Here is a 113,398-nt window from a genome sequence, read left to right as displayed (position 1 = left end):
TTGTGTGGTATAAGAAACACAGCTGAAACTGAGTGTGCTGCTCAAACATGGATTCCAGCACACACTCTGCTCTGGGTCCCTCTGCAGTGAGGGAGTGTGTGTGTCTGTCTGATCATGAGTGGGCAAAGAGCTCCTGCCAAGGGCTGTTTACTGAGACTGTCCAAGTGGGTGGCTGTTTACTGAGACTGACCATGTGTGTGAGCAGTATTTGCCAGCAGCAGGCACTGCCTGAAATTTGTCTGAGTGTGTATGCATGTGCTCTTGCTCAAAAAAGCTGCAGTGTCTTCTGAGAGAGAAAAGCCATTATACACCCCTGGAGCCCTGCCCTGTGGCTTTCTCCTGCTGGAAGGGTGGTGGTCCCTCTTCCCTGCTACTGTTTGCAGCCTTTGGGAATGTGATGGTGGCCTCTTCTACTGTGCTTTTGTGGTAGAACTTGCTCAAGTGAGTCAGTGCCAGCCTGGTGCTGTACAGCTGGGGAGTTGGTGGTTCCTCTTCTAAATCAAGGCTTCCCGTTCCCCTGATGGAGATGATGGGAGAGAAGATCCTGCACGTGAAAAACGCCAATCACTTGTTTTTAGAATTTTAAAAGTTTAATGATAAAATGGTTATAAAAATAGTAATATAATGAGAGTAATAAAAAATTGAACAATTGGGATTAGGACAATATGAGACAATAAAAACAAAGAGTTATGGACAGTCTGGGTACCTCTTTCTGGGCAAAATAAGCCTGAAAAAGGACACACGTTAACAGAGGATTAACCCTTAAAAACAACATCCTGTTGCATATTCATATACCTCATACATGATGCATAAATTCCATTAAAACAAAGCATTCTGTCTGGTTAGTGTCAACTTCCTCTGAATCCTCACGGAGTCCTTATGATTGAGCAAGGCGGGAAGAAGTTCGTTTCTTCTGATAAATTCCTTTTCTCTGAAAGATTTAGGTGTCCTGTGGCTCCTATCTCGCTGCGAGTCCTCTCTTCAAAAAAAGTATCTTACATAGCATAGTTTCTATTTTAACATTATGTTATAACCTAAAACTATATTTAACACACTACTTAAAATAATACAACATAGCTTTCTAACATAACACATATTAATTTTAATATTTGCGAAAAGCCAATAATAAAATACGCATTTTTCACACTGCACGACAAGATACAGATTTGGCAAAAGCATCTTCTAACGCCCTGTGCTGGAGATCGGGGTGCCTTTGTGCCTTAAGCCGTGCTTTCCCAAAAGCTCACCGCAGCTTCCCGCAGGAACTGGCCAAAATGTCCTCGGCCAAATTTGGCAACAGAGCGGGCAGTTCCTTGTGCCTTGGTGATCACATTAGGACCTTTTCTCCCCTTCTTTGCAACTACTGTCCTGGAGACTGAAATGCAAAATTAGCCTGGAAAGAAGAACGGTGTCTGGGCTCCCCCAGTGCCCAGGTTTGAGCCCTGCCCCGGCCCTGCCGCACGCTCCCAACGAGAAGCTCTGATTCTCGCCCCCTTCCCTCTCCCCAGGGCTGAGCGCCCGTCGGGGCGGCGGAGCGAGGGCCCCCGGCCCGCCCTGGGGAGGCGGCGGCGGCCGATGCCCCCTCGGTGTCCCGTCCCCCTTCCCGCTCCCGGCAGCTTTAAAGGCGGCGCGGCGGGCGCGGGCCGGCGGCAGCAGCACCATGGGGCGGGCGCTCGGCATCCTGGGCTGCTGCCTGGCGCTGGCGCTGGCGCTGCCGCCGCTGCCCGCGGCCCCGCGGGGCCCCGCGCTCCGGCCGCGCCGCCAGCCGCGCCCCGGCGGCCGCTCCGCAGGTACCGCTCCGGGCCCGCGGCTCCGCGCTGCCGCTCCGCGCCTCGGAACCCCGCGTAGCGCTTCCCTACCTGTGCTCATTGCTCGAAACATCTTTATTTCAGATTCGTGGAAGGACCAGGTTGCTGAAAAGGCTTTACCTACAAACACTGCACTGGCTCTTTTTTTCTTTCTTTCTTTCTTTTTTTTTTTTTTTTTTTTTTTTTTTTGACAAACCTTGCTTGTCCTTTTTTTTCTTTTTTTTTGTCTTTTTTTTTTTTTTTTCATGTCTTAAGCTACGCATGCATGCACTAACATTTCTTTTTCTTCGTGTTTTTTTCAGCTTCCCAAAGGCAAAACTGAGTTATAGGATGAACATAGAATGATATAGAATATACCTGGGTGGGATCCTCGATTCGTCTGGTCTATTACTCCATCCAAAGGCAAAATCAACTATGCTGCTGTGCTTTCTGAGGGAATTTATGCAATTTCTTTTTTTCCCTCTCTTTTCACTTGAATCAGAGAAAAAAAGGTTTCTAATGCCTTGGGGGAAAAAAAAAAAAAAGGTGCTGTTTTCACCTCTACTTTTAAGATACTTGTGAAGATTTTTTAAATTTAAGCTGGAATGGAATAATAAAAGTCAACTTGATAGTAGGCAGGAGAGGTGTGTCAGGTTCCCAAAACAGCCCTCAAGGTGTGAATTCAAACTGAACACCTCATATTTTGCTATTTAATGCACTGGTGAGCCAGGATGTCTCTTTTATAGAAATACTCTTGTTTTGGGTTGTCCATTTTTTAGCTGCAAGTCCAACCTTGATGGTATAAATTAAGTACATGGTACCATTTGTGTCAGGATGTGGTATCAGGACAGGGAGGGGGCATTTCAGTTGCCCACTGTGACTGTCTTGATTGGTTTTTGTCTCCCTAGAAGTGATGCTTGTCTCTGATCTAAGCTATGGCTTTTCTGCTTCTGTCTAGATTTACCTGGCAGTGAGGAATTTTGGAAATGTGTGTGTAAATGTTTATTTTTACATATAAAATTACTCAAGAGTAATTTCACTTTTCTCTCTCTGCTCTACAAGCCATAAACAATAACAATTTCCAAAGAAACATTTTTACAACATCATTTGTATCTTTTTCCGTGTTGGCCTTTATTTGTTCTTGTTGTACATTTTAGATTGTGCTTTACAAACAAGAAATAATTCCTAATTAGCAGTTTATATTGTTACTATCCAAAAATCCATTCCCTATATGGTCTAGTCAGATGTTTTGCCATTTTTTTCTTATAAAAACTGGAATTCAAGCTTTATGAAAATAAACAGTGAATGCATTTATATATAATTGTTTCATCTCTGTTGGCTGCTACATGAAAACCACCACCCTTTGTTTCAAGGATAGTTAGACATTTTAAAGGCTATTAATGCTTAGAAAAACCCAGTTATTTATTACTTGTCAAAATTAATATTTACAGCTCTCTAATATGTTGCTCACTATAATTTGAAACCTCTTCATAAGGAATCAACCAGCATTATGTGGCAGGAGTAGTTTGCCATGACAGCACTCGCTGCCCTTGGGTGAGAGCTCCTGTCCCATGCAGGAGGTGACTGAAGCATTTTCCTTCCCTCTTGGCAGACACTGCCTGCAAGAACCGGCCTCTAGACCTCGTCTTCATCGTAGACAGCTCCCGCAGCGTCCGACCCGAAGAGTTTGAGAAAGTGAAAATCTTCCTGTCAGAAATGATCGATACCCTGGATGTTGGCGAAAGAACGACGCGCGTGGCCGTCATGAACTACGCCAGCACCGTCAAGGTGGAGTTTCCCCTCCGGACCTACTTTGACAAAGGCTCTCTGAAGGAGGCTGTGTCCCGCATTGAGCCCTTGTCTGCTGGCACGATGACCGGCCTGGCAATCCAAACTGCCATGGAAGAAGTCTTCACCGAGGAGATGGGCGCCCGGCCGGCAACCTTCAACATCCCCAAGGTGGTCATTGTTGTGACGGATGGACGGCCGCAGGACCAGGTCCAGGGTGTGGCGGCGAGCGCGCGGACAGCCGGCATCGAGATCTACGCGGTCGGGGTGGACCGGGCAGACGTGCAGTCCCTGAGGATGATGGCCAGCGAGCCCCTGGATGAACACGTCTTCTATGTGGAGACCTACGGGGTGATCGAAAAGCTGACATCCAGATTCAGGGAGACTTTCTGTGGTAAGGGGAGCAGTCCAAGAGAGCAGTGTAACTTGGCTCCTTTTGACTGCCGCTGCGGTTCCACTCCTTAAGAAAGACGTTTTTCAGAAGTGTTATGTATCACATCTAAATATTTCCTTTACCATCCATTGGGCAAACAAGCCAACCCACTTTTTCAGTGGAGGCCAAGTAACGGCCTTTCATTTTGAACAGTGACCTCAGTGTAGGTAACAGACCTGACCACAAGGAGTGGACCTCCTTGTGCAGTTGGTCAGATTTAGAGGGAAGGAGAAGTCACAGCAATTTGGACAAGGTTTGACTGCATATATTTTCTGAATTACTGAAGGTACACACCAGAGCTGTGCAGGCTGCTCGTTTCTTTTCCCATCTCACTGGGAAGCAAGGAGGGTGGCAGTGTGGAGCTGAAAGGATTCCCTACAGATTCAGAGTAGGACAATCAGCATGGCAGGTAAACCATCACACTGGCTTGAGGAATCTGGTGCAGGATAAAGTGCCCAAATGCAGCACCAGGTCATCTCAAGACAGGCTTTCACTCCTTAGGCACTGCTGGGCTTTTCCAGTGTGCCAGGCTCACATCTCCCTCTGTTTCTCTGCAACTTGATTTAGACAAGGAACTGTGGGATGGGATTAATTAGTTTTGCTTTTTCAGGGCTGATCTTATAAAAATGCTGTATGTATTTGGTTTAGGCTAGAACTCCACTAAAAATGCTAGGCCAGAGTGGGCTGTTACTGTCATTTACAGGGAAAAAAGATCATCTGGAGTATTTAGAACTGCCTATAGATAGCTGTGACACAGCCCTACTCACAGAAATCAAATGACAACTTTCTGACAAAAAACTTGTGCAAAGTAGATTTTTCTAGTGAATTTCTAAGAAATTTACTTTAAAATAAATCTCCAGCAAATAATAGGTAAAATAGGTATAAATGACATTGTAAAGGAGTTAAAATAACAACCACTTCCTTGGGAACTTAGTTGGCAGTGTGTTACTTTCGTTATTTCAGAGCCTTACTAAAAATTACCACCATACCTTTTGAGTATGTTTAAAGTGAATAAACCTCTTTCTCTAGGTATGAAATAAATGTGTAAGACTATCTGCAGACACGACACTTTGCCAATAATAAGCATAGGATATGCCTTGAGGTTTGGCTTGACAGCACGTTGTGCTGCTGGTGTGACCAGATCCTCACAAGTGCCCACCTGGCTGGACAGGTATGTGTGCTGTGAACACAGCACTCATGTCCACCCATGTTTTCACCAAAGCAAGTCCTTTCATAGCAGTAAAGAAAAATCTCTTGTTCTTAGGAATAAACTCTTTATTGTGCTGAAGCATAGAAATTAGGCCCCTGCAAGGCTGGAGGGTAAATCAGAGAGCTCACACATGTACGCTTCCAGTGGAACTCTGAGTCGCCTGCGTGCAGTTTGCCAGAATCTGGGATTCATGAAAAAAACAGGGTGAAGGAAACAGTCTTTAAAAAGACTCCTATAAACCAAATGAATCTAAGAGGGTCTTGTAAGACAGTGTGGTAGACTGGGTCTCTTTACAGCTCTGAAGCGCTTTTTGGTCAGAAATCTGGACTCACCAGTGGCAATTAGAATTTTCTTTTGCTTTGACCAAGGCAATTAATTTATTTGCAGGGTGAACTGAAAACAGAGAAATTAATGTTCAGGGGAAAAATAGCTGGCTAGCATCAAGTTCTTGATGCACTGAGAGCATTATTCAGCATGAAGCCATCCCAGTGATGGAAAAGTCTCAGCCTTGAATAGCTGCCAGAGTCAGTGGACATTTAACTTTCCTACCACAAAAATCTGACCATTTGAGTCTGAGCTTGTCATTTATGCTTGAAAAGATCACCCAGAGATTTTGTTCATGTAAAATGTAAAGACAAGACAACTCTATCAGCCTTTTTTAGCAGAATTCTAAATCTTCCTTGTTTTAGAAAATGGGAATTTTGCCATTTTGTTGCCACAAAATTGCCTTGTTTTCAGAAACATATGAGAAAGTTTAAGCAGTCTTGCTTCTGATTTTTTATCTCACCGGTATTGCTTTGGAGATTGATTTTACCAGTAGTCCATACCCACATTAATACTAATTAGTAACTACAAATCTAAGTAAAAATCTCATGTAAAATCTTCCCTTCCCTTCCCTTCCCTTCCCTTCCCTTCCCTTCCCTTCCCTTCCCTTCCCTTCCCTTCCCTTCCCTTCCCTTCCCTTCCCTTCCCTTCCCTTCCCTTCCCTTCCCTTCCCTTCCCTTCCCTTCCCTTCCCTTCCCTTCCCTTCCCTTCCCTTCCCTTCCCTTCCCTTCCCTTCCCTTCCCTTCCCTTCCCTTCCCTTCCCTTCCCTTCCCTTCCCTTCCCTTCCCTTCCCTTCCCTTCCCTTCCCTTCCCTTCCCTTCCCTTCCCTTCCCTTCCCTTCCCTTCCCTTCCCTTCCCTTCCCTTCCCTTCCCTTCCCTTCCCTTCCCTTCCCTTCCCTTCCCTTCCCTTCCCTTCCCTTCCCTTCCCTTCCCTTCCCTTCCCTTCCCTTCCCTTCCCTTCCCTTCCCCTCCCCCTCCCCCTCCCCCTCCCCCTCCCCCTCCCCCTCCCCCTCCCCCTCCCCCTCCCCCTTCCCTTCTCCATAATAGAAAGGAACTGCATACAAAGAGCCAGAATAGCTTTTCATGGCTGAGTTCTCCTTTCCCATGTAATGTTACTGAATGCTTAATATCTCTCCTTGTTGAACCATCTCATTTTCAATTCATCTTTTCTCCTGCCACCTCAGGTAATAAGTTATTTCTGTGCCGCTCGTGACCTCTCTCTCCTGGCTATGGAGTGCTGCAAAGGAGGTCTGTAACTTGTTGTGACAGCAACACAGCACTGACATTTACTACCAGTAATCCAGCAAAGAGTGCAAGATGTACTTGTGTAAGCATGAATGAGTAATGCCTGTTCCTTTCCTCTGGAGGGACTGAAGTTGCTCTCTGTCACTGCCCTTTGTAGCTGTGAACGTGTGTGCCCTGGGGAGCCACGGCTGCCAGCAGCTCTGTGTGAGTAACGGGGCATCCCACCTCTGTGACTGCTATGAAGGATACACCCTGAATCCAGATAAGAGAACCTGCTCAGGTATTATTCCTTTGGATAATGAGTTCAACTAGAAGGAAAAAAAAAAACCACTATTCTTGGATTTGAGATGCTACCTGTTTTCTTCTGTTGAAACAACAAACGTGTATCTTTTTCAATTAGAATTCTAGACATGAATAATAAATAAAACTCAGCTGCAAGTAATGGTGAGATGTAGTTTGATTCTATTACTGTCCTTTTTATTGTGCCTACAGATCCATTCATTAGGGCCAGATGCTGAAACAAAGTCTTCAAATGTAGACACTGTAGATATTTTCTCCTACCACTTGTTCTAATTCCTTCAATTACTATTGCCATTTCTGAGCTGATTCCAAATCAAAATATATTTTAAAATAGGAGTGCACTCCATCCCAAACTGCTTGTTATTAACAATTGGTTGTTTCTCTAACATGCCCACCAAGCTGTGGATGTGTGTGCACCTGGGAGGCACGAGTGTGACCAGATCTGTGTGAGTAACAACAGATCCTATGTCTGTGACTGCTACGAAGGCTACACCTTGAATCCAGACAAGAAGACTTGCTCAGGTAAGAATTAAAAACTACTTGAATATATGAAACTCATGATGGACATGTTTTCTGTGAGTTACCCTAAAATGAGAACTCAGCTGTAGTCTTTTTCTTGTTTCCAATAGCAGTAACATTGCATTTTTCTTTAAATTTGTTGATTAGAAAAATGCAGTTTGGCACTTATCTACCATTTTATGTTCTTCACAGAATTCCATAAACATTGTTTAGCTGCTTAGTCTGACACGGGGCAGGTTATTGCTCATCTCATGTGGGTTTTTAGCTTCATCCTTACTGGGGATGTAGAGGACTCTTGGGATTGCTGATGAAAGACAGAACTGCATGAGATGTGGTGTAGTCATGTATCTGCCTCTTCTATTAAATAATTAATAACTGAATTCACCTGTCTGCAGCATAATATAATAGTGTAGTAGGACACTGGTTAAATAGTAAGGAAATTATAGTTTAAAATGTTGAGCTTTTAAAACAGTATCTGGGAGGGATTAACAGGTTTCTTTCCTAAACCATGGCTCACCACAGCCATGGACATGTGTGCACCTGGGAGGCATGACTGTGCCCAAGTCTGTCTGAGTAATGATGGATCCTACAGCTGTGGCTGCTATGAAGGATACACTCTGAATCCAGACAAGAAGACTTGCTCAGGTAAGATCTGATTAAGGAAAAATTGTGTTCCACCAAAAGCAAGCAGCTTATAAAAATCTGGTCAATTGATGTTATTTTTCTGATAAATTATCCCAGACTTTCTGTACAACTCCTGAAAACTCAGGGCAACTTTGTTTTTCCATAGGTACAGTAGTAATATGAGATCCTTGGCTCTTCTGCAGTAGTGTGAAGCTTGTATTTGGTTAAAATTAAAATGCTATTTGGCATTTCCTTCAGGACTTCACAGTATTTTCACACCTATGGAGCATGAATTGCCATATCCAATATGTGATGTGGACCACTTCTGTCAGAAAACTCTTCAGTAAAGCAGCACAAGGGAATGAGATAGGGAGAGCATGGACTGTCTGGAACAATGATTGCAGTCTGTGTCATCATGAGTGTGATTGCTCTTTCTGGTGGATGTCTTTGGACCTTAAAAAATATTCCAGTCTTAAAGCTCTAGAAGATACAGGGAAATGTTCCTTCTCAGTGCTGGTCTCTTGTGGAGAACAAGAGCATAGATGTAGCTGGTACTCAGGGATGTACACATAAGTATATATTATCTACAAATTATCTGTTCTATATTATCTTCACTTGATTAGGGTTTGATCTTCATTCTGAATTCCTTTGGATGTCTCATGATTTATTTAGGCAAAATCCTTTTTTCCCCCCACTTCCACTATAATCCCTTTCCTTGTGTGACAAACTGTTGAACTTAGGTTTCCAGTTCCAAGAAGCTCCTGGGCAAATCTCTCAAGGTAAGTCACAGGTCTCACATCTCAAAGATGTGAAGCCAGAGGGTCTCAGTATTTCTTCCTGCCAAGGTTAGGAGCTGATTTTGTAAATATGGTGCTTAGGATGAGCTCTTAGCTGGCATTACAGAGAGGCAATAAACATGTGATGGAATGTTAATTCAGTTAGGCCTCCCCTTTGGGAGTCTAATCCCAAACCTCATTTCAATAGCACTGATTCTCCTTCTGCTTACTCAAACTTTAAATGATTTTCTTCACGTGCTTGCTTTTTTTCCCCTTTTGAATCTCATTTTGCAGAATCCTGTTAATGACTTCCCAACCATCCAGGTCTTTGTTGCAATTATATCACAAAGATGTGCAAAAAATGATGCAAAAATAGTCTAGGTCTGGGAGAAGTCTTTTTTCCCCTTTTCTTTTACCTTTCCCTTTTTTTACTTTTTTTCTTCTTTTCCTTCCTTCCTTCCTTCCTTCCTTCCTTCCTTCCTTCCTTCCTTCCTTCCTTCCTTCCTTCCTTCCTTCCTTCCTTCCTTCCTTCCTTCCTTCCTTCCTTCCTTTTCTTTCTTTCTTTCTTTCTTTCTTCCTTTCTCACTCTCTTTTCTCTCTCTCTCTTTCTCCACCCTTTATTTTTTCTTGTGCCTTACTGGGCCTTCTTACTGCAAAGATATCCAAATATAGGAACTCCTTCTCAGCTTGCCCTTTCAGAATTGACGAGTTAAATTTGGCAGGAAACAGCAGCCTCACACATAAAGTACCCACTTTGTAACTGGTAGTGGGTGTCACATCTTTTTTAGCAGCCACATATACTTTTCTGTTTATGGTCTTTTCACTCCATAAAACATTGTCTTCTCCAACTAATTTAGAGCTGAAATAATGCCAAATAGTCTCTTAAAATCAAGATATTTGTTCTCTGAAATTCTATTGGATAATTGTTTTGTAACTTCTTCACTTCCAGTTCCATTCCTTTTGCCATCTGTTACAGCTGCAAAAAAGTGTTGCCAGTATTCCAAAATTTCCTACTAATTTTGTGACGTTGGTAGTCAGATAAAAACACGCTCTGTGCACCCTGCTCTGGTTAACAGCACAGTGACATGCAGTAAAAACATCCTGGTGTGAATGCAAATGAAGATACTTTTGCTAATGGGAATCACTATGAACAGCTCTAAAGTTTGGTTATGGATTGATATTCTCTAAAGTTTGGAAATGGGTTGATGTTCTCTAAAGTTTGGATGTGGATTGATATTTTCTCTGGAATGCCTCCCTCAGCTGCCGACGTGTGCGCACCTGGCAGGCACGACTGCGAGCAGGTCTGCGTCAGGGGTGCTCAGTTCTACTCCTGTGACTGCCACCAAGGCTACACCCTCAACCCAGACAGGAGGACGTGCTCCAGTAAGAGCAGATTGCTGATCCCTTTCCAGCCCTGCCCTCCCCAGCCAAGTGCATGTATTGCAGTAGCTCTTGTTAGCATGTAAATATATTTGTATCTGCCTGGGGAGCTCAGTTCTGTGTCACTCTGCCTCACCCACTTGAGCTAATGTCAGAGACACAAAGAACTTTATATGTAACAATCTTAGTAAATACTCATCATGCAGTCTTTGTCAACTTATAAATAAGCCCTTCCCTAATTTATGTAATACTCAGCACACCCAGAACTGACAAATTGTTGAGAAGAGCTGGGGTTAGTCACACACTTTGCAGTACTGTGGAATGTGTGTACCACCATGCAAGACTGTTTGAGGTCATGTCCTTCCCTCCAGGCTGAATTTTATCCTGCTGTTCCTTTCATTAGCTTCTCAGTGACTTTGTGTTACAGTAAAACTATACCAATGTCAGAAGTGCTTCTTTCCTTCCCAGTCTCCTTACTGTAAATTTATTGTGTACTGGAAACCTTTCCTAGTGTGCCTTTGGAGCCGATGTGGCACCTCACATCTGGTGGGGTTACACAGCTGGGTCAGAGGGAGCAAGGTCTGAGGTATCCCTTGCATTAATTATTGTATTAATCCCCAGTAAGACAATTGCTGCTCCAAGGCAAGATCAGTTACACATCTCAGCAGTTCCTGATAAGATTCATAGAGGAGAGGCTCCCATAATGGAAAAGCATTGCCATTGGGGAGCATTAAAAAATGTTATCTTGGTTTTGGATAGCTGCTTCTCCAAAGCACATCTTGTGTGAACTGGTGTGTGTGCATCAGGAACCTAAGGCTGGCAGCAAGTCTGTGTGAGTGCATCATAGACCTGTGACTGCTATGAAGGCTTTATCTTAAATTCAGGTGACAAAACTTGACAAAACTTCAAGTAATAACTTAATGTTCAGATTTTTTCCTGAATATGTTTATTTATTGAAGCACCTCTTTTAAATGTGTTAGACATTTTTAATCTGTTTGAGAAATGGTCTATCAACTCACATGCTCTCAGGAAGAATAATCCCTTTTCATTCTTTTATGCCTCTTTCCAAAATATTTTGAGCTAGTTTGCTCCTTCTTTAGTTATAGCAGTTACTGTATTTAAAACTAGTTTAATGTTGTCTCTTATCACACCTTGAAGGACTCACTGTATTTAAAAATACAATCTGTCATAATCTGCATTCCTGAAATGGAAATAATTGGGGGTGTTGGCAATGGGAATAATTGGGAGCACATGCCTTGGGGATGTGAGTCTCCTCCATTGCCTACCAGCATTTGGCGAATGGCTGAGGAGTCCCCAGGGGAACAATACTCAGGTTAGAACTGCTGCAATGCTAAACCTTGTATTCTTGGCATCTCCTCTAAGCTGAGTGGGGCAAGAATGAACTCACCAGCTGTTTTCAGATGGGCAAAACTGGGATCAAATGTTGGCAGAACCTCTCCACAGTTTGAAGTAGAATCCAAAGTCAAATTGGGTAGGAAGGGACCTCAAGAGCTGCCTAGCTGTTCCCCTGGTTCAGAGTGGGAATCACCTGCCATCCCATCAAGTGGCTGAAGATGCTGTGTACGAGCACAGTTATAAAATTGGTGGATATAGACAAACACCATCTGCAAAAATAGTTTCTTGTTGGTCTGGACTTGACCACAAAGGCAGTGTAAAAACACAGCTTTAGCATGTTTTGTGTGTCTTGTTGGGCATCCCAGTGGCAACAGGAATGCCCCAAATTTTGAATATCAAATACTGGAACACTCTCAATTTCACAGTAGGACTGTAGAAGAATTCAGAATATCCTTGGATAATTGCCAGAGCTGGTTGGAAAAATAATTTTTTTTTTTAAACAGACAAAATCCAAGCAGGATCTGTATCTATCATTGGAGAATTTAAATGCAGACATAAAAAGTTAACTGGCAATTGGTTGGAAACCAACCATGTTGGTGTGATGTTCTGAACTGGCCTTCTTCCAGCTGACTCTTGAACAGCTCTTCTTTGTACATTGACCATAAAGCCAGTAGAATGTTCCAAAGAGGGGAGCTGAACAAATACAGCCTCAGTGGAATCAAGGAGACACCAATTTCAACACTGGCTTTAAGACAAATAAGTTTCTGCACTGCCAGATCTGCAACCTCATAGATTTTGCAGTTTCCTTTTAAAATGGGAGTATTAATGTAATGATTTATTTAAAAAAAAAAAGAAAAAATACCCAAACCAAACCAACAAAAACAACAAAAAAAGCCAAAACAGTCCAGGAAAAAAGGGAAATGTACTTGTGTATAATTTACTCTTTGTATAATTTACTTCACTGTTACCATGCTCACACACATTGTTTGACATTGATCAGCTATGCATTTATATATCTCGATTAAAAAATTAATATTATTTATTATTTAATTAATATTTATTAATATGCTATTGTTGCCTTTGCAAGTAATGTAAAAAAAACATTTATTAAGAGTGGGTATTATATATATGTACTATCTCTTGATAACTTATTGAAAATGTATTTGTAGGCTCTCTTTTAAGAAGGCTTTTCTTTCAAAAGCTTATTGTTCCAGTCTCAGATGTGGATGGTGAACTCACTACAGTACCTGTGCTGCAGTAGCTGTTGATAAATTTGTTCTCAGCCTTCAGCAAAGTGGTGCAGCCTTAACTATTTTACTTTATGGAGTAGGTGATGTTAAATTGCCTTTCATGCAGCTAAGAACCCACAGCTATCTACTGATGCTTGACATTATTACACTACAGTGAAATTGTCATCATTGTTGGAGGATTTTTTTTGTATTATGAAGGAAAAGGAATTCTTGAGGACAGCTGAGGCTGGTCCCCTGTAAGTTTGGAAGACTGAGGTTAAGACTTAGGAACAGATTCAATGGAAGCACTGTGGAGTATAGCAATGATCACTTTCCCTTTTTGAAGAGACTGGTAACTCCTCTGTCAGACTAACTGGGTCCTCCAGTTTGATTGCTGTGACTTTCTGCTAGATTTTAAATTCGCTTGGGCCTATTTGAATGATGTCATTCCCTCCATCTATACTCATGTGACATTTGAATGGATTTGTGTCCATCCTCCCTAGGCATGCATGTCACAAATGTCAGAAACCAAGAGTACTTGTGGGGCGACACAATTAAAGTTGAAGGGGAGGCTGGTTGGTGTCTGCAGCCAGGCCCTTTCTTTTTAATTTTTTTTCTCAGTAATGGTCTAATTTAAAGAGTGTAGAGGATCCAGGCAAGCAGGTGAGGAACATCCTGCTGTGCTTCCTTCATGGTTTGAGTTGAGCTCTCTCTTCCCTGTCCTGGACTCACTCAGGTCTCTGGCTACACACCAGCTCCTGTTCACTGCTGCTCCTCCTTCCCACCTGCCCTGGCTTGCAGTGCTTGCTGTAGTCTCACAGCGTGGGTTTGATCCTTCCACAGGATCAAACATTTTCCTGGGATTTAAATGTTCAATAATTGTAGTAAATATAGTAAATACTGTCTTCTCTCTTAGGAGCCATAACAAGCAGTCTCATAACAACTGAAGAGTCCTGTAAGTGTGAAGCCATAGCTGCTCTCCAGGACTCAGTGACCTCACGCCTTGAAGCTCTGTCCACAAAGTATATCCTTTTTCTGACATGATCACCGGCATTCGGCACTTTCCTGCTATTTTAGAGGTAACAGTTTTGTTATAAACCAGGGAAGAAAGTATTTTGAGGGTGATTTTAGAAATATTATGGAAAAAAAGATAGGTTGCTGCAAACACCACTATGTTTTCACATTTCATTGAAGAGCAACATGACACAGATAAAATAAATGCATATGCCCACACCCCCTAGATTATATCTGCCATGTTGAACATCAAGCACTGTTCATCAAACTCATAATCTTCTAGTTGGCTTTTACTGTTACATCAAACACTCAGTTTCGAGCCCTCCTATTATGTCCCAAAACTTTAGGGACAACTTCACGGGCAGTGTGACAACAGTCCCATTATCTGTGGTATTCCTCTGCATCCACCTCCATAGGCAGGCACTGTCCCAAGTGATTTTCAAGCACCTTCTTTTCCGTGAAAATGTGTGAGCCTGTCAGTATCCGGGCATGCAGGAGCATGAGAGGGCTGCAAGGCAGGGTGCTGAGGCTGGAGGCTCTGGGCAGGCTGAGTGCCCTTGGGGGACCCGAGGTGCTGGCTGGGGTGGGATTTGCCGGCTGCGTTTGCTGCAGTGCCGTCTCTGCAGCCGGGAAGGGAAATACGGTCAGCCCCTGGATCAGACATTCCACAAACATGTGGGAGAGAAAAAAAAAATCCCAACCAATAAACAAAGAGCAAGTGGTGATCTCTGTTGTACCACAGCCAGCCTGAATGCTGAAATAAATGCCCTCAGATGACATGGCAGGAGCTAATAACTGGAAGTTGAAGTTGGACAAGCTGTGGTACATCGTAAGGCGTAATTTTTACAAGTGAGAGTGGTTGATCACTGCTACAATTTACCAAGGAAGGTCACAAACTTTCTTTGCTGAAAATTTTTGAGACTGAATGCTTTTTTCTGTCAAAGATGCTCTTATTCAAGTAGGAATTGATTTAAAGGAGCATTATGTCTGTGGTCATCATCCCAATCTCTGAGGCTTCAAAATCAAGGAAGAGTGGACTATTTAAGATTATAAAAAAGAGGGCAAAGTAGTGAGTTTTATACATCATTTAGATAGACAGAAGAATTTTTCAGTTTACCAAAGTTTCTGAAAGTCAAATAAACACTTCTGCCGAGGACACAAAACTTTCCCAGTTTTTTAATAAATTCAAAGTTATTTTTATGAGATCTAATTGCACATCCCTCTTCATGCAGTGTGCTTGGAGTTCAGTTTATCTACCTGGTAAAAGCAGGGGGAAGAACTTAGATTTTCCCATATTACAATGTATAATTCTAGGGCATCTAATTAGTTAAAACTGAACACCCAGATATTTAAACTTTTAATGTCATCTCAGTAATAGCACGTCCTTCAGAGATCAATCTTTCTGCCCCAAGACCTCATGTTTAGCAAGAAGATGTTGTGGGTTATACAAAGAACTGAGGCTTTCCTTCAAAGTTATTCTTTGATGGCCCATTTCTATCCCCAGCACCCTTTCAAGACAACCTGGAAAACACAGCAGAGACCATCACCTTCTGCTCCTCATCCCTGGGTATCACCTGATCCAGCTCTTTCTAAGATACTAGGGTTGTTGAGATTATTTGGGAAGATGCCAGATCTTGACAGAGCTCTAATATGTTTAGAAATCTCTGTTTCAAGCATCTATTGCTTTCATCTAGAAACCAGACTGTTTTCTGAAAAGGCAGCAATGAGAAAGACTGTAAATAAAACAAACCTTATAGCCATCTATTTTATTGCCCTTAACAACTGGCCACTAGAGGAAGTGTCTGAGAAGCTGCAGGCATATCAAGACAGACAGCAGATTGTCTGAGCTATCATTTTGCTTGATTTTAAAATAATCTTTCAGAATCAAGCCTTTTTATTGTTTTCAGGAAGCTTTATTTCATTGCACAGCTTACAAAACAGCAGCAGTTTATTATTATGGACAAACGTCAAGAAGACTTCAGGAAGATAAGAGTCTTGAAAATATAGTGACCCTAAGGATCTTCATGTACAGTCACTTTATAGCCATGAAGCTACTCATACCTGCTGTGCTTCAGTTTCTACTGCAGGTACTGCTTTTCTGTAGTAACTGCATTTTTTATTCTCTTACTTCAAAGTAAATACAGAAAAAAAGTGAATGGATACAGTATATCACATTATATAAAACTTTGAAATGGCAAGGCAGAATGAAAAAATGTGCCTATGTCTTCTTTCAATAAAATGGGAAAGTAAGTTGGGATCTTGTAACTTATTTTAATAAAATACAATATGATATGCACATTGATGTTGAAAGTTATTTTGTATTCAACCTAAAGGACATGTGTTATGAAATAAAGGGTTTAAAAAACCCAAGAAAACAAAACTTCAAGGATAAAGGAGGCATACATGGAAGAAATAAACAGAATACTGCCCCAAGTCACATGTTTGGAAAAAGAAGTATTTGATTTTAAAACCTAGATGTTACTGTAAATATAGATAAAAGATTAAACAGTAATTTCAAGCATTAACAATGTTTAAAATGTAGAAGAATGAAAGACATCCTCCAATTTAATATTTTTATCCTGCAAGATTTAGGTATGTTCTTAGTCATTCCTGTTGTCATTACAGACTTTACTGACACTTTACTTGTGTCAATCAGGCTTTTAGGATAAATCACACAAGCTAAGAATTAAAAAGAATTAGTTGTTAAAAGAATCTAATAATTTTATACACTTGGCATTTATAATCATCCAAATACTTTTGAAATTATATTTAAATTAGGAGTCAAAACGATGGGTTTTTAAAATGAAAAAATCCCACATATTTTATAGACCCTGCAATATAATTACACAGAATATTATATCTGGTAAGTGGTTTGCCAAGGATGTATGGAACAACATCTGTACTTGTTTCACACCCTGCAAATGCCACATTCAAGCACGTTCAGTTATGTTCACTGCACATGGGAGTGTGACTTCAGGTATGCCTGCACAGTTATGTTAAGCTGGAATATAACACGAAACAGCACAAGTGAACATGGGACACAGCTTCAGCTGTAAGGGCTAAAAATGAGACTATAAACCCTCCAAGAATTCTGTATTTGGCTGTGCTTGGTATTTTGTGGTGTGTCCCTGTACTGATATTAATTTGCTGCAGTACAATTAAAGTTAGCGTGGGATGTCCTGGCTATACTACACTTGCTTCTTCAAAGTGCTGTGCATGCATTTTTTTTTTATTTCTCCAAGTCATGGAGTTTTATATCCAGCACTTTACTTTGCTTACTTTCACGTCCTTTCCTTAGGCATGAGTATTATACAGGCATTTATAGGGCCAGAAGTATGCCTTGGCCTCTGTAATTGGTAAGGATAAACAAATTGTAAATCTAATGCAAGACTTTACAAGTTCTTGGCAAATGGGAGGGGATGACATCAGTCCTATTTACACTAAGGCCAGCTGTCAGATGAGATGTAAAATTTTATAGGAAAGTGGAATATTGTCCTGGAGGCCAGATGTATCTTGCAAGCTGTCAGCTAGGCAGGCTTCAATTCATGCACTAGTATTCATAACTTCATTTTGCACTACACATGATAATATTTACATTCAATTCCTCTGAGCAATCACCTGCCTCACTTTGTGAGTACCAAGTAAAATTCCAAGATTATATAAACGATTTGTTTAAAATAGGACATATTGTTGTTCAGAAAAATGTGATTTATTATCCAGTGTGTTACAAGCCAATAATTACACACCCAAAAGAGACTCAATTGTTTATTTCAGAGTTGTGCACCCACGTCTGGGTGCTCAGTGGTGTTCCAAAAATCAAGCACATTGCCTATAAAAACTTATACTTAGTAAAACACAAAAATACAGTAAAATTTCTCCCTGAATACAATAAAATTGCAGTACAGATTCTATTTTTGTCCATGTGCAGTTCATGAGTCCTGAGTCAGTTTCAGCTTTGGGGGTCTTTCTGTTAAGACCACCACAAAGTTGGAGGAATACCTTTGCTCTGTGTAATGAATTAATGAGTACAGTCATCTCAATTCCATGGCTCTGTGTGTGGTTAGCAGTACCTGAAAAGGTCCTTTCCTCTTCTCAGCTAGTGGAGTATCTCTCCAGTTTTTCAGGTAGACTTGATGTCCATGCTTGAAAGAATATATGGTTTGGAGGAATACCTTTGCTCTGTGTAATGAATTAATGAGTACAGTCATCTCAATTCCATGGCTCTGTGTGTGGTTAGCAGTACCTGAAAAGGTCCTTTCCTCTTCTCAGCTAGTGGAGTATCTTTCCAGGTTTTCAGGTAGACTTGATGTCCATGCTTGAAAGAATATATGGTTTCGTGACTTGATTGGGACTGGTCTTCTAAAGAGCAAGTACCTGTGTAATAATCTCAGGGTTTTCTTTAAAGACAAAAGATAATCTGTTAAAGCTTTTTCTCTTACCACATCATCTGGTCAGTTTTTCCCGTCAGATTCACATTATGTGGTGTACCATATAGAATTTCAATTTTTTCTTGAATTTTTTTTTTTACAACCTGGCAGAATCCTTCCAATGTATCAAATCAGTGGTTGAAAAGGGAACTTTTACATATACAGGGTTTTGGTGTGCCCAAATTCTACCTGCAATTGGACTAAATGCACCCCTTAATTCAGTCTTACCATCAGTACTTTCCTGGTCCCAATTATCACTATCCTAATTCTTTCTCAGAGAAACCAACAACTGTACACCTTCTTCTTCACTATCCACTTTCCCTAAGAAAGACACCTTTTCCCTATACTAGAAGCAGAACAGCAACAAGATAATTTCTTTTTCTCTTCCATCATCATTAACATATTTGAATCAGACACCAATAACCTGCATTTTCTTGTTTTATGACCATTTCTCAATGAGAAAACAAATCCACACACACAATTTCATCCCACTTATCCAATCTTCTGCAGAACAAGAGGTGTACCATGTTATTATAATTTCATCACCATCCAATTTATATTATGGCCACCATTGAATATAGTATTCCTTTAACTTCCACTTTGTAAGAAGTTCTCCACCAAACTTGTCCCAGTGATTCAAAATACATCCTAATGGAGAACAAGGAAAAGGTTTAACTGATTGCCCCATTCCACACTACTACCCAAAAGAGAATGTTTTTTAACCATGACTTCATACTCTCGTCACTCTCAAGCATGTGTGAGTTTTCCAAAATTCTACTACACAATACCAATTTCACAATATTATATCAACCCCTCTATTTACTTTATACAGTCTCTTTTCATGTGTTGCATCTCTGCATCTCTTACCCATTCCTGGATGAGGAGATACTTGCACAGTCCCTGACCAAAAGGCCAATGGGCACTGGAGTTACATAGTGCTGCAAATTACATAGTTCTCTTATTAATTAGTGTTCTACCTTCTGATGGTTAATGATTCTCTCGCTTCCCATGTTAATTATTCACATGCTCAGTCTTTTCTTTTGGACTGGTGGGTTTCTTGGGACTGATGGTTGCAATCTGCCCCTGCTGGAGTTACCCTTTACCCAGTCTGAGCTGATGGCCATATGATGCTGAGTTGACTTTACTAGTTTCTTTCTTATCTTGGGAGTTCTGCCAAATGTGGGCCTTGTGGCCCATAAATTCTGCATTCTTTGTGTCCATTATCAGTGTGACATCCTTCTTCCCAAGCTTTATTAACCTCTCCCTAGGTCTGACATCATCAAAACTTGTACAGCTGTAAATTTTAACATGGCAGTATTAGTGACAAGTAATTTATCTTTCTAATACCTCAGCATCACTGAGAGCTCATTAGTTGCTCTCTGTTTCAATGATTAAGTCTCCTTCCTTTTTGGTTAGGAATGCCTTTAAACTGAAATAGGCCAGGTTTAGGTAATATATTAGGAAGAAATTTGTTACTGTGGGGGTGGTGAAGCTCTGGCTGAGAGAAGCTGTGGATGCTCCATCCCTGGAAGTGTTCAAGGCCGGGCTGGATGGGGCTCAGAGCAGCCTGGTCTAGTGGAAGGTGTCCTGGCCCATGGCAGGACATGGCAGGGTTCTAGATGGCCTTTTAAGTCCCTTCCAACCCAAACCATTCTACGATTCTATGTCGATGTAAGTTACACTACGAACACCGCGCATACACAACCCGCCGTTCACAAACTTTGGGATTTTTCTTCGTGTAAAAGCAGCGGACATTTATTAACGCACTGACAGTGTTTTCAAACCGAGCTGAGCGCTCCCAAACCGCCTGGGCCGGCGATGCCCTGAGGGCAGGGCCCGGCGCGGGGATCCCGGCCCGGGCGGAGCGGGCACACCGCTAATGGCGCCGGCCGCTCCCCCGGAAGCGGCGCCATTTCCGCGGGCGGTTGCCAGGGGGACGCGGGGCCGGCTTGGCCGCGCTGCCGTGAGGGCCGGCCCGGGCGGCTACTGCGCTCCGCCGGGATGTTCATCTACCTGTGCAAGAAGGTGCTGCTGGGGAGGCGCGGGGCGGCGGAGGGCAGGCTGCTCTCGAGCATAGGGAGCTGCCCTGGGGAGTCCCGGGGATCGGGAGCGGGGAGCCCGGGGGGGCTGAGGGGACCCTCGGGGCTCTCCCGCCGCCCGCGGCCGCTGCGAGGCGGCCGGATACGGTGCGGCACTCCCGGAGCGCTGCCCCGCTCTGCCCCGCACTGCCCCGCTCTGCCCCGCTCTGTCCCGCCGGTTCCCTCGGCCTGGCTTGGGGCTTCTTCGGTCTCCCGCTGCTCGGGCAGCTCCGCGGTTTTTCCCCCGACAGGCTCTGGACGCGGCTTTTCCGCTGGAGACTGAAGCCCTGTGCACTGTGTGACCCCTGTCACTTGTTTTTGTTGCTCAGCACACCTTTGCAGGTGTCCTGTTATTATTACTTATTCCATGAGTCCAATTGCTTGAGGGTGGCACAGTTTCTCTAATGCTTACAGTTCTGTCTTCTCTCTGTTTTTGCATGTACAGGTCTGTTAATAGAAATAAATTTATCTCTTGTGCTATTGTAGGTGTCTCTGAGGTGTTCAGATAGACGATGTAAAATAAAACGTGGTTATTGCAACTGTTGAGATACAAAATACTTCTTTTTCAGATTGCAATTCCCGGTAATATTCGATTAAAATGTATTTCCTGGAATAAGACCCAAGGTTTCATAGCCTGTGGTGGAGAGGATGGATTACTGAAAGTTATAAAATTAGAAACACAAACAGGTAAATGGGAGTGGTGTGTTAGTTTGTTAGGGTTTTTTTGGGGGGAGGGGTTTTGTTTTTTAATTTGTATCTTAAGAACAAAACCCACCACACTTAAATATAACTTCTTCTCTGAGTTACTTGACAATATTGCAATGTTTTCAATCTGTACATAGCTATTATGTATTTTTTCTAACATCAAATTTTTTCATCACTGTCTTATGTATAAAGTTTTTCTCCAGCTGGTCTTATTTGTCACACAAATAATTTGTCTACCCATTATATCTGCTGAAGTTTTCTTCAGTGCTGCTTCCTTTTTTTTTTTTTTAGGGCATATAATTAATTATTTTTGTGTAGGCTTCCTCTTTATTTTGGAACTTACTTTGTTATGTCTTGATTTTATTTGATTGTTTCCTGCTATCGTTATGATTTTATGGAGAAAGCTGTGTATTTTCTTTTAAATAAATATGTTCCAGAAAAAAAAAATTTGAAACTTTTTTTTCTGAATGTAACGAAATGTGATAACCATAGATGTTGTTGTGGGGTTTGGAGTTTGTTTTGTTTTGGCGGTTGTTTTTATTTTTTTTTGTTTATTTTGTTGGCTTTTTTCCCTGAAAAACTGCTAGACCATAAGGCATGTATTGATTTGGATGACAGATGTGAATGGCAAACACATGGAACTGAGGGGTGGAAATTTCATCCTGCAGTTACCAAGTACTTCTTTTTAAGTGGTTTAGTTTATCTATGTAAATTGTGATTAGAGCTTCAGTATTCATAGAAACATGGTAACAGGTATGCTTTGTTAGGTTTATTTTCATAGTGAATTCTGTTATTTTTTAGATGAGGCAAAGATAAAGGGACTAGCAGCTCCTAACAACATTTCTGTGACTCAAACTCTGGAAGGTCATAGTGGTAAGTGTATTTGGGCATTTGGTCTACTTTTAGTCAGAATAGAAATAAAAAATTTTGTGAAGCTGATAGAGTAATTTTGGTATAACTTTTTATTGTAAATCCAAAATAAAGGTTGTGGGTATTCAGCATGATATGTAACAGCTTGGCTGTATATTTTTACCATGATATCTTGGATAAGGCTCTTTGGGTTTTCATTTTAATCGTGTCTGTGAGATTATGTGTTACAGTAACTTTCCATTTTCTTCTGAAGAAATGAAAATTGGTTCAGTAAACTTGATTTCTGTGTTAAATATATGGTAATTTTCCCCTTTACTGAGAGATTACAGAATGTGTATATGCATTAACTGTAGTGTACAGACAAAGTTTAGAGAGGTTAGAAAGCAAGCTGGAGAAGTATAATGTGTGAAAGTAAAAATTGAATGCAGCAAAATTAGGGAGGACTGAAGTTCTCACATGAGAAATGTTGGATGGTCATCAGCCATGGACAATGGGATATGAAGAGGATGCTGAAATCCTTGCATTATTTGAGGAAGTAGACTTTTTTATGAAGACTTGCAGTTGAAATCTGCCAAGAGTGAGGTTATTTTAAGGGCTTAATTGAATAGGATTGGAACAAATTAATTGGGAGGAATTGATTTAGTGGATACTTTGAATGGATGTCTTCAATTCTGAACTAGATTACTATTACCTTAAAAATCCCTGACAATCAGAATATTTTTGATTGCATCTGTTGATAATGTGCTTGACTGAAACACTAAAAATGGAAAGGATACAGAGAAAATGTGTACCCAGCAGTGAGGGGAGGAAAAAGTGTGATACAGTTTGATCTGCCATATGAAACTGATAAAAGTTCGAACATGTTCCAAATATTTGTGAGTGGGATCCCATATGAAGCTTGAGGGTCTGAAGGATTTGTGTGTAGAGCACTCTACAGGGTAATTGTCAGGGAGATTATGTTTTAAAAATGCAGCAATAGCGAGGATCAAACTACTAGGAGGAAGGAAAACCCCAAACTTCCTACAGCTGTAAAATTTTGTCAGTGTCCCAGAGTGTCAGAGGTGGTCAGAAACTGCAAAACCATGATTTGGGTTTTGGGTGTGGAATCAACACTGAGCAGGATTTGGAGAGGATGTTACTCCAGTGGGTGAATACAGAAGCAAAAGGAGCTCTTGGCAGAATTTTGAAAGAAGAAATAAGTGGCACTGAAAGAAGCCTACAACTAAATCCAAGTCAGCAATGTAAATTTTTGAAAAGGTCCAGGTTGATTAAGATGGATATTTTTTATTAACTACTTAAATAATGCCAATAAAAAGCTTTTTATCACTTTCTAGGTTTTGTGCAGGTTGTGACATGGAATGAACAGTATCAAAAATTGACTACCAGCGATCAAAATGGCCTCATCATTGTGTGGATGATGTACAGAGGTATTCTGCAGGATAAATTTAAGATGGGATAATATTCTGTGTTATGAGAAAAATTTTTTTCCCCTCACTTGCAGTTTTTACTGTTGTTTTTCAGAGTTTTTATTTTGCAGATTGTATAGCTCAAATAGTTTTAAAATTACTTTTTTAATTGTAATATTTGTCTATATTTTTTATAGTGTAGTCACATGAGACAAGGCATTTGTCTTGCAGAGCTACCATAGATGAAGATATCAGTACTTAGCCATGTTCTTGATAAACTGTTCTAATTTTTTTATCTCTGTTGCTTGGTATACAGCATGAAAAAATATATGGTGCAGTGGGCACAAACATGTTAGTAGACTACAAGAACTTATCAACGCTGCATAAAGCATCAATTAAATACTCTCATAAAACCTATCTTTAGAAATGTTTAAGGTAATGAACCAATATGACTAACCAGTGTATGACTATAATTACTTTTATTGCTCTTGACCCTTTCACACACACATACACTGTGGCTCACTGGAATTCATTTAAAAGCCAGAAAACCTCACAGTCAAGGTAACCACTTTCCAACACATGTAGGAAAGAAAAAGAAAATAAAGGGTTTTCCTGTTCTCTTGGGAATTTTAGTTTAATGAAAAATGAAAACAAATAAAATCTTAGCTGTTCTTCTCATTTCAGGAGTAAAGAATAAAAGTCTTTCTGGCTGATACATGGTGGCTACTGTCACATAAATAATCTGTTAGTTTTGGAAAATAATCAGTAAAGTACTTATTACCTATTCCTAGCAAAGCCAGTTGTTCCCTCTGTTTGTATTTCCTATTTTATTGTCAGTTCTGAAATTAGTTGAGCACAGAGCTCTTTTTATAGGCCCCTTTTGGACTTTGGCTCCCCTTTCCGAGTCCTCATTCATCCCTGTAGATTTTGGGAATGAGCAGCTCCCATGGGAGCGCTGGCTTTCACAGTGGCTGTGTCTGTGTTTTCTGGGGACACTGTGCTGTGGTCTTGCTAGGCTTTTACTGCAAGAGCAGTTCAGTGATTATCATGTACCTTGAGTCCTCTAGAGGTTTATCAAATCACAAGTGTAACTCAGTTTTTCTTTCACTTCTAATAGGTTCTTGGTATGAAGAGATGATTAACAACAGAAATAAATCAGTGGTTCGAAGTATGAGCTGGAATGCTGATGGCCAGAAGATTTGTATTGTATATGAAGATGGAGCTGTGATTGTTGGATCAGTGGATGGTAAGATTTTAAGCCCTACTAACTGTTGTGCTCTCACACAAATTTGTTTGTAGTGTTATATACACAGTGTCTCTGTTTCTCTACGTAAATATAATTAATAATTAATAGTTACGTACTAATTGTTGTTTTGACTATGGCTGTTTTAGTTTTTACATTGCTAGCTTGCATCCTGTTTTTGATTTGTGGTATATTTATTAAGTGCAGTCAATGTTTTGTTCCAGGCAATCGCATTTGGGGAAAAGACTTGAAAGGCACCCACCTGTGCCATGTGGCCTGGTCCTCCAATAGCAAAATTTTACTCTTTGGAATGTCAAATGGAGAGATTCACATTTATGACAATCAGGGAAATTTTATTGTAAGTTCATTGTGGTATAATTAAGGATTATAATTATAACATCAGGGTATAAGATTAATTATATATAAGGATTATAATTTACTTCAACAGGCATAAAACTGCTTTTATTTTATTTAGTATTTATTTAATTGGTGGACATCAGTACTGGGAATTGGACAACCTTCTGTGCAGAGCTTATTCAAGAGTTCTGCATCTTTTTATTATAATTGCTTCTTTTTTGGTAGCTCAATGATTATCACATCAACTAATGCCTTTCAGCCTTGCAATAGTTACTGAAAATGTAAAAGTAGGAATGGTCAGACTGGTGAAATTAAGTTAAACTCTTTGGGACATCTGAAAATCTTTACTTTCAAAGATGTTTGTGATGATAGGTCAGATTTAATATTTTTTGGCTGTTGTTTTTTTTTCTTCTTTCATTATTTGGAGGAACTAATGCTGGCTTAAAGGATATTGACTTCTTCCAGCTTTTGCTTCCTAAAGTATTAGCAGGCTTTTAGAAAAAGTGATAGTTTATCTTCCTATTGCTCCTATTATTCTTTAGAGAGATCCTGGTAGTGAGTAGAAAAATAAAAGGAAATAGCTGTAGTATATTGCTGAATTCCTACAACCTAGATTTATTTATTTATTTATTTATAAATATATCTGCTTACTTAAAGTATTGGAGTATGACTATAACAAAATGCTATGTAAAACACTGACTTTAAAATCCCTGTATTTGAGACCATGTTCTTAACTTTTAGATGCTTAATGTGGTGAATTTTCTTCTCCTTTCCATTACCTTCCTAAGAAAGTATCTGCTACCCTTCCCATTTTTTTTTCTTTATCCTCCCACTGTATCTTTCTTTCTTTCCACTGTGTGAGTCATGGTATTTCCAACTGCTACAAATTACTGAAATTCTTTAAATAGTTTGCTGTCATTTCCCCCACCATATCAACAGCATGTATGGTGGTGCTGTCTCTCCCATAACTTACTTGGCATTCCTCTTGGAATTGATTCAGGAATTCTCTTATCTTTCAGACAAACCCTTACTTACTTTTCCAGGTGTTCTGGACTAGTTATTGCAAAAGTTCTCTTAATTAGTGTTCTAATTTGGACACTAGTTTTTTCCAATTATTTTTATATGTTATTCAGTAAACTTTAGTCAAGAAAAAGCAAACAAAAGTTTTTTTGTTCTGTTATTTTTGTTGATGTTGTTGGGTTTTCTTTTGTTGTATTTTAAATTTTGTGCCTATGAATGGTTTGAAATAATGATTATTTTTTGCTGTGTTCCAGGGGTTTCTCGTGTTTATGTACATGTGTCAGTGGTGGCATTTTTATCTTGTTGGTTTTCTTTGTTTTTAAGTTACTTTTCAAAGAAGGAAAATGCTGACATTAGGGTACTTCTTTGTCGCTAAAAATATATGTTTTTGTGTGTCTGATCTGGCTTTGATTATATAAGGAAGTTTTTCAAACCCATAAAATTCTGAGACCTTCAGAATTTTTCTTGGGACAGGAAAACAATTTTGCTTCGACATCTTGTCTTTTGCAAGTGTCAGTAGAGATTTAAATTATTCCTTAAATAACATGTTTTATATGCCTTGAATTAACCATTCTTGTGCAGGTGAAAATGAAGCTGAGTTGTTTGGTGAATTTAACTGGAGCCTTCAGCATTGCTGGGATACACTGGTACCACGGTACCCAAGGCTACATTGAACCCAACTGCCCTTGCCTTGCTGTCTGTTATGACAATGGGAGATGCCAGATAATGAGAGATGAGAATGACTACAGTAAGTACAAAATGTAGGGTGCAAGTTACTGAGCTTCTCTTGATCCAAAATGTCTACTTGTGTTGATATTCTTAATGTTTATTCCTTAAAAACTAGATCCTGTTTTGATTGATGCTGGTATCAATGTTGTGTGCATTCAGTGGAACTCCAATGGAAGCATTCTGGCACTGGCAGGCTCTCTCAAAGCAGCTTCTCAAGATAAAGATATCAATGTTGTGCAATTCTACACTCCCTTTGGTGAGGTAAAAATATTTGATAAGTGGTGTAAATGTTTGGGATTTTTTTTTTTTTCTTTCAAAATTTTATTATGTTTTGCTGCAAGGTCGTTGCTGGTGGAATTTGGATGCCAAAATGTAGGTGTTTAGTGCCCTGAGGAATCCATCTGGGATATCCACATGGGTCTGGAAACAGGACTATGTACCCTTTTAGAACAGCAGCATAGTGGCCAGTGTGAAAATCCCAAGTGCCTCTCAAAACACTAGTGATAGGATAAGTGGGGTGTCTGACTTTGAACACCAGATCCCTGAGATGAGACTATGGAAGATAAGCAGTTTGGAGCTTAGGCAACAATCCAGATGTCAACATCTGTGTATCAAATCTAGAAGTACTTGTCTTTCTACACTGGCTGTGTAAGAGACCTGGGCATCTCTGGAGTAGAAGCTGAAAATACAGCAGTGAATGAGTATTGGTATTAAATACTTGGTATTTGCTCTTTTATATGGAATCCGTAAAACTGGCAAAAAGGCATCCTGTATCAGTAAAAGCAATGGCTCAGAAACCTCAGAAAAGCTATTTTTTCTTTTAAACTTCTTCATTTGGCTGTTGTGGCTATTTTTTTGTAAATGGTTTTTGTCCATCCTGGCTTTTTATAGTAGATTAAATGTTTGATATTTGAGAGACAACTGGTCAATATATTTTTGTTGTGCTATTTTTGCCTTGCCAGGTAATGTCCTGTTTCCTCTTAGTAATATAGCTGAAAATCAGTAAGTTAGTGTTGTGTATCAGAGTGTGATGAAGTTTGTCCCTTGTACAGAGGAAGTACTGACCAGCTCTGATCTGAGCTGTGACAGGGGTTAAGATCCAATGTCATCTGTAGGGGTTGCCTTAGTTAAAAGGATTTAATGGAGCCAAAGGTTTTGGCAATAATGTTGCATCTATGGTTGCTGATGTCCTTTGGACTAACTGAAACTGATGTTCCAGATTTTGTATTTAGTGTTTCGAAGTAAATTCTTCAGGTTTTAGAATTGTTTTGTACTCGTTCTGATACTCAGATATGGACTTTTTGGAAGATGGTATTTTCCGTTAATAATGTGTGAGCAGTATTTTGACTTGGTATTTGCAGCTGATCAAAGGCATGAAATAGGAAAGTTAGACCTGAGCATCAATGTTCTACTCAGTAAAATGTATTTTTTAAAGCCTAAGATTATTCAAAAATGTACAGTAAATAGTAGATAGGTGTATCTTTTACTACATACATCTATATTATTTGCAACTAAAAAGGTACCCACAAAGAAGTTCTCTGTGGGACTAAGGTTATAGCTTTTGAAAACATATTTTTTTCCTAATTGTTTCCTTCATTCAATTTAAAATTCTTCAGCAAAATAAAGATATTGGAAAAAAGTTGGAAAGTGTACCAACTGCCTTTCTTAGATTATTTTGGAAAAGGGATAGAGAAGAGGAAAATGTCCATTGCCTCACTGAAAATTGTGTACTTTTGCAGCTAATTAATTGTGTGCTCTTGACATTGAGTAGAGATATGTTTTTATTTGTTTAAGCTATCAGCTGTTGTTAAGAGTGTTGTACATGAACTGACTGATATACTTCCAGTGTCAGTGAAACTTCTGAGGCATGTCAGGATCAGTACTACTGCTGTGTTTTAATTGTGACTGGAATCATAAAGGTGATTCAAATTACCAACCAAAGGGAATAATGTTTATACTGTCATTCTCTATCTACTGTTTATTTCTTCAAGCTTGAACGATCACTGAGTCCTGTTGTTTCTTTCTCTCTGGAGAAATAAAGCACAAATGAAAAAACAACAAACCAAACCTGAGGTGAAAGAGCATGTTATGGTGTACACCTTAAATATCTCTCTTTCTTTGCATATCTATTGAAATCTGAGAATTGCTATGGGGTACTGTAAAGAATATCTATAGGGATATCTATAGATATCTATAGGGCTTTTTTCAACAACAATCAAAACTCTCATTTATGTGTTCTAGAGTGGCTTCCCTGTAATATATTAAATTCTTTTTCTTTCCTTGTTTTAACCAAGCACTTACGTACACTGAAAGTTCCTGGCAAACAGATCTCTTCCTTGTCCTGGGAGGGAGGTGGACTGAAAATTGCACTGGCTGTTGATCATTACATATATTTTGCAAACATTCGTCCACATTACAAGGTATGTAGTAATGTGAAACTTAATTGTACTAATTAGTCTCCTGTTACTTATTCTCTTTCTGATCAGGTTGAAAAAGTAGCTTGCTCAAATATATACATACATACATATATGTGTGTGTATATATGTATATATATGAAGCTAGTGCTTAACTTATGATTGCAGCTTGATCAACACTACTGACTTGCAGTTTTAGTGGAATGTGAGGGTCTGTCTTGGTGATGCAGTGGCTTAGCCATTGCCTTTACAATGCATTTGGAGTTTCATTGTCACAATCAGGAAACAGAACGATTCTAAACTTGGTAGGACTTGAGGAATGGGAATTGTTTGAGCTTTACTTTACTGCCATTTTTTTTAGTGGTGAATTATTCATTTGAGCCTGGAAAGTTGAGTAGACACCTGAACAATAGGAGTGAATGCAACCTGATAGATGTACTTTTTGCTTTCATTTCAAGTACTTCCTACAAGTGTGTATCATCTAATTCTAAATAATGTTTTATCTTGTTTACCACCTGAGTTTTTTCATTTGGTGGTCTTTCTTTTTTAGGAGTTGGAACTATTTAATTTAAATTTACAATTTAACAAATAATAGCATTTACTGTCCAGTACAGAGTATTATATACTTCTTTTCACAGCACAGGATATGTTCTTTAATCATCAGTGTGTAGCCACTGTAATTAGAGAGAGTGCAATGTGAGGAACATCCTGCAGCTATATTGAAATGTGTTTTGGTCAGGGAGTTGTAAAAACAAATCTGCTAGGAAGCATTTTCAAATAGTTTGTTGTAAATATTCTGGAGAGGACTTTGGAAATCTGAGTTGGAAATTAGTCTTGCAGGAAATGCTACCTAATGTTTATTCTGGGAGATGTGCAACAGCTGGAACACAGGCCTGTTGCTTTTTCTTAAACTCATCAGTATCTAGGAGACCATGTGTGTTCAAGATCTGACACAGTTTGCAAGTTAATAATACTTTGAAACTTTAGTTTTAGGAACTGCATGTGTAAGCTCATTTTTTTTCCATTTTGCACAATTAAAAAGGAGAGAGATATGTTCAAATTAATTTATTTCTGCAGCAAATAATATGTTGGTAGTGCACTCTATTTCAATGTTAAATATTTTTATGGTGAATGATAAATGTTTTCCTTCAATAAATACTTCTGCTGTGTTTGGGTAATATAAGTAACTCCCTTTTAGGAGCTACATATTCTAAAAGGTGACAGTCATTAAATGGGAGTGATTTGAAGCTGTAATTATCTTAGGCTGGATTGGAATTAATGACCTGGAGATGAAGAGTTAATATCACATTACCAATCTACTGAATAGTCTGTTTTCTTCTATTTTTCAATAAGCCATAAGAGAAAGGGGGCTTTAAATTAACGTGACAGTAAAAACTATGAATTGAGCTGATCTTTTTTTAAACTTTTCATAGTTTGCATGGAGTTGTAATACTAGTTTGGAGTCTGTGGGTCTATTTTAAAAGTTCTTCTGTTGATGCTCTAGTTTATCACTTTGTTTTCATTTCCTGAGGAGTGTGGGAGCCTCTCTTGCCAACACTAATAAGCTTTCTCTTCTCCCTCTCTAGTAGATGCTGATGCAGAGCATTCTGTTTGGTTTTCTGCAATTGCATCATCATCTTTAAATGTTTTGCTTTATGTCTCATTTATTTGACAGATTCACCTCCTTCCTATTTTCTGATTCTGTTGTATTAGAAAGGATTTTCATTATTATATTTTGTACTTTAAATCAGTTGAATGCAATAAAATGCATCCTCATGTATGTTCTGCTTCTTTTGCCTTTTTGCCCTTTCTCCTACTTGTTACAGGAATAATTACATTCTTCTGGGAGGAAAGGAGGGGTTTTCTCATGGTACTAATATGGAAGAGGCTATGTGAGTTATTACAGTGCTCCTGTATAATTGCTTATTTTTGTCTGCTTCTGGAATTGCACTGTTTAAGGTATTTATTGTATGTCCTATGGGAAATGAACTTCAAGTTTCTGAATCAGTAGTCACAAAGCAAGCACTTTCATGGGAAAAACCATCATCACACCGGGTATATCTGAATACCTGCTGAACTATAAAAATATACCTATATATCTGCTGAACAAGGAGGAAACAGGGCAAAGTGAAATCTTGTCACATTTTGAGGGTGATCCTTCAGTTCTGATAGGAAAAGCTTGCTGTGATAGAAAAGCTTCTTTTGCCAGTTTAATATTATTTCAGTATCTTATTATGTAAGCTGTGTTCTCGTAATAAATTAGTTTGTCACTTGACAGGTAAGAAATATTGAATATTAACTGTGTATATGAAATAAACTCTTTCATGGCTGGAACTATTCATTATTGAATTCTTCTAATTTCTGATTGGTTTTACCAACATTGTGTTTCTTGGCAGTGGGGTTACTGTTCCAACACCGTTGTTTACGCCTATACCCGAGCGGACCGCCCAGAGTGCTGTGTGGTCTTTTGGGACACAAAAAACAATGAGAAATATGTGAAATATGTCAAGAGCCTTATTTCCATAACAACTTATGGGGACTTCTGTGTTTTAGCAACTAAAGCAGATGAAAATCAGCCTCAGGTAAAATCTGTCTTAATTTTCACTTGGAATGCTCTGTTCCATGTGTCAGTTCTTTAAGATGAAATGTAAAAGTCTGAATCTGCTATAGAATTGTGTCAGTTGTCATTTGACAGAGTGGTGTGAATGGGCTCAGTGTTCAAAAACATAGAATCCCAACAAACAACAAAGTAGCTGATTTAAAGTAACTGCATCTGCAGATCAGCTCCTTGTAGCCATTAGTAACCTTATAAAAACTGCAGCCTTCCTGATGAATATTTCTTCAGAAATATTTGGAACAATTCTCCAGAGACATGGTAAAAGCATCAGAATGGTAATGAATATTTTGTCAGTCAGAAATGGACAAAAAGGGGCAATTTTTTAGATGATATGTTACATTTTACTGCAAACTTCTTTGTTTATTAATTAATTTTATGTGTAATCACAATTGATAAATGTATTCCATGGTTAATGAATGTTCTGTTAGTGTGATACTGTTACATGATTTTTCCTGTGTAATCATTTCAGAATTATTTTCTGTATCACTTATATATTGCTTACAAAGGAGGAGCAGGAGACAGAGTCATTTGGTGCCATGGTAAAAATCCCCAAATGTGCTGTAGTGCTGCTTTGCTTCATTGTGCTATAAATGGTATACTGTCGTATGGATTGAAAACATGGCATTGTGGCCATAAACATTTGGTGAAGTTGAGTGCAATAAAATATTTTTTTTCTGAATTGTAATTTTAAAGGAGGAGACAAACAGTTGAGAGACTTAGTGTAACTCTGTTGAGCATAAATAAGAGATTTAATTTTCACACCTGAAAATTACAGATAGTAAGGACCTATAATTTGTTTTGAAATGGCTCCAGTGTAATTATTAACACTGTGAGTTGCCAGGTTTTAGGAAATGAAGTGCATAGGTTTATGGGTAGCAGTTCATTAGAGTTGTCTGAAAAACTGATTTGGTTTACAAGAGATTTTGGTCATTAGAATTGTGGTTTCAGAATGGAAGAATTTAAGCAATAGCTAATGGGAAAAAAAAGGACTTAATTTCAGCAGGACCTGTTTAAAGATATTGCAAGTAGCTGTGTCAGTAAATTAAGAAGGACTTCATGTTGATATCCCTAACAAGGCTGGATAAATCAGCCAATGGAAACTCCCTGCCCTGGCACCACCCTGTGTGGGGCATACAGCCTGCCTGTCTTGGATACTGTTACTCCATTACTTCTTGACAGGCTCTGATCTGCTGACTTGGAGTCTCAGAAATGACTAGAAAGGGCATAAAAGAGCAATTTATTGTAGACTGAATGTGGGGATAATTTACCAGAGAAGAATTAATGTAAACATGATAGAAATAAAGAGTTAAAAAAGCCATGTGTGTTTTCCTACACAGGCAGAGGCACAACATACATTTTTTTTAACAGAAATCTGAGAATGCTGGTGAAAAGTTTAACTCATGAACAAAGAAATAAAAATACTATTTTTGTGAGGTACTTATTGGTGGCCAAACCAGGAAAAAAATATAATGGGAGGAAATCCACTTTCAGCTCTTTTTTTTTTGGAAGAATGAAGTTCATACAGTAGATGAAAAGCTAAATTGAGCTGCTCTCGTGTGATGAATAAGATGTCAATCTATCAGTTTAAAAGGATAGCTGTACAGTTACTGTAGTCTGCTACCACAATTACTTGGATTGTTCAGGAGTTGAAAGAGCCATGAAAAACTAATTATTTTTCATTTCCTGGAGAGTCAGGGTAACAGCTCATGGGTAATTCACTTTTTGGTAGCCCCGTATATTTTATTTGTTTTATTTTCAGTTTAAAAATTTTGCAATAAAAGTTGCTCCTTGACTTCCACACTTCTCATTCAAGGCATTTGCCTATGCAATAACCATTAAGATATCTAATCCTTGATTTAGACTTGAAGAAATAAATATATAAACTACAACAATAAAGCATTATTGTCAAGTGAATTGTTATGTATTTGTATCTTCCTGAATTTAACAGCCCAGTCTCTGAAGTAACTGTGCTATTAAAGCCTTCCTGAGTGAGATTACAAGAAGGGAAAAACTTAAAAACCCCTCATCACTTCTGTAGTACCTGTGATACTGCAGCGCAGAGGGAGAGCCTTATTGACCATTCTCCCCAGATGTTACCCTCTTGGAGGTTCAAGGAGATAGAGATCTGCAAATGAAAGAACAAAGATCCTAATTACTGGGAGTTTATGAGATTGTCTTTTGCATGAGCAGCTGATGAGAGCTAAATCCCTGACTCAGGGGTGTATCATGCCTGTAAATGCTCTCAGTGCAGCCTGTGCCTCGCAGCAGCAGGGGAGACGCTGCCTGTCTTGCCCACGTGTTGTCTTTGGATTTTGCTTGGTGGATTTGCTCCCATGCATAAAACAGCTGGTTTCTTGCTTGTTTTGTGCTTGTTCTTAATTTATAGTGCTAATTGGCAAATAGGTCTCATTTACTCTCACTTGCTCTCATGCTTATGCTGCTTTATATTTGCTACAGTCATGGTCTCTGTGTTTTCTGTTTCTGATGACCATTAAAATGCGTGGTGTTGGTTATGAGATGCACCTCCACAGAAAACTGTGTACAGCTTACTGATCTATAAAAAGGGTGGTAGTAATGACACTTGCTTTTATTTCCATACAGTATGTGCTGGTTCTCTGCAATTCTATTGGCACACCCCTGGACCCAAAATATATTGATATTGGTAAGCAATTTACAGTTGCAATTTACACTGATGTTGGTAAGCAATTTACGATTGTCTTATTCTGTAATCTGTGTTGGAATTGACCTGTTAGTTATCTTTTAATAAAGATAATGGCTTATCAAACCAGGTAACATTCCTTGTCAAATAAAACTAATTCTTCCAGTTAATGCAAACTATGGATAACATAACTTTTAAAAATTGCTACATTTCTTTATTTTTTTTTTTTTTTTATGGATGGCTTTTGGCAATTCAGATTTTCCTTCACAACAGTGGTAATTCAACTTCTTTATAAGAAAAGGTACTTTGAAAAGGGTCCAGTTGTATCAGAGGAAGTGAAATAATTAGATTTGGACTTTCATTTAAAAATAGCTTACTGCTGCTTTCCAGATAACTTAAGCATCAATTTATTGTGTTTCAGCGTTGAAAATATATTTTCCTTATCTTCACCACAATTGTTTTATCTAAGTATTTTCAGATTGTAAATTAAAAGTCAATTAAAAAAAATCAGTGGGTTATAACACAAGTATGAAAACACCCCCAGATCCTAACTAGTGCTGAATTTCAGACTTTCCCTACTGTTTGTTTGCTGCAGGTGTGGTACAGAACCTTGCCAAGTAATTGCAAGCCACTATTTACTGTGATTTTTGCTTGAGAATAAAGATCACTGATTATTTTCCCTTTAAACATATGAAGGAATTGTAGTCAAACTGACAAATTAATCATTTTTTTGACTAATGAATCCACTTTTATTTGTTCTGGTTTTTGCTTTATTTTTTATTTGTTACCCAAACAGATCTGAATTTAGATTCAGAGTAGACACTGTGAAACTTGTTTGCAGTTTTCTTTTTGAACCTTGATTCTTTTATTAACTCTTCTGTTTTGTTGCAAGGCTAAATAATTTATTTAAATTTATAAAAATATTTATTGGCTTTTGAATGAGAGGGAAGACTATATTATGACAAGAAACTTCATGATTTTTTTTTTTAATGTAAATTGCCTTCTAGAGCCATTGTTTCATCCTCTTTGCAAAAAGAAACTTCTGGCTAAGTTAATCTCAGTAGAGAAGTTAGTTCTAAGTGCTAATACTTGGTGTTAATACTAAAGGACAAACAGCCATTCTCTCTGACAAAATTGATGAGAAAGTGTCTAGCAAAATTTTGGTAAGATAGAAATGAAGAGGAAAGTAAGGTTAAGAACTATTGAACAAGGAAGTAACAGCAATTCATAGAAGAGTATAGGTAGAAAAAAAATCTACCAAGGACTAGAAATAATCAAGATCATAAATTATTGTTTTCCTTTTGTCTAAACAGTTTTACTCTTTATTATGTATAAATTAAATTGTAAGTATAATTTTCTAATGTTCAGTTTTTCATTGATAGCAGGAGGAAATCAGCTGTGAGCCATACACATATTTTGAAATTTGTGCCCTATATTGTAGATCATAATTAAAATTAAGAGTATGCTCTGATGAATGAGTTTGACTACTTTGTCATATGGAAAGTTTATGAAATATTGTGGTAGTTTTAGTCTTGTGATTTCTGTTTCTGTCCCTTTGATGTCCTCTTGCCACCTTTTGCAATGGGGGAGCCGTATTAGAATCTGAAAGATTAATATGTCCAAGAGCTTCAATACCAAAAAGTTTACCAAGACTGGAAGAAAAAGCATCAATAAGACAACCAAACAATGCCCTCCCCTGCCAAAAAAAAAAACCCCAAACAACCCAAACAAAAAATCCTAAGCCCAGAACAGAATCCCATGAAGTAAGATGATGTGACGGGTGATAGTGGTGTGAGTTGGGTGCCTGTTTTGTTCCTGTCCCGTCTCTGCTCCTGATCAGATGTCTACACTGTATGTGCCCACTGGTTTCCTGGATTTACTTGGCAGGCAGGATTGGGGTGGTGGGAGAGGGTTCAGGGACTTAGAGGGAGTAGTTCTTCTCATTTCTACAGCTGACATCTAAAATAAGTGGAGTGAATCATTGATGAAGGGGGTCTTTTTGCTCTCCACTGGGTATGAAGAAGCCCAGGGCAGCCAGCTCATCTCTGTCAGAGATGTCTAAAATTAGGTGAGATGAATCCCACTCAATGTTAAAATTAGCTTTGCATGTACATGTCTGATTCTGCATTTAAACTCATTGCTTTGCGTTTTTCTAGTGTTCAGTTTATGTGAACTTTCTGAGTCTGTGAGAGTTTAATTTTTTTTTTTTATTATAAACAAAGGTTTCTTTATGATTCTGCCAGTAGGACCCATCTCCTACAGCTGCCTGTACACAAGAAAAGAATCTTTTTCAGTAACTGGGAACACTTAAAAAGAAAGGCTATTTAATTGAAAAATGCTGTTGTTTTTCCAACTGTACTTGAATTGTGCTGAAGAGATTAAACAATTTCTTCCTTTAGCATAATGAAGCTTTCTGCAGGCTGCTGCTGTTCCCTCCAGTACTGGAGGACCAGTTTAGTGCATAGATTTGCTCTTTCCTAGAGTGAGTTCATTTGTGAAAGTGCTGAGCATTATAATGTTCAGCTTCTTGGATGGGCAGATACATGAGGTTAACAATATTTACATTTTTGAGTCCTGAAAAATTTCTGTAGCCTCAATTACAAGTGAGTCTTTCATTACTGTATGGTAAACACAGCCAAAGATTCAACCTTTTTTTTTTTTTTTTAAAAATATATGCATCCTGTAAGACCCCTTTAAAGTTTGCTCTCCAAACTTGGAAAAGGGATTGAAGGTAAAAGTGAAAAGCAAATAGAGTTGCCTATAAATGCAACTCTTTTGGAACGCATTGGGCTGGTTTCATCATAGTTACTTTCCTCTTTTTGTAACATTTGAAAATGCAACTTTATAGAACAACTAGAGATATTTACAACATAAGGTCAGTTGGTGTGAGAGGTTGACAGCTGTACATAGTCAAGGTCCTATTGTACAGTATATCATGCTGTTTATCACAGTTGGAGCTTTTTGGCAGTAGGAAGTGTAATTGTTACAGTTTGACAGCATCCTGAACTTAAGCAGCTGTCTGGCCTTGCAGAAGTCAATAGAGAGAGAAGACCTTGTAAAACCTTAAGGGCAGAAGACCTTTCTGAAAGTTCTCTAAGATTCTGGTTGATACATGATTTCTAACAAAATCATTGTCCTTCTGTTCTGTTTTTAAATGAGGAAAATCAGCATTAATTAAATCAATTATCTGGTGAGAGTCATTATTAATAGTTTAAGAAATAAGCAGTTAAACTTTAACTTTTATTCAAGATAATTGGATGGGTATTACTGACTTATGAAAAATGCTATTATCTGTTTGTAAAATTCTTTTTTTCCCCCTTCTTCTTTCTACTAATACAAATTTTCTGGTTATTTTCTTTTAGTAAACTAATAAATTGTTGCAAGAAGTTCTGTCCTTAAAAAGTTAGGAAATTTTTGTTTTCAACTCCTGAACTTCTAAGTGCCATCTTTCAGAGTGGCTTAAATACACTTAGGTTGTTACTTTATTAGATTTTCATAAATGCTGGTGAAAAAGGGTTTGTTGTAGAATGTTGTAGAATGTCCTCAACAGATCACTTGGTATCTGTGTGCTCCTGCCTTTTCTTGAGTGTGTGCTCTTCAGTACCATGAGTCTAATCTGTATTTTTTCACTGGCTGTAATTACTGCACATTGAACAGGCACTGTCTGTGGTTTCTAGAAGACTGCCCCTTGTTGCAACAAGAATTGCCTGGAGCTCTACTGAACATAAAGGGTTTATTCCTCCTTGAGACTTAGGTGCCTTGCAGGCCTCTTGGGCAAAGCGTCTTGGACTTTGTCCTGGTAGGAGATGGGAAGTGGAGAAAAAAGACTGCTCATGTAGGGATGCTAAGTAGCTGACAGAGCATTTAAATAATGCATCTGAGAACGTGTGTTGAGACACAATTTGTCTGAATTGTCAATTTATAATATTTTATAATACTGTTTCAACAAAGCACTTTTAATCTCCTAATGACAAAGAAATTGAGACATTATGCAATGTTTGATTCACCCTCAGGAGATGTCAATCTTGTGTTGTTGGGCTCTAAGCCAGTCGCTCAAGTAAGGCTCAAAAAAAGAAGAGCTTATTTCCTTTATTCTGTTGATTTTTTAATTATGTCATTAGCTTTCTAATGTTTGTCTCTGTTAATGATGGCAATAAAGGATTAATCAGTCATTATCTGATGAAGGGCCATTGCTTTAGCTTTCTTTAGACATTGATGGATGGTTATACTTTCAGCTGTTCCTCATACTGCTTTTTATTTTGTCCAAAGGCATTTTGCTTCCCCTGCTTCCTGTGTCTTGTGTTTGAGGTCCTTCACAATAGCTTGTGTTAGCTAGCCCATAAATTACTCTTTTCTGCATTGTCTAACATTACTGCATTCCATCCTTCTCTGGGACAAAAATTAACCAACACAGTGTCTTCTGTGCTTGTTTTACAGGCTCACAGGCTTTCTGTCAAAGTCCTTTGATGAATAACTAAATATAAACTACAGAAGTTAAATATCTTGTTGTATAATATCTTTTTAATGGAAACAGAACAGATGGTATCTGCTAAGAAAAGGTCACTCAGGCTGGATTATATCATCTTCTTACATGTGCTTAGGAGCACTGACATAGTGAAGTGTTGAGTTATCTTTCAGGTGTGTGTTAGCACCCAGTGAAATCAATACAACAGTTTGACCAACATACAGGTGGATTAAAGGCAGAGCTGGAGTCCTGCCCAGGTGTCTTGCCTCCCTCCTGGATGCCAAAACAGGGATGACTGGACTACATATGAAAAGCACTTGAATTACTGTTACTTAGTTGATCCTTTTAATGTAAATTGTAACTGATTTTGAATATTTATGTTCCATAAACTGTGGTTGTTCATGAGTTGTCCCACATGTCCCAACATGTTCAGTTGTCCCTGCTGTTGCCTGACATTTTTTTCCATTTGTGAGCCAACACTTGTAGAGATATTTGAATCAAGCTCTAAAATTAAGTAGATTTATTGATTAGACTAAGTTCATTCCAGTTTCTCAGGAACAGCCTGTAACAGACTTGTATGAAAACAACAGTTTAATGTTGTGTCTGTCAGATTGCTTCCTTTCCATCAGATTTAGGTGGGATCACTTGTCTTTCTTGTTCGTGTATGCTATCTCATAGACTAGAAAGCTCTCAGCCTTTTCATGTGGGGAAGTAATGTAGTCATGCATTAAGTTTGATTTCTGCCTATATTTTTACAAGAAGATTAGACACTGAAGCAGGTGTTTTCTAGCAGCTTTGAAGTGAGATGGAGTGTGTGTGGATGAAATGCAAACATTGTAGAAGGTTATTCAAGATTCCTGGGTATATAGGAAAGAAAGTTTCTTTCCTTCAGGGAGGAGGCTTTATGAAGGAATAGTGAAGAGAAATGAGGTGAGAAGAGAAAGGAGGGCCAGAAAGAATTTAAAGGGCAGTTTTTTCACATGTTGGAATTGTTTTGATGGGCATGGTTTGTTTAGCCCTTTTTAGTATTTGGTCAGCACCTGAAAAGTGAAGCACCTCTTTAAATGTTTTCCTCACATATTTTCAATGTCTGAAAATTAAGTATTAAGACATTAATACTGAAGTTGGATATTGGCAAAATCAGCAGGAAGAACTCAACAGTGTAAGGAGTTTACATATTGAGCATGGAAAGCTGCTGTGCAGAGGAAATGCTGAGCAGAGGAGTATCCAAATCTCTTTCCTCCTTCAGACTTGAGGTGCTTGTATTTCTGTCTGCTTAATAGTCAGAGCACAGGTACTGTGAAGGGCACTGATGCTCAGGTGAGCTGCACTTGCTGGTAAATCAATGCTGCTGTAAAAGATGGTATTTCCCTACACTAAAGGAAACTTAAGTAGTTAAACCAGCTGCCTGGAAAGGGATTCTAGATCTTCCTCAGCCTGAAGGGATTGAAATGAGCATATTGTCTTTCCTTCTCTGCCCAGCAACAGCCCAGACTTGAAGAGGCTGGGACATTCTTCCCTCATGTTGAATTTATGCTGTCATGCAGTCAAGAAGGAAAACATTTTAGGAACACAGCATAGCCCAGTGTGGAACGCTCTGAGGTGAAAAGGTGGAATGGAATTCTTTCAGTTAGAGGGGACTGACAAGGATCAGCCAGTCCAGGATCACTCCAGGGCTGACCAAAAGCATGTTGCTAAGGGCATTGTCCAAATGCCTCTTAAACACTGCCAGACTTGGGGCACTGACCACCTCTCCTGGAAGTTGTTCCAATGAGTGTCTACCCCCTTGTAAAGAAATGTTTCATAGTGTCCAGACTTGGATTTGACTTTCTTTTTTCACAGATTTTTCTGTTTCATTTTTTTCCTCAATGACTGACCAATATAAAATGCTAAAACAGTCCTAGAAAAAATTCCACGTGTCCTACTTTTATGCAGTTGTTGAAGTTATACAGGCAATTCTGTAAAAGCATCAGTTCCCTCACAGAGATGCTGCTCTCTCAGATGTGGCTCTGCATGGATCTGATCCTGATGATTGTGTCTCTGTTCTGTGCCCTGGAATTTCACATTTGGCTTAAATCCAGCCATTGCTGAGCCTGTTGTTGCAAAGAAGGGAAGGCCCTGCCCTCCATGCTAGCTGCTCATTCCTGCCTGCTCCAGCATGTGATTTTCTCTTTAATCCAACTTAATGTAATCTTTTATTTATTTAATTTTGAGGTCAGTTAGATGAATGAACTGACCAAATTTACTCTGTTGTCCAGCTGCTGCTAGAGCTGATATGAAAGAAGTGGCAGGAAAATGTGTCAGGGGTTGGTGTGTATGTGCTTTTTGGCAGGAACTGTCAGCTTAGTCTGAGGCATGTTCATAAAACACCTAATTGATTGTATTCCCATGGATAAAGCATGGATACTTTGCCATCTTCTTTCGGGATCACAACAGACCATGTGTGAACAACTGTTTTCCCCAGAGTTGGGTATTTCAAGGTGTGCATAAATAGTTTAGGCTCCCTGGAAGCTGTAAGTCAAAGGGGGAGTCACCTCTTGAGTGTGAGGAATGCCCATGGTTTCAGATGTTGGCATGGCAATGTGGTTTAACATTGTCTTGGACCACAAGTACTCAAATGTTGACTAAGTTGAGTTCAAATATGAGGCTTAATGCAAGTGTTGTGATTTGAGTAAACCTTATTCCCTCACAGATCTGGAAATTCTCATGTTTCATTTTTAAAGAATAAAAGCATTGGTTGTTATGGCACATACAGCTGGAAGTTAATAAAAAAACCAGGGCAAACACATAGAATTTGTTAATGTTTTTGATGAAACAGGAGACTGCATCCTTCAGTTTAGATGTGACTAATTATTGAAATGAATGTGTTATAAGTACATGAAATACATGAGTTGCATATAATGTAAACAACTGTGCTGCTCACGGTAAGCATCATCACTAAGCCTTCTTGCCCAGTATTGACATTTTTACTAAAAAGTATTCTGCAGCCATTGGATAGCTTATATAATCCTCTTGGTTTCAAAGAAATGAAATCTGTTCAACCGATCTTCCCCCATCTGTCTCTTGTAGCTGCTCTTCTATGCGGCAGGCTTATAGCTCCCTCCAGAGTTCTGTTCTGTGCTAAAATACAGAGGAGGGAAAAAAAAGAGATTCACTGTAAAAGAATTGTATTTTCTACTCACATCATGTTATCTGCATGACTCAGTGTTCCACTACCAGGATGGTTTGCACAATTCTTTTGAATTTATCTAGCTTATTTTTGGTATCGTAATGATTTACTTGTAGAACTTAAAGACATTGGCTGATTTGATTTGCATACTAGGTTTCTTTGTTTTTCTATGCCTTCACTGTTTTTTTTTTGGTTTTTTTTTTTTTTTTCACTGAACATGGACAGCAGGAATGAGATACTAAATTTGTGCCGTATTCTAAGTGGGCTTAGGGCTGAAGTAAAGAAAATGTCCTGCATTCCTACACTGTGATTTTTAGGTATATTAAAATAAGATTAAGTGTACAGTCTGCTAAATATTTAATTTGTTGCCATTCAGATAAAGAGCTTATATCTGGCCCAGCTATTAACTAAGGTACAAACAGCGTTTCTAGGTCTTGTCTAACTTTAAATTTATGAATTGTTTTTAAGAAAAATAATCTCTTCTAGATGGTCAACTTTTGAATAGCCTTAAATATGTCAGATATGGAAGTATTTAATAGATCTTGTTAAGGAGATTTGAGATGTTACTGAGCTGGTCATTAACCTGAAAGTTTGTTGATATGTATTTGCTGTTTCCTGCATCAGCGCATGAAGATTTGCTGAAATAGCGGGGAGAGGAAAGTGTTAATGGTAAAGTCAGAACTTGTAAAGAAGTTCTCTGTTCTCTGGACAAGGCCACAAGGCCGCTGTGAAATTTGCTCCCAGCTAATGGAAACTGCTGTTAGATTGTATGTAGGCAGATTTTTTTGGTCGTTGTTTTTTGCATTTAATGTATGGGTGTATGTTTTCATCCATCTTGTAAAAAATGTACTAATCAGCATCTACTCCAATGCTTGCTGCTCTAATTTTGCAACTCTTGGGTTTTGTAACAGAGCCATTGTTTGTCACAATGACCAGAACTCATGTGATCGCGGCTTCCAAAGTAGCGTTTTACGTCTGGCAGTATCGGGTGGCCAAGAAGCTCACAGCCATGGAAATCAATCAGCTGGCACGGACCAGGAAAGAAGGCAGGGAAAGGTTTGTCTTCAGGCTTTGTAATTTTTCTTCTGCTCTGGTGTCATTGATAAAGTGGGTTCTGCCATGTCTAAAATGCAAACCCTTGTCCTCTCATTTTTCTAATCAGGTTTGTTGACTTTCAGGCCTGTAAGATGATGTACTAGTTTTATATAACAACTGTGTGTTTGTTATCCACATCCCTCAGACGTTTTTGGATTAGTTTCTGTTCAGTGTCTCCATTTGCTTGCTGCATGTTTTCCTTACAGAGCTTTGTGTCTTGATGCCTTTATACCCCTCTCCTGTTCCCCCTCCATGCTCTTAGCTTCCAGTCAGCTCTATTCCCTCTGATAACTTTAACTGCTTCTCGTCTGTCATTCCCTGTAAGTACTTTGTCCAGCTGGCTCTTCTCTAATACACTTGTGTCTGGTTGTGGCTTTGACAACTAATCCTGTATGGACTTTTATCCTCTCAAACTAAACAAGCCAAAGTCAATATCGTTTTGCTTCCAAAATATTTCTTTCCCAGGTGCTCATTTGTGGCATTAACTTTTCTGTCACCTCCACAAAGCTTGCAACTCTGTTATGGCTTTCTTTTTAGTTATTTTGTGTGTTCCTCCATATCATCTCTACACTATATCAACTTTCTATAAACCTACCATCTCCTGTCACCATATATCCCTAATAATGAGTAATTATTTGTACATGATGTAATAACTTACATTGTTGTAGGACCTGGATGTCCTAGCCTTGGACAAGATTATAAATTGATAAAAATATGGAAAAATGTAGATAGTTGTAATTCAACATTAATGAAGATTTTAGCATTCTAAAATCCTTCCTAATGGTACTTTTTAAGGCAAGAGAGAAGTTATGTGTTGAATAATGCAGTAATACATAGGTTTTTGTGGATGTGAAGGTGAAGCACTTCATAGTTATGGAGAAGAGCCTGGTGAAATACGGACATGCATGTTTGAAAAGAACAACTGAGAGGCTGATGGTTTTCAGCAGGACACAACTGTAACAGTAGAAACTTAATGTTACAGGTTGAAAGTTTACAGATCATAGGGAAATAGACCATCAGGGGCTGTGAAAGTGAAAGCAACTGCCATATCTGTATATCAATATAAAGCAGGTTTATCAAAGGGGATGCTTTTGAACGTAAGAACAGGCATAGCTTTTATTCTCTTCTCCAATTCCAATGGTTTCTTCTCCAGGGATGGAACATACTGATGCTACCAAAGTTGATCCTTTCTTTGGACTCACTTTTTTTTCTAAATTTCCTTCTCTACAGGATCTATCATATTGATGACACCTTTTCAGGGTCTGGAGAAGGTCACCTTGATTACAGCAAAGCTTTTGAAGTGAGTGATGTTATGAACTAGTTTATTGTGGTGTCACTGGTAGCTTGAAAGAGCAGTAATTAGTGTTGATTTATTTATTTTCATTGATTTTCATTAGTAGAAGTGGTTGTACTTAAAATTTCTTTTACTTCTACCTTTTTTTATGTAAGTGTTATGTTTCTTCCCTCTGGTTGGTGTTGTTACTGCGTCATTGTGTATTACTGGAAATATACAGCAAACTATGGAGAACATGGAAAAAGTATATTCTGACTGTGTACAGTATATAGACACCTGCTGTCTTGCTGGTCAGAAGCAGCTCCCCTTACTTCAACAAAATATAACTTTGTTGAAACTCAATAACCTTTGTGATCTTTTCTAGTATTTTTGGCCATATTCACTTCATGTGTGTGTGCAAGTCTTGGCTGTCCTTACCAATATACCTGAAATTAATTACTTAACAGCCCTCACAAGCCAGGGATTGTTGCTTTCTTGTGTTTTCTATTGAACACCTCTTACATTTTGGGTTTCTTATTTTTCTGGGAGGGGCAGGAAAAGAAAGGAAGCTGTTAATATTATTGTTGTGATTGCCATAGCAAAGGCTGCTGATGTCAGCTGGATAGTTTAGATACAGTCTGTGGATAGTTTATGCTAAGGTTTGATAGCCCCTTTTCATGTGGATACTTAGCAACACCCTTGTTTATTTAAATAACCTTCTTTCTTTAGCAGGACATGCTTACCTTTGCAGTAAAACTGATACTGATATCACTTGTTTACTTTCAGGGAACAAGAGATCCAATCTGTGCAATAACAGCATCTGATAAGATACTACTTGTGGTAAGCTAATGATTAACAGAACTCCTAATTGCCTCTTGTGCTTGTAGGTATAAGATTCTTCTCTCTGTGTTCATAAGCAGTCATAATTTCAAAGCATTTCTGAATTTAGAATTTACACAGACAAAATCTCTTCCCTCTTCCTCAAAGATAACTTTATGGTTTCTTCTGTTAACTTGGATTCTTTCTTTAGGAGGGCTAATTCACTAAGTACTTGCAATTTAATTACAGACTAGTTGCCTGAGTTAATACTTATACAGGATTTTATAAAGTCTAGGTCAGGACTTAATTCTGTAATCTGAGTTCTGAGAAGTCTCTTTGAGACAGTATTTGAGACAGACAAAGAATTACAAAGTCTGTCTGTTTATATATTAATGGTATAATGCATGGTACCGTACTATATACAAATGAATACACTTATGGATGATACAGTTGTGTGAGGTATTGAATCATGCCAAAGAGCTGGTGCATTTTTTTGTTCTAAGCTGGAAAGTGATCTCATTAGATGAACAAACTTCTATGTGGGCTTTAAAGCAAGCTAACTGAACAGAACAAAGAGAGAGAAAGAGCAATGTTTCTTCCTGTTACCCACCTTCCAGGAAAGATCTTGTTTTGTCATGTTCTAATTCTAGTGTGGATTTTCATTTTTTTTTTGTTTTTTTTTGTTTTATCCTTTAACTGGATTTTACAAAATCAGAGGGTCATGGGAGAAAGCACGAACAAAAGAAGTGTGATGGTTAATATGTGACTTTGGGATTGTTGCTGCTTGAAGAATATGAAAATGAACTTCTGACAATAATTAATCTGTGACTGTTTTTTTAAAAGGAGAGGAATGAGAGGAAATGCCTTTGAGACCAGATCTGGATAAATGTGCTGAAGCTGAATGCAAATGATAGTCGTTCAATTTTCTAACACTTCTGAACTAATCTGCTTTTTAGTCTATAGGGTATACATATGTGAAAAAGTCAAAAATGGTAATTTATGCTGAGGATGTTAGGGACAGCTTTGAGGAAAGAAGGAAAACAAGGAATAAAGTTTTCACTCCTTTGAAATTTAATGTTGACTCATTTCCAGTATAAGAGTTGAACCAATATAAGAGTAGGCAAACCAAGCTGGATATGTTATTTACTTTACAGAAACACCATGAGAAAATAGTGGCAGTGATGATTTCCTTTCAGGGATGTCACTCCTTTCACCCTGATGGCCTGATGGTATCTTGACACAGGGAATTGGTGTTTCATTCCACAAAATAAAGATAAACCACACTGGTACTTAGATTTGTTTCCTGTTACTCAAGGCTGTGAATAACCAGTATATTTTATAGCATTTCCTTTTAAATCTAGCTCTGGTCTTGCAGTAACTGGTAAGACTTGTTGGTATGCAGACAGCCCCACATGAGCAGAGCTGTCCTGCTTTCAGACGTGGGCTGGTGCTGCTATATGGAACTCTTTGAGGGGATTTACCCGTGTGAGACAAAGGATCTTTTCACACCTCTCCTGTTTTATTATGTAGACCCTGTCTGAAGGGTCATGGTTCCTGAAATTCTGTGTGCTAGGTGTGGACTGTAACTGTTTGCTTTAACATCCCTGATTTAAGCAGATTTGTCAGTTGTAGCATCTTAGAGTATCTTGTTTAAATACCGGAATTCAGAACTTTTAAGGTGATGATTCCCTCTTTTCACTCTGTCACTTATCCCAAAGCTCTTTTGTCTAAACCAGCATATTAATAAGACCATTTTAAGGGGTCTGCTGATGGACAAATTCTCTCCCTAAGGCAGCATTGCTTTCCTGTAGGGAAGAGAATCTGGCACTATTCAGAGGTACAGCCTCCCTAGTGTGGCTGCGGTGCAGAGCTATTCCCTGGACCGTCGTGCCTATCAGCTGTCTTTGAACTGCAACTCCAGGTAAGTTACAGACCTGTTTCTAACACAGATATCCAATTTCAAAATGAAGCACTAAAATTTGTGAAAATACTAATTCTGTGAAATCTATAATTCTATAATAATTATGTACTAATTTTAATTTAGTATAAACCATTTGATAATTTTAGTTGTTCTTAATGGTTGCTTAACCATTTATTTATTACTAATTATTTCCATCTGGACAGTCATTGTTCTGAGAGACTGTTAGTAAAGGTCTTCTATGTTTTACACCCTGTGTACATGAAAATACCTTTGTTTTATTAGATGAACCAAACATAACCTTCCTTTGATCATGACACAAATAGATAAAATTATGTCATAACCTGAAATTTCATATCTTTTACTTCTTTCTGTTTCTGTGTCCTTCTAAAGCCTGCAAACTTTGTTAATCCCATTAATTTTCCATTGTTACAGGCTATAACTAGTGGTGATGTTTCTAGTAAGTTTGGTTCTCCTGAGCTTCATCTGTGCTAAAACTGAAGTTGCTTTCTACTCAACAGCTTTTTTTTTTTTTTTTTTTGCAAGAGAGTTCATGAGAGTGTTGGCAGAAAAGGCAAAAATACACAAGAATTTGTAAGGCAATTTTATTCACTTCAAAATAACTTTATAATTTCGAACAAAATTCATAATGCATGTGTAGAGATCTCAAAAAATAGATTGCTTTGCTTAAAAGGCAGCGTGATCTAGTCAGAGCCATATTCATTTTGTTTTGAACCCAAGCTGTTTTCTTCCTAAATGACTTTGTTCTAGGGAAATAAGTTCAGATCCATAAGCATTTTGAGGCTAATTTTCTAAATTGCATTTGAAATTTTAATAGGGATTAAGGCTGTCTACCTATAAATATTTAGAAATGCTTTTAAAATGCCCTATAGTAATAACGTAATCAGGTTACTATGATTCACTGAAGACCTATGCAACTGTAAATTTTCAAATGTAGCCTTTTAGAAATTGTATTTTTCCCATATTTAAACGATTTCAAAGATTAATTGGATTATACTTAACATCGTCTTGGAAAAAAAGTGAATAATACCCTTTGCAGAAATGCAAGAAATCACATTTTAGGAAGTAATAGTCTGCATCACCACAATGACTTTTTAATTTAATAATCTGCTTCATTGCCTCCTAGTAAATAAGGAAAAGCCATTCTGTTCAGTTGTTAATTTGAGTCATTGTCAAGAAAAGTTTGGCGAGGGACAGACCTGTAATTTTTCAGCTTGGTATCTGATGTATCTTCAAAATGCTTCATATAAAAATGGGCATATTTCAGAACCTTTGCACGGCCAGATCCTGTGTGAGCAGATGAAGGACATCTTTCCATGTGTCTGGTCTCTGCTGTGCAGATACATGAAAACCATATGGATCTGTGCTGGTTCTGGCGCACGACAGCACCTCATGGAATCTGTAGAATTTTACTGTGCCAGGTTAGAGAACTGTTTCAGATTCACAGCCTTGAGCAGTGTCATTTAGCTGCCTTGTTTCTTCTCTGTTTGCTTTTCTAGTCGCCTGGCTATCATTGACCTGTCAGGGGTTCTGACTTTTGTGGAGCTGGACGCGCGGGCCGCCGACAGCGCGGGGCAGCCGGAGGCAGGCGGGCAGCTGAGGCTGGAGCGCAAGGACGTCTGGGACATGAAATGGGCCAGGGACAACCCGGACCTGTTTGCAATGATGGAGAAAACAAGAATGTATGTCTTCAGAAACTTGGATCCAGAGGTAAATATCAACATACATAAACTACTCATTTTAAAAAATTCACTTCTAGGTTAATGGCTCTTTTTGGAATAGTATTACTCTTGTGCTAACCACTCAATTCTGCCAGTGTTTGTTTATATAAACTTGCTTTGGGTTATATAAACCTCAAAATCTTATCAACCCTCTGGGAATGTTGTTTTGGACCATATAGGTAGAATGAATGGTCAGTCCTAGAAACATTAAAATGGTGTCATATTTTTCTTAAATGTATGAGATTTTCAGGGGTGTATTTTTTTTTCTGCTTTGGAATACATAAATGCAGTTTCAGTAGAGATACTTGTAAAACAGTTCAGTTGAATCTAAATATTGGCAGGTGTTATTCTACCTCTTTGTCATAACTTAGTTGCAGAAAACATGAGGATTTTCATTGATGCCTGTATTTACAGAATTGTCAATAATGTTCCTGATTATAATATTTGTTTCTTGTTGGAAGTGCAAGAAGTGCAACTATATCCTCGTTTGGAGAAGAATGTATCTAAATGTATACTTAACAGATTTGACTAGGATTTAGTCAGAGTACAAGATCATTCCTTTATAACCTGTTTAACTTTCAGGAACCTATACAAACATCTGGATATATTTGCAACTTTGAAGATTTAGAAATCAAGTCTGTTCTTCTGGATGAAATATTAAAGGTCAGTATAACTAGTTTTATTTTGTAGGAAAAGCCGGTGTCTGTCTTAATTATAGATATCTGTTTTGTTGGGTGAAAATAAAAGTCATCAGGAATAAAAATATGTTTCTTTATCCATTATGTTAGAATCCTGAACATCCTAACAAAGATTACATCATCAATTTCGAGATTCGGTCATTACGAGACAGTCGAGCATTGATTGAAAAAGTTGGCATTGAGGAATCTTCCCAATTCATAGAGGACAATCCACATCCCAGACTTTGGTAAAATCTCCTATAAGCCAAATTTGTTTAAATTTGTCTACTTTTCTATTCTTTTCCTGTTCAGACAGATCCAGTATGAAAATAAAAAAGCTCAAATTAAAACCAGCCAAAGCAGTATACATTTTACACACAATCATTTAAGATTTAGTGAATGTTGGAGTACCTAGAATGTCAGGCATTTGCTGTATCATGATAGTGGGTATAGAGTGTAGGCTCAGGACACCTTTTTGCTCTGTGCTATATGGCCCCAAAGCACAGTGTTCCTTGTGTTTTGGAGGGAATTTAAAGGATAAGTAAAGCTAACAGCAAGATAACCAAGTTGGTTAGATTAAAATTAAAATTTATATATTGAACATTAAAGAGCTTAAAGCCTGGTAAAGGGAACACATCAGACTGATAGTAGGGTTAGAATGGTTTGAATAACCATTCTAACAGGCCTCGAAGGACAGAAATGAGAAGGACTGGGTGTGCTGTGTTCCCATGCAGCATCTGAGAAGTAATCTGAGAAATGGAGGTAGTGGCATTCTTAAACTAGACATGGCTCAGCTATTAAACTAAAGTTGAAAAGCCTGCAGACTAAATATGTGAGAGTAAACCTGTGAAAACAGGAGTGCTGGAGATCTGTTTAATATCCCAACTTGTAAGGGCTGGAAGAGTAAAGGCCTCTAGATAATTTAATGAAAAGGCAGTGCAGAACCTAAAACTTCATTGACAAGTTCCTTGATGAAGGAGACCAATTCTCTTTAACTCTCTGGAGGCTGTGTACTTACCTGTGCCTTTCTTCAGTAATTTTGGCTCTGTTTTGAAGCTAATGGTCTCTTGCAGCATTGGATGCTTAGCTTGCATCAAGGGAGTTGGAGAGTTTACTATTAGTTGTGATGGTTCGGAGATGAATTTAGAGTTGCTGAAAGACTGGACAAGACACCTTGCTTTAAAAGTTTGTCCCAAGAACCATTCTTTTCTATCTAGTTGTTCCTTTGTCTCCAGAATGTTAATTTTGAAAAACAGGATTTGCTAGTTATATATTGAAAATTTCTGTAATACTATAATTTTATTAGCTTGAGTGCATAGGGTGAAATGTTAGTGTTTCAAGTCTTCATTTTTACAAATGTCTTGAACTAGCTGAAGATTTTTAGAGCTTTGAAATTGTTAATGTGTTTTTTTTGCTAGTACTGTCTGTTCACTTAATAAAAAATTACTATTAGTCTTGCAAGTCTGTGTCTCAGTAAAAGTTCTATATCATAAAATCATAAAATATAGGTAAAATTCTGTTCACTTTGCTCTGGAATTGCCATGAATTTTATTTTATTATGAGAGAAAACATGTCACATATTTATGAAGAAGAGATTCATTAGAAGTGCTGGATATAAAGCAAATATATTCCAGGTCAGAACAAAACAGTGACCTTGCTTCTAGAATGCAGAAACAGGGTGATGTGTAGATCAATTGGTTTCTTTGATGTCAGTGGTGGGCACTTGAGTTTAAGTGATATCAACCTTCTCAAATTGATTGAGATACACAGCTGATACTGCCTAAGCATGGCTTGGGTCACTGAATACACCAATAATATTAGTGGTTTTGTCAGTGCCTCACTGCACTGAGTTTGTTTCACAATGTCAGCCAGCCAGTCTAAATTTTAAATAGCCTTACTTTTGCAGAAAATTCTAGAGCTCATTCAAGCACCTGATGCACACAGGTTGGCCTGAATTCCCTATTTGCAGAACTAACCAATAGGGCAGTACCAATCATAAAGCTCCCCAAAGGTTTTCCCTGCTGTCCCAAGCTGCTGTCCTAACAGGACCAGAAACATCCAGATGGATCAGAAGGATAATTTTTTTTTTCGTGGCCAGTGGAGCTGGAGGCACTTAGATTGAGGCTGCCATCAAGGCTTAAATTTTCCACAAAAGCACAGGGAGAAATAAATAAATGGAACTGCAGTGAGATCAGCAACACATTTCACGTAAGTGTAACAGTCAAATCTTGCCCATTCCTCCCAAGCCAGTGTCCCTCTGAACAGCTGAACTAAAGAATATTCGCAATTATTTGAACATCTCTCTCTGACCAAGAACCGGACAGATCACAGAATGTATTAGAAATAAACACACAATAGAATTAAGATTAGCTAGTAAACAGTAAATTGCAACAACTTGTATGTCTTCTTTAAATAATTACTAGTTAAATGTACCCTCATTTAATTGACTCTCTAGCTGCTCTTCCATCTGCTATGTTTGTTTTTCACACAGGCGACTCCTGGCTGAAGCTGCTCTTCAGAAGCTGGATCTGCAGACGGCTGAACAAGCTTTTGTGCGTTGCAAAGATTATCAAGGCATTACGTTTGTGAAGCGCCTGGGCAATCTGCAGAGTGAGTCCATGAAGCAAGCAGAAGTGGCAGCCTATTTTAGCAGATTTGAAGAAGCTGAAAGAATGTATCTGGATATGGACAGAAGGTAATTGCATGTAAACATCTCAGCTGTAGAAAAGTCTGGGGAAAATAAAAAGCATTCCTTAATCAGGAATGGCTGTTTTCTCTGGAGAGTCTTTACCAGTTTCTGCAAAAACATAAAAGGATCAGATGGAGAGAGTTTTGGTTTATCCACAGATAACCAGTTCTGTATGTAAACCAGTGCATTCCAAACTGTTTACAAAACCTTGGCTGCTGTAGGTAGTGCTGTGTTTTATAGATGGTTTTTTCACAAGTATTTTGTCGGTATTTCAGCTGGGATTCCAAAAATACAAACAATCTTAAATAATGTTTAATTTATGTGGTGTTGCTCTGTGCTAGTAGCCAAGTACACATTCTTCTCAATTACATATACAAACAACAGAGTTTTTAATGAACTGTAATCTTTGGAGAGACAGACAGACTCTGGATGAAACTGTGAAACATTGAAACCAATCAGTGTAATTTTTGCTCAGGAATGAAAACAAACAAAGCAAAAATTTAGTATTGCTGGGAATATAAATTAACATTAAGTAATTAGCTAGAGCACTGTCTCTATTGAAAAAGGGTAATGAGAAATCATCAGCAGCAGTTGTGCAGTGTAGCCTGTAGATGGTGGTCAAACATGGAGAAACATGAATCACTTATGCACATGAGAAATTTTTAAGCTTTGATTAATGGAGCCATGAAAAACAGTAGGGAATGATGGAGAAAAAAATTACTTATTATTTCATGCTGTAAGAATGAAAGTAAGGGGGACAGGGTGGCAGGGCAGAGGGAGAAGGCAGGAGCTGGGGAGAGATGCCCAATAGTGCCTGGTAATGAATATTTCCTTGCATTCATTAATTAGTTGCTGGCAGTTGAGTGTTTTGGGGATGTGGGCTGCCTCCTCAGCGCTTCAGTCACACTGCAACGCCCAGTTTTAGATATGGCATATTCCTTTTCACATGGCTGAAGAGAAGTTTGGACATAGAATTGCAGAAGTCAAAAACTTACTTTTTTGTTTACTGGTTTCAACTTTCACAACTAGAAAAATCCTGATAAGTATCTAAATCACAATGAAACAAATCCATTTTCCAAATAAAATTCTAATGTTTTTAGATAGATGCTCTTACTTAGATCACTGCATTGACTTTCTCGTGCCTTCCTTAATTTACTTGTAGGTTGATTTTTAAAAGAAGGGCATAGGTCTCTCCCATTTATTTTCTATGCACCTGCAGAATTACTTTTATATGAGGTAATATAGAATTATTCTGTTTGGTGGAAAAAACATGCCAGACAGACACACAGTGAGTCATATGTATGCATGAATAATAAAAAGGAAAAACTACTGCTGAGTCCTTTCTCCTTTATCCAAAATCACCCTGAATCTGGAAAATAAGTCTCTGAAATCCATTTTATTAAATCTCAGCTTTAGCCTCCATTATTCATATTTGTTGCGTCTTGGTCTTTCCCATCATCTTCCTTCTGCTTTTAGCCTTTTGCTGACATCTCTTGTAGTGGGTCAGCAGTGAAAGATGCAGAACAGAGTAAGAGGGAGCCTGAAGTAACATCAGCCCAACTGTCTCACTCATTTAACTCCTCACACAGGAGTGTGGCTGACAAGGAAGTGCATACTGTTGTATTTGCAGGGGTGCCCTGATGAAGGCAGGAATGATGCATCTGACTCCATGTTCTCAGAAGGCTAATTTATTACTTTATTATACTATATTATATTAAAGAATAGAACACTATACTATACTATACAGAGAAGATACTTACTGAATGCTCAAAAGATAATGAAAACTCGTGACTCTTTCCAGAGTCCTGACACAGCTTGACCATAATTGGCCAATGAGTCAAAACATCTCACACCAAAATCCAATCAGGCACTTGGCCATAACTGGCCAATGAGTCAAAACAACTCACACCAGAATCCAATCAGGCAATCTCCTTTGGGTAAAGAATCTCCAAACACATTCCACATGGGCAAAACACAGGAGAAGCAAATGAGATAAGAATTGTTTTCCTTTTCTCTGAGACCTCTCACCTTCCCCAGAGAAAAATCCTGGGTAAAGGGATTTTTTCAGAGAATGTGAATGCCACATGCATACATGTGATATAACCTGGGAGCTCTCTTGAGTATTTGCTTTAATGAAATAGTGTTTAAATAGTAAACAAGTTATTGGGGTCACTATGATACCTGCATTGCAGTGGAAACACTTTTGGATGCTTTTCTCGAGATGTTTATTACCTTTTTTGCTGTGTTTGACTTTTCCCTGCTGTTTCCTGTTTAGAGATCTTGCCATTGGGCTGCGGATCAAACTGGGCGATTGGTTCCGCGTGCTGCAGCTGCTGAAGACGGGCTCGGGGGACTCGGACGACGCCCTCCTGGAGCAGGCACACAATGCCATCGGAGACTACTTTGCAGACCGCCAGAAATGGTATGGCCTGTGCAGGAACCAGCAGTAAGGAACTTACAGAGGAAATTATTAAACTTATGACAAGACTTAATTTATGAGGAGGGACAGATATGAGGAAAGTCAGGATGCAATACCTTGGATAATTTTGGAATAATGAGATTTAGCTCATACCTTTATGGTCCCATGATATGATAAACAGAGAGCTGTTGATCAGCTACCTGAAGGGTGAAAGTGATAGAAATCTCTGCTTTGCCAGAAGTCTGTCTGCTTCAAAGGAAGGGAAGGAAAGAGAAATACCTATAAAGTTATATTAGGCTGGATATAGAACGTATTTAAAAAAAAACAAAAACAATAGGGATTAAAAGTAGTGCATAATTACTAACTATCAGTGAATTTTCTAAAATGCTTCAAACCACAAATATTTCATAAGGTCCAGAGTTCTCTGAACCTGGATCTGTCTCCAGCTGTTGCCCAAACTGGGCACCCAAGGAAGATTTTTAGGGCAGTGCACACCTGTAATGGTATTTCTCCAGAACACATTCTGCAGTCAGGTGCTTACTGAGGCAGAGGTAATGTCTTCATAGCTAATAACTTGCAGAGAATTTTTTTCATGAATGTTTGTTGTTGCCTTCTAAGTCCATGTTTTAGAGTTCTACAGCTCCACTATGTATTGCCATTATCCAAACTCTATTGTCACAATGCAGCTGAAAACTTGTGATTAGATTAGAAATTTGTGATTAGATTAGATTTTGAAAGTTGAGTTTTAGATGTTTTAGGTAACTTTGGAGAATGGTCTTGGAGGTCTTGGTGTTTGCATTTTAAAATACAGAAGCACAACAGTAAAGCCCTTTTCTGGAAGTTTAGCTGTAAGTTATCCATTGTCTGCCCTCATCTCTGCAGATGTGGGAATACAGCTTTAAGAATTCTTTGACTTCCTAATCTTATGCTAGTCAGAAAATCAATATTGCTACACTTTTAATATAATGATCTGTGAAAATTAAAATTTTTTGTGCATTTTGGAAAAACAGTGAAATTCTAGCTATGAAAGTTTTTTAAGCAAAGTTACCTATTTTAAGTAATGTGATTTTAAATTTACAAATGCAAAAGACTTACAGATTTAAAAACTTCTCTTGTGTTTATACATCAGAAGCCACCACATTTTTTTTGTCTTATTAGGTTAAATGCTGTACAGTACTATGTCCAAGGACAAAGCCAGGAACGTTTAGCTGAATGTTACTACATGCTAGAAGACTACCAAGGACTGGAGAATTTGGCCAACTCACTTCCAGAGAATCATAAATTGCTTCCTGTAAGCAAAAAGCACCTTTTTTGTTCATTGTCTTATACCCAACTATTTATTTAAAATTTCCCATCTTGGGAGAGTTAAGAACAACAGAATGAATGCAGTGTATGACCTACTCTCTCAAGTGCTATGGTGTTACTGTGGTATTGATCTCTAGTTTTACTGCCATTTTCATACTCCATCACTCTTCCTTTCCCTTATTGTCCCAGTTCCCCAGAAAGACCTGACTGACAATACTCTAAAAGGAGGGAAAGTAGATGGGATAGGGTGTGTAGGATATATATAGGTGTACAGGGTATAGGTCTGTATATGTAGCAGGAAATTACCTACTAAACAATAGCTAATTTAAAACTGTGCTCTGGTTGACTTAATCCAAAATGCTTGAAAACTGCAAAACATGCTCCTTTAATGCCTTTTCCAGTAAATCAAGACATAGCATTTCCTTTTAAACTCATTGTAATAGTTTTCTTGAATTTAGAAGCAATGTGTGAGCCTAGCACACTGTTCTAAAGATTTACAACAATGCCTGGTGCCTTCACAGGGTCCATGAAGCAAACAACCCATTCCCCACCCTCTTGTACTTAACCAAACAGGAGCACTGTTGTTGCTGCACAATGTACTAAAAATGCAGAAGTGAATTTAATACAGTGCTGATGCTTTTTGCAGGATATAGCTTATATGTTTGTGAGAGTGGGGATGTGTGAACAAGCTGTGTCAGCCTTTCTGAAATGTAATCGACCAAAGGATGCCGTGGATACCTGTGTGCATCTCAACCAGGTAAAACAGCAGGAGATAATCTATAATAATACCAGGTAAAAAGTGAGATTTCTATCCTAATACCCAGTGGAATGCAAATACTTAAGTGTCAGATGATTTGTCATAATTTCTGGAAAATTCATACTTCAGTGCTTAAACCATTTCTCTGAGATCAAGATTAAACCACTGGAGGGGCTACATGCAAAGCTACATGCAGGGTATGTGGGCACATGCTCAGCGTACAGACATTTGCAGCCTCTGTGGAGCTAGGCTGTGCTGGCTCCTGATGGAATGGGACAAGACTGGAGAAGAGATAGATGTCCGTTCTGGATATTTTTCACATCCCCCTCCTTTGTATAGATGCAGATGGATTTGTGACTGCATGAAGATGTAGCTGGAAAAAGCAGAGCTGGAAACTGATCATCGTGTTTATAACTATAGTTGTTTCCTGGTATGACTTAACCTGTGCAAGTGTCTGTGTCAACACAAATAAGGGAGAAACTGAGGATGGTTATGAGGAACTTGATGGATGGAAATGGCAGGACTGCCTAGGGCTGGCTTTTTGTGAACAATTTCTTAGTTTATGGATCTGAAGAGCTATTAGGTGTGAGATTCAATTAAGATCTCAGTCCTGCCAAACTTTTCATCTGGGGCAAACACAGTAGCCAAACCACTGAAGATCAAGAGAATTCACAGACAAAATGAGGTGTATAGAAGGATAAGTAAAGTGTTACTGTGTGCTTTAAGCTTCTGGGCTGAGATCCTCTTTCAGACATGCTTTTGAGAGTCTGATTTAGATAACATCAGAAGTGTTGAAATCTACATGTCCAGCTATGAGCTACAATGAAAGGATTTTGCATAGCTTTTATAAAAGTAGAAGCAACTGTTTTATGTGTGGTTTTGGACAGAGGTCTATCAGCGATGAAGAGAGATGGGGAAGACTTTGAGATGGTCAAAGAATCTGATTTTATTGTGGACTACAAATGTTTATATACTGTTTTAGGAAGGCTAGTGATGTTTTACTACAAGGATTGGGTTAAAGATCACATAAACAAACTTATATTTTAAACATCTCTTGCTTGCAGAGGTCTGATGTAATTTTTTTTTCCGGTAAATCAGTCTGATTTGATCTTCTTGCAATCTTGATTTAATTCTCAAAGTTCTGTTTGCTCTTGCCAAGGCATCCTGTTATCAAATCTCTTATGCTAATAAGATCCAAAGTAATCTCTCTTTTGGGTACCCCAGCATTGGTCCAGCATTTTTTTCAATACTGCAGCATCACATGATTGGCAATGATGTAAGCATTTGTATTCCCTTGCTTTTTATATTAATTTTATAGTAGTCTGGTTCAAAACGGTGATGAAATATTGCACACAGATGCTGCAGTCTGTTCATGGATAACTGGTTTGTTCTGAGAGTGTATTTAAAAAAGTGAGATTAATAATTGTCTCCTTTAATTTCTAGTGGAATAAAGCTGTGGAGCTGGCCAAAAATCACAATATGAAAGAGATCGGATCCTTGTTAGCCAGATATGCAAGTCATTTACTGGAAAAGAACAAAATCCTTGATGCTATAGAACTCTATCGTAAAGCAAATTATTTCTTTGAAGCTGCTAAGCTCATGTTCAAGGTATGGCAGGTTTTATTTTTATGTTGAATGACTGGGGTTTTTGGACTAGCTCTTACTATTTCTGTGCTACTTTTATTCCCTTGGGGTTATTTTAGTTTTAACAATGTCTAGGCAATAAGCAGATGTCATCATGCAGGATACTGCAAAGATGAACCCAACCCCCAGAGTTCAGGTATCTCTGTGTGTAATAGTTACCCTGGGTGTCCTCTGTAGCTAGTGGAGAGGAGACTTTGGGGACACAAGCCATCTATTTATTTATTTTGAGACTTCACTTCAGTAGATGAACTGCACCTCAGAAAAGGTCCTGATACCCTGCATTGCATAGTAGAAGAGTATGGTAGACTGGCCTGGGGTGCAATGTCCACATTATTTTAGATATCGTGAGAGTTATTTTTATCTCCTTTAAAAAAAAAACCAAAACTAGAAATGTCAATAACTAGAAGTTAAATTCTGGTATTTCTTCAATTAGTTCCTTCAATTAGAAATGGCTGTGGTGTGCTTTTAAGATAAAGATGTTGCTTAGATTTGGTTTGGCTGCAGAAATTTCTCTACATAGCTTAAAGTCTTGTAGTTGTGATATGTAATTTTTACAGCAAATATTTATAGCAGTATATATATAATATATGTTACTTTCAAAAGCCATTCTTCTTTTCTGGGAAAACCATCAGACCTTATTGAAAGCTATGTATGTATTTAAAAATCGCTATTTTTTAGTTTATTTTTATACTACATCACTAGACTTATACATAGTTACACTGATTTATCCTTCCTGAGAATCTGGCTTTATATACATGTTAGCTAAATAAATATAAAATAATGTGCATACTTCACTTTGACATTTTCATTTATAGTTCTGTTTGCAGTCTAAATTATTACATTTAAAGGCAGAATAATTTTTTGGCATGATTTCCTAGGTTTGTACAAGCATGCAATTGTCCAAGAGAATTAAATCCCTTTGTTTTTTTTTAAGATTGCAGATGAAGAGTCAAAGAAAAGGACGAAGCCTTTGCGAGTTAAAAAGCTTTATGTGCTATCAGCCTTACTTATGGAACAGTGTCATGAACAAATGCAAAATGCACAAAGGGGAAAAGTTAAAGAGAAAAGTTCAGAGGTAATGACTTTTTTTCCCCCCCTTTCTGAATTCTGGTATCTGCTAGCTAGTCAGAATAAAGTAAGCCATCTTCATGGAAGCCTGTAATGTTTTTTTAATAACCCTTTTCCCTGCTAAGAACAAAGCTTTTCTGCAAGCAAGTCTCCCATGAAAACATATTGTTTTAGGTATTATTTTAAAACATTTAAATCGTAGGTATTAATAGATATTTTTCTTCCTAAGTGTAACATGGTTTTCTTAATATTTTCACTATAACAATGAAAACCATACTAAGAAATTTCCTGCAAGACTCTTGTGTGATTTAGGAGTATGTATTGATCTCAAAGGGTGATCTGTGATTAGATTAAGCTATGTTGCCTGTAATTCAGCAGGGAGATGGCTTCAGATACAGGGGAAGCAAATGGAAGAATTTTTTTTTCTCTGCTTACACGTTCATCTTCATATGTACAAATGAAATAGTTTAAACAAATTTTTAAGAGCTCTGGTGTTGAAATGCAGTATTAATCCAAACTATGAACTAAACTGCAGATGTGCACAAAATATATTTGTATACACACGTATATGATATTTATCTTTGAAAATCTGCTCCAGATGTTGTGCCTGTGCTCTGAACAGAATGCCTGACAGTGCTCACTGTAGGTCCATTTGTATTTTGCCTACTTAACACAGACAGTGGTGTAATCACCAAGTATAGAAAAGCTCTTTTCATATATCCCCAATTTCTGCTGTATCTGTTTAATATAAAAATTACTTGTGATATTGGTTTGTTTTCAGAGTGCTTCAGCTTTGGCTGGTTTGCTGGAAGAAGATGTTCTTTCTTCAACAAATCGCTTTGCAGACAATGCTTGGCGAGGAGCTGAAGCTTACCACTTTTTCATACTTGCACAAAAACAGCTCTATAAAGGTTCTGTAGAAGCAGCACTTAAAACAGGTAAGAATTAATTTTCAGCCCTGTAAAGACAGTACATATCTTCATTTATAGCTGCCACATTTTTCAGTTCTTAATAAATCCACGGAATTTAAACCAAAACCATATAATGAATCGGGTATGGCTGCAGTCACAATACCTGGAAAGGACTTTGCTGAAGAAAATGCAAATCTTTCCAAATATTACCTGGTAAATTGGTTAATCTCTGTAGATGTTCTGCTGTTTTGTTTCTCTTCCTAAATTATAAGGCATATCTGAATTTACATCAGACCTCCTTGTAGAGCTTCACAAAAAATCAGTGGGAATTGGAGAAACAAATAGCACCTTGTACATTGTTGTCCAAGTAATGAAGATTTCAAATACTTCTAATATTTTTACAACCAACCAATCAAAATAAAGTGTTTCAAGAAGACACCAATTTCCAAGTGAAATCTGCTAATTTGTTTTTTAGACCAATGCTTCAGTGATGTCAATAAAACGACCGAGGTTCATTTTGTCCTATTTTTAGAATCAATACTGTCGTCTAGTAGTAACTATTTCATATAGATACTTGCACTTCTCAGAAGATCTGTAATAATTTCCTTGGATTTCTTTTTTTCATTTTTTTAGCTCTTCATTTGCGAGATTATGAAGACATTATCCCTGCAGTTGAAATCTATTCCCTTTTGGCACTCTGTGCATGTGCAAACAGAGCATTTGATACTTGTTCAAAAGCCTTTGTTAAATTAGAATCCTTGGAAACTCTTAAGCCAGAGCAGAGGCAACAGTATGAAGAGCTTGCTCTAGAGATATTCACAAGATATAGACCAAAGCATAACAAAACACCTGATCTGGATGATGTTCTTGAGAGGTGGGTTTATTTTTATATACTATAGTAATACTGTCACTTTTTTCTGCTGTTCGCTGTGTTTTGGGTTTTAGCAGGTTTTGTGTGTGACCAAATTAATTAAGTGCTTTGCTGCTTAAACCAAATATTGGGCAAGAATGAGGCAGGAGTTAGCCAGCTTGGAGGACAGTAATACAGCACTATGTTGTTTGGGAAAATAGACACTGAATGCATTTGAGGATCTGGGCATAAACATCTAACTTCATCGTAATTTGAAATGCAGGTAGGGAAAGCACGGGAGTTTTAGGACCTTTGAGACTGTGTCATGTGACATTAAAGTAAGAATGTTACTTTTTGCATCTCCATGGTGGAGTGCTGAATGTATATCAACAAGGGACTGTTTAAACATTATTAACTAATAGGTCTTCAGTGTTTTGTGAATTTCCTAAATCTACTTGGTGTGAAAAGAGCAATATCTGAAGTTAAAATTAGTATGAAGTGCACATTTAAGGGGTAAGTCCTTGGAGTGGCTGTACCCACAACAGTGTGTTTGACATGTTTCCTCTGCTGAGAGTGTGGAACTTGGAAATATGGACAGCAATTGTGAATCAATTTTCTTTTAGCAAACAGGATTTTAACCTGTCTTGATTGATCCTACTGTGCAGCTGTACAGAATCTCAGTAGCAGCTGTGATTCTGTTGACCCTTCAGAAATCAGAGGACAGAATATATATAATAGCAGTGCAGGTGTCTAATCAGGCCTTACTTTTATATGGCCTTCAGTGCTTCTTTTCACCCCATCTTTTGGATCTGCTGGTCCTGATTTCTTGACTGTATGGTTCTGAGGGTGGGCATTCTCTGGTGTGAAGATTTATATACTTGGTTACTTGAACAGTGAAGTGTTACACGGGCTAATAACTTCTAATAACAACTGGCACACTGCATTTTTATTCTTTCAGCTTTACTCTTTTCTTTTTTTTTATAGTGGAGATGGTAAACTTCCTGTATGTGTTGCAACAGGAGCCCCTATCCTGGAATATCAATTCTGGATGTGCAGTGTGTGTAAGCATTGCATGAAAGCCAAAGAAGCAGGCCATTATAACGCCTGTCCTCTGTGCCACAGCACAGTAAGCTGAGGATAAAGACTCTGTATCTGCATTTATGACTGCTAAGAACAGCCTCTAAAATGTTACTATCTTTTGAAATACAACTCAGGTACTGTATTGTAACAGTTAGTGCTGCTATTAAAGAAACATTAAAAAAAAAACCACAAAACCAAAACAGAAAACCAGTAAGAGAAACCTTTACTGCTTCCATTTAGCTGAAGAAATTACCATGTAAATAGATTCCTTTTTTTGCTACACTTTTAAAAAAAGATTGAAGGTAAAAGCATTCTTTTTGAATTGTAGATTGAGCCTAGTTTCAAAACTATGTGAGTTGAATGTAGGCTCATATCAATATGTTCTACACTGAGCAGGTTCAATTTTTTTGTCTAATTCCATAGGAAATTACTGTGTTTTCTCAAAATTCAGTTTTTTGAGGGAAGTGATTCCTGAGTTGAAATAACATCACAATAATTTTGATAATATTACCATATATGTTTTTTTTACTACTGTTTAAAGTTACTAGAGTGATGATACCAGTATATGCATACATTAGTGCTGGTTTCTTTTGCCAAGTGTATTTAAACCCACCATAAAATAAAGGGCTTGAAAACACTCAGCAGTCACTGTGTCAGTGGGGTTCCTGAGCTTGGGTGATGTCATCTTCAACAGCTTAAGGAAACCTCCATGAATTTGCAACCTGGAACCTGGCACTTTTCATGTAGCTTGAGAAAGCAGCCTGCATGTGGTGAACAGATTACAGGAGCTGAAGTGTCACCCTTGTGACACACAAAGGTCCAAGGAACGATGTCTTGCTGTCCCACCTTACTGCTGATTTGTGCTCTGGCAGTGCTGCAGGGCCTTGATGCACGGGGTGAGCTCTGCCCAGGGCCAGCACCTGGCTGCCTGACAAGAGCTGTGAGCTGTGATGTTCACATTGTGCCTTGGCACGTTTCTGAGAGGACAGCAGAGGAGCTCTTCTGTGCTGTCCCTCACCTAAGCTTAGGCCAGGTAAGGATAAACCCCATCTCCATAGAATCACAGAGTAGTAGAACGGCCTGGGTTGGAAGGGACCTTAAAGACCATCTTGCTTTAAATCTGCTGACAAGGGCCGCAACACCTTCCACTAGACCAGGTAGCACAAAGCCCTTCCAACCTGTTCTTGTGTATTTCCAGGGATGGGGCATCCACAGCTTCTCTGGGCAACCTGTTCCAGAGTCTCACCACCCTCACAGTAAAGAATTTCTTCCTTATGTTTAACCTAAACCTTCTCTCCATCTTAAAGCCATTCTCCCTTCTCCTATCCCTTTATGCCCTTGTAAACAGTCCCTCTCCAGTTCTCTTAGAGCCCCTTTAGGTACTGGAAGGTGCTCTGAAGTCTCCACCAAATCCTCTCCAGGCCGGACAACCCCAGCTCTCCCAATCTGTCTCCCGAGAGGTGCTCCAGCTCTCTGATCCTCTTGGTCTCCTCTGGCCTCGCTCCAGCAGCTCCACGTCGTGCCTGCGCTGCGGCCCCGAGCTGGACGCTGTACTGCCGGTGGGCTCTCGGGAGAGCGGAGCAGAGAAGCAGAGGGCTCCGCGGCCCCGCTGTTGTTACTGTCACCATTGCGGTACTGCTGTGCTCTGCGGGCAGCTCTCCCCGGCCCAGCACCGTCTTTCCGCGGCCCCGCTGTTGTTACTGTCACCACTGCGGTACAGCTGTGCTCTGAGGGCAGCTCTCCGCGGCCCCGCTGTTGTTACTGTCACCATTGCGGTATTGCTGTGCTCTGCGGGCAGCTCTCCCCGGCCCGACACCGTCTCTCACGTGGCCGCGTGCGCCGGCGTGCCCGTGACGTTACGGCGCGCCCGCCCCGCGTGACGTCAGCGCGATGGCGGGGGAGGCGGCGGCGCTGCTGGCGGCGGCGCGGGCGGAGCTGCGGGCGCGGCGGCTCTCGGCGGCCGAGGAGCTCTTCAGCCGCTTCATCGCCCTCAGTCCCGCGGGGTAACGCCAGGGCCGGGAGCGGGGCGGGCACGCCGGGCCGGACCGGGCCCCGCCCCGCTAACGCCGCTCCCTCTGTCCCCGCAGTGCCCGCAGCGACCTCGCCACGGCGCTCAATGACCGCGGGCAGGTGCGGTACCTGCGCGTGGAGTTCGCCGCCGCTGTGCAGGACTTCACGGCCGCCATCGAGTGCCAGCCCGGCTTCGAGGTGCCCTACTACAACCGCGGGCTGGTGCGCTACCGGCTGGGTAGGAGCCGGGCACGGCAGGGCACGGCAGCCCCGGGTCACGGGCGGGGGCGCCTGCCCGGCACGGGCGGGACGAGGGCCGGCATCGCTGCAGGGCCGGCGCCACACGCAGTGACAGCAGGGACAGCGTCTGCAGCCGCTGCCTGCCCCCTGTGTGCGCTCACAACCCTCTTGCAGACTGTGCTGCTGAGTCATTCAAAGCGATGCTGTTCCGTGGAGAATGGGAGGAGCGGTGTAGTTGACTTGTGGAAAAATTTGCACTGGGGTAAAACAAGCCAGTTCCAAACACTGCCATTAAATCTGAGATAAAACATCTCCCAAGCACCTGTAGCACAGCTTTATCGACTTCCAGTGGGCTGCTGGCCACCTCTGGCGAATTTCCTGTCCCGTTTTTGGGGATGCCATCCCAAAATGACAGCCCTGTGCCTTCTGTTAGGGCTTGGCCATTGCAGAGGTCGAGGCACTGGAGAATGGAGCTGGGCCATGGGCACCAGCTGGAAGCTCTGTGCCTTTGTGCCAGCTTTAAGGCAGCCTCATTATTGGTGTGGGCCTTTTGTCTCCTCCTCTTGCCAATAAACTGGCTGAACTGAGCCGTAAGTGTATTTGAGTCCATTCTTGATGTGAAATGCCTTGACTCCCAGTTGTGCCTGTGGACAATCCAAACGCAGTGGGTTCAGGAAGTAGCTGCTGCTTTGTGGGTGAGAGTATTGGAGGTGTTCTTGAGTTTTCAGATGTTTGTGAGCATGAGCAGTTACATAAGGATAATTTTACTTTTATTTTTTTTTTCTTTTTTGGAACAGGAGACTTTGATGAGGCCATGAAAGATTTCAGGAAAGTATTAGAGTTAAACCCCCAATTTGAAGATGCTGCATTGAGTCTAAAACAGGCTATTCTTGACAAAGAAGAAAAAGAGAAGCGGGGTTATTGAAATTCAGGTTGCGATGTGATGTGAAAATATTCTGCTAAACATGTGAGTTTTGTCATTGATGGATGAAACACAAGATCATTTACATCTGTTATGACCTGCTGAAGAACTTCATTCTTAGGTAAATAAGTTAAAAATTGATTATGAATGCAAAGTAACCTGGATTTGGATTTTTATTCTTGAGGGAAGGTGTAATGTTGATCTCTGTGAGACGCATGTACAGATTTTGTACAGAAATACTTAGTAATTCTATAATAAATGTATTGGCCAGATTAATTGAAAATAAAAATGAACATGTACTTTTTATCTCGTGATTGTCTGCAGAGTTTACCATAGAAAATATTCACAGGAGGAATTGTGGCTTTCTCTTCCTTATTAAGGAGATCAATTCCCTGAAGAATACAGTGTGAAATCCATCTGATGGAGCTGGCTGTGAACACCCAGGCAGCTTCATTTCTCACATGGTAGGAGGGACCATTACTGAAATCTGTAAATCATCAGTAAGGAACACTTGCAAGTTCATAGCAACACAAGTTCTAATAAAATAAATACTCTCTGCTGACATGAGCATTAGGATTTTGTTTTTTAAATTAGGCCAGTGACATTCCTGCTTCTTAGGGTGAGTTCCCCTGTGGATGAGCCAGAAGCCTGCAGAAGCACAGGGCTCACTGAAGATGGTGGGACCACTGGGGTGAGTGGTGAGAGTAGACTGGAGCCTCTGGATATCCTTCCCAGCAGCCTCACCAAGATCACTTTCAGTGTGGGGATGAAACTGCAGCAGCCACAATGAGCAAGTTTGAAACAGGGCTGAGAAAATGCTGCATTTACCTCTCATGCTCTTGACACTTGACTCTAGCCTTTTGAAGTTACAGAAATAAGATATGTAATACCAGGATGTGACCATTCACAGTTTGAGAAATAGGCAATGAGCATTTTTTCCCCCTCAGAAGTCTTAATTTTGGACTTGATGTATTATTAAGCACATGCTTTGCTACCATTTATCTTGGTGTTCTGTCTCTAAAACAACACAGATAATTCAATGACTTGATACACTTCATGCCACCTCAGTCTTAAAAATTGAGAAATCCTACCAACTCTTGACTGATGGTGAGAAGGTGAGCTAGAACTAAACATGTTCCTGACTGACCTTGCCAAGACAATTAAAAAAGCAGCAATGAACAATTGGATGTGACTTAGGAAGTTTTACTGTGAGAAGAGAGATCACAGACGTGATTCTGCACAGAACACTTAAAATGACAGGATATAGATCAAACTATTAACAGTGAACAAGTATTTAGAAAACAAAGATGCTAGAGATAATATTCCAGCTTGTGTTGTTTTGTGAATGTTGCTTAATTACTTCTCATGCAATTGCTGGCACAGAAATACTACACAGGGCTGGGGAGCAATTGCCAATTCTCCACAGTATTTCCTTGTCTCTCCTGTGAAAGGATGAACTGTCATCATGCATTTTAGCTTAATCTGGAATTCTTTCAAGGTAATTTTGGCCAGTAGGGTTTTCACATTTTCTTCTTTCACATGCACACAAGTCACTTAGTTCTCTGGCTTTCAGGTTTTCAGCCTGAAATTATTAAATAGATCTGCTGGTTTCAGCTGGGGTAGTTAGTTTTCTTCACAGTGGCTGGTATGGGGCTGTGTTTTTGCATTTATGCTGAACACATGTTGATAATATGGAAATGTTTTTGTTGCTGAGCAGGGCTCACACAGAGCCAAGGCCTTTTCTGATTTTTGTACTGCCATGCTGGGGAGGAAGTTGGGGATGCCTGGGAATGTGGGAGGAGACACAGCTCGGACAGGTGATCCAAACTGACCAAAGGGATATTCCACACCACAGGGCATAATGTTCAGTATATAAAGTGTATTAAAAAACCCCAAAAACTTGAAGAGAAGGATGTATGTAGTAACTCCTCTTGTCCTGCAAAGTTTCCTTTTATAAAAGTTTAAGAATTAAAAGCCTAATGGAGAGTAATAAAATTCTTTCATGTAATGTTTTGTGAAATTCAGGCAACCTCTCAGCCTGTAAAAGGAGCAGGGTTATGTGCTTTGGATGCTTTGCAATGTGAGGTGCTGTAGCTTTATACCTTCACTGGGCTTTAGGGGTTGTCTCTGCATGAGAATTCCACACCTCTGTGGAGCTCCTGGGTCAGTCTTGCCTGTTCCACTGCCCTTGTCAAAGTCATGGATTTGCACCAGTAAGTCAAACAGATGGTTGCTTCTAATGCACTGTGACTCTCTTTACTCTGGCCAGAAATATTTCAGACGTGAATAATTCTCAGCTGCTTTCCCAAGGTTTCCTACCTATAAACCTACTCTCCTAAACCCTTGACTTTCCTTCCACAGCCATCACTGGCAGCCCCTCTGCTTGGCTTGTTCCCTGTAGGCAGGGTTAATTTGGCAATGAGTAACTGTTCTCACCTGATGATTTACCTCTAAACTTAGGAAAAACCCTGTGAATTCCATAACACGTTACAGTCTCAAAGAATAACATCACTGCCTTACAGAAGGCGGCAAAGAGTAACATCATCATCCTGTGCTTTTCCCTAGGACTCCCTTTGTCCTACTGAAACATGGGAGGAGGAGTTGTCACACAACTATCAGTGTTGCACGGCATTTCCCTTGCTTTTGCAGAAAGGTGGGAAAAGCTGACAGAATGCCAAGGTTAGCAGGGCCCTGAGCAGTGTGAGAAGGGTTTCATGCATGTGTGAGTGTAGCATGGGGAACAAGGAGAGCCTTTCCAAATAGAAAGCTGCGGCACGTTGAGGCCAAAGGGTTTGGTTGTCAAGTAGCCAGAATAAGTCCCTCTTCCAGATGCCTGCCTTCTGGGTAAGCAAGGGAGGTTTGGTCAGCATGGAAAGCCTGAAACTCTTGGGCTGTTACAAGTGAGGGCTGCACTGTGCACTTCTCATCTAGTAGGTAACCTTGTTAAAAGTGAGTGAGGAGAGAAAGGTGCACTATTCCACTTTTGTGGGGATTGAACACCTCTCAGTCAAGCTCAGCTATGCAGGTCATGCTCTCTGATGCCTGTCAGGTGGGGAGGGATTCAGAAGAGCAAAAACAATGTTCAAAACTGAAGATTGCTGGTGGGAGGATAATATCCAAAATTCTTTTATGTCAGCAGATCTGTCTGTCTCATCCTTTTAACAGAGGCATAGGCTGGATCAGTGAAACAGATTTGACCCCAGGCAGTGGCTTTCATGCAGAATGGAAGGTCTGGTTGCTTTGAATGAAAACAGTTTGCTGAGAGATCTGGTCAAGTTGGAGGCCCCACTTGCAGCATGTTGTGACCATTTGAGCTGAACACTGGTCTGTTTCCCAAGATTATTTCCAGGATTCCCCTTGTAGGATCCCTTTAGTGCATGAGCAGGGAGGGATTGGGTGCAGTCCAGAGCATTGCTTCCTACAGCTCATGGTGATCAGTTCTTTTATCACTCATGTTTGTGTTGTACAAGGAGCATGTGAAATGGGCCTGAAGAACATCCTTGTCTCCCAGCAAGGAACAGCTGGTCCAGCTGTGCCCCGGTTCACAACAGTAAGTTTCAACCTAACTCTGTTGCTATGGAAAAGGCTGATCAGTGCTTTCCAGGCTGGGGTCTCCCCAGCATGGGGACTCTGGTGTGCCTCTGTCTGTGCATTAAAAATAACAATTCCTTTTCTCCACTTTGGATGAATAATGAAGGCTTGTTCAACTACAGTGGTATGACCAGAGGGGTTTCTGAAAGCTAATCCAAGGAACCATTTAAGCCCACAGGCCTGAAAACTTCAATCTAGAACAGGAGTTAGGTGCTGAAGTTCCCTCTGCAACACCTGAGAGGTAGGCATTATCCCAGGAGAATGGAGGTGCAGAGCAGTACACCTGTGCAATAGAGTGGCTAAATCATACCTTGGGAAAGACACTATCAAAGGTAAACAGGGAATGCCTAACCCTAACACAGCATGAGATTTGGTGTGAAAATCAACATCTACACCATGAATAACAACCAAAGTAGGAGAAAGAGACCAAGGATTGGAATTGCTCTGGCTTATCTTTGGGAAGGGGGAAACCTGAAATCCCTGTTGAAATGGGAATGCAAATCTGCCTCTTCTTTTCCATCTCCCTTCCAATGTTTGTGGAAAAGTCTCTTCATCTGTCAGGTGGTGGGGGAAGGGTATGGAATGTTGCTGGACGTCTTCCTGGTTTTCCAGGACAAAAGGGGAGGATCTGGGACAGCCCACTTACTGCAGACAAGTTTATCTAAATATACTCTGCAAAGCTGCAAGACAAAGTGAACCTTAGTTACACCAGACCAGACCTGATGCTCACCTATGTGGTCTGAGACTGCTGAGAAGAGCTAGCATTTGGTCATTATTATGTTCCCTTCATCCCAGTCTACAAATTTCTAGAGGACTGCTTTTCATATTAACAGAAAGTTATTCTAAACTTATGAATTTGCTGCTGTTGTTAAAGACAGGGAGTGTGCTCTCCTGGCACATGCAGTAACTTGCTGGGCTCTGCAGTGTGGGCTGTGGACAGCAGAGTGCACTGCTCATGCAGCTGAGGAAGGCAGCACCCAGGCAGCTGCTGGGGGGTCCTGGGGATCACAACACCCTCTCATTCCTTTTCACAGATCTTAGTCCTTCAGCAGGTCCAGCTTGAAGAGGGCATTTATTCAGCAATCATCTCAGGCAGGACTGCAGCTTTTGGAAAGTGGCCCACGTGTTTGCACTGACCAGCCAGGCTGGGAAGGCAGGGGCTGCAGGAGCTGGGAAACCCTCTGGAGAGCACACATGAGTGTGCTGTCAGCACGAGTGTGCCATCTGCCCCCTCTGCACTGCTGTTGAACATCTACATGTGCTGCAGCCACACCTGCAGGTACACTGTAGGCACATCCTGAGGGTGATTACAGGTGGTTAGTCATGTGGCAGGTTTGTACTTGGTCTCTAAAAAATAATATGAATTTAAAAAAAAAAGAAAAAAGCAAGCTTTCTGTGTGCACAGAAACAAAAAATACCAGGTGTCATTTTTGCCCATACTACAGTATCCATCTGCTCACATTTTGTAGAGTTAGCTTTTTCTATACAGGGGTGGGTGAGAGGAAATTGAGGAACTGACAGATTTCCAGGAAGGTCAGGGTGATGTCATACAGACATCAAATACAGACAAAGCTCTGCATTAGTGGGAGGAAGCGTGTGCTCTAGTCTTGCATGCTGGAGGGGTGCTGGCAGTGACTGCTTGGCTCTTTGAAGCCAGTGTTGGTACAGCAGATGGTTGCTGTTGCACATTAGCAAGGACATGTTTTGTGCTTACATTGCTCTGCTGTATTTTTATTTGACTTTTCAGGTTTGCACTTTACATTCAGATGGGAGGATTGGCAGTCACTTTATGAAGTATTACAAGAAGCAGCCATAATCAGGGCTGGAATAATTTTAGTGATCTGCATGTCCATATTTGAGCATCTGGAAGAGACACAAAGTGTTATTTTGCAGCCTTGGGTCATTTTCTGCTAAGTTTTCTTCTGTAGCCACTTCAGAGAGGCAACAGGTTGCAAGATTTACTGATGCTGTTAGCAGACTCAAGAACTTTTCAGTGCTGTCCCACCATCTGGTCTTTAAACTTCATACAAATAGTTCTGGTGGTTCCTGGAAGCAGTAGCTCCTGTGTCCCGTGGCACCATTTGGAAAGCAGCCAGCACAGCAGAGCCTTCAGGTGCTGTTGGAGACACACAGAGGCTGAAGTGAGGAGTGATGCTGGAGCAGACAGCTCAGCAGCTCTGGTCGTCCAAGGGTGGATGAAGCTATAGGAGAAATCCTACTCTTTGAAGGATTTGAACCATTCAAAAGCATTTGGAATATGGCAGAGTGCCTTAGTGCCTTAGTGTTTGTTTCTAAAATTTTGGATCTGTTTTCTCTCAGACTGGGGGCAGTCCTGTTGAAAACTTGTTGAAATAATACCTGGCTCCAAAACTGCCTGCTATGGCCCGAGTCCAGCATGCCCTGCTCTGCTGCTGGCATCTGCTCCAGAGGCACACCAGCTGTGTTTGGCTTGGCAGGGAGCTAGCTCTCCTTCTGCCCTCTCTCATGGGCTCAAGCTGAGACCATGGGACTGCAAACCATGTCCATTCCCTGTTCTTGTCCCAGAACTTTTATTTTGAGGTCCTCAAGGACAGGCTCTGCATTGCTTGTGTCACAAAGCATGGTGACCTCTTGGGGTGACTACACAGGGCCTGGTGTTCTTACCCAATTCAGTTTATGTGTGTCATCTTCGATGGGAAGCAACAATCCATACTGGTCCAGCAAGTACATAGCCCTGGAGACTGTCAGAAGGGCGACCTGGAAAGCCTGAGAACGATACACAATGTGTTTGTGTAGTTTTTAAAGAATATATATATATATGCTTAAAGGTGACATCATTGTTCATAGTCCATGCTCAAGGCATTTCAGATGCCAAAGTCAGAGCTCCTAAATCTCTGAGAAACTTCAGGTCAGGGGTGCATTGCAATGCACCCTCTTTTCCCCCTCCACAACCTACCCTTCCTCTCCCTGCTTGAGCTGCACTGTCCTCTGCAGGTGCTGCCAGGTTGTGTGTTGGTAGGAGAGCACGCTGCCACCAAACAGTGCACATACACCTGAGAAGAAGAAAAAATGCAACTTGATCCATATCAAATCCCACTTTGCAGAGCATTATTTTGTCTTTGCCTATTGTAGAAACTACAGCTGATTAGACTTATGCTTCTCTGAACACCTCCATGTGGCATCTTCTAGCTGAACGTGCCTTGAATTTAAAGTTGGTGTCAAGGAAGCCCTCAGGCAGTTTGGTAACTGAGAGGCTGAGACAGGAGAAGTTAAAACCTCTCGTGCTGCAGTGTATCAAAACTAGACAGAAACTCAATCTGGTGCCTGCTGCAGCTGCACTTAGGAAGCAGCACAAGCCAGAATTGCATCAAGGTCATTTCTGGCAAGTTCCAGAGTTGAGGTGCCTATGAAAGGCTGAGTAAATAATGATGCAGTTGCTTGAGCTGTCCAGGCCGGGCAAACACACCATGGCTGGTATCAGTACATGTCAGGACAGGCAGTTCACTCAGCTGGAGCAAAGTACCCTCAGGTGACTGTCCCGGGTTTTTCTCTGCTCTTTTTAGTCCTTAGAGGGGAACAGGATCTCAAACTTTCAGACCAAACCCACATGCCTCTGCTTCTCTGACACCTGAGGAGATGGATGACTGGCTAGGACAGATGGGAGACAACAGAGCTGAATTTCATGTGGATATTGGGCCATATAAGTTAATTTTTCTGCTCTAGACATTTTGAGTGTAAGTGATATGAATCTGATCCTACTCAAAGCCAGAACCACCATATAAAAATCATATTTACATACAATATTCTTTTGTTTACTCCAACCTGTCCAATCTCAAGTCAGCTAGGTGGCAGAGGAGATTTAAGAAGTTAACTGAATTAAAGCTGCATACCAGTCAGGGTATTTGAGTTGAATGTGAGGTGCCTAATTAAGTCTGTGAGGTGCCTAAATCTATTTCTCGAAGCATAGTGTCACAGAATATCTCAGGTTAGAAGGGACCCATATGGATCATCAAGTCTAACTTCAAGCTCCTTTAGCTCCAGCTAAACCACATGACTAAGATCATCATCCAGACTTCCAGGGTAGGGTCCATGTGTGGGAGGTGAGCCTTTCACTCAATCCTACCTGTTCCAGTTGCTGTGCCAGGGTCCTTACTGCCAGCCTTTTAAAGTGAGGAGGGTGTCTCACCCTGGGGCTAACAGGCACCAGACAGAACTCTGCAGCAAACTCACTGCCATTAATCTCACACCTATTTGAGAGGAAAGATCAACAGATATAAGTAGAAATTAGGGCTTTGCTGATGAGTTCATTGGACATTTAATACTACTTGCCCATCCACAGTGATGTTCCATCTTGGGGTGCTGTTGAAGTCTGGAGATGTGGCAACCCAGCAGTTTTCCAGGTACAACTCGACACTGGGGCTCTCATCTTTCAGCTCCACCTCAAGAAACACAGGCTCCATGGGTTGTTTGAGTATTGCCATGCTGGGCCCATAGAACTCCATGAAGGATTCATCTCAAGAAAATGTCAGGGGATTTTGTTGTTTAATATTATTTAAACTAAAACATACTTGGAAATTAAAATGATCTGATTTCCATAGGAGGAGATTTACCTTTGGACACTCTTGAAACTACATTCAGAGCTTGTCTTACCCTTCTGTAAGCTGCAGAGAAGGAAATGTTAGTGAGGTTCTTTAGGTGAAAGTAAGTACGTCTTAACAAGGGAACTTAGGACTGAAAGAGTCAGAGAGGTTTAAAAATGGAGGAAGAGAAATGCACACCTGCAGTATTTGAATGTGGGAACATTGTCCCAGAGCCAAAGGGAGGGGATGTGGCCAAGTCCCTGGAGAAGGCACCGAGCATTAGGGTCTCTTTTGCTTGGTAGTAGCACAAAACTGTTAGTCTAGAATGGAAGAAACAGCAATTTTTGTGTTCACATCTATTTCCCAGCAGCTGTACAGAAGTAAGCAGTGTCAGTGAGCAGCAGCAGCTCCTACCTGTAGTCTGGATCTCTTGTGATTGTTGGTGTGCTCTGTCCTGGAAGAGTCTCTTTCTCATAAGAGATTTCATTCTCATATATAATGTGGTCACCTTCAAACTGTGCATATGGGAAGCTCATTGTAAATTGACTTTTCTCAGGAGCTGGGGCAGGGAACCAAAGGAGAAAATGCAGGAGAGGCAGAGAGTTCCAGCAGATGTATCTGCTCTGGCCATGGACTTACCCTTACTGAAGTGCCACAGGTGGTGACATGGAACTTGAAGAAGGCATGGGCTTCATTATACTCCTTAGGCTTGCAGGAGCTGTCCCTTAGGTTGGTTTTACTCATGTCAATGGCAGGAACTGTCTTCATTTGGGCAGATACCATTATGGTGCCATCTGGGTGGCATACTGAGAAAGGCAGAGAGTTGGTTGTGAGCTCAAGAGAGAATCACATCTTTTTATTGATTGATCAGTTGCACAACTTACTTATAAATGCTGAAGAATTAAAACTGCAGCTAATGGAGAACATCTGTAAGGTCTCCATAGTTCTCACTTTCCTTAGGGCAACATCAAACCTTGCTTTAATTTTCTGAAAGGACACTTCCTGTGAAGGAGGAGATGGAAGAGATCTGTTATATCCTGTACATTATCCACATGTACCAAGCTCTGCTCCATGGCTTGTGCCACTTGAATACTAACAAGTCACAAGAGTTAAATCAGTGTGAAGGCTCAAGCCTAAAGAAACATTGGGGCAGAACTACAAGTTTTCTTGTATGAATTTATCAGTCACTGTCACAGAGATAAATTTGGGCTGATTATTGTAGAATAGTTCAAATTATTACAGCATCAATTTTCCCCTGCCATGTCTTAAAATTTCGGCAAAATTTCCTTTGAAAGAGCTTCTTTCATAAAAGCTATATTGAAATATTGTTTCTGGCTCAGTGCAGATGGGACATTTTGCCTCATCTTACTAAAAACACTGAGGAGTTTGGTTTTGAAGACTTGGTGCATATCTTTTAGAGACAAGTGGGGACTGCAGATTGCACAATACATGGCATCACCATCAGAATCCATGTCTGATGACTCTTATCCTACCTGCTCTGTCTCAGAGTCCTTCCCTCTGGAGGTTTTCCAGCATGTGCAATACCACAGCACTACAGGCTGCGACTGTAGGACTCTGTGGGAGCAAACAATCCTATGTGCTTTAGAAAAGGCACTGCTAAACAGCTCCTGTACCTCATAGATGAGTCCCCCAGCAAACAGAGGTATTTGCAAGATCAGGTGTGTGGAGTTGGTGGCTGCAAGGTACCCATTGGTGAGGGCAAGGTGCCGGTTCAGGAGCTTGTTACCAAGGTACAAGTCCCAGTACTGGTGCAAGCCAGAAGTGGGCAGGGTCAGATACAGGTTTTCTTCATCACAGGAACCAGCTGCTTCTGGAATGTCTGTGGGAAGAAGGTGGGATGAAGAGTTAGCAATGAAGGAAGGTTTGAGTGGTGAGTCTTGGCCCAGGCAGGGATTTCTGTCACAGGTGAGAAACCCCAGCAGCCTGTTATGTGCATGCTGGCATCGTCTGCAGGGCTTGGCTGTGTTGTTGGGGGTGTTCCAGCTGACATCTGGTGGGATGGGGAGTCCTGCTTCAGCAGTGGCCTGCCAGCTTCCTTCCAGGACTGTGCCCTGTTTCAATAAGGCAAGTTGAGCTATTTATGTAAATACATTTTTGATCACCCTTCTGTGAGCTGAACAAGAGCTATTTCAGAGATAAAACAGTGAGGAGACTGTTATCTTTGTGGTATGCAAAAATCGAATAAATTTGAGAAAATACCAAACAGACCTCCTGACTGTTTTAGTAACCTGCTAAGTACAGCTCTTAGTGGATGATTTCTCCTTATAGAAATTCTGTCTTTGGAGATTAGAGCAATGTTTTTGAGTCAGTTAAGTTCTGCCCTGGATGCGGAGGCAGAATTGTGTTTGAGGACACACTGAAACTTGTAGCAATGTCTGAAAGTTTTGCCAGTAGATGTATGTTCATGTTCTGAGGCATCTTGTTCACTGAGTTTGCAAGCCAACTTCTTCTGCACACTTGTTTTATTGCTCTCAGTGTCTCGAGGGCAGACTGTCTTGCCAGTATGCAGAAGAGCTGCCATCAGTGGAGCAGCAACTTGGCTGTAACCAACAATGAGCTGTGGAGGGGTGGGGTTTTCCCCAAAGCACTCACTCTGATGCTCTCACTGAATTCAATGACAGCCATGCTGTTGATGCAAACCAGTTACTGTCAGGGGAAAGCTTACCAATATCAGCAATCACACACTCCACCTCTGCTGAATGATAGTAGAGCGTCATCTCCGGACCCACGCTCAGGGTGTAGTTGACCAGGAGAGTGTATTTTGTTTCATTTCTATTCACATACTGAAAGAGACAGAAGCGTAAGGCTGCAGCAGCTTTCAGAATAGGCAGGCATGTATATTCTGAACAACACTAAATAATTATTCCAACACCCTCCTCTCCCCTGCAAATAGCTCAGGCTCCAAAAGCATCACTTCAGCTGGCCTAAAGCTATTCAGAAATCTGGCCTGGATTCAACAGCTCTTTCAGCCAAACATAAATGTGGAGAATGTTGTGCCTTTTCAGAAAATGAAGACAGAAGTGAACACAGTGGTGGTTCCTCTGTAGCCCAATGGGAGGGAGATCCAGGTCCAAATCCTTATTCTTCTTTACTCAGAATGTGGGCTGAAACCAGGAGAGTAAGTAATCGGTTGAACAGAAGGTGTGAGGACATGCTGTGAGAGATCCCTCTCAACATCCTCTTTTCCTTTACTGAAAGTGCTCCCAAAGCAAAACCTGCTGTTCAACCTGAAGGAAATACTTCTGGATTTTTCTTTTCTGCCTTTGATTCTTAATGCAATTTGACTGTGGTTTGACTGCAGCCTGAAAACTATTTGTGTAAATCCTGCGCGTTCACAATGTTGTTCCTTGTAACAGCATCACAGCCCTGTGTGGTTTGGTTGAAATAGTGGTAGAGGACTTGCAGTTATACATCCTCCCACTGAAATGAGAGGTTGAAATCCCTCTGTGAGTATATACCTTTTACAAATATTTAGATTACAAATGGTTTGAAGCTTAACAAAATTACATTTAGAGTACCCTGAGCCTGCCCGTAGCATGCTCACATGGGTCATGGCCTGTGCCAGCAGTCACACAGTGGCTTCAGGAGTTACTGGATTTTTGAAACTGGTGTTTGCCAGCATTGCAATAATTGATTTATTTTTATAAGACTCTCCTGTTTCAAAGGGCAGCATCTAATACAGACTTGACAAACCTCTTCCTGCTGGGTGTGCACTCAGACATTATCCATGCTGACAGGCACTACAGGAAGTAACATTTCATCCCATCTAATTACGCTTGATACTGATCTCCTAGAGATCTATGGAGAGCAAGGTGGGGACATAAAAGCCTCTAATCTTAACTCAAATGATCTCAGACTCATTGACACCTTTATGACCTTTATGAGCTTTTATTAACCAGCAAGGAACTGTTGTTGGTTAATAAAAGCTGGACCATGCTCTGTAAAGGGACTGCCCCACCTCCTCCACTCTGCTGCTGAAGTGACCTGCTGTATCCTACCTCTCTCAGAACATATGGGTCATCAAAAGAAACTTCCAGGATAAATGCTTTTGTTCCATTAGAAAAGGGAGTTTCATAAATCTTGAAGCCGTGGTGCTGTGCTTCCCTCAGGGAAAATGGCACATTTCCTACTGTGATTGCCACCAGAGAGACATCAGGAAGAAAGTGTCCAAATGCAACATTAAATAGCCTTTCCTCTGGCACAGTGTCTGCAGGGAGAGAGCATCAAATTACTGCTGATGTGGATCAAATAAGGAGGACGGTTGGGGTGGCCTCCCATTCAAATTCCAGGAAACTTAGCCAACAGCCATCTCTTTAATGGCTCTGATTAATGAGTGTTTGTGTTCTAGTCAGATCTGAAATACTCTGAGTACATGAGAATTGCTTCAAGCTGCAGGGGATTAACAAATACATAGAACTTTATAGAAAGTGGGTTCAGTGACTTTCTAGAGGTGCACTATGATGTGTGATACCTTTAAAGAAATCTAGAATCTAGTTCAGCCGCATAAAATTTGAAAAAATATCATAATGTATGGTAAGAGGCTCCTTTTTCTTTTTATATCGCTTATCCAGACAATTCCAAGTATCATTAGTGCCTTAATGCATTGGAAAATAACATTTAAAAACCATGACTGCGGCACTGGGCGGTACAATGATTTCAGTATGCTCCCAAGGTATCAAATGCAGGCAGTTTGGGAGAGAAAATACCATCAATGAATGCTGTTCTCAGACAGTTCTTCCCAGTGTGATAACTGCACATCACGACATCTTTAATCCAGTGCTCACTGGAAAAACCCAGGCACTAACATGAAATGAATGTTTACATTTTAATCAGCAACTTATAAGTTATGACTAAAGGTTTTTTGGTATTTTGTTTTTTTTTGTTTGTTTGTTTGAATACAATACTTGAATCTTGACTTTGCCTAGAAAATTGTAAGTGGGAGTTGAGAATATTCTGGTGAATGTAGATGTGTGGCGCAGGTTGGGTGGAGCAGTGTATAGCACAGCTGAAGATTGGTAAGGGTCCATGAGAGGAATGACTTACTGTTGATAACAGTTGGTATTTGTGGCATGAAAGGTGTGGTGATGGATTTGATGACTGTATACTTCGTGGTTTGCCAGTCTGCATCCGTCCACGTGTGCTCCAGAAACAGGTCAATGCAGTAAGTGACTCCATATACACCACCAGATATGGAGCTCTAGGAGGTAAAATGTGTGATTAAGTCATAATTCTCAGTAGCTTAATGAAGAGATGACTGAATGTGGTTAAAATTCTCACACTAGGAAGAGCAAATGGAATTCTAGTACAGCCTGGGATGGATTTTGCTAGGAGACTTTGCTTGTTTGTTTGGTAGCTTGGCCCATTAGTGTGGTTCATGTGTGGCTCAGATACTGCTGATATCCTTAATAAGGAAGTATCAGGTTTTCAGAGGTGTCCTCATTAACTTTAGCATGTCACCACTTTTTTTTTTTTTTTTTTTTACCATCCCTGGACTACCAGTCATGTCTCTTGTTCTGTCTGTTACACAAGTAGGGAACTCCTGAAGGTGATAAGTACATTGGCAATATTCCTACAAGATGCCATCTTGTAGGAATATTGCCAACTCCTTTCTAGGTGTTCAAGTTTGGTGGAGTTTTGAGCAGCCTGATCTAGTGAAAGATGTTTCTGCCCATGGCAGTGGAGTCTGGAGTAAATTGTCTTTAAAAGTACATTCCAGCCCAAACTATTCTCTTCTGGTCTACTGAACATTCCTTTTGACGTTGCCTCTGAATCTGTAAATTATATATTGATGAGGAATAAACTGTGTTCAAAGCAGGTGACTGCACCCTAACAACATGCAGAGAACCTGTCCCTTGCTAAACCATGCTATCTTGGAAACTGGCAGGAAATTACTCATTGAGCCAGGCCAGAAGTTTACCAGGACTAGTTTCATTATCAAACAATATGGACAATTAAATTCCAATGTCGAGAAATTCCTTCACTCTTAATGTATTAGTATGAATTATAGATTATTAACAAAAGGCAGCCTCTTGCTTCTACCATGTTTTGTCATTATTAATTCCTAGTTTCTGAGTAAGTGCTTTCAAAACAGAGAAAAAGCATCTAGATCTTCAAATATTTTTTGTCTCTGCAAATTTTAAGCAGCAGTTAATCGGTATTTGGATTTATCAAGATTTGGAAACATCTGTAGTACAGGCCCTCAAATGTATTTGTGTGTGACAGGGTTGTACTAACCTCTAGCTTGCCCCCTTCTGCTCCAGTAGGGATGGTTATTCTGATGTGTGTCTCGTTGTACTCCAGTAAGTAGTTCATCTCCTCTGGATTCACTATGACTTGATCATCCACTCCCATTACAATGCTTTTAGACAGGAAGGTGGATTCCTGGACCACTAGTGTGGGGATCACTCTTGGCACAGTCCATGTCAGTGTGGTATCGGTGAAGCTGATGCCATCTGTGGAGTTACATAGACAGTTCCAGAGAGGGGGCAATTGGGGTTACCACTCAGTCCCATCTCTGCCTTTCCCTGATTCCATTTCACTAGGATATCTCCACAGCTGTCACTGATGCAACACCTTGTAGGATATTAGCCAAAGGATGGCTATTTTGTCACAGAGACCCTGGCACTAGAAGCAGACCTGAATCACCAGTTTCAGGTGAATCATTAATTTATTCAGAAGAACTGGCAGCTGTGCTCCCAGCTACCTGCTCTGTTGTCCCAGGGCTTACTGGCAAAAGGAAGAGGGCAGAGAGTTACCTGTTTGGACCTTCTTGAAATATTGGCTTCAAGGTCTCATCAACTTAAAACCTTGTGCTTCCTCATCACTTGTTCACATTAATAATCTTTATGAGATTATTAATGGCTGTGAGAGCCAGGTGCAGCCACCACTTCTCTGCAAAAAGCCAGGCTAGTCCTGCCTCTTCAGAGAAAAGGATTATGTGAGTTTCAAGGATGCAGAGCTGCATGCCTTGCATGGAATAGTATGAAAAAGAAGAGCCAAGGCTGTGGAATTAGTCCAGGGGAGGATCCCTGGCTCTTCTATAGCAGTTTTTCTTGTTTCCAGTTCCCTGCATCTAATGTGGGGATTTGAGAAACCAGAGACATGACACTGCACTGGGAACACAAGTAATGTAGTGTCACAGCAGGGACTGTGTTTGTCCAGGACTAAAGCCACAGACTCATAGCTCATGTTGCTCTGAGGGAAGCTTGTAAACCTCTTTTCTTAGTGAGAATGGGAAGACTGTGTTTTCTACTACCTCCTTCAGTGGTTATTTTTAGTGAAGAAGGAAGAGATCCTTACCAACAGGACAGGAGACAGTTGTGTCAATCAGCAAAAGCAGCCACCGCTGCCTGTACATGGAAGTGGAAGTGATCATGTTCATATTTACACCACTGACCTGTTTGAGCCCAGGCAGAAAAAGAGAGCTGATGCTCTGGAGAGGCAGTGGGAACAGCAGAGCTTTGTGTCTGGCTGGGATCAGCAACTCACCACGCTGACGTCAGACTCGTTGCTGTGGTAGGGCGCTCGCAGGTACACTCGGGACAGGCTGTTATTGAAGCTGTAGCCCAGTTTTACTGCATCACTTACTGTTATTCTCTTTCTCCCTGATGGAGAAACAAACATCAGTTGCCATTGCTGGTATGCAACATTTTGAGTCTGCAAGAGAGAGATGAGCTATATCAGTTCTACGTTTACCAAAGTGTCTTAAAAAGCTGAGTAGTGATACTGTGGTGCCTGTTTTCCTGTTAGAAGTGGGAGTAACTGGAATGATACTAGGAGCTCATCTCAGGCAAGTAATACCCTTGAGATATGTATGTGTGTGTGTGTGTGTGTGTGTATATATATATATATATATATATGAGTATATAAAGATAAGGAATTCTAGAGCTTTTTAAGGCATCTTTAGAGATACTCTTCTAGCAGTCCTGGAAGAAGCGTAGACAGGTGGCCATGAACAAATCCACTGTTGACAAAATATCTGTGCTGTTAAGAAACTGATTGTCCCCATGTCTATTGATTGCTGGAGCAGGCCAGAGGCCAAATGATAGACTACCATTTATATTGTGTAGCCATACTGTGTCAAAGATAAGAGGAGAGCAATGCCTGTACTGGCCTAGAACAGAGTCCCCTGCAGTGATGGCCATATGGAACACAGTCAAAAGGAAAATGGGCATCGGGAGCAAGTAAGACATGAGAAATGTGGGACAAGCATATGTATTTGACAGAATCACAGAATGGTTAATGTTGGAAGGAGCCACTGGAGGCCATCTAGTCCAACCTCCCTGCTTAAGCAGGTTCCCCACGAGTGTGGTACTCAGGATGGTGTCCAGGCAGCTTTTGAGTTTCTCCAGATGAGATTCCACACCTTCTGTGGGCAATCTGTTTCATTCTTCCTCACATTCAGGTGGAACTTCCAGTGGATCAGTTTCTGTCTGGTCTCTTGTCCTACTGCTGGGCACCACTGAGGAGAGCCTGTCTCCATCCTCTTCACGCCCTTCCTTCAGATACTTGTGTGCTAAGATCCTCTCCTAGTCTTTCCCAGTCTAAATGGGCCCAACTCCCTCAGCTTTTCCTCATAAGATAGATGCTCCTGTCATCATTTCCCACTCGTTCTTTCCAGCCTCAAATATTTTTCATCTCAGTGACTCCTGAGCTATCTGTACCTTCTTTGTATTTTGTATGTCTTATTGGATTTCTCTTCAGTCAACTTTTCCAGACTTTCCTTGGGATCAAGTAAGGTTTTAGCAGCCACAACATCTTTTGGTGATGAGTTTGACAGTTTCACTACCCATTGTGTGAAGAACCACCTACCTTTGTTTGTCTTGAGCTCAGTTTCCACTAATGGAACAAGTGTATGACTCTGTTCTCCCACCTAAATGTCTTTTTGCAGTCTAGAGGTCTAAAAATACTTGAGAGGTTTTCAGTACTTGACGGCAAATTTGTCATCTCCCTTTTTTGTCAGAGATGGAGCTATGCCCCAAGAATGACTCATAGGAGCAGAGAGAAGAGGCAGGCTAGGAACTGTTAGGAAAGACTCCCCTTCATACCTCTGGCAGTGCTGACATCCATGCTACGGTGTAGTCATTTGAAACTGCTGGGACATCAGTCTTCACTGACACCTGGGGACACAGGAGATTCTTTGGGAGCAATGGGAGCAAACAGATCTTCAGTATTATTACAGGCATGGGGAACAGTATCTATCAGGATTTAGCAGTTTGCATTCATTGGAGGCAATTAAAGTGTTTCCATGGAGGTTCTTGATTGCAGTAATTTTTGTGGCCTTAAAGTGAAAGTTAGTTGGCCTGGGTCTCTCCACTGGAGTTGTAGGAAAGCAGGCTATTGGTATTAACAGGACTGGTTCTCTCTTCCCATGCAGGCTGAACACCTGAAAATGCAGGATCCCCAGTACCTAAGGTAGGTGCTGTGGTGTAAATCCTTCCCACATGTGCTGCAGAGTGAGGCAAGGAAACAGGACAGTCAGAAGACACCTGTACCATGGTTTAATTGTGTTGCAACACTCAGACATGACTGCACAGCCTTGAGTTCTGACAGGAGAAGTGTGTTTTCTTTCTCCTGCCTGTTGCAAGCATGCACAGAAAGCAATGAGATTTGGATTGTTTGCTGCCTCATTTCTGCACTGGTGTGTAGGTGATGGCAGCAGGCTGAGCAGCCCAATTGCACCCCCTGGCAGGAGTCAGCTCCTGTCTCACAGTCATGTTCTGTGAGTTGTGTGATTCAGCAGAGATGCAGCTCTGCAAACTCTAGGTTTTATTATTGCAGATATGAGGATGACATTCTCACTGCTGCAGCACTTTATGACCAAGAGGGACTCTCATGAGCTTAAGAGTTTGGCCTTGAGCCTCTCTGTTGATTTGCTTGCAGAGGTTTGCCTTACTTCATCTGTACAGTTAACTGAGTTTCACTGCATACAAAATATTTATGGCATGTAAATTGTTACTAATCAGATCTACAGTTACACACTCTGCTAAATATCAGCAGGTTGCTATTATGCCTGGTACATGGGGTACAATCAACTTTTGACAGGAATTTGTGGATGTTGCTGTGCCTGGCAGGATGCTTGGATGTAGCCTTGCCTTCAGTGGGAAGGTTTTTACCTCCATGTAGTTTTCTTCACACACAATTTCTCTTGAAGCCCAGGATGCATAGGAGCAGTACATAGGGTAGGTGTAGGTGACAGCTGCCCTCATGCTTGAAAATGAGGAGACTTTGATGTTCACAGTCAGTGAAAACAGCTCATCTGCCTGGGAAGAAAAACTGGCAATTCAGCAGCTGGTGTGGAAGGTTCCAGCAGTGGCTGCATGGGACCAGGCAGCCCAGTGTCCTGTTTCTGAGAGTGTTTTATGGTGATGAGAACAGCTTGACAACTGCAGTCACAGCTCCTACAACATACCACTCTGTCTGAAATGGTTTGCATGCAGGATCTTACTGAGCCAGGGACATTGCCTCAGCACTCACAGCCTTTCCCCCAGACCCCATCTCAGCTCTGTTCTTGCCACTCTGTAAAGGAGCAGCTGGTCAAGGGCAGACCTGACCTACCTTACTGTGAGATTCATGTTTCTCCTCTTTGTGACACAGGGAAAGTACTGGAACTTTTGTTTTGATCTAAGTAGTTCAGATCTAATCTACAAATGCTATTTAATGTTTAACACCAGACTAAATCCAGTAAAAAAAATCCTTTTGGTTCTTCGGCTCCCCAGAAGCCACACACAAAGCCATAGACTGTCCTTCTGTCTGACATAGATGTGTATTTTTTTACAGAAGAAGGCAAAACCTTTACAGAAAAATTTCCAGCCTGGAAATCCAGGTCATTGCACAGCACACTGTACACCCCCATTCTTGTTAGCTAACTCTTCCTATAAAGTTTTACCATATTTTTTCTGTGGGGCTTCCAGGACCAACCAGACTAAACATGGACAAGCAATGAAGTTTCTACTCTGATTTGTTCTGGTTTTGGGTACATTTCATCTCAACTCACATTTAGAAATTAGAAATCCAGGCTACACTTTTACATGTATTTTTGGAAGGGGTGAATCACCTTCTGGAGATGCCTGCTTCTCTCCATTGACTATTGTGGAAGAGTAAACAACTAGTTTAGACTAGACATTATCTTTTAGATGGCTAAAGTTACGTGAGGCAAATCTGGGTCTAACAGACGTGTGTGATCTACGTACCTAGGCATGTGTTAACAGGCACATTACCACACAAATTAAGCCAGGAAATGATCTGCCAGAATCACACTGCAAACACTGCTTTTTCAAGCAGATGCCTACTTCTTTCCAGAGAGGCTTTCAAGAAACTCTCTGGCAAATCAGCAGCTACAAGGATATGCTTGAGAACTGGCAGCTACTCAGCAGCATTAGGATAAGTGTCATTCCATGGAGAGAGGAAATCCCATGTCAGTCACACTGAACAAACCTCCCAGCAGAGAGCCATTGCCTATTCATTTCCACGCTACACTCCCAACACTAGTTCCTTGAGTTCAGTATTTTCAAACATGCCATTAGAATGCCATATACTATCTCAGTTTTGTGTTTTTGGAGAAGATGCACTGCCTGAGCTGCTTCCAAGCCCGTGTCTGGGCCTTACCTCATTGGCCACGTGACAGCCGAGCACCGAGGCGCGGAGCACGGGATTGCCCCACACGTCCTCTGACAGCACATAGCCACAGCGAGAGGCCAATTGCTCATCCAGCAGAACAGGGCCAGAATAAGGATCTGCAGAAAAAGGGAAAGAGATGTGGGATGTGAAACTCAAGGCAAGTCCTGGGGCAGACTGGTGCTGAGGTCCTCTCATGCAGCTCGTCTCCGTGTGGGTTGGGTGCTCTCCAGTGACAAGTGCTGCTAAGGAGCTGGTGACACTGTGCTGGCATGTGTAGGACTGCATGAGGCAGCTCGGCATCACTCAAGCTCACACGCATAATGTTCACTTCAATGCCTGTTTCCTTGTGTCCAGAAGCTTGTGCCATTGCCACTTTGAAGTGCTATTAGGAGAGTTTCTCTGAAGCATCACCTACATTTCTCCCTCCCTGATTTTGATCTCTAGAAAAGAGTTATGGGCTATTAAACCCATCTGTTTCTAAAAATCATCAAGTTGGGATAATCTGCTGCTCGCTCTGCTCACAGGATGAGGTCACAGATCTGTTTTGGGTGGGCACTTTTACATATTGATCAGGTTTGCTGCTTCTCTCTGCGTGCTGTGAAGCCTATGGGGGAGCCAACAAGAGACAAGGCAGGGACTGGCTGTGCTCAGCTCTTGATGATGGTAGAATTAATAACAGCGTATTTTGTTAATCATCTGCCCTCTGATTAAGGAACTATTTTAGTCTTGGGTTAGACACAAGAATCTGTACAAATAGATAGGGTTTAACTAGCTGCCAGTGCAATTTCTAGATTTGTCTGTCATGCCTATATGTTGGACAGTTCTAGAACTGCTGTTTCAGTAGATGGATGCCTGCAGGCAGGATAGGCTCAGAAGATAAGTGGGAATAATTTTGGAAGAAGAAGGAATAGCTTTTATGAGACCAGCTGATAGAGCTGGAAGAAACAAACAGCATTTTGTGCCTGAAGGCTGGTCTGTTTTTTCCAGCAGTATCAGTTACTCTCATAAATGCTATCCCTTCTGCCCACACCCTTTCCGTACTTGATTTTTTCAGTTCTGCCTCCAAATCAAATGAAAAAAAACATAACCCAGAAAAGAGTGTACTGATCTCAAGAGAAATTAATTAGGTTTGGGGTGAAATCACATACTTTTTACAATCTGATGTGAACTTTTTCTGGTTTTCATTTTGGTTCCGAAGATTTTTGTTTTCCACAGAAAATGGAACCCCTTTGTCCAATCTGAATCATGGTATTTAAATGCCACTGTGGTGCTAAATAAAAAGGAAATAAAGATACCCTCCAAAGTCCTTTAATAGCTGCAGCACTCACTCAGCCCTCACAGAGAGTGTGTTTTGTGGGAATTACCCAGCCTACACTGCTGTTGTCATTATGCTGGTCAGGACATATCCTATCTGCGATGTTGCCTTTGTTTTCCTTGCTGGACATTGTAATGGCTCAGCAGAGGGAAGAATGGAAGCCAAATGTCAGTCCTTCCTCCTCAGACCACCCTTTCCGCTTTCCCAGCACTGAGGCAGCACGGGGCAGAGGGGGCTGTGCCTGTAGTTACTAGCTTTACCTCTCTGCAGGGTTAGTGCCCAAATTGAGGCGGGAGAGGCTGGCTCAGGGCGACGAGGATGTGCTGCAGGTTCCTTGGGTGAGTTACCAATTATCAATAGATGGCAGCAGCACCCAGATCACAGACTCTGGGATCTCTTAGGTGATTCCCCAGCCTTCATGTTATTCAGGGCTGCCACTTGTAACTCACCATAGATTTCCAGCTGGAAGAACTTTCCCTGGAGCAAGAGTTTATTCAGTTTCATCCAAAAAATTCTGGAGCGGCAACTGCTCTCTACAAAACCTAGTGGGAGTACATATAGAGCTGATGAGTCAGTGGGACTGGAGGGCAGAGAGGAGGCACATCGTGTTATGAGCAAAATAACAGAGTTCTCATCCTTGCCTCTCTCCCCACTCTGCTTTTATCATGTTTCACCAACCTGGGGGAGCCATCCGCCTCCCTTGTCCCAGCCAGAACAGGAAGAAAAACAGCCAGATCCTGCAGTATAAGCACATGAACTAATAATAGGGAGAACAGAGAGAAAAAAATAAAATATCAAAATGGAAAATTAAGGAGGTGGAAACCAAAGTCTTGTTACCTGTGTAGCAAGTGACCCACAGTCTCCATCTGTCCCCAGGGACCTGTGCATGGGCAGCAAAGTCCTCCTCCCTGTGAAGTAAAGCAGACCCAGGTGTGCAGGTGGAACTTGGTCAGACCCAGGAGCAGGGGTACAGGTTACCTTTCACAGACTGTGCTGTCTTCTCCAAAGCTTGTGTGTGGACCAGGAGAGGCCAGTGGCTTCTGTTGTGGAAGGACATCTGGGTGGAATCCTGCAGTGCCCTGCAATGTTATCAGAGCTTGCTCCCAGCAGGGGAGGCAGCTCCCTCTCTCTGGGAGGGCACAGCACCCTCCTGCCAGACATTTGCAAGGTCAGAGGCTGCTGCTGAGCCTAACTGTAATGAGTACAGCAGAGGGTGCTTGGTGCTTTCCATCGACCCCTGGGAAGTACTCTCATTCCTTACAAGCCAGTCGGGTAGCTCTAGCTTCAGGTCTTTAGAACACATGAAACATTTCTCCAGAGGTATTTTAATTGGGTTTACACAGGAAATACATTTTTGTTTCTGTGAAATGTCTCAGTGACCCAGCCATGCCAGAGATAACAGCAGTACTTTGGCAGCTGCACGTTTTGCTTTTGTGGATCCAGTTAGGTTGCCCTTTGATTTGTTTGATTATCAGAGAGTGTTTTGGTGAAAACATCTTGTTTTCAGAAGTGCTGCAATATCTCTGTATCAGTCAGACCATGTGCAGGTCTGTAAATGGCCAAGCATCTTGCCTGGGAAAGTCTCTGCTCATAATGGGAGTTGTTTCTCTGGGACCGCAAGTGACCCAGGACAGAAAGGCTGAGAGGCTTGGACAGCTAAAAGTGCAGCTTGTGTGGCATGGATGAGCCAGGGCAGGGTGAGGAGTACAAGAGACAGGTTGACATTTTAGCCATTTCAACCCAGAGCTCAATTTCCTTTTTGCCCCCATTTTGGGCCATTGACCAAACATTCAGACATGAGCAGAACTGTGCTGTAGAACAGATTGTTTTTGCTGTGCACTTCACCACTGTGGGATAAACAAAAGCCAGTGGGCACATCCCCTCCCAGGACACAGTGCAATCAGTGTGATTTCTCCCTCTCTCACAGGACCTGTGCAGAAACAGCAGTGCCCACCACCGCCCTGCCAGACACGCTCACTTTGCACAGCAGCAGGGAACAGTGGCACACATCTTGTGTGAGTGCTCTGGAGTGGAGCCCCAGGGCTTTAACAATCTCCTAATTAATATCCTTTGGCCACAAGACCCTTTCTCATTCAGTGGGAGCTGAAGTCCAGCCACAGCTTCTGCCACAACTTCTCATGAGCCCAGGCAGGACTGGCTGCGTGATCCTGGCCCCCGTCAGCTCTGTGTCCGAGTGACTCTTCATTGGATCCAGCTGGAGCTGGAATCCTGCTGGAAATGGCCGTACTCAGATACCACAGTGATGAGTGTGGTGTAACAATGAGAATTTGAATTTTGAGTGAAAACTTCAGTATACTTGGATAGCAAACAGTTCCAATTTTGATAAGCCACTTCCAAGAGATGTGTAGCATCTCCCCGAGATACTGTGAGTCAGGGTCTGAGGGAGCCATGTTTGACAGAGCATGATCACAATTTATTAATTAACAGTCAACTGTCAGGGCAGGTACACAACTGCAATTAGCTGCCACAAGCAGTGAGACAAGTTTCTGCATCTTTGGACAGCTCAGACCATCGTGATTACCATGTTTCTGGCATTAATTTGATTCTAAGTGTGACAGAAGTGACTTTGGATGTGACACAGAAATTGTGGTCAGTGTGTAATAGCCAACTCTTGGCCTCACTGTCAACCAAGCAAAGCAAAGCATGTCCAGGTCAAATGTTTTTGGCTTCCAAGGGTCCCTTAAGTGCTGTGGAAAGCATTGTTAGCACTGGGCGTCTGGAAGGATCAGCAGCTTGTGGTCCCTAAAGTTCCTCTGGTACTCATTATAAAGGTAGGGAGGATAAGCCTATGTGTTCCAGGTTGTTTTATTTGTCTTCTCAGTTTTCCTCTCTGTTTTGGCCGCAAAGGAGCACCCATCTTAATGTTCTTGCAGGGTAATAAACAGCTGCTGCATTTCAGCTTCGAGGTGATGGCATTCTGCGGTGGATAAAATGATTCATGGCTTGGGTTCTTTTGAGCTGAAAGGTACTGTTTGAATGCAATGTTTTGGTTTCTCTTTTTTTCCTGCATGGGTCTGGACCTGGGCTTTGTATTATATAACGTGTTAGAAAGTTTAAAACCAGCCACTTGGAGCAGCACCTCTCCCAGTGAGGCTTGCTTTCAGTGGTGGAAAAAGGCTCCAGCCCTTTGAGTCATGGTGTTTGTGTCTGTTTTTCTGTGGCACAGAAATCCCCAGGTTACATGAATACTACAGAAAAAGATTTTAAATTTTTTCTGTCCCAGGCCTTTTAATGATAAATTTATTTCTACAATTGGTTAAAATGCAAGGAAGTTGTTTTTGGTGTTTTTTTAATTTGTTTGTTTGGTTTTTTCTTTGTTTTGTTTTTTTTTTCCTCTATGTCCTGTTTGTTGATCTGAAGTAAGCTTCATCGTTTGATACTTAGTCTGCATGTGGGATAGAGTAAAATGACACCTATTATTGGACAAAAATACTAATACTAGTGAGCAATGGGAGAGGGAATGGGGCAAAGTCTTGTTTTAATGTATCAGAAGCAGATTCATAGAATCATTAAATCACAGAATGGTTTGCCTTGGAAGGGACCTTAAAGATCATCCAATTCCAACCTCTCTTCTATGGTCACCTTCCCCTGGATCAGGTTGCCCAGGGCTCCACCCAACTTGGCCTTGAACAATTCCACGGATGGGGCATCCACAACTTCTCTGAGCAACAGTCTTTGCTGATACAGAATCTTTGCTTATACTTATGAGTTGGGAAAAGCCACTATAAGGTATCTCTGCCCTCCTCATCCTCTTCCAACGGCAGGACTGGCAAACATGAAATAGAGATAGAAATATTTTTATGTCAGTGTTTCTAAACCTGGAAGTGGCTGCCCAAGAAGGGAAGATGTGGCCATCAACTAGAGAGAGCCTCTAGAAAATCTTCAAGGGGATGCTAGAAGAGATACTTCTCCACGGGAAAAGATATGCCTTGGAGTAATATGAGAATTAGATAAGCAGGTTGTGAGTTCAGAAGGTGAGAAATGTGAATGGTGCAAAGCTTTATCTCTGAGAAGTGTTTTCTCAGGGTGTCTGTGAGACAGAGATGTGCAAGTGGCCTCCATCTGCAGGGTAACATTGCTGTTCTGGAGCCAGCTTGGTCACCTTGGCAGGAACGTGAGCCTGAGCTCGGCTCTCACCCACATGCACCAGGAGCTTGTAAATGCATTCAAAAGGCTCTTGAATTCCCAGCGTAAAATAGCATAAAAAGATAGTTCTGGTTGAACTTCATTCCGTGGCACAAGATAACCTCAGTGACTGATGTCCCTACTCTGTCTTCATATGCACATTCTTGTTTCAGAGAGTTGAGGCCTCACTCTTCTGTGCAGATGGTGCAGGGGAAAATATACCTGTAAGGAGCAACTATAGAAAAATAGCTGAAAGAGACAATTTCTTCCTATCCCCATGAGCAAGTAGTTGGCTTATGCTGTGGACTATGAGAGTTTACATTCCTCATCTGTTATTATTAAAGTATTATAATAATTATTTTCATTATTTTCTGTATAATGTGTGTTTTTAAATTGCCTTTGTGTTTATTCCATTTTTATCTTCAAGACATACCACACTCAAATGCATATGAATTCCAAAAAGCAACACTTGCTATCATTGCATGCCACAACACCGTTAAAGTGGTGGAAAAAGCACAAATAAGCAGACCTGTACCTTGATGGGATTTTAATTTTTTTTTTTTTTTAACATGAAATTGGTGTTAATTTCTCTGTGTCTGTAATGTTTGTGCTCACTATAACTGAACAATAGAACTTTGTTTTTGTTCTTTGTGTAAATTAAAAACATCTGTTCTCTTTATACGAAAAGTTGTTTTTTAAAAGAAGCTGGTCTGATCTAACTAAATACCAATGCTGTGTCCACAATGAGTTACTATTAATATTTGGGAAAGGCAACCATCCAAAGCAAGTGTAATGTCAAATCACTGGCGGGAGTGCATATTTATTGCTCGAAGTGACAGATAAAAATGCAGAGGTTACAAAAACAAAATTCTTGCAGATGACTAATGATGCATATATATGCCCCCAGTGCCCCATCACCACATTTTCAATTGGCAGGGTGTTCTCCACTGCCTCCTGCTCTCCAGGATTAATCATCAAGAGACTGGTAGCTTGGCACCCTCCCTGGAGGAGCAACACTGCTCCCACCTTCCCTCCGGCAGGCCCTGCATGGAGTGACCTTTGGGGCATGCTGGAATCTGATCCATCTATTTCATTTGCCTGACTTTTCCCCCACCTCTCTCTGGTATTTGACTGCATGGGTTTATTTTCTGCTGAAGGCACATGATTTTTTTCTGTGCAGGTGGAGGAGATGGACCATGCCCTGCACGTTTCTGTGGTACCTGTGACACCAGCAAGGTGGTGGTCTTCAGAACTGACTTAAGTTCTGGTATGAAGGAGTTGGAATCCCAAGACTGGACTGTCACCTTACTCATCAGGAGTAGTCCTGCATTAAGCAGACCTGAGTAGCTATTTAGGATGTTATTTCAGAGATAAAAAAACCCCAACACTATTTGTCATGATCTGCAGTAGCAGAACGGGGATCTGAGAGGTTCAGCACTCTCACTGCCCAGGTGACTGTGGAGCCTTGTTGCTATTGTATTTGAGCATCTGAGAGATGATGAAATTGTCCTCACAGACAGATGTCTTCAGAAGGATATACATCTAATTAACATTTCTTGATGAAGGGCCTGATTCAAGAAAACATCTCTGTTGAGTGCAGTGGTTAAGCCCTTGCTAAAATCTCATTTATTTCAGTAAGAATTAAATGCAAGTAAACCCTCCCCAGACCCTGGGTATGCCAAGCTCAGCCCTGTGTCTCACCCTGCTGCTACCTCTGGTGTCCTGTGCTAAGGGTGACAGGCTTTCACTGGCAGGAACCAAGAAAAAAGCTTGACTGTGTTAAAGATCTAGATATTTTGTTGATATGCTTATTGTAGACAGTTCCACAATAGGTATTACTCTATAATCAGCATAATTTCCTGGCTCCTTCTTAGGGGGACATATGTGAGTATATCCTTCCCCTCTCCTATTCTCCTGTGGAGGAGCCCTGTGCTCCTTTCTTTCTCTTACCCTTTTCCCTGACTAACCCTAATACCCGTATTATTCATCTTCATGTCTTTCTACAGCATCTCTGCTCTCTCTGCCATGCACTGTGGCATGCCCCATCCTGCTCTCCACAGGTACCTGCACCAGTGGGCAGCCATCTCCCAAGGAGCTGTCAGCAGCCTGTTAGTGGTATTTCACCTCCATCTCAGGTACCCACAGCTTCCTCCCGGATCCAGCTGAGCACAGAACTTGCTGAGTCACATTTTCACCAGAAAAACACTCATGTGCTTCCCCAGAGTCACACAGTTATAGGCACAGCTTGGCCAGAGAGGAGCAGGAAGCTTTCACCCTGAAGCACATCCAGGAATGCTGGCAAGAAGTCACTTTTATTTCCTATCTCGGGTTACCGCAACGTGGGTTAGGACTACAAAATCTTGGAATCCCTGGCAGGCAAACCCTGTACATCTGTCTGAGATGATGGCCAGCATGGACAGCCATGGGCTTCGGCCCATGACCAGTGTGAAGCACTTTGTTCCTTGCTGAGCAGCTGTCATTAAGAATGTTCTGTGAGGTTTCTTCCTGATTTCACTCGGTGGCTTTCATGGCTGCTCTCTTCTCTGTGAGTTCTCCACGCTTGCCTGTGTGGCTGTAGAGGTGATCTACTGCCAGGCCTCACTGGCTGATTCTTCTTGTCATGTTGCTATCAGGGGGATGAATGCTGAGCTGATGAGCTGCAGCCCCTCTCATGCTTGAGGGTGTAAAACCTGTAAAATGGGAACAATACTTGCTCCCAGGGACTCTTGCAAGGGATTAGCAGGGGATGTTTGCTGGGTAACTTGAGAATATCTATAACTCACCAGGCTCAGCCTCCCTGGGAGTGGAGGTCTGTTTGGGAAGATGATCTGTGGGGTCACTGCCACATATCACTGGTACCTTATGTGCTCTTTCTACTGCCAGAAACTGGTGAATTAAATTAGTGCTGCGCTACAGGAATTGAGCCTTTGTGTTCTGTGGGACCTGTCAAACTTCCCCATCTCTCAGTAGGACCTGGTGCTCATGGCCTGCAGTGAAGGGGAGAGCAAGGTGCTTTTGTTTTCACGTGGGAAACAATTTTGATGTTGATTGTCCCAGGTATCCAGGCTGATCTATTGCACCATGCTGCTGTCACCTGCAGGCACGATATATTTTTGGTGTGTGTGTGTGGAACAACATCCTAGCCGGGTGGATGTCTTTCCAAAAGCAGTGCTCAGAGCGATAGCTGCCCAGCCGTTCCCGAGCCCCTGGACCCCGCTGTCCCCGCCGGTTCCCATTAGGTGTCTCCCTTCCCCTCCTCATGGCGAGCTCGGTCCGTGCCGGAGGGAGGGATGGATGGACGGTCCCGCAGCGCCGCTCGCGACCGCGCTCCGGCACCGGGCACCGCAGCCGCCCCCGGCAGGTTCTGCCTCAGGGCGCCTTGATAGATGCTGTGCCGGGATTTTTGCTCATGAAATTTCCTTGGCAAGGGAAGGGAGCTGCATCCTGCTGTCGGCACTGCTGTCAGGCAGTGTGCACCCTTTTCCAACCTCTCGGGGCCGCACAGTGATCCTTGGGCTGTTGGTCCCTGTCTGTTCGGGGCAGACAGCATCCCTGCTCTGGACAGGTGTCCGGCAGGCAGGGACAAACAGCGCTGATCCTCATAGAATCACAGAATCACAGAATGGTTTGGGTTAGAAGGGACCTTAAAGATCATCTTGTTCCATCCCCTGCCATGGGGTGGGACCCCTTCCACTAGACCAGGTTGCTGAAAGCCCTGTAAAACCTAAAACACCTGCAGGGATAGGGCATCCACAGCTCCTCTGGGCAACCTGTTGCAGTGCCTCACCATCCTCAGAGAAAAGAATTTCTTCCTAGTATCTAATCTGAGTCTCTCCTCTTTTAGTTTAAAACCATTCTCCCTTGCCAGTGTAAAATTTGCTTTCCCTCTATTTTATAAGTAGTTTAGGTAGTTAAGTTCCCCTTTAAGTACTGGAAGGCTACTAGGATGTCTCTGTTTGAAGACCTTCCTGCTTAGAGATCTCACCCGAGCCCTCTCTGCTCCAGGTCTCTCAGCCTGTCTCCACAGGAGAGGTGCTCTAGCTCTCTTGTCGCCTATGTGGCCCCCTCTGGCCCTCTCTAGTACATCCATGTCCTTCTTGTGCTCGGGATCCCAGAATTGGATGCAGCACTGCAGGTGAGGTCTCATGAAAACAGCATCATGGGGCAGAATCCCCTCCCTGGACTTTGAGCCCACAATGCTTTGGATGTAGCCCAGACACGACTGGCTTTCTGGGCTGCAAAGGCACTCTTGTGCCCTGTCCAGCTTTTTGTCCACCAGACCCCCCCAAACACAGAGCTGTATCTGTGTTGTATCCATACAACTTACTTTGCAGCTTCATGGAGTTTCAGGCTGAACCCAGATTTCCTGGGGTCAGGGAAGCAGGCCAGTAAGGTGGGGGGAGGCTTAGAGAAGGGCTGTTGCCCAGCCACAGGTACTATGTGCTGTCCCTGTTTGGGACCTGGGATGTTCCCCTGTGTTACCACTGTGTGAAGTAAACACAGGCAAAGAAGGATGCAAGATAGCAAGCCATGCACAAATGTGCCTGCCCCTCACCCTGAATCCTAATAGGAAATTATGACAATGATGTTCTGGAGACTTTGTGGGGTTAGAAAAAGGCCCTTTTTGGCAGTGGGGTAGCTGGGAGGCTTTTGTCTCTCTTTCTGTAGTGACTTCTGATCCTACCTTGGCTCTAATAAGTTTGGCTCCTGTGTAATCCTTGTGACATCCCATGGAGCTGTCTAAAATTTTTCAAGTTTTGTGCATCTTGACACTGTACATGAATTTCTGCTGATCCAATACTATTTGGTTTCTAAAATACAGCAGGTTGTGGGGGCAATAGCAATACAGCACCCTGCATGCTGCAGCCTTCACAGTGACAGCCTTCATCCAGTCACTGCCATGGCTTCTCCTCATCTGAAATCTCCTTGCAAGGGGATTTTTGTGGCACTAAAAGTTTTATAGCTGATTGCATATTTTATTCTTTATTCACATGCAACACTGAAGTGCCATCAGTGACACTGCTGCAGCATATGAGTTTAGGTCATCTTGTCACCATTTTGTAGAGAAGAGGACTTAAGCTTGAGCCTAAAGCATTATGCTAAGATTTAAATGCCAGAGCGGAATGTCTTTACAGAAGTATGTTTAAAAAATTTATTTTTGTTTTAATTTATTTATTAATTCTGGGCATGAGCTCCTGTTGCTGGCAGTGATGTTAGTTCAGCTGTCTCACAAACAGAGTTTTGCCCCAGATGCAGCTGCTTCTACAATCTGTGGCACAGGCTGACTTATTTAAACAACATGCAGCATCTGGTCTCTGTGGCTTGGGCCACTTACTGAAGGTCACACAGCAGAGACTGGGAAACAGCCCAGCTCTCCTGCCTCTGATCTCTGCACTCGAATATTTGCAATGCTTCCTCAGCCACAGAACAGCACTAATGTCCACAGGCAAGAGAGGTGCTGTAGCCAGACTTGGGAGACATGGAATTCAAGGTGGCTGAAAATCTGTCTGGGCTTGGAGGCGAGTGGTTAATGAGCTGGAGTCTGGCTGGTGGTCAGTGCTGAGTGGCAGCTCTCAGCTGTGTTACTGGCCTGGATGGTGTCAAACACCTTCACCACTGCCCCAGGTGATGGCCTGGCAGACACCTCTGTGGATAATGCCAGCTGGGGGGAGCTCTGAGTGTGCTGGAGCTTTGACTGCCGTCCAGAGAGACTTGACAAGCTGGGGAAACAGGTCTATGGGAACCTGAGAGAGCTCAATAAACAGGAATGTGAGGTCCTGGACCTGGGATGGAGCAAACCCATGCACCACTGCTGGCTAGGGAGTGATTGAGTGCTGGGAAGGAGCCTCAAAACAAAGGACGTAGGTAGGGGACCTGGTGGACACCAAATGGGACAGAAGTCCCCAGTGGGCCCCTGTGCCAGCAAGGCTACTGTCCCCTGGCTGTATCAGCCAAAGCACAGCCAGAGGCTGAGGGAAATGGTGATTCCTTCCTGACTGTGCTGGGCTACTGGGCTCAGCTGGGCCCCTCGGTACAAACATGACATGGACATCCTCAAATGAGTTCAACCAAGGCCACTGAGCTGGCTGGGGGCTGCAGCCCATGATGAAATAGGAGGAGAGGCCGAGAGATCTGGGCTCTCTCAGCATGAGGAGCATCTACTCACTCTTGTGTCCTGCTGCCTGAAGGAGGGTTGCAGAGAAGATAGAACTGAACTTTCTCAGATGTTCATAGAAAAAGAACAGAAGTTAATAGTCACAATCTGCAGCAAGGGAAATCCTGACTGAATATAAGGAAAAAACATTCACAATCAGTGGTTAACCACTGGCATGATTGCCCAGAGAGGCTGTGCAACCTCCACCCCTGAAGATTTTCAAAAACATGACTGAACAAAGCCCAGAGCAATCTGATCTAATTTTGAAGTTCTGAGTGCAAGTTTTGACCAGATGACTCCAGAGGTCTCTTTCAACCTCATTTATTCCATGACTTTACAATAGCTGGATACCTTTAGTATAATTCCTGTTGTATTCCTGGGTGAACTGAATAGAACCCTTTGTCAGTATTGTTTTCACAGGCACACCTTTCATAACCACCACATATATCACAAAAGAGAAAAAGTCCAACACTGAGAGGAAAAAATTGAAGCAAAACAATGTTCAAGAGCTACACAAAACCTCCAGTGTCTCAAAGCTGCTGGTTGTTGCTAGTGTTGGCATGAGAGGAAATATAAAGTGGATTAAGTGCAAGGACAAACAATCTGAGGCATCCTGCTAGCAGATTCTCCTGTCATGCTCCTGCCTCCCAACATGATGGTGATCCAAGCAGTGCAGAGTCTTGGATGAGGCTCCAAGCACTGAATCACTTTGCCTGCCTTCCCCCCCTGCCGTGATCACACACAGAAAACAGACGTGACTGAGAGAGGCTCGGGCCCAGTTTCTAAAGGAAAGCCACTTTTCAGCACAGCCCTCATGGAACAGTATTGCTTAGTTTTGACACTAAAGAACTTAATGGCCTGATGAGGACCATACTTGTCAAGCTGAGTTTCCTTCCTCAGGCTATAGGAAGGTGAGTTTAAAAAGCTCTTGTTGCTGCAAAAAGGTGATGGTAGCCTTGAGATGGGATCTGTCCCTTGATGGCCTTCCACCGCTGTGGTCCCACTCATATTTAATGAAGGAGATGCAATGAAGTGACAAACACATCTTCATGCTGCCAGAAAAGTGCATTGATAATGTAATTTCTAGATGGTATAAAACCTTTTGCATTTGAAAAGTGAAACTCCCATTGATGTAACAGTAACTCTATCCTGTGAATGAGGACATGGGCTTCTGTGTAGGTGGGAAATGGACTCCAGGCTCGGTCAGTCAGGTAACACTGCAAATGGTTAGTGAATTGTGTGAAGTCTTTGGGCACATCTACACTGGTATCTTAAACCATCTGGATATCCAGGGCATGGGTACAGGTCACCTGCACACTTCTGTCATGGGCAAACTTGTGCAGCTCAGTCTGAGAGTTAGCACAGGCAGGCAGGAGATCTGCAGTCAGAGACAAGAGTGTTTGATTAGGTTAATACAACCAAGAAAAGTATAAGTTTACAGTTGTAAATGTATTTCTGTGCTTGCCTCCTAGTGCTACCCATCCCTGAGCCTTAGACCTCATTCTTAGTCTTGGTCACATCTTCCTTGACCTGTGCCTTCTCAGCAGCTTGTCAGGGTCTCACCAGATCTTTGTCTGCTCCCCTTCCACAGCGTGTTCCTGCCCAGTGTGTTCTGCATTGATCCCACTGCCCCCCATCCCCAGCATTTCCCCATCCTGTCTTTTGAATATGGTTAAATCATCTTCTTGACTTATGGGCTTTCCCTGTATTCTGTAGACATGATCTTATACATTGCTCCTCTGGTCCCTGACCTCATTTTGCCTTCATTTTTACCACTGACTTCAGACTGACCAAACTAGTAGGCAGATCCATGTAGTTACAGTAAAGGTGTTTTCCTTGGGCTGCAAATCAGAGAAACACTTTGGTGTGTTGTCAAGCCAGCCCTTGGTGTGCTGAAGTGTGTTGTCCCATTGCCTTGAGCAAGGAGTGTGCCTGCTGATGAGTGAGGTGGGATTGGGCTCCTGAGCTGTGTGGAACAGTCCAGAGCCTGTGCAGGACTGACGTTAAAGCACAGATGAAAGCAGCAATTTGCCAGCAGTGCTCTTCTTGTTGCTGTTGTGGCCCAGACAGTTGTGCTGCTGAAAGGCTGAAAGTGACGTATGTGAAGAATAAAAGACCAATAAATAGAGGTTAAGGGGACTATTTAGTATTCTGTAACCTAAGCAGTAAACACTGGGAAAAAAAGGGTGCAGGCTTTACTGGAATGAGCCCTAGAAATCAGTGATGTGGTACAACCTGGGAAAAATGTGTGGAAGCAGCCATGCCTAAAGATGGAATTAACACTTGCTCAGTCAAGGTTGTCCTTACTTGGACTTAATATCATACTGAATCTCAGATCTGCATCAAAACTCTTTCAGCTGTGTTGGCCAGACTGAGAACTTCCTAGTCTTGTTTTCTGCTTTGCACCTCTGGGGTTCACCTTTTGTTGTTTGATGTTGTTTTCCTTTCTATTTGCACGATTTTAAACAAAACAAAACAAAGCCCGACAAAAGCCAGCATAACCCAAAATTTCAGAGCAATTTTTTGAGGAGCTTGAGAATATTGTCTCTTCTGGTGTGAGCCCACATGGAGCTGTATTAGTTCAGTAGTTCTCTTGGCAAGGGAGAAATCACTATAGTGAGTGGCCATGTTCCCCTGTTCCTTGAGTTTGGACACCTTCAGGCAATGGCAGGCAGTTGGCAGCTTCCTGGGTAGCAAGAACAGTTTCAAGAAGCAATTGCAATAATTTCTCTCTCCTCTCACCTAGAGGAACTGACCTGCTGCTGCCTCCTGCCTCTCTGTTTTAAAAGCCTTTGGCCTTTTCTTGGGCATCACCATTTTGCAGTCCTGCTGATTACACACATGCCAAGTAATGCCACTTTAGAAAGCCAAGTCCATTGACTTCAGAAGGACTGCTCGTGTACTTTGACTTCTGTGTGTTTACAAACCAAGGTTTTACCTTGGGTTACCACCACAGAGATTGATGGGAAATCTGCTCAGAGGGTAAAAAAAATAATGGAGTGTATGTCTAGCAGGATTTCATTCCAGACTTAAATTATATAAACACATCTTTGGCAAAATTCATGACCCAGCTGTGCCACTTTTCTTGCAGTACTTCTATTCCTGGATCCATTTTGCCGAGTTGTACGAAATTTCTTGAAGTGCCCAAGTAAGCATCTCCCCAGGTCGTGCTTCCCCAGCAGCCAGAGACAGAGGTCAGCTTCTGCAGATGCCGTGTCCAGCCTTAGCTCTGCTCTGGAAGTGGAGATGGAGCCAGCCTTTCTTCCAGGACCCAGCTGGGAATATTCAGTGACTGGACTCCAAACTAGCCTCAGTTAGATCCCTAAAGCTGGGGGAAGGAGGGGATACCCTCAGCTCTAAATGGCTAAGAACCACCTGTGAGGTGATTTCTCAAGTCCTTGTACCCAAAGTTCCCCTGACCTGGAGCAGGCTGTGGAGGGTGACAGAGCTGGTCCTGCTGCTGTGGCTGGAGCTGCGGGTGGCTGCAGCTGCCCATCCTCTGTGCCCAGAGCAGGATCTGTGGGATCAGAGGACCTGTGGGATCAGAGTCGGAGCATCCACACCTGCTGTGCTCTCCACTGCATGGACGAGTTGTTTGCAGTGGAGAATCACGTATCATGCAGCAAGTTCAAAAAGACAAAAATCTTGCCCTCCAGGAATTATTTTCTGGCTAAAGAAAACAACAGATAACATGGATCCATGACAAAAAAATTAAAACAAAAACAAACCCCATAGAAAATAACCTCAAGGGTTAAATCTGATGAATATAAAATACTGCACAAACTATAACTATAGAACTATAACTCAGCATGTTCACTATGTTCGCTAAATCTCTCTCACACAGCATTTTAAAAGACCAACATTTTTTGAAGTAATCTTTCCCCAGCTATTCTGTATTAATGACTATTTATATAATAAGTTATTTTAAAAGATATATGCATAACATACTTCTTTGAAGATATGCACTGGATAACTTGGAATAAATTCTACCTCATTTAATACAGATTTTCTGAGATGTGTAGAAAAATGAGAGTCTTGAAAAGCCTGGAAAGAATTCACATCTGATGAAAAAGAAAATATTATATGTGATTAAATTTTCCAACCAGCTTTAATAAATACACTGATATTTAAACCAGAGCAAAACAGAACAGTGAGGTATGTCAACATTTTTCAAGGCTTCTAATAATTTTTCAGAACATGAATACTGAAAAGTTATATCCAATTATCATTACTCCTTTTTCTTCTATAAATGGCTGTAAAGTAATTGAGAAGGTAAGACAATACTGGAACATGCTGCTAAAAGTTACTAAAACACCTAAATTCTCTGAATTACAAACAAAATAAAATGGCAATCACTGTAATGATCAAGTTATTTAAATTAAACTAAACACAGTAAAAAAGTATTTTTTTTTATAGATAGAGAAGTGAAAAGTTAAAAATAACATTTTCTATATGAGATTGAGGTTCATTAATAAGACCTGCAATACTTTTGCCTCTTAAGCCCGTATCACATGTAAAGTACTCTAACACTTCTAGTTTTTAAAATCCTTTTTTTTGTGTGTGTCCTTCAGCATTTGAGTGTATCTCCTACACGTAAAATTCAGTCCTTCATGGTGAATGAAAGTTTTTAAGATGCAATACCTGAAGTTCTGGAAATATTTCATTACCTATCTCAGAACACTCTTTCTAGCCTGCCACTCATACTTTCAAAATTTAAACAGAGCTGAAATAAGGAAACTAAAGGAAAACAGAAAAGAAACTGTAACTCGAGTCTGTTCAGCTGCAGCACAGCCTGCCTGTGAGAGGAGATCTGAACACTAATCTCATTGTTGATTTACATCAGATTCCTTTAACTTTTGTCTGAGTCTTTACTGAGGCTGTTCAAATCAGTTTGTAAATGTAGATCGAAGGAGCAATTTATACCATTATCTTGACAGGCAGCTCAATCAGGATAATTCATTAAAAATATCTATTTAGAACTCATCATAGAGACAGAGCATTTAATGCTTCCCTTTTTCAAAAAAGTAAGGATGATTTGCTAAGGAAATGGGGAACTGAAACACTTAAAAAAAAAAAAAATTGCTTTTCTGGAGAACAGATGTACTTAAGCTCTTATTAGCTCTCTTTGCATTGATGTGATAATGCACGATGCTTTCCGAGTCATGAAGGAACCTTAACCTACAAAAATTACTTGCAAATTGTAAAATCCAAGTTTTAATAAAGAAATGTTTACTAAGTTATAGTAAAGGATACAGTGTCCACAGTAATAGAAAATTATTGATTTAAAACACAGATCCCTATTCGGCAACGTAGCTGGTAGATGAACAATCCCCTTAAATTAAATGTATAAGGAGCTCTGTTGTCCATGTGAAGTTCAGACATCTAAACCAGGAATCTTTCTAGCAATTAATGAGTAAGGTGCTGAATTTCCCACATGCTTCAAATTTAGGGTAGGAAAGCAGATTATCTGAACTGGCTCTTACCTATTGGGGGATAGATTTTTTCCTGCTAATTTTACTGCTCAGGAGGCCTTATTTGCAATTCTTAGGTGTGTCTTCTCACCAGCTTGTAACCCCAGGAAGGGGCAGCAGGCTCACAGACTCTGAGAGCACAGCAGGATCCCCCAGTTTTGTGCAAACAGATCTTTTCAGGGATGCAGACTTTGCCAGATTTTGAAGCTGCTCCCTGGTCAGAATCTGAGGGGCTGGCATTGAGATGCAGGAAGGAGTCTTATGAAAGATGCTTGTGAAGAGCAGAAAGCTGCTACAAGGGACTTCTGTAGATTGGTATGGAAGTGAAACCCTGATTGCTTGGGAAACCTTGCCTGAAAAAACATAATGCTTCTGTATAGAAGTGCCCAAATGTTTTTTCAAACAAAAGTCATATGAAAGAGTTAATATGTTGTAATTTCAGTAACAAAACAAAGGCACAGACAACTTAGTATCACAGAGGCAGCCAGTAATAGAAAGACTCCTCTCTGGTTCTATATTGCTATCACTGGGGCATATTCTCATTGTTTTTTCTTTTCTTGAGGAGTTATTAACATATTTATATCTCATAATAAAGAGATATCTATGCAATATCCAAATATGCTAGGGAAGAAAATGGGAGCAAAATGTATGGGTTTGAAACTGCCATTTCAGTAAAAGCATCTCAATTTTTTTTGCTTTGAATGTAAAAACAGTGAAAAAAACCTAACGAAAAAGTGAAGGCACATAAAAAATAATATTTTTTATTGGTTATGAAAGCAGACTTTTTTGTAAATGTATGAAAAAATGGATAGATGGAAGAAAGAGTGAACTTCGGGTGGAAAGGGGTTCTCCTTGTGTCCAGAGATACACCTGACTCCAGCAGGGTTGCCTGGGATGTCCAAAGTGCCAGTAACTCTGTAAGCCTAATCTATTTTTTGAGGAAATTTTGAGCAAATAAGTGCTTAAAATTTAAAGGGCTGCAACACAGCACAGAATGAAAATGGAATGTTTTCCAAATGGTGAGATATAATTACAAAGTTGCACAGCAGCACTGGAGAATAAATACAAGTGTTTCAGGCTGATAAGCATCGGGGTACAAACTGAGTATGAAGATAATTTATATTTGTTTTTCTTTGGCTATTATGAACTTTGATGATTTTCATCCTAATTTAATAGCATGATAAATCATTTTCATGAACGTCATGCACTTTAATAGCTTCCTTGTTAAAATGTGAGCTAATTGTCCTTGGTCTTCAGGGAAAATAAAATACTGATCTGAACAACCCGAGTCTCTTAAGTTCAACAGAGTTGCTTGAAAGTGCAAATGTCAGAGCAGTCTGCTGTCGTGTTCCTTGCTGGAAGAGATAAAATCGGAGCGCGCTGCTGTGTGCTCGTTGCTGCTGCTGGGTGAAGGTCTGTGGCTGAAGGAATTCCAGAGCTAGGCTTACCTCTGACCTCCTCAGCCTTTTCAGACTGCACCAATGGCTAACACCAAAATCCCACTGGCCTGGGCAGGCCTGGACACCTGCACTGGACATGGCAGTGCTGCCCTCGCACAGATTTTCTGTAGGGAAAGAGCTCTGCTGCTCCAAAACCCGTGTGCCTGCTCCTTGGGAATGACACCAAAGAATACCTTATAAATGAAGTATGCTTCCCATTAGGGATTACAGCATCATTTGATCAAAGTCCACTGGAAATAGCTCTTGGCAGCACAGACATTCTCTGTAACTCTTCACTCACTTGAGTCTGATTGGCAAAGTTGGGAAAAGCAATGCTGGCTGGAAGGCTAGAGGAGACAAGGACATGACAGGGGTTCTATTGTTGTTTTTGTTGTCTTTCTCCTTGGTTAAGGAATGCCTGTGTGAAATTGGTTTTATGGATGCAAAGAAAACATTGGCAATGGCTTTATTCTTCTGTGGAGCTGATTGTGCCCTACAAACTGGCTTAACTTGTAAAAGTAATGCAATACAGGCATCGCTTAAAATTAAACAATTTTTTGGCAACTCTGGTGAAATATATTGTCATCGGCTGTAGAGCACCGACACACTTGATAGAGTTAAAGAATGTTTGGAAGACTTCAAGCTCTTTCTGGTTTGAGTTTAACAAAATCTGGGCAATCAAAATGTCTACCTGGCAGCTCACAAGAGACACTTCATGTTCATTATTTTGTAGTTAAGCTATTTATCTGCCTTGATGTGCAAGGATACAATTTGTATACATTTTAAAATCATCTATTTCCATTGTAAATTACCCATAAATTAGATACAGACATTTAGGCACCTCTGAGGGGTTTTTTGATCTCTATTTTGGTATTAGGGATACATGTTGCTGAGTTTTGTACATTGGTTCCTCTCTGGAGAAGATCAGTGTTTGCAGCTGGGAGAAAAATACACCCCTCCACTGCCTCTTCTTCCCATTCCATGGGCCATAAATCATAACCTTTAAAAAGATGAAATACTGCTGCAGTGCTGTTTTTTATGGCTTTTGTTTGAAGACTGCAGAGCATCTGACAAATGTAAATTGATCCTGACAAAACCTCAGTGAGTTATTATAGAGCTAAACCTGTCCTTCATAGAGATGACAAAACATAAGTATTATGATTTATAAAAACCTCCATACCCCAAATAGGTTGTGAGCATAGTCCTAGTTAAATATGTTTGAGTCAGTTTTCCTGTTGCATGTAAATCTACAATGCCTTTAAGAAATAAGGCAGAGATAGATGAAGGAGTAGGTCCTTTTTTCTGCCATGTTGTGCCTCAGTGTTTGCACTTCAATGCAAGGAATATAGTGAACTAGTCCACTAGTTCACTGTATTCCTTTGACTTTGTCTTGATCCCAAGTGCTGGTACCCAGATCATTTGAGCACCAAGATGAGTACACATTAGTTTTACACTGTAGACAAAGTTCTCCTCCCAGCTTACTCCCCATATGTGAAAATTTTCCCATTGTTAGTGTATGTGCAATTCTATTAAAAAACCAACCAAACCCCCTGTAAAAACAGGGTTTGTACAAAGCAAGAGACAATGGAGGATAGCAGTGCTTTCCTGCTAAAACAGGTCCTAGATTCCTCTGAGTGGTCTGCAGGCCTTTCTCACCCTTTTTTCTCCAGACACACATGTTCCAGTTCATTTTACTTTTATTTCCTTTTTGTGAGTGTAATGTGCAGATTACGCAGCTGTCTTTTTGGTTATTAAATGGGTTTTTATAGTTTAAATATATCTCATGTCTGTGCATGTAATGGTCCCAACATGTTTATGACAGGTTATGTCATTGGTTCCCTTGTTAGTGAAACTAACAAAGCTTCTCCATTAGTTTAAGAGGCCTGGGAATTTTGTGCATCCTGTTCTTGTTGCTGTATGTCAGTGCTGGGCGAATTGCCATTCTACCTCGGTGCACAGTTCACTGGTTAAGAACATGTGAGTGTGTCTCCCTCTAATGTGTGGCTCCAACAACAACCTGCTCATTCCCCAAAGCCAGCAAAGGCAATCTTGCCAATTCTTGAGATTTTATTGTGAGTCCCTTGACATTTGGTGTGTGCCTTAAAAAACACAGCTCCTGGAGTTAGGATGACTACATAAGAACCTCAGCTTTCATTTGAAAAATAACATAAAATAACATATTCTGAGCCTTCCTGTTGTGAAAGTGGTTGGAAGTAGACCCCAGTGGTTAAAAAAAAACCCTAGACAGCAAATGCAATCAACCCCTAATGTGTTATTAAAATCATATATTGTGGTGTGATTTTTAGCTAAAGACAAGTTCATGAGCATGGGAACCTGTCTGCAACTTTTGGATGGCTTGAGCTGGCAGTGTAAGAGATGCTGTTCCTGTTCAAGTGCTGGCCTTTTGTACTTTTGATGCTGGAATTCCCATGCTTTTTCCCAATGACAAATATAGTGCTGATCTGTGTGCTGCTCAGGATTTGACTCATCTGCAGCCAGCAGCCTGGGGCTGTTTGGAGCTGAAACTCAGGTATGTTGCACTTAGTCAAGGACAACTCTGCTTTAGGTCACTCTCCTGGAAGAAAGATCAGACCTGTGCAGGTGCTACGCAAATTCCTCCCTGGTTACATCTCCCTGGTTCTGAGAGCCCTCAGCCCCTTTGGTCTTGGCTCCAGAAGCCACACAGCCATGCTAATATTGCTAATATTGTTAATATTGCTAATATTGTTAATATTGCAGGGCTCTCTGCTTTCCAGTGTGGTTGTTCATTTGGGCACCCTGCTACACTAGCACAGAGATATAACTCCCAGACAGCAGCAGCTTGGAATCTGGGGTGAATGCATTGGCCTGTTCACACCACTGTAAGGAGAGTTATGTTAGCAGTGCTTGGGGAATCACTTCTTAATGGTCAATTGCCCAAAAGAGGCCCTGTGCCACCAAAGCTGTGCTTTCCAGCACCTGTGCTCACAAGTGTTTGCAGCTATTGTGCTCATATATGTGTGAAAATGGAGCATCCCAAGCTGGATTTACATTTTGTATGTTGGGCTTTTAAATATCTGCCCATGAATTGGACTGAACTTTCTAAAGATCACAGTCCTTTCATCAGAAATTGACTTGTAGCAACTTCAGCACTGGCTTGATGATACTCACTGCTTGAGATATTGATACTCTTCTACCTTTTCCCATCTATTTCCTCCTTGAGTTGAGCCAACCCCTGTGGTCCCATATGGGCAAATTTGGCAGGTGCAGGGGATGGATAACAAGCTCTGGAATATATTTTTCCAAGTGTGTCATTTGGCTTATAGGAAAGCTCTGGCTTAGCTGTACTGCCAGTACTGGAATGACTCTGGAGCTGTCTCCCAGTCAAATGGTCGTAGAGCTGGCTGGCTTGCTTTGTTTTCCTGGACAGCGTATTGTCTCCCTTTATTAAAAAAAAATTAAAAAAATATATATTCCCTTTTCACTGTGAGAAATATGGTCCATATGAAACATCTGACATTAAAGCCCTGTTTAAATTCCTTCTGCAATCTGTGTACTAGGTTCATTAAGATAAAGGGAAGTATTTTTCCAGTGTCCATATATGTTTGTGTTATAGATGGGAGAGGAATTATAGGGCCTACCTGTGTCTCTGCTTCTGAAATCCAAATCTCAGCTCTGAGAATGAGTGCAGAATTCTTTGCTTGTGAAACCACAGCTGTGGTTAATGACCATAATGGAGATGAAGCAGCACATTTTCTTGCAAACATTAATAACTCCTGTGCACATTGTCCACATTTTGCAACCACATTTTCAAACCATGGCATGTTTTTCAGAAGACAGCTGCTTGAGGAAAGCCTTTCTTGCTACCAAATGCTGGCACTTGGTTGCAAAGGTCTGCTCTCGATTTAAAGAGTAGAAATACAACAGGACTGGTGGCCCAGCAATCGAAAAATCAACAACTAAATAAATCTGCTAGCTATTATTGATCTTCATTTCCCCCCAAATGGTATCAGAATTCAGCATTCCTCAGGCTGAAGGGAATGAGGAGTTCATTTTTGAGTACTTGCCATAGTGCATATGTCAGTACTCGCCACTGACTTTCCCCCATCGCAGCCATCTGCAGCCCTCCTGAACAAAATCATGTGCAGCATTGTGTTTAATGTTCCTGAAAGAAAAGGGAACATGTAATAATTATTTTAAAATAAACACCAAAGGGACAAGTACTGTGTTCTTTGGCTTAATTCATACACGGATGAAATCATTTCTCTAAGCAGTCCTGCCAATGTCTTGTTTCAAAGTCTGAGCCTTGGAGGAGGGCTGCAATCACTGAATGAAGTGTCGGCCATCCCTCCCTCCTCCCACCCTGCTCCCAGCTCCACGGCAGCCCAGTGAGCTCAGCCACTGCTGCACCATGTCCAGGGAGAGGAGGCATGGAATACCTGCTCAGGATAGGAGTATAGCACCATGTCCAGGGAGAGGAGGCATGGAATACCTGCTCAGGATAAGAGTATAGCACAGGCATTAAATGTGAGCAAGAGCCCAGGCGCCCTGTGGGAGCCAGATCAGGTGCCCTGGCACTGGCTCCTCACTTCACCTCAGCATGGAGCAAACAAAAGTCTCATGGCACTGTCCATTGTGGGCTCAATGCCTCCAAGAACTCGGGATCAGCCTGGTCCCTGTGGTGGGGTGGGGATGAGTGGGTTCCCCCATGGGTGCTGCGTGTGCTGCTCTCCTGCCTGACACCGAAGTGCTGTGGCTGTGGCACTGGGGCTGTGCTGCAAAGAGGTGCAGCTGCTGCTGTGTCCAGCTCCAGTGTGTGGGCTCCAGCTCCTGGTGTGGGCAATATTAGACAACTCTGCGTGCTTAAAATTTGTTTTGTCTGTATTAGATAAGAGTTCTTGTTCTCTCTCTCTCATACTCTCTTCCTTCATTTGCAACATTTGGTGGCAGTGGTACAGAGAAGGGGTCCAAGTTCAACATGTGCCTTAGCCCATCCTGAAAACCCCACTGCTCTGCCTGGCTCTCAGCCCACAAAAGAAGGGGCCATTAGGCTGAATTTATGAAGATGCTGGGATACCCATGGGTTATTCATGATCACCTGATGTTAGGTGTGGTGAAGTCCAGAGTAATGTCTAGCTCACATGTATTTCAAATATATTTTTGCTTTTTTTTTTTTTATACCTGTTGGACACAGAAAGAATTGGCACTTGTGTGATGGTGTAAAGTCACAGAGATTGGGGCATGATGACCTCTGCAGTGTCATGACCAGGGCTGTGCTCCTCTGCTACCAACATGCCAGCACAGAGGACCAGGGACTTGGCAAGGGCATTTACCACCTCTTGGCAACCACTGCCCAGTTTAATTTTTAATTACCTTCAAGGACAATCTCAAGATGTTACCAATGTCCTCAGAGGCAGTTGCATCAGTCTGTATTCAGAAATCACAGTGAAAACTCAAACTTTGCTTTGGCATTCATTCTGAGGAATATTTTAAAACTTTAATATAAGTGAGATGAGACCCTGTAATGGACCTATGTTTTGTTTTTAATTTCCAAACCATTATTTGATTTCTTTGAGATGGTGCCTATCTTGTCAAACAGAACAGACACTGACAAATGATACTGACACCTTATTTATTGTTTATAGGAAAATCTGCAAAACCTTCAGCCAGGACTCTTTAATTCCCATCTAGTGACAAATGAAAGAAGTGGGCTTCATCTTGTCTGCACAAGGCTGGCTTTTCCCCATCAGCATCATTGCTTTAGCTCTGAACCAGAACCAGGATCATTCCCACCAATGAACGCCGTGCCAGCACGAGGGACATTTGCAGACAAACCACCCTGCACTAGTAGACAGCACAGTCAGAACATGAACGCTTCAAAGGCTTGCAGCCATCTCAGTGCGAAGATGCTGATCCTGTGAGCAACATCCTGACCAGATGTCTGCTCTGTAATCGCTTGTGTGCATGTTAACACTAGCAGGTGATGACCTGACCACCGGGCTGGGTGTGCAGGGCTGTGTGTGGGTGTGCTGGGGGGTCAGTGTGTGTCAGAGAGGAGATTTTCTGGATGCTGACCTTGATGCATGGTAGCGTTTGATGAGATGCATCGCTTACCCCAAAGAGGAGCCTGATCAATCACAACAGGTTGAGCTCTATCTGGCTAGTCCTAGCCATGTGAGTCGGTGGCTAGGGAGGAAATTGTTACTCTCCAGCTCAAGTGAAATGAGTCATGAAGAAGCAAAGATCCTGTGTGAGTTTGATACAATGTTCACTATGTCTTGGAAGAGCTATTTTAAGAAGAATTTGGCCAGAATCCTCGACTTTTGATTATTCTTCTTTCCTTCTCCTTGCATTTTACTGTTTCCCTGTAGCATGTTCTAAACGTTGTGTCTTGATTTATATCTGTAAATAAATCTCCTTATTTATGAGGATGTAATGTCCCTGGGGTCCAGGAGGCCCCAGCCATTCCATGGAGCTGAAAGAGACGTTACCTAAGTGGACCATGAATCAGAAATGGGGCAGACAGGGAGAACTATTTTTACCAACCCTCTTGACTTGTAAGGGGGTCTGCCCAAAAGGCAAGTGGGGGCAGCTGTTGTGGGGGACTGGGAAGGTGTTAGGAATGATACCCTGGGGTATAACTTCTGAGCATTACAAGGTGCTGTGCTGAATTATGGAACAGTGGAAGGAAGCAGGAGAGACTGTGGGAAAGCTGTTGGTGTGCTATCTAAGCAAAAGCCAGGGCATTCTTGACAGAGGAAGAAAGGTAGAAATTGGTGGTAGCTGCTAAAATGAATAAGTTGCTTTCTGCTGTTCACTTGCCAGAAGCAACCTGATAGAAAATGTGTAGCAGCTGGAGTTGGGCTGGTCACAGTATAGTTACGATAGAGCTTTTCTTGCAGCCTCGTAGGCTTTACTTCCACTTCTGCATTGCCCATCTGACAACATGAAATAAAACCTAGTGTCAGCAGTGCCATTGCTGGCCAGTGTCCACAGAGGAGCTACATTTCCATTTTATATCTTTGAGTGAGAAGCTTACAGAAGGTTTCTGCTTCTCTTGGGAGACAAAGCCCTTCCATCTTTTTCTGGACAGGTTCTGGTAGAGAGAAGTGGTGTTAAGCACAGCAAATTCAGGTTGTGAGGAGTGCCAATATCTGCCACCTGACTTTTCTGTGTTTATGACCTTTTTTGGTAGGGTAGAAACCTTGTCCTAACACAAGTATAATTTCCATTGCCTTCACTGAGAGATTTCACAGACTAGGGATCAAAAGTCTTGATTTTTTTTTTTTTTAAATCCATCTTTATTTTTCAGGAATTTTTTTACCCATTTATCTTGGTAATAATATTCTGCTTGCTCATCTCAGTGAACTGGAGATGAAGAATGGCTCTATGTACTTTTACAGATAGTTTTATTGTTGCTAGTAGGGTCCTGATCTATGATTAGAAAAGTAACTGTCTTGGAAATGCTGTCTTCTCACTCAAAATATATGTTCTGGCCTGACTTTGAGTCTAGGCTTTTACTGTGAGTGATTACTGAAGATAATATGTTTATTTTAATAAACTAACAAATGTTCTACCAGCACATCATGTTTAAAAACATTTTCATTGAGTCCTTCCTTAAAAGGCTCTAATTTCATGGGAAGATTGAGTCTTCTGCATGAAAAATAGAAAGGTTTGGGTAAAACCAAGAAATATTTCAGCTGAAAAACATTATTAGAAAGTTTTATGTCAGACCATCTTCATATCCACAATTTCTCATATGAACAGACCCCATCTCTCTGTCCTGATGTAGTCACAGAATTGCCACCTTGCACTGCTTCCCTTTGCTGTGTGAGGACATCACAGAGCACTGGGAGATGCAGTTCAACCAACTATTTTAAAGAAACTAGAAGCATGGCATTTAAAGATTAAAATATCAGGTTATATTTTCCCCCCGCCCCCCCCATTAAAAAAAAAAAAAAAAACCCAGAATTTCTGTAAAAAGAGGGAAAAGTGCTGGCATAAGCAGGAGACTGACTGAATTCCTCAACATGTCACTTCAACACACTTACTGCTTAGAAATGATGACAGTGTCCTCCTGCTAGTAGTGAGGTAAGTGGCAGAAAGCAGCCAGTACTCTTATCAACTCCCTTGAGGAGTTTGGGGAGTGACAAAGAAGAAAAATCATCTTTTGTCTTGCACATAGACCAACTATGATATGCAATCACAGAAATAAAGAGCACACAACCAGCCAGTCTTTGTCAGATGTCTAATTATAGCTACAGCCAACTAAATAGCCAGCAACATGCAGTCCTCATTAAATCTGCTGTGAGCAGAAATTGCTGTTAAGGTCCAGAGAAGCTGGGATAGTGAGAGGCTGGACAGAAGTCATGCATGAAAAATGATTTGAGGAGAGGAACAGCTCTGTGGTCCCCCAACTTTGGAGAGTGAGGAACTGATGTGCTAATATTAAGAGGACATGACTTTTTTTTTCAGAAATTCAGTGTGTGAGTGACCCAGAGATGTTGAGGATGATTATTCAGCTGCTCTCTGAGATACTTTTGAATAACTTTTTTGCTGAAAACCTCCCTTTCAACCTTTTAATGACTGAGTTTTCCTTTGCTTTAACCTCATTTATGTTGTTTTAACACTGGTAGGGGATGAGGTTGCCACTCTTGTCAAAACACAGAAACAAAAAAAACTAATAAATAAACAACACTTCTCTGCTTTTATTACAAAAGAGTGCTGGTTGTCTGTGGGCAGCTGTGATCAGAGTAACAGCACTGAAAACATAAGATAAACACATGAAAAAGCTGGCTAAAATGTCCAGGAGGTGTCCAGGTGGCAATAATAATAGGGGGACTCAGAGACTATTTGAAAAACCTTGAAATCTAAGTTACAGAACACTTTGGTAACTATTTTTAAAACATGAACAGTACATTTTCTTTTCCTTCTTTCCATGTGTCCATTCTCTCTTAGGATTCTCCTGTGGACAAAAATCCCTTACTAACTCTTGCTATGATCATCTGTGGTCTGCTTCATTTCTGAGCAGGTGCACACCAGAGCCTCAGGCTGTATTAATGGTTTAATTCAGCAGCAATAGCTGAATGATAGGGGAATAGATAAGATCAGCTTTTTCTACCTGAGGCACGATTCTCTAGGGAATCATGAGTTCAAAAAGGAATGAGGTCTTCCTCATAAAAAAATTCAAACACCTCATGGTCTTTGGGATATTTAAATGCAACCTGGAAAATCCTCTGAATTTTTCTACCAGCAGCAGCAGAGTTTGTGCAGCCAGAGCCTGCTGGGAGCTGTGCAGACAGAGCTGGTGGCACTGGGAAGATGCTGCCAGGTGGAGAAGGGAAATGAGCTCCTCTCTGCTCCCTCCTCCCTCACCTCCTCCTCCCTCCTGGCTCTGCTGGGTCAACAGTGAGGAGTGAAGGGAAGGGCTCCATCTGCTGCCATCTTTTCTTTTTCATTAGGAGCCTGACAACCACTGTTTCTAGACCAAAATGCTTTCAGCTTAAGACTGACCCCCTCAATACACTCCTCTGAGCAGAGG

General features: G+C 41.1%; 4 protein-coding genes across 7 annotated transcripts; 3 read left to right on the top strand and 1 right to left on the bottom strand.

The window, feature by feature from the left end:
* The first annotated feature begins 3,278 nt into the window (after positions 1-3,278).
* On the top strand, positions 3,279-16,275 carry MATN3 (matrilin 3). 2 transcript variants are annotated; one of them, XM_059842931.1, is made up of 7 exons: positions 3,279-3,969; positions 6,945-7,067; positions 7,487-7,609; positions 8,129-8,251; positions 10,267-10,389; positions 13,888-13,995; positions 15,776-16,275. In XM_059842931.1, the coding sequence occupies exons 1-7, from the start codon at positions 3,504-3,506 to the stop codon at positions 15,829-15,831; spliced, it is 1,122 nt and encodes a 373-aa protein (XP_059698914.1). In that variant the 5' UTR covers positions 3,279-3,503; the 3' UTR covers positions 15,832-16,275. The 2 variants fall into 2 exon arrangements, with proteins under 2 accessions (XP_059698914.1, XP_059698915.1); XM_059842932.1 differs by lacking the exon at positions 10,267-10,389 and having other exon boundaries at positions 3,281-3,969.
* Positions 16,276-20,315: 4,040 nt separating this feature from the next.
* On the top strand, positions 20,316-63,028 carry WDR35 (WD repeat domain 35). The gene is made up of 27 exons (XM_059842929.1): positions 20,316-20,437; positions 21,060-21,177; positions 21,997-22,068; positions 23,400-23,492; positions 24,589-24,717; positions 24,939-25,072; positions 26,674-26,839; positions 26,936-27,081; positions 29,115-29,240; positions 31,631-31,816; positions 34,453-34,513; positions 43,056-43,200; positions 44,470-44,539; positions 45,299-45,352; positions 47,143-47,252; positions 48,770-48,980; positions 49,574-49,654; positions 49,780-49,916; positions 52,160-52,363; positions 54,633-54,779; positions 55,935-56,067; positions 56,728-56,838; positions 58,282-58,446; positions 59,417-59,557; positions 60,332-60,488; positions 61,095-61,335; positions 62,296-63,028. Exons 1-27 carry the CDS (start codon positions 20,414-20,416, stop codon positions 62,444-62,446), a joined length of 3,513 nt encoding a protein of 1,170 aa, XP_059698912.1. The 5' UTR covers positions 20,316-20,413; the 3' UTR covers positions 62,447-63,028.
* Positions 63,029-63,170: 142 nt separating this feature from the next.
* Positions 63,171-66,125, top strand: TTC32 (tetratricopeptide repeat domain 32). Of its 2 annotated transcripts, XR_009485977.1 has the most exons (4): positions 63,171-64,394; positions 64,479-64,639; positions 65,439-65,684; positions 65,888-66,125. XR_009485977.1 is itself a non-coding variant. In XM_059842930.1 (3 exons), exons 1-3 carry the CDS (start codon positions 64,282-64,284, stop codon positions 65,564-65,566), a joined length of 402 nt encoding a protein of 133 aa, XP_059698913.1. In that variant the 5' UTR covers positions 63,171-64,281; the 3' UTR covers positions 65,567-65,869. The 2 variants fall into 2 exon arrangements, 1 of the variants encoding a protein (XP_059698913.1); XM_059842930.1 differs by lacking the exon at positions 65,888-66,125 and having other exon boundaries at positions 65,439-65,869.
* A 4,533-nt stretch (positions 66,126-70,658) lies between these two features.
* On the bottom strand, positions 70,659-87,895 carry LOC132325852 (uncharacterized). Of its 2 annotated transcripts, XM_059843406.1 has the most exons (24): positions 87,647-87,895; positions 87,506-87,576; positions 87,347-87,405; positions 87,118-87,210; positions 85,342-85,469; positions 83,850-83,996; positions 82,782-82,853; positions 81,223-81,390; positions 81,034-81,130; positions 79,969-80,186; positions 78,778-78,931; positions 77,733-77,941; positions 76,400-76,517; positions 75,348-75,553; positions 74,598-74,715; positions 74,353-74,519; positions 74,128-74,228; positions 73,912-74,033; positions 73,744-73,794; positions 73,463-73,646; positions 73,257-73,380; positions 72,090-72,186; positions 71,798-71,899; positions 70,659-71,270 (listed from the first exon to the last, which is right to left on the bottom strand). In XM_059843406.1, the coding sequence occupies exons 2-23, from the start codon at positions 87,532-87,534 to the stop codon at positions 71,817-71,819; spliced, it is 2,745 nt and encodes a 914-aa protein (XP_059699389.1). In that variant the 5' UTR covers positions 87,535-87,576; positions 87,647-87,895; the 3' UTR covers positions 70,659-71,270; positions 71,798-71,816. The 2 variants fall into 2 exon arrangements, with proteins under 2 accessions (XP_059699389.1, XP_059699388.1); XM_059843405.1 differs by having other exon boundaries at positions 87,506-87,895.
* Between the last annotated feature and the right edge of the window lie 25,503 nt (positions 87,896-113,398).

The sequence above is a fragment of the Haemorhous mexicanus genome, chromosome 3 (genome assembly GCF_027477595.1).
Source record: "Haemorhous mexicanus isolate bHaeMex1 chromosome 3, bHaeMex1.pri, whole genome shotgun sequence".
Lineage (NCBI taxonomy): Eukaryota > Metazoa > Chordata > Aves > Passeriformes > Fringillidae > Haemorhous > Haemorhous mexicanus.
Note: the sequence above shows the minus strand (reverse complement) of the source record. Positions and strands in the feature narration are given on the sequence as shown.

Bases quoted from the DNA above. Each gene is read 5' to 3' on its own strand.
- MATN3 (XM_059842931.1), top strand. From the start codon at position 3,504: ATGATCGATACCCTGGATGTTGGCGAAAGAACGACGCGCGTGGCCGTC. The intron at 7,610-8,128 runs GTAAGAATTAAA...GGCTCACCACAG, and splicing joins AGACAAGAAGACTTGCTCAG to CCATGGACATGTGTGCACCT. The intron at 10,390-13,887 runs GTAAGAGCAGAT...CTTCTCTCTTAG, and splicing joins AGACAGGAGGACGTGCTCCA to GAGCCATAACAAGCAGTCTC.
- WDR35 (XM_059842929.1), top strand. From the start codon at position 20,414: ATGTTCATCTACCTGTGCAAGAAG. The intron at 23,493-24,588 runs GTATTCTGCAGG...CACTTCTAATAG, and splicing joins TGTGTGGATGATGTACAGAG to GTTCTTGGTATGAAGAGATG. The intron at 47,253-48,769 runs GTAAGTTACAGA...TTGCTTTTCTAG, and splicing joins TCTTTGAACTGCAACTCCAG to TCGCCTGGCTATCATTGACC.
- TTC32 (XM_059842930.1), top strand. From the start codon at position 64,282: ATGGCGGGGGAGGCGGCGGCGCTGCTGGCGGCGGCGCGGGCGGAGCTG. The intron at 64,395-64,478 runs GTAACGCCAGGG...CTGTCCCCGCAG, and splicing joins ATCGCCCTCAGTCCCGCGGG to TGCCCGCAGCGACCTCGCCA. The intron at 64,640-65,438 runs GTAGGAGCCGGG...TTTTTGGAACAG, and splicing joins GCTGGTGCGCTACCGGCTGG to GAGACTTTGATGAGGCCATG.
- LOC132325852 (XM_059843405.1), bottom strand. From the start codon at position 87,534: ATGGAGACTGTGGGTCACTTGCTACACAG. The intron at 87,406-87,505 runs GTAACAAGACTT...CTTATACTGCAG, and splicing joins GTGGGTCACTTGCTACACAG to GATCTGGCTGTTTTTCTTCC. The intron at 73,795-73,911 runs GTGTGCATTTCT...CCTTCTCTGCAG, and splicing joins CCCACATTCAAATACTGCAG to CTTACAGAAGGGTAAGACAA.